At 48.1% G+C, this 125,735-nt stretch overlaps 2 protein-coding genes across 2 annotated transcripts in view; one reads left to right on the top strand and one right to left on the bottom strand.

Annotated features, from left to right (window-relative positions):
- Positions 1-4,246: 4,246 nt before the first annotated feature.
- On the bottom strand, positions 4,247-114,685 carry STX8 (syntaxin 8). Its single transcript, XM_086624065.1, has 8 exons — positions 114,655-114,685; positions 114,059-114,158; positions 110,475-110,569; positions 108,168-108,278; positions 98,231-98,355; positions 96,759-96,851; positions 46,714-46,815; positions 4,247-5,279 (listed from the first exon to the last, which is right to left on the bottom strand). Exons 1-8 carry the CDS (start codon positions 114,669-114,671, stop codon positions 5,212-5,214), a joined length of 711 nt encoding a protein of 236 aa, XP_086480191.1. The 5' UTR covers positions 114,672-114,685; the 3' UTR covers positions 4,247-5,211.
- Positions 114,686-119,208: 4,523 nt separating this feature from the next.
- The window catches only part of LOC104383762 (TBC1 domain family member 24), an 8,546-nt gene continuing 2,019 nt past the window's right edge, over positions 119,209-125,735 (top strand). Inside the window, exons 1-5 of the mRNA XM_009991997.2 lie at positions 119,209-119,311; positions 121,164-122,199; positions 122,482-122,640; positions 124,104-124,167; positions 125,643-125,735. The exon at positions 125,643-125,735 is cut by the window's right edge and continues 3 nt beyond it. Of these exons, the coding sequence (XP_009990299.1) occupies positions 119,209-119,311; positions 121,164-122,199; positions 122,482-122,640; positions 124,104-124,167; positions 125,643-125,735 (1,455 nt within the window). The remainder of the gene's footprint in view (positions 119,312-121,163; positions 122,200-122,481; positions 122,641-124,103; positions 124,168-125,642) is intronic.

The raw sequence follows: 125,735 nt of genomic DNA, 5'->3' as shown, positions 1-125,735 counted from the left end.
ATATATTTAATGACACGTGAAAAAGTTGTGGATTTTCTTATCGTTTTTCCAAGTTGTTTCTTTTGTTTGTTTGTTCTTGTTTTTTTCCCTTTATTTTTTTTTTTTTTTGCCTCTTGGTTTGTTTGTTTCGTTAGATTGGCTGTAATTGAACCCGAAGGAGCCTGTAACTGTTCAGCACCCACTTGGTAGAACTAAAGTCAGAAACCAGTTGAATAAACTCTTGTAAACTGTAAAAACCTCCAAGGATCTCTGCTTCCTCCCACCTCGGCAAGCCCGAGGGACTGGCACCTGGGTCCCCCCCGCCTCCCCAGGTCTCTGCCAATGTCCCCTTGGCAGGGTCCGAGGTGGTGCCCAGCTGGTTTTGATGGTCAGTCCCAGGCATGTGTCCCCCCGGCAGCGCTCCCCACCAGTGGCTGCACACTCCTGGGGACAGCGGGGTCCCAGCGGGTGGGACTGGGGGTCCCCATTGCATGTCTGGGCTCTCTGGGATTGCCGTGAGCTCTGGGGTGGGGTACGTCCCGCCGGGCTCCCCAGCCTTCCTCTGCTGCTGGAGGAGCTGGTACCCTGCAGCTGGGGCACACCGAAACCCGCGAGACCCCGCACTGAGACGGTGGGCAGGTGTAGGGATGGGGGACAGCCAGAGTCCGCGGTCCAGGGAGCTGCCAACTCCACTCTGGACCCGTTTCCTGCCCCATCTGCAGGTTATTTGCCAGCATTGTTCCTTTCTGCCCATCCTCTGCCAGGGCTCTGGGCTCCATCACCCACCTCCCACAAGGCACCAGCAGTGCCAGATGTCACCAAAGCAGCTGGCACGGAAGACCAGGCACAGGCTGGGGGTACAGGGGGTACAGAGAAGCTAAAAAGCTGGAGGTGGGAGGGAATCAAGGCAGTAAAATGCTGCCAGAGAGAAAAATACAGGGAAAAGGTCTTGCAAAGTGCCGTGGGGTCAGCCCGCCTGACCCGCGCCCTTGGCATCACCAGTAATTTATGAATTGGAAAACATCTCGGGGTCAGAAATCTCAGATCTTTATTGCGGAGACAAATGGGTCACAAGTGCCACCACCTCCACTCCGGGGCTGTCGCCTCCGGCTCTGCGGAGAAGCAAATGGGCTTCCCAGATCGCTCCGGCTCCACGTCCTCCTGGCAGGCGGCCGGTTGTCCAAAGAAGACACGGTGGCTCTGGAAAGAGAGGAAAGAACCTGTTCCCACGGAGGACCAGACCTGAAGCCTTTGCTCCCTGCCTTGTCCCACCAGGCAGTGCAGCACAGCAGCCGCCCACTGTGCCAAGCTCAGCACCGAGCTCAGCACCCAACCTCCAGAAACGCGGGCAGCAGGTGGAGGGAGGGGATTCTGCCCCTCTGCTCTGCTCTCAGGAGACCCCCCCTGCAGTGCTGCGTCCTGCTCTGGGGTCCCCAACATCAGAAGGACATGGAGCTGTTGGAGCGGGTCCAGAGGAGGCCACCAAGATGATGCAAGGGCTGGAGCCCCTATGCTACGGAGACAGGCTGAGAGAGTTGGGGCTGTTGAGCCTGGAGAAGAGAAGGGTCCGGGGAGACCTTCCAGCACCTTCCAGTACCTAAAGGGGCTACAAGAGAGATGGAGAGGGGCTTTGGACAAGGGTGTGTAGGGACAGGACAAGGGGCAATGGCTTTAAACTGAAAGAGGGGAGATTTCAGTGAGATCTAAGGAAGAAATTCTTTACAATGAGGGTGGTGAGGCACTGGAACAGGTTGCCCAGAGAAGTTGTGGCTGCCCCATCCCTGGAAGTGTTCAAGGCCAGGTTGGATGAGGCTTTGAGCAACCTGGTGTAGTGGAAGGTGTCCCTGCCCACGGCAGGGGGGTTGGAACTAGATGGTCTCGAAGGTCCGTTTCAACCCAAACCATTCTGTGATTCTATAAATAAGGACATGTGAAAACGCCCAGCAGCCTTTCGAGATCATCTTTATCCTCATGTAGGAGCCAGGGACTTCTTATCAAGGGCACTTGGACACTCAAGTGCCTCTAACATCTACCAGACCTTCCCTCAGCACTTACATTTTTGATGAAATAACAGCTGGAAGCATCTAAACTCCTGAGCAAGTCCTCCGAGAGAGAAAGGAAGGAGATGGAAGGGAAGGCGAAGTCTCGGACATCTCTCCAGGCACATTCCAGGGGAACGGGGAAGACCTTTGCTTGGAGAAGCCACCGCAGGTACGTGACTCCAGCAGTCCCACGGCTCAGAATCAAGGGTGACTTCAGCATCTTTGTCCCGTGCCTGGAAACCAGAGCAGAGCAGCAGCAGCACAGCGAAACCGCGCCGGCGCCCGGCGAGCCGAGCCGGGCTCTCCATCCCGCTCGCTCAGAGCCCAAACCAGCCGCTCTGGTGTTTTAACCTTCCTCTCACCTTGGAGGGGCAGGGAGACAGCAAAGCTTTCCACGGCATGACACAACACTGCCAAATCCACTGCTTTTTCATAAAACTCCTCACCCACACAACACATTAGATGGTACCTAAAGGCCACGTCCGAGAACCCCTTTGTCGGATGTTTCGGCATCACGAAGTCCCACGTTTGTGCCCTTCCTGGGCACTACCAGCAAAAATGTGTCTGAGGACCCAACGGGTCAGAAAGCAGCTTTTTAAAGCCTCTGTCGGAACAAAGTCACTGCGTCACGTTGCTCAGGATCCATCCCACATGTCCTGGGAATTCAAACAAACCCTTAATTCCCTCCGTAAATGACAGTTTAAACCAGGAACCCAAGCCCGTAGCCTCATCCCAACAAACCATGTGTTTTTCTCCTGCTGCCACCGAAGATCCCGGGGGCTGCGCTGGAGTCGTGCGCGAGACCCCACGGCAGGGCTGAGGCATAGGCTGCTGCTGAGGAACAACCCCAGGAGAGTTTCCAGCGTCGGTCCCTCCGCGCACGAACTGCAGGAATGCACCAGTTCTGAACACATCTCCAAAGCCGCCCCATTACTTGCTTCCAGCTGGAGCAGCCCTGCTTAAAGCTCCGTTTCTAACCTGAGATCAAGCAATAAATGAATCAAAAACCTGTCGTGTCCTCTTGAAAACCACAAGAACACAAAACCATCTTTTTTTTCTTCCCCTCCCCTCCTGCAAAGGCTGTAAGATGGAGCATCTCTCCAAGGAAAAGCAAGCACGCAGGTACCACTTGGATTAGGCTTGGAAAGGCTCCAAGGATTTTCTCCAGCAAAGCACATGGAGATGTGTGGAAGACTCCACTTCATCCCGGCCATGGGCACTGTTTTGTGTCCTTCTCCAGCAGAACATGGTATCTAGTTACCCACCACGAAGTCCAAGCCTGGACTTCCCACCTTGGGTAAACACCAGACGAGGATGGCGCAGCCAGCAGAGCACAGTCCGCCTCGCCCCGAGATTTCAACTGCCCCGAGGAGCCGGCCTCTCCTCCAGCTCTGATCTTCGGTGCTGAGCATCAGAAGATGGGTTGGGCACCGGCACAGAGCCCTCTTTGAAGCCCACAGCCCACACCACGAGGCACAGCTGTATCTACTGGGCTTTTTCTCCACCAAGCTCCTCTCTCCGCCTTCCCTGTGCCCTTCCCAGGAGCATGCAGACAGGGCAACGCCGCTCTTCAGCTCCAGTCTAGGGTTCCTACCCATTGACAGCTACGTACTCTGTGGGGTACATCAACAGCTCCTTGCCTCTGTTTCCTGCAAAACCCCATCTTCTCCCGTCACAGCCAGGTCTGTTGTTCCCACCTCAGATCTTGGAGTGACTGGGTCCAAACCTCAGCCCCGGCCAACAGTTGGGTGCTGCAAGAAGAGCAATTTTGCACTCTGGTCTGCAGATCACCGAGCACTTAACAAAGGGGCCGCTGCCCAAGTCCCAACTGACAGATGGGGAAACTGAGCCCAGAAGAGCAAAATGACTTGATGTCACTCAAGAGGGGATGGCAGCACCAGCACACCCTGGTTTCCCACCTCCCGGACCAGCGCTCGACGTGCCACCACCCCAGCTGTGCGGGTGGAAGGCAGGGAGAGGGAAACGAGGGCCAAGAGCCGGTTGAGAGCTGTGAAAGGAGATACTCCATCACCACAGGTGAGGACCAGCCCAGCGCTGGCAGCTCTTACGGATCCGCCAGGAAATGTAGGTCATGACACATAGGAAGTCTGACAGGAATCGCTTCTTTCCTTCTCCACATCAGCTCTTAGGAAATGGAAGTGTCAGAGAAACAGTTCACACACAACACGAGACAGCAGGAAACAATAAAAACCCAGGCGAATAAATTGTATATAAACGGACTGGCTTTTATTCAGCATTTATTGCTTGCTCTATCAATTCTGAAATCAAACTGGCATGTGTACCAAAATAATGATTTTCTTGGCCAGAAGCGAACATTCGATACTTTTTTTTCGTTAGTTTTTGAAGAGGTAATCCTTCCTCTGGGTTTTAACAGCGTGTGAAAAGTTAAAAAAGAAAGAGGCAGAAGTCGACCGCCGAGATGAGTGCATCAATGCCAGAGCATCTCCCGCGGGCAGCGCAGCAGAGCACGGAGAGCACCCCTTCCTCAGGAGCCTTCCTCGGGCTTTCCACTCTTACACACCCGCTTCAAGACCTGCTGCTGTTCACGCTTCCATCCATGGAGATCAACACCGATAACTCTCCCCCGAGGGCCCGGGACCGACTCACTCGCCAGCTTTTCCGCGCAGCTCATGGGGGTCCTGTGCCTCCGCGTGCTCCCGCTTCCCATCCTGCGAGCGCCCAGTTGCAGCCGTTCTCCAGAACATCTACTCCTTGAAAAACGTAAGCGTTTTCATTCCGAAGGAAGGTATCAGAAAGCAGGAGTGTCACTGCTGTACTCCCAAACCACACCTTTATTTTAGTATTTTCAAGCCCTCGGGACGGCGGAGCGCTGGGAGAAGCGGTGGCAGGTCGGGCAGGCAGCACCCGACACCAGCCGCGTGCTCAGCTGGAGATGCACCCAGAAGTGGCTCCACCGTAGGGCCAGCAGCAGCCTCCGACTGCCAGTGGAGGTGGGAAGAGAGTCCTTTCCAAGCCCAAACCCTTCAAATCATGCCACGCTCTTCAGCCGTGCACCGAAGGAAGCGCGGGCGTCTGTCGGACACGGCGTCATTCTAATACTGTGGAGTTTATTTAAAACGCAGAAGGTCTTTGCACAAAGTCGGTCCCTTCTCCGGAGTTGTCTGCGCTTGGCTGTCGAGCAGCAGCTCCGACGGGTCCCGCATCCGTGTTACTGTGTTGGCCAGACCGCAACCACGGCGATGGCGATCAGCAGCAAGACGATCACCACCAGCATGCCTGCAAAAGACGAAACGACGTTAAGGCTGTTGCCTTCATCTTTTACAAACGGTCTTTTGCGATCAGATTCTTCCTCCGAGTCCTGCTCCTCCTCCCAGCTGAGACCCATTTCCCCCCCTGCTCACCCCGTGCACGCCCCTCACCAGATCCCTGCACGCCAAGGACCTGAACAGAGACACGGACCCAAACTCTGCGTTGGTAGAGCAGTTCTTGCTCTTCCTGACCCTTCAAATTAATTTTTTTTAGCAGTGCCTGCAGGGTATCTTCCCACTTAAAGCATCTGCCTTGCAAAGATTAAGGGATATGTTTAACTCACGGCAAGGCCAGTTAAGCTTTCCTGGAATCCCCCTGTACCATCCCACCGGGACGAGGGATTATTCAGAAGGAAATCCAAATCGCATCAGGAAATTGTTTCCGATACAAACTACTCCTGCTTTCGGACGAAACTATTTGCAGAGCGAAAGCAGAGCTCTGGTGCAGGCGCCCGACTTGGGAAAACGAAGCTCAGCCAGCACCACGGAGTCCAGCAGGGCTCTGCCCAACCGGGCAGCACATGCTGCCCCAAAAACGTACCGGCTAATACGATCTTACAAAACTTCACCACTACTTTTTGGTTTGGGCACATCATGCTGCTCTGAAGAAAGATGGTGTTAAAAAAAACCCCACAACAAACAAGTTTTGGATCATTTTGAAGACCGATCCAGAAAACCAGCACAGCAGCTTTTCTCTCTTGACTGAACGACAGTGATGAGGCTGCTAGCAGAAACTAATTCGCCCTCATTTCCCCTTCTTTGGGAGAACTGTCCCCTTTTTCTCCCCACTTCCTAAAGGAGAGGAAGAAATGTTTTCCTGAAAAGGGACCGGATCCCCGTGGTCCGCCCCAGCACCTCCCAACGCAGCCCCAATGAGTGAACGCCTCGTGCAGCCGGAGCCCTGCACGCTTCGGGCACCGGCACCACGCACACAGGCATCCCCTGGGACTAAACGATCTTTTAATTAGGAGGTTTTTGTTCTGGGGTAGTATCTGCTCCGTGCTCTCCTCTCTCCGAGCCGCGGGAATACGTTAGGGCTCGAAGAGCGGAAAAAACGGCCCGTCGTTTGGTCGGCTCACAGATGCCTATTACTCAACCACTTACAATATTTACAAGTCCAGCTCATGGCAATTAAAAAAGGATGTATTAAACCAAACTCCTCTTTCCAAGCTGGAAAAGGATATTAGACATCGCTTTTTGTAAATAGTGTCATGTTTTCTGTGCAGAAACTGTTTCTCTGCCAGGGGTCCAGGATTTTTTTCCAGGGAAATAAAGAGTTGCCACCAACAGTATTTTTTTTTTTCTTTTATGCTCAGTTGAAACCATTTGTTATCTGAAGGGAGCTTGAGAAACGCTTCACTTCAGACGTTGAGCCTTTTCCTTGCACAAGCAGCTGATGGCAGAGAGGGCAGCGGCTCCGTACGCTCCGGCTGGGACGGCCGAGGACTGCGGAGCGGGGTGGAGGGACAAGTACTTTAGCTGAATGGTTTGTACTCACTGCCTCCCTTGGGGTGGGATGATTTGGGGTGATTATTAATTTTGACATTCAACTTCAGGCTACACCTGGTTGAAACTCCTTATTAATCACATTAAACACGGAGTAAACTCGTAAAAATGTATCTGTCTGTTCCTGCTGCGCTCTTTGCGTCTCCAGCGAGGGCCTGGGTTTGGCTCCGACGCCAGGAGCCGCCGGGACCGTGCTTGCGCCAGGGTCCGTGCCGGGGCAGCCGGGAAAGCGGGTTTGTCCCAGCAGCACTCACCGGTGCCAGGTCTCTCGCGGGTGAAGCCCTTGGGGAAGCATCCCAGAGGATGGCCGAGCTCCGGACCCTCATCCCAGATCAGTTTATCAAGTGTATTTGACCCAGCTGGATCTCAGACCATACATGGGCCACTCGTTCCGACCCTCCGGAACGGGTGAGAGAGGGATATCGTTCGGTTTTCAACCTCAGCCAACCACCCGACATCATCCAGCAACACAAACTGTTAGATTAATCCATTGGCAACACGATCTATACTCCTACTGCCTTTCTAGTCTCACGCTTTTTACACCTTAACATACATTTTTGTCGTCTTCAACAGAGCCAGAAGCAAATCATTTGCTTAAATTTGGAAGAAATAAGATCTGATAAAGCTGCTGCATTCAGATTCTCTGTTATGTTTCGCACTGGAGGGAAAATTTTTAGAGGGTGCAAATCCTTAGAGCAGTTTCAGCGTAACGGAGTTTATGGACTTCAGCAATTAAGAGACAACCGAGATCAGTTGCTTGGAAAATACTCCATAGGTGTGAATCAATAAGGATACAAAGTGGAGTTAATGAGGCGTAATTATTCTTTGACAGCTCCCAAGAAAAACTGCACGTCAAACCAGAACTGTTCCACGGCAGGAACGGGGGGGGCAACAGCAGGATGGACAGGAAACTTCAGAGGCCATTCAGGGCAACAAGAGCGGGACAGCAAAACAAAATAAACTTCGTTTTATTCCTGGAAAGAGCCTGGTATTAAAAACCTGGAGCCACTTTCCTGTTTCCAAAAGCAGTGGTCAAGTGCTTACTGCCCATGTGAGAGACAGAGCGGCAGCGATGGCACGTGGCGGTGTGGCGTAAATCAGCAAACTGCCAGAGGGAAAGGCTTCTCTGATCCGTGCGACACGTGCCAACGGAACAGGACGACATCAGCTGGCAAGAGCACACAAATTTCAAAGTACCTCTTGCATGACAGAGACCAGATGTTCTGCACATTACTTTTTTTCCCCCTTTACTACAGAACAGCAGATTAGAAGGATCTGAAGCTTCTCAACCTGGGTGTTGCACTGAGCACAACATGCTTTCCTAACAAAAACCCCGGACAGGATCCCACAGCAACTATGCATTCTGGATTCCCCGCCTGCTTTGCCTTTTTTTGCTGAAGTCCTGTGAAATGTAAATATTCCCCTCGACACCTCAAAGAGAAGTTCAGGAATCAAAGCCACAAACAAAGGAAACAAGAATCAGAGGAGAAAAAAATAAAAGATTCTGCTGCAAAAGAAAACAGTGATAGGAATCCAAATTTGCAATGCCTTTCTTGGGGAAAGGTGGGAAGCGCAAGCAGAACTCTCTGCAATTACAGAGCAATTAATTAAGGCATGTTGGAGAAAGGGTAATGCTGTTGAAGCTCCATCTGCCAAGGCGTTTGAGATGGTGCTTGGAGATGCAGAGGACACGTTCTCAGCTCCCACCGAGTTCCAGGGCACGGTGTGCCGGCAGGACGCGGGGTGTCCCCGCCGGCCCCGGGAGCACTGGCGCTCACGCTGCTCCGCCGGGTTTGAATCTCACTGCCGAGATGAGATGAGCTGTGCCTCTGCTTGTCACCCCCATCCCGACCCGCTGCTCCCTGGGCAGCTGGGCGGTTCAATGCTCCACACCTGGCAAAGCCTTTTCCAAAAATCAAGAGTTAAGAGCAAATTTTCCATCTTATATAGATGGAAAGAAAAGGTTACTCAGATGTAATTTATCTCTGGGTGAAGATGGCTCTTTGGTCTGTCTCACCTGCAACCTGTCCAGCCGTGAGACCAGAGGTTCCGGGGTTCACACCGTACCCCATCTCCCTGGGGTCACCTGGAGCAGCACTTCTCCAAGTCCCCAGTCTATTCCTTCTCCCCAGGATTTATCAGCTTTGAGGGTCACTGGTTTGGGGCTCATGGACACCCTTCCTGCTGGACCTGATTTACTCCTACCCGAACAACCTCTCAGCTGGGGTTCACATGGAAATGCAAACATGTCCTCCGGGTTTGCCTCTGCCCGAAGGGGTTTGGGCGTCTAGAAGGCGATTCTCCACCCCCAGGTTGCACCTCAGTTTCCAAGGGGTTAATGATCTGTGTAAATACAGGAGATGGCTGAGGACTGTATCCCCTTGTGTCTATCCAGCTGGATACTAAGTACCACTGCCTGGTATCTCCAGAGTGTAAGTTCTCGTTAGAAATAAGACCACACTTGAAGCCCGCGCTCTGTGGCGCACTGCGAGCTGACCTTGGCGACGACAAACACCAGTCACACACAAGTCCAATAAATGGTTTCATTTCCCTCTCTTCAGCCCAGGGAGGGCCATGAAGATGATCCGAGGACAGGAGCACCTCTGCTATGGAGACAGGCTGAGAGAGTTGGGGTTGCTCAGCCTGGAGAAGAGAAGGCTCCGGGGAGACCTTCCAGCAGCCTTCCACTACCTAAAGGGGCTACAAGAGAGATGGAGAGGGGCTTTGGACAAGGGCGTGAAGTGACAGGACAAGGGGCAATGGCTTTGAGCTGAAAGAGGGGAGATTTAGATGAGATCTAAGGAAGAAATTCTTCCCTCTGAGGGTGGTGAGGCACTGGCACAGGTTGCCCAGAGAAGCTGTGGCTGCCCCATTCCTGGCAGTGTTCAAGGCCAGGTTGGATGGGGCTTTAGGCAATCTGGTGTAGTGGAAGGTGTCCCTGCCCATGGCAGGGGGGTTGGAACGAGATGGCCTTGAAGGTCTCTTCCAACCCAAACCATTCTATGATTCTATAACCTTTGCTGGTTTCCCATCGCAGAGACCCCAGCCATGGCTGCCGAGCTGCACCGGGCAAAGCCGGGACACGGCACATCCCTGCCCTCGGGAGCGTCCCTCTCCCCACGGTACGGAGCCCACGCCACGGGCGCTGCACGCGCATTACAGCCGAAATCCTGGAGGTGCTGCAGAGCTGCGAGAGGACGGAGAATGATGAACATTTCTGGTTTGTAACTCCAGGCAAGCGCCGGGCGCTAAATAAGCCTATTTGCCTCAAATAACTGTTATGAATCACGAATAACGCTGCCGACTTGGTTTCCTCGGAGAAGAGCAGATACCTACCGCCAGCCAGCAGCCGGCTTTTGTGTCTGTGATTAATCATCAAGACTTTCCCATTCCTTCTGCTGACTGTTCACACGGAGGCAGCTGAGGCTCAACAATCCGCAGTTTTCTGTAGAGCATTTTTAATTCCTACTGCCAACGACGGCCGGAGCCCCGGCAGAAATTTCTGCTCACGAGCCCCAGCGCCGATGGAGAGACGAGCCCTGGCAGCACCCATACAGAGCGGCCAACTGTCACTTGTTGACTGGGTGCTCGTGCCAGCTTTGTGACAAGGCAATATTTACTGTGAAACATCCACTTCTTGTGCTGAATATAACTCCTGGGAATCTGAGTGCGTCCAGGATCTGGCAGGGGTTCAAGTGCCTTTGAACAGGCAGGCAGGAACTTGGTCATAAATACACTGTGTTTTGACAAGTCCCTCTTGAATAAGTGTCAAAAGGTTTCTGGTCTGCCTCTATCAGACTATTGATTTACCATTAAAATTGCTCCGTGGCCACGGAGCGCCGGCCGTTGAGATGCAACGTGTTATCAATTAGAGCACGCAGGTTTCTACAAGGTGTCTCCCATCATGACTTCACCCTGGGCAGAGGAGCCAGGCCCACCTTCCTCCTTGGCACCCCTTGAAACCAGGACCTTGTTACTGGAGCATTTTTATAAACACACACGGGCGAGGTGTATGCCAGGGACTGAGGACACCCTTGTTCAATGGCACCAGTAACGTCAGCAGCTCTTTTCCGGCAGTCCCCGGCAGCCAGGCACTCCTACGCACAAGGAGCAGGTGCTTGATGTTGGTTGACAGGGCTGTCCAGCAGCCCAGGCTCCTGCAGCAGGTAGGTCATCACCACCATGCTCCAGCCACCACCCCAAATTCATGAGCAACGCCTATGCTCCTACCAGCATGAAGGCAGGAATGTGAAAGTAGCAGGTAGCAGCTGACGCACCCAGGGCTTCACAGGTCACGCTGAAGGTCTCCAGCAGCAAAGCTGATCTGTCCTTCTGCCTTGGAGGCATCTTCCAGCTGAACACCATACTCTTTGTTCAACCCCAAGCCCGTCAGTAGTGGACACAAGACATCCACATCAAGACTCTCATCCACTGCTGTCTCTCTGAGAATCTGCCCAGCTTGGGCTGCCACTGGAAACATCCATTCACTAAGGAGAACATCTCCAATGCTTTCAAAGCCTACTAGGAGGGTTTATGACAGCAAGCGCAGAGGGAATTTGCCTGCGACAGCTGAGGTCGGGACTCAAGGAGCAAGGAAATCTCATCCAGTCCCGCTGCTATAATTAGAGCACAGAATACTGGATGGTCCTTATAAATAGGATAAATAAATACAAGCATATGCTAAGGGGTGATGTCGCTTTTTCACGGCCACAGCTTCTCTTTCAGGTTCGAACCAGACTGCTCTGGCAGCAGGGCAGCCCTTCCCAACCAGGGAGCAGCAACAGTCTTTTGGACATGGACTCGACCCATATGATCCCCATCTGTCACCCCCAAATCCACGTCAGCTGGAAACCTGGATATTCGGGAAGTGGCTGTCCTTGGGGTGGGCTGTATGGTTTTGTGGGCTCAGTGCTCTTCCCCAGTATTGAGTATATTCAGGATGCAAACACAAGCATGCATTGGCTGCGTGCTTGTTCCTGGATATTAAAGTAAATACTGATTTCAGCCCATTACAAAAAATTTCTAAGGCACGTGCACGTGTGTGTGTGTCCGAGTCATCTGCTCTGACTTCAAAAGCTGAAAGGTTCCATCCAAGTCTGTTTCAACAATGCCAACAATTTGCAGCTGGCAAATCTCACTCAAAGCACCAAGATGTGCCTATTTGCCATCAATCCCTGGCGCTCGCTGTCTGCGGAGCGGTGACCCGGGGAGAGCAGCCCTGCAAAAAGCCCCCAGCATCCCTCAACACCTCGTTGGCAACTATTTCTGGGAACAGGAGTTTTGTTTGGGGTTTTCCTTATCTTTTCTGCTGATTCCGGTATAGTGTCATTCTCAGTACTGATGAAGGTTCAGCGCTGCTGTCTTTTATAGATCATAAAACAATAATAAATAGCACGCTATGACTTTAAAGAGCCTGGTATAGCATTACACTATCTGGAAAAAGCGGCTTGTTTTATGCCAAGAAAGTTTTATTCCCACAGAACTGTCTTTCCAGAAGTTTATGAATAAGTCTTCTTTTATAAGTGACACGGAGCGCTAACTTATAAACACGTAATAGTTGTTTTACGGGGTAGGAGAGGAGCAGGGAAACGACGGGAGTTTCAACAAAAGGCTGTAGAGTCGTGGCTGCTTTCCTTAAGGACTTCTTTTTAATGTCACAGTTTAAAAAAAAAAACAGAAAACAAACTTTATCTGCTTTTTTCAGTAAGTTAATTTTAAGCCCGTGTTGCCAGATATACGGCAGAAGCTCTGCCCAAATCTGCTCAACCCCCTGATTTTCAAGGCAGCAGAGAACCAACTCGCAAGGCTGGCTCCCAACCCGACGCACATACCTCAAGCACTAGTTTAACATGGCAAGCACCCGAAGAAATCCATCTTGCTGTCCTTTACATTCCCTAAAAAAAGCCAAACACTTTCTCCCCCAAAAGCTATAAAAAATATATATACATAATCTTTCCTTCTCACATTTTCCTCGTTTCGAGCGAGACGGGGTATTCAATTTGTATTGCATTAAGAACCACTTTAGCATAAATCCCACGCTATTAAGCTGGCTTGTATGTAAATACGCCCCCCGATTCCTACACCTGCATCGTTGCAACCAGCTCTCCGGAGGTTTGGTCTTTATTAGTTTTGTGACAGCCAAACTTTTTCTTGGGCGATACGTCTGTGTCAATCGCACATGATCCTACGCCCCCGCCCGCCCAGAGGAACCTGGACCTTATTGCTTTTGACCTTCCTTTTCAACCGCTCTGACTTGAGAAATGTAACACTACCTCTCAACTCTGACATCAAAATCATTGGCAAATCTCAAAGAAATCAAGAACAGGCTCTGGGAACAGTTATTAAAGGCTCCAAACGCCCATGTGTTTCATTGGGTCTAGAGGAGGAGGGGAAACAAAAAAAAAAAAAGACACTTCTCAAAAAAAGCTGAGCTCTTTGGAAACAACAACTATTGCATTATTAATTCCTTATTTGGAAGAAAGAAAAACCTGGGTCATTCCTATGTAAGATGAAAAAACTCTTATTTTATCTGTTATCCCACATTTGGAGCTATTCACGCAACGCTAGATTAACCTGAAGCAATGAGTTACCTGAGTCAAAGGTATAAATTGTGTTTACACACATTAACTCCTCAGTTCAGCGTTATTTCACGTATTAAAAAAGGGCATTGTTGTGGTTTTTTGTCATGTTGGGTTGGAGCTACGCCTCCCTCTTGGGCACACAGACGAGTTCCTCGTTAATACAAGGCTTTTATCAGGGCATGAAGATACCTTAACGTTACTGACAGCAAGACCTGTTGGCAAACGCAGCGTGGCCAAATAACAGCAAGATAAAACCCACCGCTATCGGAAAATAAATGTCAGATTCAGTCCCAGAAGCAGCACGGAGTGAGTTTACATCCAAAACATTTATTGCTTCAGCGATCGACTAATCCCGAGCCTTCGGGTCCCAAACCACATGCGCGGCCCTCCGAAAGGAAGTGAGATAAGTGTTTCTCTTAAGCCATTATTGTTAGACCTCCATTGGCTTCCTTTTAAATCTATTTTTCAAATTATAAACGCACGCCAGATAGTACACTGCACTGCTTCCAAGCACAATGGCAAAGAAATCCTATGTTCTTTCAAAAAGTGGTGTAAGTTGGACAAACCCAACCTCGTGTGAACCGCAGGAGTCGGAGGAACAGCTCAAAGGAATTTGGTCGCAGCCTTCAACCGCTGCTCACGTTCCAACACCTCCGATGCTCAGGCTGGTGGGCGTGAAGGTGAGGTTGGAAGGGTTTGACCCAATACTTTAAGATGCTGCATAAACACACGTTTGACTGTACGTCTCTAACTTCGTTAACTTCTTGCGTTGACCTGAGAACCAGACTAGAAGAAGGGCAGTTGGAAGACAGGAAGGTTTCCTAAGGAAATTAAGAAATCCAAGTACATTTTACCTTTTGAGCCACCAGAAATGAAGCTCAGAGAGAGGCAAGACTTTTGTTTGGATCTGAAGGCAAGTCAAGAGCACGGCAAGAACTAAATTGTCACAAGCTTTAACTTTCAGAGGAGTCTGTGGGAAAGGGAACACTTGGAGCTAAATTTGTATCTACTTTAAATAGCAGAAGGTGGTTCACAGAGGACAGCCTAGGAGAAATGGTTTGCTGAACCTCTGAGACAGAATTACTGAACCAAAGAGCTTTAGCAATTTATACACATAGCTGAATAATACCTTTCTGCAAAAACGCTCAATAATAAAATCATTTACTGGACTCATCATTGCACAAAGAGCAGATGAAGAAGGCAACAGCCTACCCATGTTACTTCTCACCCAAAAAACTCCCAACATTAACTACACCCTTTCTACTCGTTGCTGTACCGAAGGAAAGATCAGATGTATTTAACAAGCAACATTAACTCTGCAGCAATTTCTCTCCAACTCAATTACCAACGCTAAAGGTGGGCTAAAAGAAAGCCCCTCCAGAGCACAAGCTGTCTTTTGGGGTAAATTCGTGCAGGACCTCACGCCCATGCCAGGTCAACGCTGACAATTTAAGACCGAGAGTCTCCCCGAGAGTCTCTTTCGGTGTCTTCCCACATGACTTGGAGTCAAACCTGGAGACCTCTACTCACCGCTGTCTGATGCCCTTCTCTGATGGGTGGGCTGGGGCAGGCCCAGGCACAGAGGTCCAGAGCCGTGCAGGAGATCACCCAGCTCCCAAAAAGCCAGAAACTGGAAACATTCTCATGTTTTTTTCCTTTTGTTCTCTCTAGAGTGACTTCACAGACTTTCCTTCTCATCCCCACACTGCTATTATCAAACTATTTCCAAACCCTAAAGTCATCGGAAGACATGGTTACTGGATTTTTGTTTTTACATGTGGATTATTTTTCTTCCTCTTTTTTTTAATTAAATAAGCATGCACACTTTCCAATTTTCCCTTCTCCAAACTCTCTAGCACCCTTTCCCTTACATAAGCGACGCCAAGAAACGACATCAGTCAAGCAACATGCTGCATTTCTGAACAACTGTGTTACAACTCGGAACGGGACTTGTGAAAGTTTCAAAAACCTTGATGTGCACTAAAGGTTTCCCAGAAGAAACGAAATAAAACCAAGCCTAAACAGGACCACAAAGGTTCTACAAATCCCTTTCAGATGAGGTACACCCAAGTGAGCCCAACCAAGCCACAGGTGTCAACTGAACCTTTTTGGTCTGGCACAAGCTCAGCAAAAATCAGCAGAAAAGGGTAAGGAAGCGCAGGTTTAACTGGGACATCCCCATCTCTAGGCCCACCAGAAGTTATCCTCCCCACGCCACGGAGGGCGATGAGCAATGAGGAACAGGAGAAGTGTTCAGCATGGACCACAGCTTCATGAACTGTGGTAGAGAGAACAGCTGGGAGCTGAAGTGTGAGAAGGAGAGTCAGGTAAAGCTTTCCTTGGAAGAAGGTAATGACCTAAGAAAATCCAAAGGTTACCTACCATCAGGTGGACCTTCCGCAGCACAGGTCACTAAAGAGACTTCTCAATGCATTAGAAACTTCAGAGTTATTCTCTCCCTCTACTCTCATGAGACCCCCCCCTGCAATACTGCATCCAGCTCTGGGGTCTCCAACATCAGAAGGACTCGAAGCTGATGGAGTGAAGATGATCTGAGGACTGGAGCACCTCTGCTATGGAGACAGGCTGAGAGAGTTGGGGCTGTTCAGCCTGGAGAAGAGAAGGCTCTGGGGAGACCTTCTAGCAGCCTTTCAGTACCTAAAGGGGCTACAAGACAGCTGGAGAGGGACAGGTGATAGGACAAGGGGCAATGGCTTTAAACTGAAAGAGAGGATATTTCGATGAGATCTGAGGAAGAAATTCTTCCCTCTGAGGAGGGTGGTGAGGCACTGGCACAGGTTGCCCAGAGAAGTTGTAGCTGCCCCATCCCTCGAAGTGTCCAAGGCCAGGTTGGATGAGGCTTTGAGCAACCTGGTCTATTGGAAGGCGTCCCTGCTCATGGCAGGGGGGTTGGAACTAGATGATCTTTAAGGTCCCTTCCAATCCAAACCATTCTGTGATTCTATGAGATTTACCAGCCAGACACAGCACAGGCTGCAAGAAGAGGCACCAACCTGGGGCCAAGGTGAGTTCAATCCCAGAGATGGGGCGTTTGCTGTCTTCTGCAGTGCCCTGATGGCTGGTGTTCCTCCTCACACCCATACATCCACGCACCTCCTCCAGCTCAGCTTCCCTCACCAGCCCCTACTCCAGCGAGGGATGCAGAAGCTGCAGCCCAGCTGGCAAACTCAAAATGGTTTTCCTGAAAGAAAGGCTCTGCCAGGCGGCAGCTCAGCCCGGAGTCGCTACCTGCAGCAAGCAGGGAAAAGGCAGAAGACACGACAGATGATCTCAGCGGGGGACTGTTGTTCCTCCACTACTTTCTCCAGTAAAAACAAATGGACGAAAAAGAAAAAAAATAAAATGAAAGGAGGGCTCTGCTGGCCTGGCGCAGGAGGGGACATCTGCCCGCGTCCATCTGCCATCAGCCCGACACCCCGGTCTTTGTTTTTGGTAGGGTCAGTTTTCTACCATTATAGCTCCCTGAACCGCCTCACCAGGACACCAGTGCCAGTATGAGGACAAAGATGGGAGCACGGGGAGAGGGAGCAGGTAACCACCAGCTCTGCTTAGATGCATCACTGAATCGTCCCATTAGGCTCTTAAATCACTTGAGAAAGTATTATCTTCTGCCTCTTCCTTTGTTTTTCACTCGAACAAACGCTGGGATTACTCACTCCCTGGTTAGCTGGATATATTACAGTGCCAGAACGCTTCCGAAATGTTTAAGGCATCAACAACTCGAGTTACGCATGTTAAAAAAAAGAAAAAAAAAGAAAGAAAAATAATCACAGCTCAGTCAAACAAGTGGAATAAGCTGCAGTAACAAAACAACAGTTTTACTGGTCTGTCTGAACCCAGCAGAGGAACTTCGCTAGCAAGACACTGATCAAGGAGAAGTGATAGCAGGAAAAAAAAAATCATATAATGTTCATACCAAGTCATTTAAGGTCAGATTAAGTGTTCTTGAAGTCTGGTCCATGTGTCTTCTATTTAAAAAAGTGCCCTGCTTGCACAGGAATTTTAAGAACTTTTGAAAATGGGATGCTGGCTCCTAAGTCACTTGGATACTTGACCGCGTGGTCAGGAGGGTTGAGATTTACATACAAATTGCAAAGCTGCTAAATGGCTTCCTCAGAGCAAGAACCGGGGGTGGAAACGAGAGAATATTTAATGATTAGTTCCTTATGGCTCCGACATTCTTGAAGCATATTTCTTGCAGTCCCTGGAACACTCCTGCATTCTTGATTGCAAAATGGCAATAAGTGATTTCCTTTAAAAGCCTTGTCTTTTATTGGAATACTAAAAATACCCCGTTAGCCCCACTCCACTCCACTCTCTCTCTTTCCTGGACAGGCACCATCAACCCTGATGTATTCTATTTTGAAGACAGCAATAAACATTTCAGCATGGGCTGTTCAATCCACTTCATAATAGATGTTGCATTTCCAGCAGAGCCCCTACTAGCGCCATAAATCATCTTTACACAGACTGAAGTATGAGAAACTCCAGCTCAAAAGCAGCACAGATTTTATTTTTTTCTTCTTCTTCTTTTTAAAAATTAAAATCGGGTACAAAACAGCCAGGAATTCAAAGACTGGCAACTTTAAACGTGAAACTACTGGGATGATCCTGTAAAACAGAGCTGTTGGGATGGTTAGAGCCGCACCGCGCAGCGCTGCCCCAGTCAATTCACTCGATACAAACCTACCTGGAAGACGATGCTCGGTGGGGTGAAGTCCAGAAAAAATTGTCTACACATCCATCATATCTGAACAAACACGAGTTTCAAATCCGGGACACTCTGGCTGTTGCTGATTTTAAAAGCCACAGATGAAGATTAATTACACACCACGTCTGGACTGGTTACACGCATCTAATATTCCTTTTGTTTTTCCATTCTATATTGACTTAAAAGTCTGAACCATTCTCCCAACTGCTTCGCTCATTTTGTCTCTCTCCATCTGCTACAGACCTTGGAGAATAGCTCAAAGAGATAATTTCAGGTACGGGATGAGGAGGCTACCGCATAAACCACAATTTTATCATTAATGGTCCTGGCCAAGTCGAGGAGCCTCTCCAGTAAAAGCAGTTGTGCAACCACGTTCAAGAACTAAGACCAGCTAAGTGCAGGATGCAACCAGCCCTCCTCAGCCTTAAACATCAAAGTCTTCACGTAGGCAAGAGCCAGAAGGGACATAATTCAGAATCCCAGCGCAGGCAGCAAACACAGTCCAGCGGTGGACAGTGAGAAAGGTTTCCCAAGCGGGAGGAAAGGGGGTCAGGAGGTTTGGCTGGACAAGGTGACCAAGTGGCTCCCGAGCCAACCCAGCAGCACCGGCCCCGGCACGGTTACTTCTTTCCACATTGAGGGAGTCTGCTAGGAAATCTGATCTTGCTGAACAAATCTGCTGGTCGCATCATAACTCTTACAGAAATTGCCCTCAAGTCACTCCACAAACTACACACAGCTCAGCAGCCACAGGCTGATGCCCCGTGTGTTGGATGAAATACAAACCGTAGCTTTCACTTGAACACAGGCCTAATAAATCATACAGTCACAGAATGGGTTGGGTTGGAAGGGACCTCAAAGATCATCTAGTTCCAACTCCCCTGCCATGGGCAGGGACACCTTCCACTACACCAGGTTGCCCAAAGCCTCATCCAACCTGGCCTTGAACACTTCCAGGGATGGGGCAGCCACAACTTCTCTGGGCAACCTGTTCCAGTGCCTCACCACCCTCAGAGGGAAGAATTTCTTCCTTAGATCTCATCGAAATCTCCCCTCTTTCAGTTTAAAGCCATTGCCCCTTGTCCTATCACCTGTCCCTCTCCAGCTTTCTTGCAGCCCCTTTATGTACTGGAAGGCTGCTTAAAGGTCTCCCCAGAGCCTTCTCTTCTCCAGGTTGAACAACCCCAACTCTCTCAGCCTGTCTCCATAGCAGAGGTGCTCCAGTCCTCGCATTATCTTCATGGCCTCCTCTGGACCCGCTCCAGCAGCTCCATGTCCTTCTTGTGTTGGGGCCCCAGAGCTGAACGCAGCACTGCAGGGGGGTCTCCTGAGAGTAGAGCAGAGGGGCAGAATCACCTCCCTCAACCTGCTGGTCAATAAACGTGGTAGATGTTTATTTTTTTCTACTTTTTCCAAGTCCCAGAAGGAAGTGAACCTCACTTTGTCTGTTGATCATGCTTGTGTCTGGGCAGTCTCATTACCCGCCTACTGCTGTCACACGGATGCTAAGCTCTGTGCTCCATGGGATACAGCTGGCAACAGGCTTTGCTTAGCATCAGCTTCTCTTTCTTGGATAAATCCATCAAACTTCACTGAGCCCTTCTCCACCTGCAGCGAGACTCAAACAGGAGGGTCTGCAAAAGGAAACCGCACTTATTTTTGGTTGATTCATTCCATGAATTTGATCTAGGCGAATCTAGTACTCCAAGAGCAAGACCTGGTGACTGCAGCAAGGATATGCTCTTCTGACTCTGAAGACAACTGGAGTCATAAATCATAAAACCATCAGGTGGAAAGGGACCACGGAAAGTTCTAGTGCAACCTACTGCTCCAAGGAGGGTCAAGTTAGGGAGCTGGACTCGATGATCCTTAGGGGTCCCTTCCAACCTGAGTTATTCTAGGATTCTAAGACCAGACTCAGACCATGTTGCTCTGGGCTTTTGTCAACCTCAGTCTTGAAAATCTTTAAGGATGCACTGCTGTTCAGGGAGCACACACACTGGTTTCTCCCCAGATGAAACCACACCAGAAGATCCGCTCATTTTCTCAAACAGGCTGTGTTACTCTGAGAAAGTTATTCACTGACCCACTAAAACTACTTCAGGAAGAAGAGCACAGCATGGACAACCCAAAGAGGTAATGCTGCAGTGGGCAAGTGCTTCTCATCTCAAATACAATGCTGAGAAAAAGGAAAAAAAAAACTTGACATCTTTCAGAGTGGCTCTTTTGATATTTAAGACTCTTAGGTGGGGTTTCATCGATTTTCAAGTCAATAGCAATTTCGACAAATAAAGTGTTTCACCCTCGTTTCTGGAGAAGTAACATTCTTGACACAGATATAGATGGGGTTTTTGTAGAGAATAGTGTTTTCACAATTCAAAGAACAATCCTTCTTTTAGAAACTTGCTCAACCTTCGGCAATCCAACCTAATCAGCATACAAAACTGCAGAAACCAGCAACCAAATACCTCTTATTAATACCATTTACAGCTGCTAACAACTGCAAGAACCTTCTAAAAATGCCAAGGCAAACAGGGTGGGTGAAACAATCCCTCGCAAACAACCGAGCCAATAAATACAGAACCGTGATAAGAAATTAGGTTTGACTTGCATAATCACTTTAAAAAGTTTTTGGTAAATGGAGTCTGAAGAGCAGGAGGCTGATAAAATAACATAGTTCAGTAGCAACGTGAAAGTTTCATGCCGATGAAGTAGGGAATTCAAGCCTTGCTGAATTCTTGAAATCATTTAGATGTTAACAGAAGTTTCTTCTCCAAAAAAAGGCGGCGAGGCAGCTCTTAGAGCCCACACACACAGATCTCTGACTCCTATATGCTGGTGTACTACACAAAACTATTCTGGTTTTGGAAGACTGCATTGTCTCATGTGTCAGGACGGCTATTTTATTTTATTTTATTTTTTAACTTCTAACTTGAGCAGAGCCAAAGCCGTACAATTTATGCAAGTGCAGTACAAGAGGTCCCCTCTCATTCTGCATTTAAAATAAAAAAAAAAGAAATGAGAGAGAAAGGAGGAGGAAAAACCACAACATCATTTCACCTCGGTACCTTCCTAAAACTTGAGAAGTTCCCAAGCTCTTAACTCCAGTTCTCTCCTTTCGCCTTCCCACATGACAGCTACAAGCTGCCACAGCAGCTGCACAGCTAATGCCTTCAAAGGAAATAAAGGAATGATCGCTGCCGGAACAAAGCACAGGGGTGACAGGGGTAACGGGGGGCTGAGGAGCTGCACCCAGGGGAGCCAACGCAGTGGGTGTCACAGCTGGGAGCAACCTCTCCACGCACCCACTTGCCAGTGGAGACTTTTGATCGTAAGGGAGAAAGGCAGCAAAACCAGAAGAGTACTGGGAGAACCTATGGAAGGCGGGATGTTTCCGAAAGCCATCTTCATATATTTTGCATCATATTCTCCTGTTGGAGAATGTTTCCCTTTTTCAGCTTCTTAAGGTTATTAGCAGATACGTGCAGGGGTTGAGACAAAGGAAAAAAAAAAATATCTAAAATTAAGGAAAAAAAAAAAAAATCAGTGTAAGGAATGTAGCCTGTTATCAAACAATCAACAAGGATAAAAATACTCGTCAGCAAAAAGAAGTTGCCTGATTTACTAAATAATTTCTCTTTCCTTACGTCTAATCCCATGGTTAAATACACAGAGCTTACTCCCCTCACACTTCCAGGGGGGAGAAAAAAAACCCCACGCTGCAAAGAGGCATATAAATCGCCCTGGATCATTTGTCTGAATCCTGCTCCTGCCCCGAAAGAGGGATGTTCCATATGCTTTTGCAATAGCTCTGTTTTGATAGTATTACCAGGAGTGTCCCTTATTAATCATGTTGCCACTAAAAGTCTCCCTGGAGTATTTGCTTATTCTAGACTTTTCGAAACTCGTTCAGTTTTCTCTTAATTTATTAAAAGCTCGCTGAAGATGACCACAGTTAAAGCTAACCTCTGCTACTACAAGGGAAAAAAAAGGGAGAGAGGGGGAAAATCACCTTTGACCATGAATTTCCCTCTATTCTCCAGCAGAAACTCCCGCCCCAACCACGCTGTTCCAGTCTTTGTTCTATTTCTCTGCCCAGTTCAAGTTGTGAAGCCCGAGATATTGCTATTTAAGGTAGCATTAGCATTCAACAAACACTTTCCTGGATATTCCTATTTGAGTCGAGATCATCGGAAGAAATCTGCTATTGGCTCAATCCTTCGGTGCCCTGAAATCAAGGAGCTTATTCCAGCCCGTAATGTGTTCTTAAAGACACGCTGAAGTGCTTTGCTGGATGAAGAACAAAGCCCTTGGCACCCCGCGGAACTGAACCCCGCTGAGGTGCGAGGCGTTTCCAAACATTTCTAATTAACTAAAAGAATCCACAATTAAGAAAGTCGGCAGTCACTCGGTTGACAGAATAAAGGCAACGTTTTGCAAAGCATCCCGTGTTCCCCGCTCCGGCAACACGCACCCCTTCACAATACCGCCGCGGGAAAGGGAAACGTGGCCAAGAGTAGGTGGGCAACAGAGAGGAAAAGAGTTTCTGGGTGTCCTTTGGCAATTCGGCGGCGGTGCTGAAATCCAGATCCACGTCTGGGCTTCAGGAGGGTCCTGCTTCAAGGCCAGGAATACTAAGGAGATGGAGTTTGCTTGAGCTGACCACCAGTCCCAGTATATCTCGGTTTCGTTGATGCCATGGATCAGCCAGTCCCACTCCAAGGGCGCGCAGTCCCCGTCGTCTTATCTTAGACCTGAAGATGGGACTAAAAGGAACGAGAAGTGGTCTCTGCAGTGCAGAAGAAAACGTTAGGCATGAAAGCTTCAGATCCTGCACACGTGGTCTCTGGCTTTGTATAGATGATCGGGAAGATCCTCATTTATCCCCCAGACTTTGCCTTGTTTTGAGGACTCTGCTGTCTGCAAAATATTAACTCAAACAGAGTGGTCCGATTCTGCTAGAATTGCACTTCTAAGCCAACTATGTCCTTCTGACTCAGAAAATAAACAGGCTTTTCAATGCATTTTTTATAATCACAACATGTATTTCATTCGTATTTTCAGCCAGCTTATACAAAGATTAGATAAACTATTTTTCACGTTTATCTTTCCTTTTATTTGTGAAAAACACAAATCACCTCGGTGCTACACTAACAAAAGCTTGGCTTATCTCAGCAGAGGACATCAGGGAGAGGCCCTTCGCTCTCCAGGACCTGATCCTGCCAACAGATAGGCAGCAGTTGACCCTGCAGTTTAGGCAGTGTCCCTCGGTGGTCAGATGGACTCTGCATGGATGCGGTCATTCCCACTGGGATTTGGAGACAAAGCCCCGAAGACCTGTGAAATCTGTGTAGAGGATCAGACCACCTTCAGCTGGAGAACTCAACAGGGATGTTCCACCTGTGGTCCATGGCTACTTCTAAGAAGCCCGAGGACAGCAGCCAGATATGAGGCTACTGCAACCACGGTTTGAGTTCAACTGAGGGGGTCTACAAATTGTCCAGCACAAGAACAGAGGCAACAAAAAAGGCTGGAAATTGGAATCAGAAAAACTAAGCTAGCTCAACGTTAAGAGAGGGCTGAACCTCAACATCTAACATTGTCTGGATGACGCTCTTAGTCATATGGTTTAGTTTTAGGTAGTCCTGCGAGTTGGACTCGATGATCCTTATGGGTCCCTTCCCACTTGAGATATTCTATGATTCTATGATCTACACCCAGCTGGAGACTAGAGCGTGGCTTAAGGAGCCAGATGCTGATGTAAAAGTTGCCATTCCACGCACACGTGAAGCTCTCCAAGATGACCTCACCTCTCAACCACCGAGGGAAAAAACCTACACCACGACTCCTGCGTAGTGTCACCAGGTAGAGCCATGCAGGAACACCTCTAAAATAATACTAAGAGAAATTTTGATTTTTTTTTTTTTTAAGGTTTCACCAAACCCTGCCTCAACCGCTCCACGAGTTTCGGACTGCGCACACAGCGTTAGAGCAGAAATAAGGTCATCTGCGAGCGGTTAATGCCATGCACACGAGGTGCAAACCACCGGGCCTGCAGGAAGATGCTTGGCAGCAGTTGATTTCAAGCAAGCCACAGAACATGATGGTAATTTAAATAAATAAAAGCCGTACAGTTTATCCAGAGCTTCCCAGCCCTTTGCTCCAACACAGTCTCTCCTTCTGTCTCCTCCGTTCCGGGTGTAAGGTGACCACGTATCATGGAGCCCATCTCAAAGCAGGAGTTTTACTCACGATATTTGGCAAACTGAAGATGGAGATGAAGGGATGCTTATCCTTTCATTTTTAGCACAACGAAGGTTTGGTGTGAGGGGATCCTACTAAAATTTAAAAGCCAACGCTTCTGACGGAGCATCCTTAGTTTCTTTTAAAACGAAGACCTGGATGCAGTGATTAGTTTTCGCTTGCTAGCAACTTTTTTTTTTTAGGTAAACATTGTCCACTGTGGTTTCAATGGCTTTGAGAGGAGATTTTTAGCATGATCAGCTGCCAAGAAACATCTCCCAGTTAGCTGCTTTGGTCATCAGTCAGTAGCTGCCATTAGGGCAGCAGTTTCTATCTGCAAATCCAATAATCCTGGAACTACCAAACAGAATTTTCCCCAGAGATTAGTTTTGCTGGAGAAAAACATCCTTTGGAAGGCAAAATACTTTATTTTATTATTTTTTTTTTAGCATTTTAGCTATCAAAACACACAGTGCAGCCTAGAATAGTACTGCCATAAAAACCCTTCTCCAGCTCCTGCTCCAGCTCCGCTTGCACCCAGCCAGCCCCAAACATGGGAAACCATTAACTTGAGCTGCTACAATTAACTCCCAGCATCTTCTTCCAAGGCTCAGACAATCCCGAGCTGCTTGTCATGCAAACAACCTGTGAGATTCATTCTCCTGGCGAGGCAAAAGGAGGGTAAATGACTGAGTTAAGTAGATTACTGGGGAAGGAGTCACACTCCGCAGCCTTATGAGATGATTAGACCCTGGGAAATTCATCCCAAATCCCCCGGCCCCGAGAGCGCACATTCATTATCAGCTTCAGGATCAACCGCAATCAAGAACCTTCTCCGGCAGCATCAAATAATTCTTTTCCCCATGAACTTTCATTTAGCTTTCCCTCCAAAAAAGGAAGATTATGTTTAAACTTTTACAATTTAGCAACTCAGCAGTTCACTGCTAAGATGACTCTTTCTTTTTTTCTTTTTTTAGAGAAGCATCAGCATTTTTGAAGCAACGACACTACCAGCACCGTCACCGCCACAAGCATCAAACCCCTTCGTGCCGTGGCTGTGGGTGCCAAAGCAGCACCCAGGGACTGCAAACAGGACAGAGCAGCAGTTATCTGTCACGGGTGTTTAATAAATCCAAGCTAACGGAGCAGCTTTTGCAATCGGAAAAGGGAGGAGGAGAGGTGGAAATAACAAATAAATCAAGATTTGTGGCAAGAGAGCCAGCTGCTGTAAGAGCGATGGGAAACGGCCCGTGCCTTGACCAAGTTAAGGTTGCAAGTTCCCCAAATTTGGGTCCGTTTACCCTCGTGGTACATGGGCGATGCCGTCTACATGCTTCACCACGATCTGCCAGAATTGGGAAATGAATTGCCCGGATTATCGGGGAAATGGGCAGGAATCATGATTTTTCATAGGATCATAGAATGGTTTGGGCTGCAAGGGGCTTTCAAGACCATCTACTTCCAACCCCCCTGCCATGGGCAGGGACACCTTCCACTACACCAGGTTGCTCAAAGCTTCGTCCAACCTGGCCTTGAACACTTCCAGGGATGGGGCAGCCACAACGTCTCTGGGCAACCTGTGCCAGTGTTGGATTTTTTTCCCCACTAACGACATTTTTCTAAGGAGTGCAGCTGGTAGCAGCAGGTTCTGGCAGAGTCTGTTCCATCAAGGCTTCAGACATGGCTTTATAACATTTTTCTTTTTAAAAGACTCCCAGTTTAACACGAGTCTACACAGCGTTATTCAGCAACCCTCCATTATCTAAAGAATTACAAATTCTCTATTTTCTTGATCTATATAAAGTAAAGGGCGTAACCCCATCACGCTCAAGAAGGTGAGAGTGTGCTGAGAGTTCTCCCTCCTACCTGATGTATTTTTATCAAAGAGATGTCTTTAAAAATATCTCTCTGAGAAAGTCTCTTATGCAAGAAGTTAGGCAGTTGAGGACTACTGAAGTGCAGTCTAGTTTGATCAAAGGAAACTCCACCACAAGAGACTATTTCAAGCCCTGGTATCTCGAAGGAGGCCATGATAAACTGCACGAAACCAGACAATCAACCTGATGTGAAGGGCTAATCTTCTCAGAAAGCTGAGAGAGGCATAATAGCTATGAAGAAGGAAAGTATAAGGATCTAACAGCGGTGATGGAGACACTTGGGAATCACCCTGAAAAACATTTGAGTTTACCAAGCCACCTGATGAAGTGACTAAGCTGTATTCCATCACTGCAAAGGGCAGTTCAAGTCATCTCGGCGAAGCGACAGGGAAAGGAGCCCACGAGCAGGCTCTACTGAGTAGGGAAGCTCCGATCTCCTGAGCATAGAATCACAGAATGGTTTGGGTTGGAAGGGACCTTCAAGACCATCTTGTTCCAACCCCCCTGCCATGGGCAGGGACACCTTCCACTACACCAGGTTGCTCAAAGCCTCATTTAACCTGGCCTTGAACACTTCCAGTGCAGCCACAACTTCTCTGGGCATCAGCCATGTCCACACATCCGTGGGTAAACTTCAACAGTTAATGCATCAGCTTACCAACCGCAAAGTGACGCCTGCCGATCTGCAGCAGCAGAGGGTTGATAAACACCAGGTCCCCAAGGAATGGCTTTCTCCAGTCATTCTCAGCCCACCTGCCCCCCCCCATGCTCCCAACTTGCAGGAACTCCACGTCCAGACATGCTGCCACTCCGCGCAGAGGACTACAAGCAACAGCCAAAGGGCTTTTTGATCTCAGACTCTGCATGTGATAAGCGCAGCAGAGACAAGGGGCTGTTCTTGCCTGTTGCATCCATGCCTTGACCTCAGGTGGCATCAAGAGAACGTGCCTTCGTCTGTGTTGGTGAGCCAAGAAGAAACACCCAAGCAACCACTTCTGCAGAGCAGCCCCGGAAGGACAGACAGGTTACCCCGCAGGGCGCTGTGAAGTAATTCACAGCTCATCCGAGCAAAGCATGACAAATTATGGACCACATCCTGAAAACCTGATGGCTTAATTCCCAACTCCTCTGGCACCTCAAGGTCAGAGCTGCACCGAGAGCAGGCTGATAGAAATGATGCTCAAGGCAGGCATGGAGGACCTGGACACAGCCAAGCCACAGGCACTTGGATGGGGACAACAGCACTGCCCTGTGCCACAAATGACAACACATACATTGAAGAGCTTCTAAGGCAGGTCAACCACCGCAGGATGGAGCCAGCGCTGGCCTGGCAGCAAAGGACACCCATTCCTCACGGCAATTGCTGCGTTACTCCCAGTTCTTCCCTTCATCCCTTATGGCCCTGAGATTGTTTTAGCACTCATCTTCCAAGAACCTTGGCAGAAGAACACAAACCCTACAGCGAAGGCAGAACCAGCCACACGAGCCCACAAAGATGGGAAGCCTGCCTAGAAATAACACGTTTCTTGCCTTCCTGACACCCCGTTTCTTTCTTGACTAATGCTGAATGAAGGCTTTAAAGGGAGATGGGGGTCCTCGCCACTATCTCGGAGGTACAGAGCTGACTTGGTGTCTCAGGTGAGGTAGACCACCACTAAAACCAGCCACTGAGCAGAACGGAGCCAAACTGAGCCCTTACCTCACACTTGGCTCTCCTGCGAACCTTGCCAAATTAAGCAAGGAAGCAGACGACTGGAGCTTGTACGCTGTAAAATTTGTTCAGTCATAACCCATAAAAATACCTGAGTGCCCACCTACGGACATGCCATGGTCACAAACACAGAACACCTCCCTTTTGGGCACTACCACACCAGTCAGGCTACAACCAGCTCGGTTTATTAAGTCATTTAACATCTAAATCCTTCCCAATTCCAAGCTCTTTGACGACTTAACCTTCTCCAGAATTCGCAGGACAAAAGATGACCACCAAAAAGCTGTCAGCATCCCTCGACCTTCTCATTTAGACAGAAGCAAACGAAAAATCAGTTCTACTCTTCCTTGCTTGGAAGATGATCTCTAGTGCTTGGTTCCTCTGGCAGCCAAAGTAAAGTACACATCTTTGCAACAGGAGAGAGCGACTTGGACATCTCAAGAGAAAATTCAGTATTTCATGCAATTACGACGTACCAAAATTCAACCTTCCTTATCTCACCAGGCTTACACAGCACGCAACAACAAGCCTCCAAATCCACCAACTCTTCATTTCAAGCTGTATTTGACTTCATTTATTTACTTGAAATTTAAATTCAAGCAGAATTTAAAGACCTAAGGCATGACTCTCCTCCCGCCCAGACTACACCATGGCCTTCAGAGCAGCTCCACGTTACAGCAGCCCAGTGGAACCAGTCCAAGCTGGAGCAAATCCAGTGGCAGAGAAGTCTCAGCCGCGGATCCCAGCACAGGAACAGCTTTTCATCAGTGGGCACGGCTGACTGATCTGAACTCGAGATATTCCTTTTCAAGAAAGTTTCTCCCATAGACCATTAACCTGTGTGCACAAATCTGATGGGAATGTTTAAATGCAGACACAAGAGCATCCATCTATGTAATTGCATTCAGCTACCAAAGCAAGGAGCATCTTTGGACTACAATAGGGGATGGTAAACAAGCATAAATCACTTAAGTTTGAAGGAAGTAGTATAGAGGACAGGGTAAAGTAGCCGTGCATCCAATGGAAATATTAATAATGTTGTTATTACCAAAGAAAACAGTAAAGCAGAAGCAGCAACACTGCGAAAGAGGTACAGAAATTAAGGAATTTTGATTTCAGCAAAGGGCTGAGGTGCAACGTGAAGTCTGAAAATCCGCTTCTCCACCTCCTCTCCCACCCGAACCTCATGCTCCGACAAAAACTGGAGATGGACTTTACACAAACACGTCCCCAGCTCCCAGGCTGTTCGAGTAGCTTGGCGAAACACAATCCCTAATAAAGTGTTGCTGAATCGGAAAGCCCAGGATGAAAAAAGTCACAAGAAGAAATCAAATCCTCTCAGCACAGGAAACTGGAAATGTTACTGTTTGTAACGCTGCGTTGCCCCTGAAAGCACGTTGTAAAATACTCAGTATGAATCATTTGGCACTGCCAGTGTTTTTGTAGAAGGCCTAAACATTGGGCTTTTTTTTCCCTTCGCTTTTGAGCCTTTCATTCAATAGCAAGGTGGGAAATTAATATTTTTGCATTTGATTTCAATGCCAGAAAAACATTTGCTGCTCCTCTAGCAGGAATGAGTCACTCTGGCTCTCCTAAGGTGCTTTTTGAAACTTTTTAGCAGTACTGCCGCCCTGCTAACGCTCTAGAGCTAAATACAAAAGAGTTTATACTTTCCAAATTCCTCGAACTTGGGAGATTTGGGAGAGTTACGCAGACATGCAGATTGTGTTAAAAACCCAACCCTCGTGTTATGCCTTCGTGTTGTGCAAAATACTCGTCTCTTCTCACGGGCAACCAGAAGCAAGTGACAAAGCAACGTGGCAAAGGCACAAACGACAGTGTAAGCTACAAACTACAACGGCGTCGACTACACCAGAGCACAGAGGAGGAGGGTGAGAGAAAGTAAATATTACCTACATGTAGGGAACCACTTCCCAGGACATATAGCACCTCTGATTTATAGCCATGATACTGGAATTGCTCAGCTAAGAAGTTAAAAAAACTTTAAAGACATTATTGATAGGTGAAAGCTATCCCCATCCTACTCCACCTCATACACCACCTCCAAATCATAGAATCATAGAATGGTTTGGGTTGGAAAGACCATCCACAGCTGGCAACTCATCATCTCCAACTACGTCTGCCAAGCCCTGACAGCCTATGTTGGGTGCTCCCCAACGTGTGCTGACAAAGCTCCTTGGTCTCAACATTCATCACAAACTACTGTCTGGGTTCTGCATCTCCAGGTAGCCCAATCGTCTTCTCCCTCTTCCATCCCAAATAGGTACCAAGGCTTTTCCTCGGGTTAATGTGCAGTCTCCCAAAAGAGTACTACAGCAACATCATGAAGACCAAGTGTTTCAGTTTGGATCCAAGAGCCACAAGGCTTCTCCAGACACACGCCAAAGGCCACCTTCAGCCGCTGCACCAAGAGTACTTGGCCACTGGGCTGAGACCAAAGGCCATGATGCGTTTTCGGGAGTTGATGGCTGTAGACCGTCCAGCCCCAATCAACCACAGGGCTTGGAGACACACCTCGAACAGGAGTGGAAGAAACCCCTCACTAGACACTTGTTAAACCCTGCAAAACTGCAAAGGCTATAAAAAACTTGCTCCTACCTGTGATTGCATTAAAGTCTTCTCTCTGGTTATCAGCTAAAAGGAGATCAAATCAGCACTGATCATCATGATCAAGAGATCTGAAGAGGAAGACTAACACAAAGGACCGTGGCGTTTATTTGCAACCGCTCCGGGCAAACAGGGTGCTGATGGTAATGGCAAGCACGTTGGCTGTGCCACAAGCTGGAAAACAAGCCCGTTACTTTGGGTAGTTTTGATTCTTTTAGGTGATTTTCAAGGCCATTAGCATCACCCACCGCTCAAGCCATCCCTCCACCAGCTAATCATCTGGCTGACCCATGAAACTGCAAAGCTCATCTTCCTCCCTGTGTAAATACACACACAGACATCACCTACTTAAGAAACAGGGTTTGCCCTTTTTCGGAGTAACCTCTGATCCTCCACCAGGACTGCCGAAGGATGCTGCAGGGCACCTACAAAACCCTTCCTACCCACCCAGGGATCTTTCCTGGTGCCCCATCCAGTTGGCGCAGGAAGGTTGGTTGGCTCTGGGTCTCTGAGAAAGGCTTTTCCGCGGCAGGAGGTGGGTTCAGCCGCACACAAGGGATGGCCTCTGGCAACGCCCATCCCACTCTCGCTGCTGTCTTCAGTTTGGCAACATGGCACAACAGCGGCGTGGATGGGGGTACCCGCTCCTGCCCGGCCCCTCTGCACGGCGGGCTGGAGCTTCACGCGTTAACGGGCTCTCTCCAGACAAAGCCCATGAGTTTCTTAATTAAGTCAAAGTGAAAGACGGCCTAAAAGCATCCCACTTACATCCTCGGAGTCTCCCCGGTCTGGACTTCAAAGCGGGCAGCGCGCTGCCCGTCAAACCGCTGCCTTCAGAGCCGGTCGGGCATTTTTCTCTTGTAAATGGGGAATGAGGCTCTTCAGCCTCCTCTCATCTTCCCTCCAATTTCAGACGCCTCTCGGGGTTACAGAGGAGGAAACAAAGGGACTGCTTGTGTGTCAGAAGCTCTCCAAAGGGTCTGCGTTTCAGTCCACCCTTCTCCGAAGCAGGGCAGTGTCTGGAGAGCTCTCTGGCAGTTTTCGTCTCATTAACGTTTCCAGGAGGTATCAAACAACATATTTAAAAAAATATCTAAGTGCAACACCTGTTATGGAATGAGAATATATAAAAAAAATCTGCCCAGACACCTTTCCCTGATCTGTTGCGTTATTATTAGGTAACTGTCTCTTCACAAACTCAGCTTTTATTCCCACTGAACCCCACAAAAGTCTCTGCAGACCCGTCCCACCAAGCCCCCACTCCCCAAGACTTTTTCCAGCATCAAAGCGAGTTGCTCTACGTTCCTCCCAAACAGAATCCAATTATTCCCCAGCAGTAAGACACTGGGAGCAGGAATTGCTTTAATTTTGTCCCTTTGAGCAGCTGCTCGGGGTGGGCTGGGAGATGGCTGCGGCCACGGAGCCGGGATGAATACTAAAGAAGCACCGCGTCCCGCGCGGGGGGTGACGGGGTAGGATTTCCCTCCTTGGAGGAAGCAAATCAGTGAGCTTTACGTGTCCAAAATGAGCCTTTTTCTTTTTTTTTTTTTTTTTTTTTTTTTCTCCTTCCTCTTCCTTGGCTATCTGCACACCCAAACCCCACCACCATGAGAGCCACAACACACCTGAGCACCGGTGGTGCTGGCAGCGGTGCTCAGCGCCCCGGCCCCCAGCTGCGATTCTTCTCCATCTCATTAGAAATGCCCAGCAACATCCCGCAGACAAAGCCACTGCAAACAAAGTGCGGGAGAAGGAGGGGGGCAGAAGGGGCGAGAAGAGGATTTTTTTTTTTTTCCCCCCTTTTTTTTTTTTTAAGAAAAAGAAAGGAGTGCCGAGGAATTCTTCATTCACTGATCTGTAGAATACATTAATATCCCAAAGTGTTGGCACAGCCTCCGACGCTCGGGGGCCCAACAATGCGAGCAATGACTCCGAGTCTGGGATCTTCAAATAAACCACCCCTGCTGTCATGGCCACCGGGCAAGAGAATAACAGCAATATTAGCTGACCTTCATCTTGTTGTTCCTCCAGACCTGACTGCTAGACCTCTGTTTGCCTGTTACTAGGATTTCTTGGCTGAAAAATGTGAGCATTTCCTAGACGATCCAAGAGGCAGTTTATTAGGTAAATAAACCAGGCGCTAAGCGGCCGCTTCTGCTCGATAATGAGGAGGGAAGGGAAGGGACAGCCCTCCCCGCACCACCTAAACCAACCCCAGCCGAGGCTCTGTAACTACCAGCGCCCGCGTATTTTTCGACGAGACAGTTAATGAAGAAGAGAAGGTCGTTTTAGCCCGGCCAACTTGGGAGCGAAACCATTTGCTCAGAAAACTACAGGCCGTAAAAATCCCAGCAGGCGCTGTCTGTATCGGAGAAACCCGTCCGCCGGCGGGAGCGGCAAGGAGTTTAAAACAAGCGTGTTCTTTCAGGCTTCCGACAAAAGAAAGCATCGAGGGGGACAAAAAGTTTCCAGAGGAGCCTTGGGAAGAGGGCTGGGAAGGAGAGCGCGCGGGACACCTCGCACCGCTCCCTTCTTAGCCCATCCCCAGGATCTACGGCGATAAGTATAATTAAATTATCAGGCAGACAAGGACCCAGGGACGCCGAGGAAGGGCGATTTGCAAGCCTAGAGCACCTCCTGGCAAAGGCTACTGCACCGAGTTTTCCAACATTTCCCAGCGCATCTCGCGGATAAACGGAAGAACCAGACGGTTTTAGAAAGCGCAGCTTGGAAAATGAAGTTTCCACTGAAAGAGAGGTAGTGGTACGGTTTTCCTTGCCAAAAAGGCAATGTTCTTGGGCTTTTTTTGTTTTATTTTTTATATATAAAAGATAAGTATTGCACAGTAGCTACTGTGTGTTACAACCCAAGCGGGGATGTGGCACAAGACAACCATAACGCATCAAAAAACCACACGAGGCACAACCTCACACCTGCAACTCATCTGCAAAGCTCAGTACTCACTAGAATTTCCCAGCAAAGTCACTTGCACACACTGATCATCCTGCAGCAGAGACAAACCCCGTCCCCCCTTCCACTCCTCCAAGCAAAAAATTATTTCCAAAGCAGACGGGCCGTATATCGAAATACTGAATGCCTCTGCTGCGGCAGATGTGGCCACCAACGTCTACTTGGCCTGCAGACAAATGTGACACTGTAATGACACATCTCTGCTTTCACTGCAAAGGTTTAGAAATCACGGCAAACCCTGGCTCCGACATCAGCACGACAGCATCGACGTGAGCCTTGTGCACGTCACCTCTGCACATCTCTGTGCACTGGCAGCCCAGAAACCCAACCGTGTCCTGGGCTGCATCCAAAGCAGTGTGGGCAGCAGGTCAAGGGAGGGGATTCTGCCCCTCTGCTCTGCTCTCAGGAGACCCTCCTGCAGTGCTGCGTTCAGCTCTGGGGTCCCCAACATCAGAAGGACATGGAGCTGCTGGAGCAGATCCAGAGGAGGCCACCAAGATGTTCCGAGGGCTGGAGCACCTCTGCTATGGAGACAGGCTGAGAGAGTTGGGGCTGTTCAGCCTGGAGAAGAGAAGGCTCCGGGGTGATCTTATTGCAGCCTTCCAGTACCTAAAGGGGCTACAAGAAAGCTGGAGAGGGGCTTTGGACAAGGGTATATAGTGATAAGACAAGAAGCAATGGCTTTAAACTGAAAGAGGGGAGATTTCGATTAGACCTGAGGAAAAAAATTCTTCCCTCTGAGGGTGGTGAGGCACGGGGACAGGTCGCCCAGAGAAGTTGTGGCTGCCCCATCCCTGGCAGTGTTCAAGGCCAGGCTGGATGAGGCTTTGAGCAACCTGGTGTAGCGGAAGGTGTCCCTGCCCATTGCAGGGGGGTTGGAACTAGATGATCTTTGAGGTCCCTTCCAACCCAAACCATTCTATGATTCTGTGACATCCAGCAGCGCGATGCTGAGCAAAGGATGCAAAACCTCCCCGCGGCCCAGGGCAATGTCGCCCTAAAGGCCACGTTCTCCAGGGCCACGCTCGCGCCTTCAAGTCACGTCAGAGTGATGCCGAAGCCACGGACTGGATTCTGCAAAAACTACGTTTAAATACAGTGTTAGAACTGGGACTCATGACTTAAAACCCCACAAACGCCCGTGAGTTTGGAGAAGCAAATTAGGCTGATTGCCCGTTCCACCAAAGGGAGGGTGGTGAAGCACCTTCCAGAAGCAGGATGCGCTCTTGGACCAGCCCGTGGCAGCAAGTCCAACCCAACTCATCGTTGCTAGATATGAAACTGCCCTTTCCATCTAACCCATCACCCTCCTCTGCGCTGGGTCTGGTGATCCCGCAGCAATAACATGAGTTGCTCCTGTGAACTGATCCGATGGAAACCTCTATCTGCTCTTCTGCTTGTTCCAAGGACACGAGTGTGAGGTCCCACCTGGGGCGGGCAGCAGGACAGCATCTGCCAGCAACCACAGCTGCACCCCACTGTGCAAAACAGCACCCTCTGGCACCCGCAACGCCAGCCCAGACCTGGCTTCTCGCTGGGGCTGCTGAAAATCTCCGTGGGGCTTTTCCCACCCGAAGCCAGGGCTGAGCCGCTCTCGGCAGCGCCAGACATGGTGCCAGAGCACAAACGCTTGCCGGTGACGGCCGCTCTTGCAGACGCAGCTCGTTGGCATGACCCAACAGACAGCTCCCATACGTTTTCCCAACACAAAACCACCAACCCCAGGTGTGCACCGTGGTTCAATTAACACTCCTGCTGGAAACATAGCTCCTGCCATTGGAATGCTTCTACACCAACACTGTCTGAACATTTTTGGTTTTCACCCCAACTAAATACTTTTTTTTTTTTTTTAAAGTAACACCAGAGACCTTGGCCGTCACCCATCAGACCTGACAAGCCACCCTCTTAAGGGCAAGGGTTTCTTACTGCTCTTCCTGTTTGCCCGAGGACAGTTTTCCTCCAGCCAGAGTCAGCACGATTGCAAGAATCCTACTGTATTTTTGCAAAACAAGAAAGATTTGAGAGCACAGCCCCTGTTGATTTATATCCCCAATTTTTGGTGGGACCAACATCCTCTATGCATCTCTAAAAGCCCTGAAGAGACAGCAGAACCACTTGGGCCCTGGCAAACTAAATTTCTCCATTGACCACATCCTCCATGTATTGTTGTGTCCCTCCAGCGCCCGGGGCTGGCAAGCAGGATTCCAGATGCTGGACCCTCTTTCTGCCCGGGCACTGTGTCTGCAGCAGCGCTGTGCTCAGGACAGTGTCTTGGGTTGGGGTGGATTTAGGGGAACAAGACCAAGAGAGTCTGGAAGGGGTTTGCTTGGGTATTTGGGAGCCAAAGATTAAGGTAGAATTTCAAAGTTGTAAAAATGAAGAGAAACAGTTAAGCCCGATAATTCCCCCTCGAATTTAGTTTTAACGTGGCACGAAATCCCCAAGCCAGAACACCGCTGTATTTCAACTCCACATCGGGTAGAGCAATTATTTTGTCATTGAGCATGTTAGGAAAGAAAAGGCAGAAGGAGGCGAGTTTGAGCCTATTTGGTAACGTACAAATTAACACATTTCAGCACCATTTTCAGAAATATAATTTAATGATTTAATTCTGCAACGTGTATCCGTGGAAATCAAGCTGTAAACAGTCGCCCTTGGACATTTCACACAATTCCAATTTTTTTTTCTTCCAATATTCACATACAACTAATTGCTTGCCCTTTCGGAGTGACAGACAGCTTGGGTGAGCTTATTTTACCCACCAGATTTCTACAATCCCACTGCACGGGTTGACAACAGCTGCTCTAAATCTCCCGATAGGTATGAACAAGCATTGATGAAGTTCAGTCTGTTTGAACAGCTGCATATGCAAATGTAATTAAGAAGATGTCTACTGCCTTTTGCTCTCCCAGCCGTGCCCCCCTCCTCTCCCTCTACCCCCACTGCCTCCCAACGAGGAGGGATGCCATTTCATAGCTTCAGACTCGAACACATGCCTGATTTACGTCTCACAACTGAGTCCCAGAAATGCCACTCTCCAGCCCATCATTTGGGGTTGTTCTTAAATTTAAGGCTCAGCTACTGAACAGCCATCGATTATTTTGCACCCTTGATGCCCACGCATCGACGCTGCCACTTGAAAAGTCATCGCAGCAAATTCATTTTTCCCCACCTCATTCTACACTGATCTGTTTGTGACTGCCCCTCATCCCTTATTTATGCTACATTTGCTCCGCAGCCTTAAGTGAACCATTTCACTCATGTCTCTATCTGCAAAAGTTCTCCAGGGAGATACCCTGGGGTCACCACAGCCAGAAGAAGGCACATGGGAAAAGGTGGCACAGGTGTAGAAGACCCAGACAAAGGATCACTGGGTGAATCCATCAACCCAGGGCTTGGTGGGAGGATGGAGAAGGCTGCAGTGGGATGGAGGGTCTCAGTGGCACAGGGTGAATGAAGCAAGGTGGTTAATGAAGCCAGGAGGACTGATGGAGGGAAGGGATGCCATCCAGAGGGACCTTGACAGGCTGGAGAGGTGGGCCTGAGAGAACCTCATGAAGTTCAACAAGGCCAAGGGCAAGGTCCTGCACGTGGGTCGGGGCAATCCCAAGCACAAGTACAGGCTGGGCAAAAAATGGATTGAGAGCAGCCCTGAGGAGAAGGACTGGCGAGTGCTGGTTGATGAGAAGCTCAACATGAGCCAGCACTGTGCGTTGGCAGCCCAGGAAGCCAACTGTGTCCTGGGCTGCATCCAAAGCAGCGTGAGCAGCAGGGCAAGGGAGGGGATTCTGCCCCTCTTCTCTCGTGACACCCCCCCTGCAGTGCTGTGTTCAGCTCTGGGGTCCCCAACACAAGAAGGACATGGAGCTGTTGGAGCGGGTCCAGAGGAGGCCACCAAGATGATCTGAGGGCTGGAGCACCTCTGCTACAGACACAGGGTGAGAGTTGGGGCTGTTCAGCCTGGAGAAGAGAAGGCTCCGGGGAGACCTTCCAGCAGCCTTCCAGTACCTAAAGGGGCTACAAGAAAGCTGGAGAGGGGCTTTGGACAAGGGCATGTAGTGACAGAACACGGGGCAATAGCTTTGAACGGAAAGAGGGGAGATTTCGACTAGATCTAAGGAAGAAGTTTTTTCCAACCCAAACCATTCTATAATTCTATGCACACAAGAGCTCCAGGTCTTTCCCTTCAAACCGAACGTTATCCAAGATACATATCCCAAAACCAGGTGGACTGAGCTGCGGCCGCCTGCCCAGCAGCAGGGGGGAACCGCAGCATCCGCACAACCGCATCGCAGAAAGGAAAAAGTGATGTGAGCAGCCACAAGCCTGTCCGATTAACCTCAGCAGGATAGAGGCTCCAGAGCAAACCGAAGAAGGACTAATTAGAACATGAAATTAAATGGTAAACAGGGTAGAAAACAATGGGACCGTACTGAAGGGAAATCAGATCAAACAGAGCTAATCAGGTTGGCCCGGTAAGATAATGAATTTTCTAGACAAAGGAAGCGTGATAGATCCCATCCACGCAGACTTCAGCAAAGCATTTGATACAGTGCCATGTGGGAAATTATTAAATGAAAAAAAATGGGGATTAGCAGAACTGTAAGGCCAAGAAAGTGGTGAAAGGCGAAGCAGTGTTGAAAGAAGGATCAGAATGGATGGAGGTCACCAGTGGAGCTCCTCAAGGAACGGTCAGGAGGCTGATCTTATTAAATATTTTTATTAATGACCTTGGCACAAAAAGTAAGTGTGCTAATGAAATTTGCCGATGACACAAAGTTGGAAGGCAGCATCAGCGCGGAGGAAAGCTGGGACAGCATGCGGGGAAAAAAAATAGGGAACTTTGGAGATGAATGGAGGAAGGTTGAAATTCAATGGGACGAAAGAGGAAGCCACGTCCTTTGGATTAAACAATAGTTTCTGCTACGAGTTGGAAAGCAAATGAAGTCAGGTGGAAAATGTTCAAGAATGAGAACGGCTCAAGCCATCAGCTCCACACAAAACCCACTGAGGCACCAACACGCTGCGAGTGAAATATTTCCAGCGGCCAGAGAAGCGCTAGAGCCGGCGGGGAAGGGATGGCGAGAACACGCCGGGCACGCGGCAGTCGCTTCTCATGGTTGAAAAATAAAGTTTAAGTAGGAAGAAGTGTAAAAAAGGGCTTATCAGAAATAGAAGAGATCAATTAAGGAGATTAAAACGTAAAGACACTTGTTTGGCCCCACAAAACAAAAGCTGGGAGGGAAAACTGGGTGACCTCTTAGACACACACGTTTGGGGGAATAAAATAAAAAGGGGGAAAGAACTATTCAAGAGACTGGAACAAGGGCTGCACGTGGGCAAAATGATGCATCCCTGACAAGTCTGGGCTGGAAATAAGTTTATGACCATTGCAGCCTCCCAATAGGAGTAATGGGGGGGAAAAAACAAGCTTGTTCTCCGAAATTTATCTTGAAGGGATCCCATGACCCAGAAGGCTCTTCCCATCCTTTCCCACTAAAAACACCACCAGCGAACACCGCGCTCCTCACCTGGAAAGAAATTCATAAAACAACTCCAAAACACTTTTTTTTTAAACAAAACAACAAACACCACCTGTTTATGACTGCTTAGGTCCAGCCTCTTTCATCAGTTGAACCCATTTCAACATCTCAGCATGAGCAATTTCAAGTCAAATAACTTCAGTTGCAAACACAGCACGTGAAAGGAGGAGGAGGAGGAGGCGGCGGCACAGAGAGGGCACGAGCTGGCTGGAGGGTACAAAGGCCCCGAGGAGCGAGGCGCAGGCTGCTGGGCACAGGCCACCAGCAAAGATGATATCTCATCACCTTTTCCTCCCCAGCGCACTTGCTGAAAAGCCGCCTTTGGGATACTTCATCCACACTGTCTGTCCTCCCATGAGCTCCTCACCTGCTCCTGGGGGGCTCAGGGCTAACGAAGCAGAGGAAAAGCGTTTCATATGACGGGGAAACAAGGTGGCAAGACAACAAACGAACCAGAAGTCTTAGATGAGCAAAGTACTGAAGTCACTGGACCTGACCGTTGAACAGTTGTTCTATTGACATCACTAACGAAGCCACATTTCCTGCTACGTCCCAGAGCTCACCTGCTTTGAGGCTTCTGTGCAGTCTGATGAGACTGGAGCTCACCCTGCCTTCCCCCTCCCAACGGGGCCCTTAATTGGGTCTCTCTAATGAGGAGAGATGCCCAAGAAAGCTTGTAGCAACTTCTTATCTTTGCGACCTCTATCTCCAGCTAATTTCAGCTTCAATCAGCCGGCAGGTTCAGAAGTCAGTGGGGCAAGGTGGGAGGAAGAGCACGGTCGCACACGTGCACGGGGCTGCAAACCCGTCGGGTCCTCCCGAAACCAGGCTCAGCTCCGGCAGACCTCAGCTTTCATGGGCTACAGCTAACCTGTGCTCTCCTGGGGAAGGAAAACGACCTGCATGAGAGGAGGAAAACACTCCAGGGAGCTCAGACGAGAACTACAGCACAAGGATGATGCACAAGGTAGCAAGACTAGTGGAAAGCTAAAGCCTGCAGCGAGATCTGTTGGAATCCTGGTGTTCCCCAGCAGGCTGGCTGACAGCAAGTGAGGGCTGCAGGAGAAGGGAACGAGGAGACAGAAAAGCCCAGATGAAACTCATAGAATCACAGAACGGTTTGGGTTGGAAGGGACCTTCGAGACCATCTAGTTCCAACCCCCCTGCCATGGGCAGAGACACCTTCCACTACACCAGGTTGCTCAAAGCCTCTTCCAACCTGGCCTTGAACATCTACAGGGATGGGGCAGCTACAACTTCTCTGGGCAACCTGATCCAATGCCTCACCACCCTCAGAGTGAAGAATTTCTTTCTTAGATCTCATCTAAATCTCCCCTCTCTCAGTTTAAAGCCATTGCCCCTTGTCCTGTCACTACACACCCTTGTCCAAAGCCGCTCTCCAGCTTTCTTGTAGCCCCTTGAGGTACTGGAAGGCTGCTTGAAGGTCTCCCTGGAGCCTTCTCTTCTCCAGGCTGAACAGCTCCAACTCTCTCAGTCTGTCTCCATAGCAGAGGTGCTCCAGCCCTCAGATCATCTTGGTGGCCTCCTCTGGACCCACTCCAGCAGCTCCATGTTCTTCTGATGTTGGGGGCTCCGGAGCTGAACAGAGTACTGCAGATGGGGTCTCACGACCATCTTCTTTCTGTTCAATCACTTACAGCTGCCCCTCGTCCACCTCCCTGGGCTGCTCTGGTTCTGGGAGGATGGAAGGGTCAGGGCATTTAAGAAGACAGCAGCAACGAGTCCAGTTTAACCTACAGATTCATCATCTGCTAAGGTTTCTTCTCAAAGCTTTCTCACAGGGGTAACAGCTCAGAACAAACTTTTCAACATGTAACTGCTTAAAACGGAAGAAACAGAAAGAGGGGAAAAAGAATAATTAAAAAAAAAAGTCAGCAAAATATATAACTTGCTAGGCCAAGAAAATTCATCCCGTAGAAGCAGGGACAGGTGACTCAGAGCCAGTGCAGTTGTCAGAGCTGTGCTGGGGAGGAATATCGGTGTAACTTCTCCGAGAGTCAGATTGCAGGAAAGGCTGATTTAATGGCACCCTACACCAGCTTCTCCACTCCACTGAGAAAAAAAAAATAAATGGAGGGGGACTTGCTCATCTAAACACACAGCGTACGTCAGAGGAACAAACCTGAGAAACTGCCATCCATAATTTATAAAACAAATTAATTCCATGGCAAAAATAACCATAGCTTAGAACAGAGCGATTGTAGAATCTGGCAGAAAAAGGTCCCAGCCTGCATGAATCATTATTTTCTAGAGGAAACCTTATATAATCCAAGCTACTCAGTTTTTACACAAATTAATTGGAGTTTCAGAAGGTTCAGCAAAGCTCTTGTCTTTAATTCAGGTACTTTGGTGATTTGCTAAGATTAAAAAAGCCCTACTTGGTACAGACTGACTTCGCCGTAGTCTACACTCTGCTTTCAGCATCTCCAAAACCTCCACCAGAAGGCAAAGGGGAGATGAGAGCATCTACCTGGGCCAGAGGAAGGCGATTAGATTGCAATGCCATCTTGTGGAACAGGAGAAAACGAAAAGACGGGAAAAAAATTGCTCAGCCACCACTTTGCAATCGTCTGTTATCGCACAAGACACGGATATCGGCCCAGCAGGGGATGGTCAGTGGTTGCTTCTCATTTTCCTTGTTTATCTGAAAGGTCAGGGGGATGCACGCAGTGATAACTGCAAAGACATGGTCCGCTTCCCTCCCGCTGCTTGGAAGGGGATGGATAAGTCTGCCCAAAATAAGAGTTTGCTCTTTTTTGCTTATTTACTATGACAATGTCATAATCTTCTGTGTTGCTTCCCCAGGAAACCGGCCTTTCTCCTAGGCTATGGAAGAGTCACTACAAAGAGTGACTTGGGTAGGATCAGGTGTGGGACCACATCGATCCCCAGATCCTCTCCCCAAATGATGGTCTAGTTTAGCAGGACCTGAAGAACGTTTCTAACTCCGTGCATGGCACAGCTTGGCTGCGACCGCCTCCGCATAGGTCACATCGGATAATTAGGCTTTGTCCTGTGCTACTAAGATCCCTGTATCTCAGTCAGATGTGAACACTTCAGGATGCTCTTACCACAGACAAAGCCTGGTTCAACCATCTTCTCTGTCTACTTAGGTCTTTAGGTAAAATATTACCATCTACAAAACTCAAGGATGGGAGGAAAGTTATCAAAAAGCATCACCCAGGTAAGCCAAGATGTAGCAGACAATGAGAACAGACCTTCTCCTGTGTGATGAGGCCAACTGCAACCCATGGGCAGCGAGAATGGACCACGGACTCTTTGCAGATTCCCAACTCACACAAAATACTTGAGCCTGATGATGAACAGAAATGAAGCCAACCCACACAGCCGCACGTTGCGCCCAGTGGCCGTGTTTTGGGACCTCCACAACACCTGCACCCACTCATCTGAAGTGTCCCAAAGCGAGGAACCGTACCCTGAGTCCTGGGGGACCTGAGGCGGTGGGACTTCCAGCTGCTGCAGCCTGGGCACCGCGAGCGAAGGGGAAGGCTGGGCGCTGGCAGGTTGGTCTCAGGACGGGTGCCCAGGACACCAGGGGATGAGCTGATGCTGGAGCCAACTCAGGGCAAGAGAGAACTAAAAACCAGACAGGAGCTGCGCAGTGAACCCAAACAACAGAGCTGCTGAGAGTCCGACAGCAGCACTCGTTTCAGGGCAGTCATTTTCCCTTCCTATAATTTTCTTTTTTCAAAATTTGAAATTTTTTGAAAATATGGAAATTTTTTCCGATTGGAATTAGAATGGATGTGATCACAGTTAGGCTACCCCCACCCAGGAAAACCCAAGATACTGAAGGAATCCCGAGTGTTGGGTCATTAAGGTGGCGTGGCACTTGCTGCATCATCAGGTTGTTCCAGCTCAAGGGTTTGGGGCAAATTTGTTTCCCCCTCCCGGCATCTCAACCTTAATTCTACTTTCATTCCTTTGCTTATTTTTAAATGCAGTTCTTCAGAGGACATTCTGAGGGTTAAAGTTTCTAATAAAAAAATAGGGAGACATGGTTAATGAGTGTTACTGTGCACAAAAAAACCCCCTAAAGGTATGCAAAGTGGGAGAGAATGGGAGACAAACAAATCAGAGAGGAGCAGAGGGAAAACAGAAAAGTCAGGATTGTGCACGCAGGCATTCCTGTAGCAAGCGTGGTAAAGGCAGCCTAACATTTGATTGATGATTTGCGTGTACGTTTTGGTGAAAGCTCAATGCTAATTTCTGAATCACACAATGGTTTGGGTTGGAAGGGACATCAAAGACCATCTAGTTCCAACTCCCCTGCCATGGGCAGGGACACCTTCCACTACACCAGGTTGCTCAAAGCCTCATCCAGCCTGGACTTGAACACTTCTGGAGATGGGGCAGCCACAGCTTCTCTGGCCAACCTGTGCCAGTGCCTCACCACCCTCAGAAGGAAGAATTTCTTCCTTAGATCTCATCGAAATCTCCCCTCTTTCAGTTTAAAGTCATTGCCCCTTGTCCTGTCACTACACACCCTTGTCCAAAGCCCCTCTCCAGCTTTCTTGGAGCCCCTTTAGGTACTGAAAGGCTGCTGGAAGGTCTCCCTGGAACCTTCTCTTCTCCAGGCTGCACAGCTCCAGCTCTCTCAGCCTGTCTGCATAGCACAGGTGCTCCAGCCCTCGCATCATCTTGGTGGCCCTCCTTTGGACTCGTTCCAGCAGCTCTATGTCCTTCTTGTGTTGGGAAAAAAATCTAAGAGATACATATATTAATAAAAATCTGAGAGAGAAAATCTAAAAGAGAGAGAGAGATATGTCCTGACATCCCTCCTAAATGCCCAGCATACACCAAAAAGAAATAAAACAATGCCACGCGGTGTGCAAACGCTTGCCTGCAGATGACTGATGATTTTCAGCAATAATTTTATAAATGCAGCAGGATTGAGTATATCCCATGATTATTCTTCCGCTGCAATCCCTGGGAGTTCCCACTGACACCAGTGTGGGGCTGCCCGGGGCCACCAAGGGAGCCGGGCTCCAACCCGGGCAGCCTCCGTCGGGTAGAAGCAAGGGGTGGGATTGTCAACAGCTCTTGAGTCAGCAAGAGAAACGGCATTACAAATCAGCTGCAAATCAAACCACCCACCCCGAAACAACCTCAATCCCCCTGAAACACCGGGATTGAGGTGCAGATGTTGCTCCCTGCAACGCTCCTGCACCGAGCAGGGAGCACCGAGGGCCGGTCGGCCGCGGCACAAATCACGCTGGTTGCTGGAAACAACCTCCAAAGCTTGAGATGAAGTTTGCATGAGAGCAAGACGTTGAAATATTGATTAAAGTTGGGATTTCATCAGCAATACTTGGATTTTATTATTCTACTGGCTGCTAACAAAGACACACCCATTAATGAGTTGCATTCTTGCTCATAAAAGGGTGATTATTCTACTATTCACGCCAGGCTCCTCCGCTTGTATCCACAGCCATCGGCTCCAGCACAGGCACCCAGCAGCAAAATAAAAAAGACATTCTGGTTTCAAAAATGGGGCAAAACCATGGAAAAAGGTATACGATGGAATGGTGCGGAGACTGGGTCCCAGCAAATGCCTGCAACCCGGGGATGGAAGGGGTGGGAAAGGGGGAACGCTGAGCACTTCACCCCTGTTTCAACCCAGAGTGTTCCTGAAGATTTTATCAATTTAAACGAAATGTTGCAAGTGAGGAAAAAAACAATTTGAAAAAATCACCAATTAGCAGGTGCCAGTTTCCCCACTGCTTGGCTTTGCTCAAAGAATAATTGTACGCACGCGGAGGGGTTTTTGGATCTTAATACATCGGTTAGTTTTCAGCGGCAGGGATAAGGGTGGAAAAGAGATGGGAAGAATGCTGTTACAGCCTGTGTCTTCCAACATTATTGTTCTAAAACTCATGCTCAGGCAGAGCAAACTGGCTATCTGAGGCAATCCCGTGTTTACATATGCCCAAATTGTTATGCAAACACAGGAAGACCTACGGGAGCAGAGGGAACAGGCTCCGAGAGGCAGTGCTTCTCACCACCCCTTGCAGAAAAATGTTTTTCAATGTGGAAAGGGTGAGAGAGGTCACCCCTCAAAGGAATCCGGCCCAGGATTCTCCCAGCCTTCGCCTCTCCCATCCTCCTCCTCCTCCTCCTCCCAAATCCCCCAGCGCAGCCACCACAGGCTTCGGAGTTAAAGAGTTGGGCTTGTCACCCAGCAACGTTGGCCAGGGGCTGCGTTTGCACAAGAAACCCAAAAAAGGGGGAGAAATACCTAAGGAAGGAGCAGTTGTCCTGTATGAAACGGGATCCACCGCCTGCCCTGCGCAGGCGTTTCGCGTCGCGCTTCCCCGGACTCGTGCAGAAAACGGAAACGCAGGAATTACGGAGGAAATCCAAAGGCACACGGGGTACTCGGCACCATTCAAATGCAATTATTTGTAGATTAACTCTGTCTTGTGTCAACATTAAAGATCTCAAATCAAAAAGTCAGTTGGGAACTCTGCGGTCACACCTTGAATTCTGTCCGTGGTCGGTGTGAGAGAAATCGTAGACACACACCTCTGAGAAGTCAACTTCAACATCCCGAAAAGGCCACAGATTTTAATCAACCTGTATCAACCAAGCTTTCAAAAAGTTAGCGCTGATAGAAAACTACAGAAATCCTTGAAATATATCCTCGGCACTCGAAAAATGTCTCACTGCCAGCTGAGCGCAGTCGCTTTTGCTGCCAGATCATCACTCCACAGGATAGAAGTTCCCCACCAGCCAGAAACAGTCACCTCCCAACTTTCTCTTACTAAACTACACGAGCCAAATTTCATTAACTTCTGACTATAAGTCAAATTTCCACAGAGCACAAACTAGTCTTGTTAGCATTTTGAGTCTTCCAGTACGGCATAAATGACCCACGGACACCAGAACCGGACAGGCTGCTTCCTGAAGCATCTCACTACCACCACCTCCCCATGGACTTCACTCCTCCATCACTCATCCTCTCAAGATAAAGACATTTTTGGCCGTCACCCACAGCATCCTCCCACAGCCATCGCTATCAAACCCTCAGCTCTTCATCCCACAGAGGAACCTGCATTGGCTTCCTTGACCTGTAGAACCTCCCTTTGGTGGTACGGAAAGGGAAACCAATTCAGCTTTGTGAGCTCGAGCTCAGCTTGAAGAGTCACCAGCAAGGAGAACACATTCCTGTAGGACACCACCATCATCCCCTGTTGTGACCGGTTTGTGAGAGCTGGTAGCTAGCAAGTTGGGTTTTTTAAAGCTAATTAACACGCACCACTAATTCCATACAGTGCTACGATTTCCCATCAGAACATCGTGCGACGCTGGAGTCAAATGGCTTAAGGAAGTTCAATGTACCAAGACACAGCAAGCGTTCAATGTACCAAGACACAGCAAGCGCAGTGAGTAAAACCTCCAACGTCAGCTGAAGTCCCAGTTGAGTTTGGGGAGGTTATTTGGGCTTTTTTTTTTAACTTTTAGAAGAAGTTGTCCCCAGGGGGAGCACACTGCACCAGCCTCTGAGCGCTAAGCTACTCTCTCATCACTTAACCACAGTGTAGGGTTTGTGCTCAAGTCATTTCCTACCACAGGACGCTGACTTCTTGTCCACCATCTTCACGTGCCGCGTCTGGTCGCGAAGTTTGTTGTCCGTGCTTTCAACCAGGTTAGTGAGGTCATCGATGATCTCTGAGGAAAGAGAAACATGAGCATTAATCTATGATATTAATCTATGATTAATCTCGAAGCCCTGCAGCATCGCTGCTCAACAAGCACGCGCCTGCTGGAGGCTCCAAAATGGAAAACAGCTGCACCCTTTCCTTTTCCAGTATGACAGACCAGTGCTCCACACGTGCTGAAAGGTCCAAATCCTGGGAAATACTACACAAGAGACTTTGACTTCGGATTCAGTGCACTCCTCCACTGCAAGAATAGAGGGAGAAAAAATACAGCCTGAAACAGCGGGATCAGCCTAAGTAGCCACGGAGCGTAAGATGATGGCAGCCACAAAACAGTAGCCAAAGTAAGAGAATTCGTGCATATGTTGCAGGAAATCTGAAATTTCGGTCCCTGGAATGGAGCATCTCAACACTTGGCTGTTACACAGTCATTGACACACGTTCAGAATCTTTGTAAAGGCTTTTCAGAGCATTCCCCAGAAGTACTGAGGTGTACGGACGGCAGCTCTGCTTGTAGCCCAAGTGATCCTGGGGAACAGGACAGTGAGCAAAGTTTCTCCTATGTCTGTTTTCAACAGAGGGGGAAGGAAAATGTCAAGCCAACCTCATGCAACCGATGACTTAAATTTTGTCACGGGAATCAGATCAGGTAAAAGGCTTCATTTAAACCAAGAGTGGTTGACGGGTTGAGGTTTTTTCACACTGAAAATTAAAAGCCACGTCCAGGCACGAAATTTCCTTCTTGCTGACCGTTACGCTCTGATTTTCCCGCAACGCGCAGCCGGTGCTTCTTGCTGGGTGTACGGATGCACCGTGTTCGAGTCGCTCTCCACTCTGCAGGTAGGAATGGCTTTTTTTGTGCATGATAAATCAGGAGGAGGACAGCAGCCAAAACCCGAATGCTACTGCAAAGCATCTCGCTCTGGTTACACTTCTAGCACTTTCCCCACGATCAATCACTGTCTTAATAAATCTAGTCTGCCTTTTGAGATGGGGTCGGGGACCGCAGCCGTGCCAGCTGGCGGGGGCTGCCTTCTCCAACCGTTTCCTCCCCGGCAGACCCTACCGCTGCGTCTCTGGACAAGGTTTAATGGAAGTAAAAGTCAAAGTTAGAGCACACAGTGTTCAGTTAGCAAGATATACTAATATTTGGTTTATTTTTATGCATCATAACCCTGTACACATGCTGGCTGAGGGTTAAGGAAAACAAGTCCCATCGACAGGACAGGGCCCTTATTATAGAATCACAGAATGGTTTGGGTTGGAAGAGACCTCAAAGACCATCTAGTTCCAACCCCCCTGCCACAGGCAGGGACACCCTCCACTACACCAGGTTGCCCAAAGCCTCATCCAACCTGGCCTTGAACACTTCCAGGGATGGGGCAGCCACAGCTTCTCTGGGCAACCTGTGCCAGTGCCTCACCACCCTCAATGTAAAAAATTTCTTCCTTAGATCCCATCGAAATCTCCCCTCTTTCAGTTTAAAGCCATTGCCCCGTGTCCTGTCACTACACACCCTTGTAAAAAGTCCCCCTCCAGCTTTCCTGTAGGCCCCCTTTAAGTACTGGAAGGCTGCTATAAGATCAATCTTTATTGTTTTGACTGTATTCCTTCAAATAAGAGATTTCCCAAATATTCCTACTAGGAACAAGGGGGATGACACTGAAGAGGGCATTCCTCCCACTTCCAAAACTTCCCTGTGACACTAGAAGGAAACCTCACGTTTGCAAGGGCAGTGCCAATATGTGACATCAGTTCTTGCAGCTTCTCAGGACACCTGCACACCTTTGCGGGCCATGGGGTTTGTACCCGCGCTTGGAAGAGAACAGTTTCCTCCACGGTTCACCTTCTTCCAGCAAAAGGTGTTATTATGCAGGGTCCTCAAATCTTACCAAGTACCAGGCGTCGCTCTAGATACAGAGATAAAACCAGTTTCATCGTACATATGAATGACAAAAAAAATCAAAGATAAATAAGATTTCTGCAGACACAAAGTAAATTTTCAAAGGCATATGTAGCACGAAGGTCCTACTCTCCTGGCGAGTTGGGAGATCTAAGCATCACCCTTTTCCTGCATGCTTTTTAAGTCTGCCCCACAAGCCCTCTGTCATCTCCAGTGAATCCCTGTGTAAAGTGACATCAGCATCTAAAACATCTCACTATGGAAACACACATTTTTCTTAAAACATGAGCTCCTGATTCACGTTCTTCAGCCTCAACCGTCTAAGAATTCACATGAAGAGAGAGCAGAGAGCAACCATCAACTGCTTCTCCATGTGAGCCGTCTCCGTTTTATCCCGTAGATCCAAACCATTCACCACTCCTGCAGTTAACTAACATCACCCCACCAACACTGCTCTATTCCAGACTCCAACTCTGCATGTTTGTGAAATTGTTTATAAAATTCCCCAGATTTTATTGTTTATCCTACACCAAAACACATTTTCCCAAGTGACAGCAGGTATTTTACTTGAACTGGAAGATTTATTCAGATATTAATCTCCTCCCCCTCTCACTCAACTTTCCCAGGTCCAACATCTGCAAAGCTAACAACATTTTTGGGGAAACTTTATCTGTCTTGCGTGATTCAGCACACAGGAAAACCAGTACAATGCTGCCTGCAGAGGCAGCTTTTCTCATGTTTGCCTCTAAATGAAAAAAAAAGTGCCGAAAGTTCCCATCGTTGTCAAGGACAAAATGATAAGCACGCTTGGGAAATAAAGAGACTTTCCTTTGCCAACACTGACCAGACCCTCCTTGAAAAACATCCTGGTGAACAAGCTGTAGCTAAATGAGAACAAATGCGAGCAGGAAAATGTTCTGTCATCATTTCAAAGCCTAAGGCGTTGCAATTGGGATTATATCTAGAGCCTCTCCTCTCCCATCCCCCTGCACGAGCCATTCCCTCATCAGACCAACTGGCAAGAGCCGTTTCTGAACCAAAGAACTGGACTGGACAGCTTGGGAGAAGTGTTTCTCAGTACCTAAATGACTCTAGATACGGTCAGGTTTCAGGGGACTAGGTCAAGCACGTAGCCCAAAGCTCAACAAGCAATCAGTCCTTTGATGCAAGGTGCCAGTAAAACCAGGAGAAGTGTTGGGGCGTGCATGGAACAACCAGGAGGTCTGAGCAGCATCTTCCCCTCCAACGCTGTGCTGGGGCTGGCATGGGGAGAAAGCACAGGGAGGTTCTTACCCCACCACCAGCTCAATCAAAATCCTGGACCAACAGGTTCCCCAGGGGAACAGGGACCCTTGCAAGTACCAACACCCTGCATGGAAACATCCATCCACCCCTCTACGCCCACCAACACCCCGCATGGAAACATCCACCCCTCTACCCCCATCAACACGCTGTCGTGGTGACACTCGAGTTCAGAGCAGCTCTCCACCTCCATGTAAATCCAAGTATTTATCCCCACTCTCAAGCAAAGGAAACGCAACAGAAACACGTGCTGTAGAAGGCAGAGCTGAACACTACAAATGAACTTCTAAGGCAGGCAGAGGTGCTGCCAGAGAAAACCAACTCCACGGCTAAGAAAGTCTTTAGAGCACTGACAACTCCACGTTAGCTCTCAGCAGGCTCCCGAGGTCCACCTCTTCTGATAGATGACCCACCCGCAACCCCCTTTGCCCTTCAAGCTGACTATTACATTCAGGATGAAAAATTTTTTTCCCCATTTATCTGACTATGCAAGGACTTTAAAAAAAAACACAACGGAGAGAGAAAGCTGGAAAAGGGGAAGGAGCGAGGCTCCCCCGCTGCGAGGGAGCAGACGGGCAGAGCAGGCTGACTGCTGAAGGGCTGCCAGTGACCTGACAAAGGACGGTTCTGTAACACTGCACTGCAAACCACAATTAAACCAGGGATGTAAATTTAGCCAAGGTGTTCCTCCGGTGAAGCAAGATCTTGGAGCAGAAGATGAAACCTCCTTCACAACCTTAGTACTAAAATCTGAGTAATTTAAGCCCAGCTGAGGCGAGAGAACTTTGAAGGCTGCTCATCTGTTGGAGATGAGCTCAGACAGGACCTCCTGTATCAGTGAGGACTTCTGCTTGAAAACTGGTGTCACAGCCTTGCTGGTCCTTGCACGCACGTCCCAGCCAGGCAGGTACGCTGGCTTCCAAGCTCTCCAGCAGATGAGGCAGCCAAACAGGTCAAGCATGAAAGCAGCAGGGTTCTACAAGAAGGCAGAGGTAGGTCCTCACCTCGTCCCCGAAAACCCATCTCTACAAATCCCTGTGCTTTTCCTGGTGATCAAGGTTATAAAATTTGGGCTGGAGCCCTCAAAAGGGCAGGATTTCATCAGAAGCCTGGTGTATATCACATGGCAAAAGGAGCAGTGGGGTTTAGAGATTTGAGATCAATACGTGCATACCTTAAGCCAGGACAAAAATCACGGAAGGTCTTCATTTTGTGGACATACGCCTGTCTGCAGTCCTGCCCTTGCTCCTCTGGCCACAGGACCCCAAGACGGAGAGGGCACGGGCAGCCCGTCAGGAAATCGGGATGAATTCCACGCAGGGGATTTACAAGCAAAGAAAGCACGCAACGAGGAAACAGCAAAGCAAGGGGATGACAGAAAAAACCTAGGTTGATATATTCTGAAATATTCGAGGGCTTTTTTTTTTTGGTTAAAAAACCCACAGCGGCGGTTTTGATCTTAGGGAACATGTGTTTTGGAGCAACGCAGAGCAGCCAGGCTGAGCGCGGGTCCAGGTCGGAAGAGGTGGAAGAAGCATCCCCATGGAAGGGGTGGGAGAGGCTGGAAACGGTCAGTCCAACATTAATTCTAACTTCTGGGGAGGAGAGAGGTGTGCACTGGAAAAAGCGTGAGCAAAGCAAGGAAAAGTTCCTTCTGTTTATTTTTTTTAAAAACCAAATCCAAATACATTTTGGATTTCGTTTAATATTTTGCATTAAACTTCAAACGCATTTTTACCCATAAAAACAAACACAAAAATCATTTCACCAGATCAGAACTTGTCGCTGCATCAGCTATCACAGCCTGAAAATTAAAGCTTCTCAGCTGCAGCTGGACACAAAGTGTTCCAGAAAAATCACTCGTTGAGTCGCTTCACTGGTCGCAGCCAGCTGAAGCACTACCAGTGCCCAGTCCACTTCTGAAGAACCAGGAATCTGTTGACTGACCCAGATCAGCACCAAACTACTCTGAGATGTGAGTATGTAAGCATTAAATATTTCTTTCCAAATTTTTGCTGACATGGATGAACCCTGGCTCGTAAGCACCTTCCACTCTACCATGTTTGGCTTCGCGGTCTCAAACGATACATTAAGAGATACATTAAGAGAAAGATGATCTTTGTAGTATCTCTGAATTAAATAGTTGTATTCTACGTCACACTACTGTCACATTTTGCTGCTACTGATTTCTGGGGTCCATCCATGTGCGTGTGTGTGTGTTCACAAGGACCATGCTAAAAGTCACTACCGGAACGTAAAAACCTTTCCTGAAATTGCACTGGAACAATAACCCAGTAGCAGCAGTAAGGATGTATTTACATACATCTTCAAAATCACATCTGCTAATAGCTAGAAAAACAAATATTTATGCAAAGGACACCAATAGAAGACAGACAATAAAACACTCAGCAGAATAAATGGTACATAATCCTAGGAAATTCTCAGGAAAAAAAGCTCATTCTTCATATCCATTTTCCTTCGAAGACTTTGCTGCTGCAATGAAAACCAGAAATGTTCTGTTTTAATTGCTAAAACCACCGATGCCTTCCCCAAAAAAGCTGGTTCTGCTTCTCTCCAGCCACGGCATGGATAATTTCAGAGCCTCCCGTGAGACGAGAATCCCACCCGTTCGAGCCGTAAGTCATCTCTCCGGGAAGCGGCCATACATCATCCTACAGCTGGGCTCTGGCGCGGGATGGGAACGCGAACCCTGAGCTGAACCCCAGCCAGGTGCAGGAGCAGCATGCTGTGTCCAAACGGAGCCTTCTGCTTTTCTCCTCCACCCCTCCCCAAAGAGGCTGTGAGCTCCAGGCACCGGGTTTGCCCGCGCTCCTGTCCAGCAGCACACCCAGAGACCACAGGTGCTCCATCACGACCACCATCTGCCTTTCCCGTATCCCCAACTTCTCTGTTGATGTTTCTAACACCGCTTCCGATGGGCTTGAAACCGGACTTCTCTGGCAGCCCCATCTTCTGTGTCAACTCAGCCATCAAGTCTTTCTACAGCTGGTCAGGAGTTGTCCAAGGGAACAGTTTCCAATGAAAAACTGTTTGACAGATGATAAAAACAGGACATCCCGGAGCACTCTGCACGCTTGGACCTTCAGTGGTTTCCCCCCTCGCTGCCGCCCGTTATGCTGAAACACATCCCTGATCAGCTTGAAGCGAATCACCAGCTTCCAGCTCGCAAATGACAACAAAAGGGGCTGCATCAAGAGGAGCGTGGCCAGCAGGTTGAGGGAGGTGATTCTCCCCCTCTACTCTGCCCTCGTGAGACCTCACTTGGAGTACTGTGTCCAGTTCTGGAGTCCCCAACATAAGAAGGACATGGACCAGTTGGAGAGGGTCCAGAGGAGGGCCACGAAGATGATAAGAGGGCTGGAGCACCTTTCCTATGAGGACAGGCTGAAAGAGTTGGGGCTGTTCAGCCTGGAGAAGAGGAGGCTCCGGGGTGACCTTATAGCAGTCTTCCAGTACCTCAAGGGGGCCTACAAGAAAGATGGGGAGAGGCTGTTCAGGAGGGCCAGTTGTGATAGGACAAGGGGTAATGGTTTTAAAATAGAGGGAGCTAGATTCAGGTTGGATATTAGGAAAAAATTTTTTACCATGAGAGTTGTAGAACACTGGAACAGGTTGCCCAGAGAGGTGGTGGATGCTCCATCCCTGGAGACGTTCAAGGCCCGGTTGGATGAGGCCCTGAGCAACCTGATCTAGTTGGAGATATCCCTGTTCCTTGCAGGGGGGTTGGACTAGATGACCTTTGAAGGTCCCTTCCAGCCCTAACGATTCTATGATTCTATGATTCTAAAACAAGAAGCCCAAACGTTTCCAGAGAACAAAAGCCCCTTTTCCAGCCCCTTCAGCCACTCCACCTTTCCTCCCTTTCCAATCCCGGTGCCAAGACCTCACCAGCCCTGCTCTGCTCAAGACAGAGGTGCAAGTCAACTGCCAGGTCATGAGATCACACCGAAGACACAAAATTCATATTGCATCTTCCCCTACATGGGTGGCACAGCAGCGAGCTACAGCACACGTGGCACTGCTGCCCGGTTTAACCAAAGGAGGCAGAATTTATGGGATTGCAAGTCACAGCATGAAGTGCAGCACACAGACGTGGAGATGATCCTCTCCAACAGCTATGGATGCTGTCGCTCTCCTCACCAGGACGCCACGAACCAAGGCACCGAACCCCAGAGCCCTCCTTGCTGTTTCTCCTGTTAAGGAGCTCATGAGAAAGGCAACTCGGTACGGAGAAACCTGAATCAGGTCACGAAGGGAGTGAAAGCCAGGTGGTGGCACAGCCAGAGAGCTGGGTCACTTGGAAGAACTCTGTATTTTATTTTGCAGGAAATCATGTGAGTTTTTTCCTGCTTTTTCTCCACTCAAGAGCAGGAAAATGATCTGGTTGCCTTTCCACCCTACATCTCCCTCTTCCTACCCATGCCCCACACAGCTGCGCCAACTTTCTGAAGGCATGGGATTTATTTTTCTTTTCAATCATTCTCCTTAACTCATGAAGTCCCCAGGAAGGATGAACGTCTCTCCCCATGCAGTAGAACAGGTTCTTGCGCAGCCAGAGTTCTGCTTTCATACATGACTCTACACTAATTGATTTTTTTTTTTTAATTTAAAACATGTAAAAAGCCTCATTTGGTTTTGGTGACTCCATCTTTGAGTCGCACTCATTCTGTCTGTGGAGTGAGAAACCCAAAAGCCAAGCAAAAACGGCCACGTGAAATACAGCACAAGCAGACAGAAACAAATCTGGGGTTCGGTGGCAGTTGAGCAGAACGGCGTTGCTGACCAAACATTTCCTTGGAATTGTTTGGATTTTCCGTGGATTTAAATTTCCAGATCACTCGATAGTATTTATCGATGAGTAATGCATCTCCACGGTACACCCCACTGTGAGTCACGGAAGACTGCAGCCAGCCTTAAGAAAAACACATAAAGAACTAAAATCCATAACATTTTATGCTATGCAAAAAAACTACAATAAGGCTGGAATTCAGTGGAGAAGCCAAGCAGGCCTTCCCTTCCTCCTTCAGGTCTCTGGTGCCTCAGGAGAAGAGGTAGATACCAAAGAAATGAATCATATATTGAATGCCAACTTCTATATGTCCAAAGCCCATAATTACATGTTAATAAGAAAGCGAGCATTGTTCAAAATGCCAGTGGTATGAAGTGAAGATTGCAACTAATGTGAGGACATCAGAAACCCAAAAAGCCTTAGCATGATGTGCCAGCTGTAATGTCAAGGCAGAGTGAAAAGAGAAAAAACACAGTAAAAAAAAAAAACCACAAAGCCAAGAATCTGCATTTCTCTCCATCGCTGCTGGCCGTGCCCCGTTTTTGCTGCCTCTCTGGCACCCGCAGCTCTCCGTGCCATGGGCGATGTGTTAGTGCAGTCATGGGCTTCTCCTCGCCGTTCAATTCCAAGGTAACACTCGAAATCCCACTGGTGCTCATGCTGATCCAAACTCTGTGCTGCTCAGGACACCGGGACACCGACACTTTCTGCTGTGATGGGTTCTGCATCTCAAGCAGAGACCAAGATTCCACCCTTCACCTTCCCAAATTTAACTGATGACATTTAATCTCTTCTTTGCTAGAACTTCATATAAAAAACAACCCCAAAAATACTACCTTCTCCAAGGGAGCAAACCAGCTCTTCCTCTGTTTCAGCTGCTTCACTCTATAGCTCTTCTAATTTACGGGGGCTTGATGGTCCTTGGAGACAGTCAGGTTCAGAAGACCTCTTTTGGCCTCCTGTTGGGAACGTGTTTTACGATGTGCCACGTGTACGTAGCAGTCCCAGCGCTGCAGGGAGGCAGGAGGGGATCTCACCTCCTGCTGCCTCCCCTGCAGCTCTGCTGGGGTCCGGGTGGCACAAGGCTGTCGCTCGCCCTTCCCTGCCCCTGCACTGCTGGGCGATGGCTCTGCTGACAACATGCAGGGCAGCTGGGCTGCAGGACCTGCAGGCAGAGTGGGGCAGGAGCTGGCAGACTTGGTTTGTGTCCAGGAGAGGAGGTAGGGAAGGATAGTTCTTCTCCCCCATGAAGTTGGCCAGCAGCCCCAGCCTGCCCTCCATGGTCATTAGTAGCTTGAGGCACTCAATGATGCACCGGCTACCGCAGCAGCAGGTCCCCCTTCTCCCAGCATGCAGACTCCCTGGGAACTCCAGGCCACACCAGCTCTTCACCCTGAGGCACCCTTGCAGGGGAACAACTGCAGGCCCAGGATTGCTCCTGGTTCCCTGAATTCCTGGTAACAGCGAAAAATGCTCAGAGTGGAAAGAACAAACTGCTCCAGAGTCGTACAACCTCCACCTGGCATTTGGGAAGTGAAGAGCAGCCCAAGGACCCAGCTCAGAAGGCCAAGGACCAGCACATGCTTCCAGTGTAACCCTCTCCCACTGGTTCATCAAACCTTCAGCATCTTTCAGGATAACGCTTGCTGCAACAAGAGGAAGCTATTTGTTCTGCTACAGAAAACCGTGCCATCTGCTCCAAGGACTAAGAGGACACATCCAGGACCACTGTTTCCACCACACACCACAGCCACGCAGCCTCACTCATCCATCCCAAAATATATCAGATGATATCTGGGCCAAACTTTTGATACCCCTGAGCAAACCAGAACACTTTGTCCTCTCAAAAGCAGGTCCAGAGACAGCAGATGGGGGTTTGAAAATACATGGTAGTGACAACGAACCGTCCCAGGCCATCAGCTGTGGTAGCCCTCATCGGATCACTCGCAGTCAAAGAGCAACACTGAGAAAACAAACAGTGGTATCGATTCCAGCACGCACAGTTATTAGTTAGGGTTGTTATTTTAAAAGCACACACTGAGAAGTTTTCCCTTTTCCAGCTGCTTATTTTGTTTTATTCGAACAAAACCCATGGACATTAATTTTAGCTGTACTTAATTGAATAATTTCTCTGGGGAATAGTTCAGGGAGAGTTTTAAAGCAGCCTGTTTCCAAGAGCCATTACTAATTGGCATATACCACAGCGTCAGTGTGCCAACCAAAATAGTACGCTTTAATGTTACTGGAACTGCTCTCAGCCCAGATGTGTTGAGAACTCGCAGTGATATAAGGCAGGCAATAACTACATTCACGTGATATCGCATTTGGAGTATCCTTCCCCAGTTATCTGGAAGGAGATAATGGAGATAAGTCTCCTTCACTACAAGTATTCGAGTGTAAAGCCAGGTCATTTGTTCCTCCCCTTTACTCCCAACAAGTGACCTTTCCTTTTATTTACCGTGTTTAAAGCCAACCAGCACAGTTACCTAGTTATCAAATAGACATTAATATAAAAACAAACCCAAACACACAAACCAACAAACCCTCTTGTAAGAATTATAAAAGGTTGCCTCCAATTTAGGGCATTCCCTGAAGCCACCACTGCCACATGCCCACCGCACCCCGCTCGCTACGCCGGCACACCGAGCCCACGGCAAGCACTGGCTCCTCGGACTTGTAACCATCTTATTTTTATTCAAATCCAAAATCCGAGTGTTCTAACAACACAAACGGAGAGATTTTTAGCCCAGACTCTCAAAACTTCCTGCAAAATCTTCAAGTTACAGGGACAATGTAATTAAACTATTTTTCTACAGACTTGACTTGGAGAAAAAGCAAGGAAATGCTGCTAAGAGAGAAAATAATCATAAATTCTGCATCTCTAGGAAAGTCCAGAGCACTAAAAGACTGGAAGCTTAGTTACATTTGTATAACAAGCCCCTGCCAATCAAAACACTTTCCCTGTTACGATGTATTTGTTTTCTGCAAACTTATAGCAGAAAATGAAAGGACAGAAGCTATTTCAGACTCCACATGTGTTTGTTTTCCCTTTATCCAAAATTTAAGCAGGGTTTTTAAAATACTGCCTTCAGAAACATTTCATAACATTCAGCCCTGCTTCCTTTCGGTAACTCGCACTTTGCCCAGGTTTGTACACCACTGCAATACTTTGCCATAGCTATCAAGAGCTTTAATTACAAATACACAGCAGTTGCCATAATTACACTACGGTAGAGGGTATAGCAATTCCCCATAAAACACCAGTTGGCTAATAAACACTGCAAGTTTAGGTTTCCAGTCCATTTCTCAAAAGAAAAAAAAAAAATCACTTTAGTTATACTCCATGCAGCTATTGTCACTTTAAGATCTACTAGACAGTTACTAGTTCTACACTTCTGAAATTGTGGGCCCATCACAGTAATGTAACATCATCCTTGTGGGTACCAAGGAACGAGGCCTTAGTCCTCCCCAAAAATTGAAAATAAATAAAAATAGTGAGACAGAGCATCTCACCCACTGGTGTCACAGATCGACACCTTTCTTCCAGGAGATAAAACCCAATTCTCATCCATTTTCACAACCTTGAAAGCAACTGGAGTTAAGGCATCTATGGGAGGGCTCCCTTAAAAGCCAGCACGTTGCTTGCTACGGGTTTACTCGCAAGAGGTGCTCCCCGTAAAGCCACCCTCGGCTTGCATGCCACCCGTCAGCCCGACCATACATCACGACTGCCCGACCCCGGGCTGGGCAGCGAGACGGGGCTGTGAACGTCTCTTTGATGAACTGGGGCCGTGAAGGACGCGGCGGCGCGCTGATGGATCACCCTCCGAGGTCGGCTCCTTCCTCCCGGACAAAGGCCCCGTCACTTGGGAGTCCCGGCAGAAGTTTTCCCAAGCACCTTTGAAAGAAAAAAACCTCATTTCTCAAAACCTGCCTCCGAGACAGCTCCAGCTCGAAGGCGATTTAAAGCGACGGTTATAAATGACTAATGTCATTTTGGCCCCAGGAGAAAAATCACCGGATTGTTCGGCTTTGCTGGGAGCGAGGCCATCCCGCTCCGCGGCGAGCGCCTTCAAAGAAAGAAATACTGAAATTCCTGAGACGTCTAGCAGGCTGCGCAGGATGGATAAACTCATTCCTCCTCAAATTAAAGAAAATTCAATCCAAAAAGCAGGACCGCACTATCCCCAACGTGTTAACGGTAACGCAATTTCCAACCCATGAGAACGTCCCACGTTTTTCATATTAAAAAGCTTAAAAGTTAGTGAAACACGTCATTGCTGCCACGGTCCCTGCGACCCAGAATTATCCCACAACTGGAGATTGCGCGCGCTCGGTTTCTGAGCGGATTAAGGAAGACTGGAAAAAATGACCAGCAGTGCTCTTGCATAGCTGGAGACCAAAAGTATTACAGGGACTGGAGTTTGAGGAGCAAAAAGGGAATATTGCCCAACGTGATGCTGACTGGAGTGACTCAAACTTGAGCAGGGCACTGCTTGCCTTCCAGTTTCATCCATTTTATGAAGGGGCATTGCCACTCTCAGGTGGCACAGACACACCGACCAGTGACCTGGCATCAACCCTCACCCTTCCAAGGAAAATGGGTTTTGTTGTTTCCTTTTTTTAAACAAAAATTCACTTTAGAAATTCGATGAGCACCCTTCCCCCAGACAGGCCAAGCTGATCCTATCTTCAGTCTCCAGATGAGCAGCTCAAACACCACGAACTCCTCCTCCTCAATAACCTCTCCAGAACCCCAGCGTCATGCAGCAACAGATGCAAAATTTAATTTAAAAAAATTCCACTGGTCAAGTCCTGGCCCCTAAACATGTGAAGACTCCGTTAGCCTCAGATGGGGCCAGGAGCTCACACAATCTCTTGAACAATCTTAATGGACAGCCCTAAGGATGGTACCCTTCAGCACACCCATACCCAAGTGATGAAGATGAGGGACATCATGATGGGAACACACCAGAAGAGGTCATGAGGCCAAGCAGAAAGATTTTCTTCACCACCCTGTCCCTTATGCATCTAGGAGCTGACAAGAACTCCAGGAAAGTTCACTGAAACCACACTCAAGCCAACCAACCACCTCTGCAACTCCTACAAGCTATTTCTACCAGGCAGCAGGTACTGCCCATCTCTCCGCTCCATAAATCCGCAGTTAAACCTCTTCTAAAATAACTCAGTCTCACCTGAGCATTAAAAGACTTGTTCAATTCTGCTCAAGGTTATTTGGAGAAGAGGAAAATGCAGAACCACGGATTAGTGAGTTGTCAAGCCTGCAAAACACAACCGCCATTTTAATAAACATTCAGGCTGGTAATAAGCCAACAGAGCATCACAGTATTCACCACAAGAGCACCATGCTGTGGACAGCTGCATGGCATTATCCTCTTGGATCACAAATGAGGAGGAAAGCCACTTTAGAATTGGTCTATCAATCACGGGAGGAACCAGAAAACTTGCAAGTGCTTCATGGTTACAGTATTGAAAGCAGCTGATAAAGCTAAGGTCAACCCAGGCACCTGGGACTAATCTCCAGCTGACATACTTCATCAAGCTCTACTGGAATCAATGGTAAATTGACTAAATTAGCAAGAGGAATACATCATCTAACAACATGTGCAGTGCTGAGCAAATACCAGGAATGAGAAGAACCGCAGTGAAGGCACTCCTCTGATATGGCCGGAATTACTTGCATCCTACCTGCCCAGAAGTCTGAAACAGACCAAAAGCAGAGGAAAAAAAGTCTCGAGCTGATGGCTCCGAAATACTCCATTCCAAGTCTGCAGTCATGGAAAAAGGTCAGATTACTCAGAGAAGCAGTTAAAACAACAGAAGGGGTGGAAGAAGAACTTCCACAGATAAGACGACCTCAAGTCTACGAATCCTAGTTAGCCTTAGCTAATGATTTTCTTTCTTCCCACTTCCTTCCACCAAAAGTTGTGCCAACTTTCCACATGCCCTCCCATGGATTTTCTGCAGATGTGGCTGAACGCTCACTGTTTAGCGTGGCTCCGTGCCCGCGGATTTTTGCAGAGCAAGGAAAGGCTGTTATACAGAGGGAGCCCTTGCACAGCTGCTCTGCTCCTCTATGATTTTCTCCTTCCTACAGTTGGTTTGCTGGAAGGAGCACAAGTGATTAATTGGCAGAAGCTGCACCAGGCTGAGGGGTTAGTGCCACTAAGCAACGTGTCTGTAAGACACTTCAGAAGACCATGGCTAAATACTGGTTTTGATCTCGCTGCACGAGTTCTGAATTCCAGCGTGACGAGCTCCAGCGCAGGAAGGAAACCTTAAGCCTCCACTTTATCAAGCTGCACAAATACAGGGTTTATCAAACTGGAGAGATTACCAGTGCTTGCTGTGCTTCTGCTGCGCCCGTCTGCAGAAGGACCGCTCTCAAATGTGTGGGAACAGGTCAGCGCGCTGCCTTACTGCAGCAGCAAGAGTTCACACATCAAACGACGTTTCCTCTAGCCAAATTACTCCGTTTTCAAAAAAAAGGGAGAGAATGTGAATACATACAGGGCAAAAAATTAACTCCTAGCTCTGCGTGCGTGTATTCTCAATGTCATTATTTCTAATCACTCAACTTACAGCATCCCACTTTTTAAAAAACGCGCTGATGCTACAAAAGGCACTTTCAGCCCAGGATTTTAATTTCTTTCCTAATATTTCACTAGGAAAAACATAAGCTATTTTTGTCATTTGTTAAACCCATATCTTAGCATACTTGTACTCATCTGGTTTTCCACAACACGGTAAAAAGGCAGAGGATTTTCTGACAAGAACAAATATCAACTGAACATACACACCGTGCCTCTTCCACTTGCAAAATCACTGGTCTTTTGGGACTTCCTAAATCTGATCAGAAGAGAACACCGATGGGGTTATTAGTTCCAAAGAAAAAGCCACAAGCTTTTTACTTTACAACCCCAGTTTTAATAAATCACAACACAAAGCTCTGCCATCTCTACCTCATTATATTTCTGAAGGCAACTTGAGAAAGACCTGCCCTCTAAGATTTGCCCTTCTTAACTTGTGAGGCTAGGAGTTCAACTTGAAGACATCTGGTAGTACAGGCTCCTAATGTCTGCTCTTTCCATATGGGCTGGGAGAAAGTTAGAGATGTTTTCATCTTTTCTTTGAAAGGACAAAGAACTCTTGCTGCATCATTTCCAACCCAAATAATTCTGCAACCCGAACGGATATTAATTGATAGATGCATTGTACGAATCTTCGCGAGCACAAAGGATCACATTCAATGGCTTGGCTGGGGCCATTATGTTTCTCTCTGAAAAAAAAATGTTTTGGACATTAAACACCACTATTATACCCTTTTCCAATTCAGTCATGCTTTAGAGAATCCCCATACTCGGGTCAGACCCTTCACCCTGCAATGGGGATGATGGTGAACAGCCGCTGCAGCAGACCTGCACCACCTGGGCCTTCCTCCATACACCCTGCAAACAAGAATAATCTTAGTTATAGGCTCCCTCAAGAAATTGAGGGGGTCACTTTGTCAAATCAGAAAGCACGAGCTACTCCCTTTACCAATGGATATCAGGGAAAGACGGACATCCTTCTTCCAGTACTTAAAGGGGGCCTACAAGAAAGCTGGAGAGGGGCTTTGGACAAGGGCATGTAGTGACAGGACACGGGGCAATGGCTTTAAACTGAGAGAGGGGAGATTTAGATGAGATCTAAGGAAGAAATTCTTCCCTCTGAGGGTGGTGAGGCACTGGCACAGGTTGCCCAGAGAAGCTGTGACTGCCCCGTCTCTGGAAGTGTTCAAGGCCAGGTTGGATGAGGCTTTGAGCAACCTGGTGTAGTGGAAGGTGTCCCTGCCCATAGCAGGGGGGTTGGAACAATATGATCTCTGAGGTCCCTTCCAACCCAAACCACTCTGTGATTCTATGATCTCCAAGCGAGCACCAACCATCATCCCTCCTTCACTACACGTTTTAGCAGAAGCAACACCCCAACCATTCTTTAACCCACTCCAACTGCATGGAGATGCACAATTTGATTGTTTGACATTTTGTGAAAGTCTTACAAAGCCTTTGACACAGGCAGTAACAGGTGCACCGAAAGCCCAACGGTACCTGCAGCCTGGCCAAAGCTGACACACTTTCAAGTCTCTGGATTTTGAAGTTTCACATCACCAGCTAACAGCAGTATTTCAAGACTTCAGATGTGAGGTTCTGGGCCCCAGTCTTAAATTATTTTTTCAAACCCTCTTAAAACACATTTAATCCTTTGTTTTCTTTCCGAGGAGAAAGGTTTCACATCTGGACTGTCAACCTGCATTCCAAAGCATTAGCCTGGCAAATTAAAGCAGCTGAGCTGTAAATCTCCAAGAAGAGGACTTGTCAGGGAAATCACAACTCAGCATTCACTACGAGCCCAGTTCAGCAAGAAAACCAACAGAAAAAGCCCAAACAATGCAGGCAGCCCCAAGACAACTTTGAAAGATAAAGCAAGCCATCCTAACCAATCCAGACTCGTAGCATCTCTGGACTGGGCTTTAATCTGAAAGAGTCGTGTAAGAGCCCACTGTGAGCAACCACCAGTTACGTAGCTGAATTTTGCAGATGGTTTTCCACAACCAGCACCCCAATTTGATGAGAAGACTGCAGTTTTCAAATAAGCCTTGTGAGAGCTGAATGCTCAGTGCCCATGAACTCCAAGTGAGCCGAGGTCCTCGTTCCCTTGGACTGCCATCTCCAACGGCTCTCTCCTGGCTATGAATTACCCAAGCAACAAGATAAGCTCCAAAGAATTACGCTCCTCCAGCCAGACTTCAATGGAAATTCAAACACCAGAAATGCAGACGCGAAGTGGAACAGTGGCAAAAGGGTGTAGAACGGTAAAACTGATAAAAATAGAATCATCATCTCCCCAGCGCCCCGGGATAACGGCACGTTATGGAAGTGTCTCAGCCAAAGAAATAAAAAAGGGTTAATGTAACTTTTTTTTTGATCATTGCACCATTTATTTATTCAGATTTTTAGATTTAAGTTAGCTGCTAAAAAGAACTCCATTTTTGCTACTTTTTTTTTTCCTTTAGAGGGAAAGCAGTTTTGGAAAAAAACAACTTCAGGTTTACCTCAGTTCTAGAGCAGCTTGGAAGAAAGGACTGGCTGATCCACAGAAGACTTGGGAGGAACAACGCTCTAGTTGGTTAACTCTTCTGTCAGCACTCACTTTACAAAACATGCTACAGTAACTCAATTACTTCTTCTACTTTCTATTGAAGCACTTTATTAAATCTCTCTTCCTACCAAACACACAATGCAGAGTTGGTGTGTCGGGCTCAATGTCATTCCTTCAGCTCTAGTGTCCTGACTGTGTCTCTACTGATCTAAGCCACACCAAGTACGAGTTCATCTCTTCACCTTCACTGCTGAACGCCACGGCCAAGTCCTCTTACTTTTCCCCAGAACTGGACAAACACTCTTCATGATCAACTCAAACCAGTTCTTCTGTTGAACTAACTTCTGTTGAACTCTGCGGTGCTGCATGAAATCTGCCAAAAAATACCCTTATCCTGTAACGACCGTAACTGTAACGTAGCCAGTTTGCTCATCTATACAGGTACTAAAACCACATTGAGTCTTTCCTCTCTGGCTCCTAAATGAACAAGAAAACACAAGTTTCGCTCCAACTAATTACTGTGATTCCTGTACCTCAATACTCGAACGAAAAACATTGTGTAGGAGCACGTTGTTATCTACCCACATTATTGCCACCAGCATCCCAGGCCACCAGAACACCTTCCTCTACTATTTTTGTGATATTACCTACCAACTTTTCCCACTCTGCTCCCCATCTCCTACTCTCCATCTCCTGTGCCTTGGCTCGGTAAGCTCCAGGCTAAACCTACGTGCCCTGGGGAGCAATCGGACATGGATACGCATCAGAAGCAAGAGGTCAGGGCGAAGAGACAACACAAGCTGCACCTGGCTCCTGCCTTCCCCGGAGGTGATCCTGCCGTGACAGCACTGGGTGCGACCCTTCTCTGGGAGGTGCTGGAGGATTACCCAGTGTCTTCTAGCTGCAGACCTTTCAACAAAAGACACTATTATAAGATTAAAACCTAGTTGAAGTAATTGTGTATGGAAATTCCTTTTATTAGGGCTGTGGATCGAGACTTATCAGGTTTCACGGCTCAGAGAGCAGACTCTGGCAGCCAAGCATGTTTGTTAATAGCTATTCCAGCTGTGGCCAACTATTTGTGCTCACCTGTTTTTTGTCACACTGAAACAAGACACAGCCACGGTGTGTGACACGCATTTTCACTAGAGTAGCACATTTCTCCTTCATCGCTTAATATGGAGAATAATAATGACACTGGTTAACACGACACCTCCGCCATGCAGCGCACACAGATACTCCATTCACTACTCACGACGCCGGAGAGCTGTGGCTTATTCCTGGCACAGGTTGAAAATGGAAAAAAGCTGGATAAACCACTAGAAGAGGGTCCACTCCAGTCTACAGTCCAGAAGCAGCTATCCAAAAGTTCAAACCGACACTTGAAACAGGGTAAAAAGCGTTAAAACAGGCAAAGGCCAACAAACAACAGACAAGAATTTGACCAAACAGTGCAAACGTCATCGTGGGGTTATGTTCCTACATCTACTGCAGAGCACTGAGCTACTGCAATCAAGGGTCAAAGCAGCTTCAGGGAAGCCCTCCAGGTCAGGAGGGCGAGCTTCAGGCAGGCCAGGGTGTTCACACCAGTGATGACCACCTTTGTGGTGGTATTCAGCGCCCAGCTTAAAAACCTGCCATCACTAAGGTCTAACACTTACTGTACTACACAGGTGAGCCACCAAGTACCACCTGGTAGGTACGTATACCATGCCAAAGAGAGAGAGCAAAGGGATAGGAAATGACACCAGAAACATGGAGGTAAACAGGGAAGAGGGGGTTAAGGAGAGCAAACACGCTGGCAGAAAGCAAAGGGATGGCCTAGCAAGCTGGCATGTCAGTCCTGTTCTCCGACCTCGAACTTGACCGCCCAGATTGGTTCAGGCATTTTGATTTTCTACCTCAAGCTGTGATCACTAGGCATCAGTTCCTTCTCAAGGAAGCTTAAACAGAGCACTGAAAACCCACCTGTCAAAGTTTGACATCCTTCTCCTACCAGTATCTGAACACACGGTTGGCCTGAAACACATTCCTCCTAGGTAACACCCAATGCATTTTGAAATCTTGGCTGAACAAAACCTTCAACTCACCAGCTTCCCCTTCCTCTCCTATCTCCTTCTATTTTCCAAACTTCAAATGTCCTGGAGATACTACTTACAAAAGAAGACGCACAGAAAACATGTCACCTGCTGAACCACTCTGCTATCAGTGTTCTAACATGTAAAATACAAAAGAGTAAGAGAGCACAGCCCAAGCCAGACAGAAGATGCTGCTTTTCTCAGAGCCTTTCAGCAGCCTCCAAGAGAAGACCTCTTTGAGAATAACTTCACAGAAGCATAAGAATTTCTCTTACTTCTTTCTTTGATGCCCAGCACACTTACAAAAAGTCCAGTCTAGCTTCTTAGATGCCATTGTCACCATCATGTGCTGGGTTCAGCTACTTCAAGTGCCTTTTCAAGTTGGTTGTTCTCCCTTCCAGCAAGTTCCTCACCCTCTACTGCAGCTCTGAAATCTTAAGAAGCTGGGAGGAAGAGCACATATAACCTCATATAACCCAGTGGGATTCAGTGCTTAACACCCTAGCAGAAGAGGACTGCAACACAAGGCCATGTAGCAATCCTAGAGCTCATCCAGCAGAAGCTCCTACAGCCAAATCAAACTTGCCTGACCCCAGGTTAGTTCTTTGACAGGATGAAATTCGCAGTACCAGCTCAAATCACAGTCAGCACCATATCAGAAGGGTCCCTACCCCTGACACGTGCTGTGCAACACCACTCAGACCACACATGCATCCACCCCAAGCAGTGCTGATGAAGCTGGATGCAGCAGGTTTCACAGAATCACAGAACGTCAGGGGTTGGAAGGGACCCCAAAGGATCATCTAGTCCAATCCCCCTGCCTGAGCAGGACCACCTAGACCAGATCACACAAGAATGCATCCAGGCAGGTTTGGAACATCTCCAGAGCAGGAGACTCCACAACCTCTCTGGGCAGCCTGTTCCAGTGTTCTGTTATCCTTACTGGGAAGAAGTCCTTCCTCATGTTTAAGCGGAACCTCCTACGTTCCAGCTTATATCCATTTCCCCTTGTCCTATCATTGGATGCCACTGAGAAGAGCCTGGCTCCATCCTCATAACAGTCACCCTTTACATTTGTATAAACATGAATGAGGTCCCCCCTCAGTCTCCTCTTCTCCAAGCTAAAGAGACCCAGCTCCCTCAGCCTTTCCTCATAAGGGAGATGCTCCACTCCCTTCATCATCTTTGTGGCCCTGCGCTGGACTCTCTCCAGCAGTTCCTTGTCCTTCTTGAACTGAGGGGCCCAGAGCTGGACACAATATTCCAGATGTGGCCTCACCAGGGCAGAGTAGAGGGGTAGGAGAAACTCTCTCGACCTACTCACCACACCCCTTCTATTAGACCCCAGGATGCCATTGGCCTTCTTGGCCACAAGGGCACATCACTGGCTCATGGTCATCCTGCTGTCCACCAGGACCCCCCAGGTCCCTTTCCCCTGTGCTGTTCCCCAACAAGTTTCAAGCTCACCAACAAAAGCTTGGGCATCTCTACTCCATCCAGCCCCGAACAACCAGACATATGCCCTCAGAGGTCTTTGCAATCTTATTCTTCCAGGTCTAGAGCTGCAGGTGTTTAAACAACCAGCAAAACATCATACATGCTCGAAGCATCCTCTTGCTTCCAGCTTTCTTCGTTCTCTCGGCCGAAGGAGAACAACGTGTGCACCTGCAGATGCACAGAGCAGATCAAAGCTCCGAACCAGCAACTGACTTAGCTCCTCACACAAGCCACCATCTCCCAGGCATCTCCTCCGGGACGGACCGATAGCACTCCTAGTACCAGCATGTCACAATTCTGGAGTAAATGAAAACCGAACGCCAAAACCAGTGCTCGTTTTCCGATGTTTACTGGCTGAGGTAATGGCTCCGAGCGAAAAAACGTCGCTTTCACAGGGCAGAGCACACTGTTCATAATGCAAGCTTTTGAAGTCCAGCAAGAAAAAGGAAAAAAAATAAAGAGGGTTTTGTTGTTTTGTGTGCGGGGTTTCTTCCCCCTCCTCCTTTTTCTGACCGATGTGATACAAACCAGCTCGATACACAAATTAGAGGTGATCTCATCAGTCCATTAGCCCAACCAAAGCGAGACCATCACTTGGGAGGGGATGTGCTGGCCAGATACGACTGACTGGCCTGTGAGTAGCATTACTATGGGGCTCCCACTGCAGCCTTCATTACACAGGCAAGGCATGGCTCCCAGCCTTCAATCCGCCGCAAACAGTTGCGCTGTATTGAAAAGTGGGATTTGCGAGGAGCGTCTCACACTCACCGCTCGAGCATTTCGGCAGAGACTGTGGCCAGCCCTGCCACCTCTCCTGCTAGAAGGAAATGACCCACAGACACCGTATGCATCGCTGATTCACACAAAGCGGGCGCCTTGTACAGCGTGTCAGCCCCTGAAAGGAGGGGAGGAAAGCACTTGAAAATTCTGTAAGAATAGTAAAACGTGGTGTAGAAGCTTTCGCCTTTCATTTCTCATAAACGAGGACTCCATCACATCTTTCCACCAAGTTTCTTTTGATTTCTTTGTTGCAGAACGAACAATGCTTGAAAGCTAACAAAGTCTCATTTCTAAGATGTTTCTGTTTTCAATCAAGCAGCAGAACTATTTATTTTCCTAGCTGGTGAAGGAATTAAACAATTTGTCTTTGAAAACTCTATAAGCCTTCACCCTGACAACCCCCCCATCTGCTTTTCAGATTAAGGTACTTTGATTTCTACCAGCTAAAGGTTTATGAACTGCTGTATAAACCCAATTACTCTCATAGTAAATTATTTAAAGCTCACATGTTATTTTTTAAATTTTTCCCTATGGAGTACTCTGGAGATTCGGAAAAGGAAAGACTCACCAGGGCATTTTGAATTAAAAATGCGTAACAGGGAAAAACCATGGAGCTTCCAGAAATTCTGCATAAATAAAAAAACCTCAACATAGTTAAGTGAGGATGAGACACACCCCAGGAGAGACTTTTCAGGGTAGGACTGTTAAAAAAAAAACACAAAAAAAAACACAAAAAGAAAGCTCCATTTCAGTGGGAGGGAGTTCTTTAAAAACAGATTAAGTTTCATCTGAGGTAGTATTTATTCCTTAGCCGGTCTCTGCCTCACTTCCTGATTGAAAACAGGGATAGGAGAGATCTTCGTGTCCTTGCTTTGGATGTCACCAGCAGAAACCCCACGATGGACAGTGCTCCGTTCCAAAGGAAAGCTGCCATCCCTGCTTTAGCAGTGTCCACAAAGGGACAGAGCATCCCAGGGGCAAACGGGGCGGGCAGGACACTGGGGTGGGATAATGCGGGAGCCCATGCAGAGCACGGGACAAGAGCTGAGTCATGACTGCTTCTCCAAGCCGGGACTGATCTGGAAGGAAAAAACCCCATGAGTCCCTGGCAATAATCACGACACAACAGCAGCAGGAATGAATTCATTTTCTGGTCACCAGTTGTGGGACAATTCGCGTTGCCCAGAGGAAGGGGCAGGGCAGGCGGCGGTGATGCCCCAACAGCAGCTCTCCTGAGAGATCAACTCCTGAGGCCAAATCCTCCACTCTCTGGAGAAACTCTTCTCCACCAGGACACCGAAATAAGAACAAAATCTCTTATTTGCAGCCATGGTGCTTTAGCAATACTGCAGGGATGGTATGTCACCCGAGATGTCTGGTCTGCATGTGCCTGTAGTGCAACAGACCGACTTACGTGACCAGGAGCACTGATTCCCACCCCAGTTGCTCTCCCTGCTGCGACCAGTACAGCACAGATAAGCAGCAGCCAGGTGAAATGACTTAGTTATTTAGATTAATTAATTAGGGAAGAGCAGGCAACAGCACTAACTCCTGCAAGCAGGATACAGCTAAATCAAACTGATGCTTTCCTTCAGAGCTGGTGACTTCTCTGAAGCTCAGCAGGGCCGACTCCAGAGGTTCAGTGCCGTGTCCCACGCGATGTCAGAGGAATGCCGGGGAAAGCACGCAGCTCCGACAGCCCAGGGACGAGACCTCCAGCCGCAGAATGATAAATAGTTTCTCAAGAGCTCCTTGCTGCGAGACTGGCCCCTGCTGTCAGACCAGCATTAACGGATTTCAACTGGGGGTGGTTACCCACCAACTGGCCCCAGACAGGAAAGACCAAGGTGCTGAGCTCAGCAGCTGCAGCATCGCCTGCCCAGGTCCTGCAGAGCTGACCCTGGGAGGACAAGGACTGCTCTCTCCAAAGATGCATCCACGGTGCCCATCTGCAAGGCAAAACAGGAAGGAATCTCCAAAGAGGAAGAGAGCAGAGCTCGCTTTGCGTCTTCTCTTGACAGTAACCACCTACCAAAGACAAGACACGCTGCACAGCACCTTGCTTGCCCAGGGTGGTGTCTAGAGAATGATAAAAGAACAGAAGAACAGCTTAAAAGATCTCAAGAGCACAAGAAACCCAAAACAGCACAACCAGAGCGCGCTGCACCCAGCCACGACTTCTCCCCAGTTTGGGTCTCTCCTCTGCTGCCTCCAGATGCACCAAACCTCAGCTCAGCTGGCTGCGAGGACACGGCCTCAGCCACTTCTACCACGTAAATTCTAGGGTTCATCCGAGTGCAACTGACTCATCATTCCAAACTGATAAATCCTTTTTTCTCTCTTCACAGGCCTTCTTTTAAAAATTTAATTTTATTTTTAATAGGAGCATTTTGGTATACTTGGTCCACCTTCTCCTTGAATTCCTTGGTATTTTGGTATCCTTGGTCCTCCTCCCTCGGGACATGGCCGAGTGCTGGGCTAGGAGCTGAGCAGGGCACGTTCCTCGGGGAATGACAGGCTGAGAGAGTTGGGGCTGTTCAGCCTGGAGAAGAGAAGGCTCCGGGGTGATCTTATTGCAGCCTTCCAGTACCTAAAGGGGGCCTGCAGGAAAGCTGGAGAGGGACTTTTGACAAGGGCATGTAGTGACAGGACAAGGGGCAATAGATTTAAACTGAAAGAGGGGAGATTTCAATTAGATCTAAGGAAGAAATTCTTCCCTCTGAGGGTGGCAAGACACTGGCACAGGTTGCCCAGAGAAGCTGTGGCTGCCCCATCCCTGGAAGTGTTCAAGGCCAGGTTGGATGAGGCTTTGAGCAACCTGGTGTAGTGGAGGATGTCCCTGCCCATGGCCCTTCCCCTTTAGGTACTGGAAGGCTGGAAGTTCTCCCCAGAGCCTTCTCTTCCCCAGGCTGAACAGCCCCAACTCTCTCAGCCTGTCTCCATAGCAGAGATGCTCCAGCCCTCGGATCATCTTTGTGGCCTCCTCTGGACCCACTCCAACAGCTCCATGTCCTTCTTGGACATGCTGAACACAGCACTGCAGATGCTCTACCTTCAACCATTTCCGAGGTTCCCTCACACTTCAGGATCCCCTGCTAAAGCTGCATCTTTTTTTAAGGCTCCTCTCTATGTAGCTCACAGCGCTGGTGTCCTCTCCTCTCTTCCGTTACGATTCCTCTGCTACAGGAAAGAAGTATACCAAGTATTCAAAAGTGTATTTTGCAATACAAAATTTATATTACAGAAGGATCTCTATTACGCAAGCATCATGTTCTTGATGCCAAATACGTCTCTCTAGTTCCCAGCATCTGCAATGACCACGTTTGGCCCCTCTTTATCAACTGAATCTCCTCTCAAATCCCCAATTAGTCATGGGAGGTCCTGCTCATGCCTCCCTTTTGTCTGCTCTGCTCACAGGAGTGGTTTAGGAAGTTTTAACAAATCACTGCCATGGCAGTGTCAAGCTGTCAACGTAACCACAAGCCTACTGTGTTTATGAAAGGGACACGCTGTAAAACAGGCTCTGCACCACGGCGGTACACTGCGGAGCACAGCACTTCTCAGGAGGACTGAAAATACCAATTCTTGACTATAAAGCCAAGCCCATCTATCAGCAGTAAGTATTCAAAAAACCCAACTGATACAAATTATGAGGAAGAATCCATACTCCAGAGTTCTCTGAAAAAGGAAATTAAAAGCTTTTGAGCTTGTAACTTAGGAGAGATTTGAGAACTGGAACATGTACAACAGTTTGGTTTGGCCACCTAATAGTCTTAACAAAACATTTTAAATACGGTCTATTTTAGCCAGGAAGGGTATGACCACCATAGCCAACATGCAGCTATTATGGGCTAAACACACCTTGCAAAAAAGCCAACTGCTCCGTGATGCTGCTCAGGAGCTGCCGGAGCGGTCCCTGCCCATGGGCCAGGCAGCGACACAGAGAAGGACCACACGCACACCAGCCGGGCAGACACTGCTCCAGGCACAAGACAAACCCACTAGAAGACAAAAGCTTGAAAAAATTAAAATATTAAGAATAAAGCAAGAGGAAACAGGTAATAAAAGTATCAGAGAGATGGCAAATTAAGAGAGGAGTCTCCCTCTTTTTTTTTTTTTTTAAATAAAGTTTTTTTCCCCTTTGGAAAAAAGGGCAGGAAAGTCATTCTCTTATGCAAGATGTTTTAATTCACCTTCTCATTCTGACATCTCATTCACAGGCCTACCAAAACAGCCCAGGGAAAAGGTCAGACACTGTGCAATAGCTGTACATTAAGCAGCAATGAAAAACAAGAGCCGTCCCACACTGAGGACACGCTAATGGCTCTTCGGAGTCAACACACACCTAATTCACTTTTTAAGACTTTAAGTTGCACATTTTTATTCAGCTTTCACAGCACAAATAGCCACAAGAAAGCCACCCAAAACCTCAGTTTGCCAAGTCAGGATTATTCTATATGAAGGTCACTTCCTCCAGCCCCAGGCAAACCGCTTAAAATCCTTTAACAGACAGAAGTCAAAAGTACAAGGAATACTTTTATTGATTTTAGGATACGAGACACAGGTCAAACACTGAGTGCACACAAGTAATTCACGCTTCCAGAGGAACATAAGAACATTAAATACTCAGAAATGCCCTGTGCTGGCATCAGTGGGGTGCAGCAGCTGATTTATTAAGACAGATTAACGCACCCCCAAAACCTACAGCGTTAAGGCAGTTTTGACCTCTCTAGATTGGCTGCCAATATGATATAGGTCCAAAAGAAATTACCCTTTTCTGCTGCGACAGAACAATAAATTGGCTTCCTCGAACACAGTGGTTAAAGAATCCAAGTTCCTGACCTTGAATGTTTTACTAGTAGTATGCTGTGCTGTAGAGAACAATCAGGACGACATTTGCTGAAATGTGGGGGATTTATGATATAATAGGTTGCACATATGTGCCAAAAGAGAAAAAAAAACCCTCTTAAATCCAACCAAATCAAGATTAATTAGCTATTAAAATAGCTAAGACAACAGTGCAGTACAGGTGGTACAAGTAACCATCTTACTTTCTGTACACAGTGAGCGAAGTTATTTTTGAGGTCGCACCGTGCGTGTATTTTCGATGGCACTCTCACTGGGAAAAGCAAAAATTGCTGCTCCTTTGTAAACTCCTGCTCTTTGTAATTCCGTAGGTTTGCACTTCCATAAACAAACGTTGCGCAGCCCATCTATAGGAACCCCCCCAAGCCCAGAGGGAGATCCCGTACTGTCTGGCTTTGATCATCACAACAGACTGAAAATTAACTCTGGCATTTTTACAACGATCCTCGTATTAAGGGAGAGGACGCGCCGCCCTATCAGTCAGATTCACTCTTAACTCCCCCCCCCTCTCTCATCCAGCCCGGTGACTTTTTGGGTTGTTGCTGCTCATTGCAACTACAGGTGCTCAGAAACCCGCAGTGACGGACACCTCCTGCCTTGAGCGCCATCCCCGCGGCCCTCCAGCAGCGCCCAGCAGGCTGCGGGATCACAAAGCAAACGTTCTTCTGAACTCACAGCAGCCTGACTTTCTTTTTTTCCCCTCTTCCTACTGCCCCAGGAATGCGAACAAGTTGTTAATACTCTGCAATCCGCTCGGTTTCCCTCTTAATCCTCATCTCAACCGAGCCTCTCCTCGCAGGAGATCGTATCAATATGTCCCTACCAGCCACACGACGCGGGAAAGAGTCGATGTTATTGTGAGCCTGAGGTGGAAGGACTCGATTCCCAGCAGGAGATCAATTTGTACGAGGAAGCAGCGAGTTCTTCCCTAGCAGGGGGAACCACTTCAAATGAGCCCGACTCCCCATGCCAACAAATCCCCTCACTGGGATACGGTCAGCATGGAAAAGCTCACACGCAAAGGTTGCCGTTCCCTTTCCGCAGGCAGGAAAACGAGGTACACACACCTCCTCTGCTCTTGCACACACCTTCAACCCAGACACCTTTACACAGCTTTCCACGTCCCACAGGCATCTCTCGACTCCGAGGAGGGACCACGTCGCGGGAAAAGATGTCTTGTAGCTGTGGTCTTCATCCCCGCTAACCCACAGGCTGGGAATCTGAACCGCATCCCTCCTTCCAGGCACCCCCGCTCTAAGGTCCTTATTCTGCAACATGGTAACCTACCCACCGAGTTTAATTTCACACAATTTCCAGCAGCTCACAGTTCCCCACTGACTACACAGTGAAATACAAAGACATTTCCAGCACCAACAGCAACACTTCCCCAGGGCTACACATCCTTTGGTTTGTCATACACAGCCCAACGGCAGCATCCAAGAAAACCAACAGAGACCAACTTACTGGGGCATCTATTCCGCAGCTGCGTTTGCCTCGGTACCCTTTCGTTATGTTACCTCACCCTGGGAAAACTGAAGTTACCAACAGATAAAATAATTAACATTAAAATAATTACAGAGCAGATAGACTTGTTGGAGAGGCAGGAGGACCAGCTGACACAGGGCCACTGGGTATCAAATCAGTAAAACTTGAGCAAGACAAAGTCCCTCCTCTCCAGGATTTTGGAAGTCTCCTTTAATATGAATTTAACTCTTTTTATTCAGCTGTTTTCAGGATATTTGAGCTATTTGTTAAAAGACTCAACATCACTTAACCATCCATTTCATCACTTAACCGGAGAGGGGAAAAACTGCTTCATCCACTCTTGTAGGTACCAAAGTACCACCCTGAGCAAAGTAGGACTTGATTTACATGGGAAAATAGCTGCTCAGCACAAGCCTCCCACGTGAACACCCTGCTCCCAGCTAAGAATATTGACAGAATTAGCATGGAAAAGCTTTGAATCCTCACCAAAACCGACTTCCGTAAAGACTTCCCTGTTTAGGGAAATATGAAAGGGATGCAGTCGAACCAACTACTGCTCCATCACCTGAGTATTTTCAAAACACACTCTCGTTGCTTTTCAGTTTCCAAAAATACAACATAAAAAAAGGGATGGAGAATTCCTCGTTACTCAGCACGACTGTTGGAGAGACTGACAGAGAACAGCGATACGGCGGTACCTGTACGCGGGGATTACGGCGTCGTTACTCTCAGAACTGACGGACGTATTAATTGGAGACAGCTGCAAGGAAAAATATCCCAACGACATGATTCATTAGTTTTCATAGATAATTACATCTGCTCATGGCCTCACAGTGAATCATTCATTTAGGGAATTTTTGGGGTATTAAATTTAAATGCAGTAATCAGATTTGTTAATCTGTGGGACAAAGAAAACCAAACAAAATTTTATTCAGGGAATTGTTTATACTTTCAACATCGACATTAATTCAGCAGCAGGAAAAAATTAGCGGCATAATAGTTGTTCGTGTAGGTTAAAAATTATTAATGGTAATCTCCTTCCCTCCCCCCAGTGCTCGTAATGAGACTGGACAGATTTCCTCACGGCTGCCTGGACTGCAGTTCTTTTCCCTGAATGCATCTTCATGCATTACACAATCCAGTTGCCTTTTAAAAAATATATATTTTTTGATAGAATAAAAGAATTAAAACAATTTATACTTGTTTTTTTTTCTACTTATGGACACAAAATACAGCTGGGTTTTTTCCATTATTATTGTATTATACACTTGAAAAATAAGTTAAAAACATAATTTAGCTTTTTTGGTTACTTTGAAGCAGCAGTACATATCCTCAGACAGCAACCTCAGAAAAACTTGCAGATCCAGGCCAGTTCGCTTCCTGTCAAGTCACAGGCTCTTTAGCAAACTGAACTCCACCTTAAAACCAGATAATTTGCTCATCTCCTCTCCTGGAAGCTACTCTGGAATTTCCTATCTCTCAGTTTAAAAACAAAACAAACCAAAAAACAGCCAAGTCATTTTCTTGTCTGTACTATTCATGGTCAATTTATTCCCACTTTTTCTTGAACCAATGTTCCTCTTCAGCTTCAATAGTTGTTTTCCCTCCCTGACATTTTACTGCCAAAACACGAACAGAAAGCAAACCATATCTCCTGTCCATCCACATCTGGCCAGACTACACAACCAAAACATGAGAGCCTCTCTGTGCTATTCCATCGCCCTCCACAGCCTTCACTTCTTCTCTGGGTCTACTTCTTCTCAAATGCATTCTTCTGGAATAAGAATCTGAAATGTAAAGGAACGTTTTCCACAAAGCTGTGTGCAGGTGCAGTGACTCCAACTGCCATGGTAGCCCCAAGCACAGTTGTCACCTGCTCTACTTTACACTGATTCTCTCCCCATCAACCAGCAAATACTTGAGTGGATTTGGGACAAGATATGGACGCAGTCAGTCAATTGCTGCAGCTCACCGGACCAATGATAAACTCTGGGCTTCATCCTCACAACCACAATTTTAGGAACTCCTCAATCATCAGACAATGATCTGAATCACGTTGAAGAAAATATGAAGGATCAGGCAAGAAGTATCTCATGACGTATCAAAGAATCCCATAGACTTTTAGCAAACTAAATCCATATACAGCTTTCAGAGAAGAGCTGCTAAAGTTCACAAGCACAGTAACAGAGGAAATACCTTTTTTTTTTGGGTCAAGAAACAAAAAGCAAAGTAGAGCGCACTGCCCAAAGACATCAAGTGAGTTCTTGGGCAAGCCAAGAATGAGTCTCCCACGTTCCAACCACCAGACCACCACTACTCAATAGCAGCCACAAGTGCAGTTGTCCCCATGTGTAAAGGAGAGCACCTTTGATATCACAGCTTGCATTTCTCTTAATCCACGTGCTACTGCTGAGAATCAGAAATTAACCTCAAACTTGATACCTCCTGCTTTGGTGAAGCTGCACCTACGCAGTCGTATTTTTCCTTGCTGAGCTTTAGGGGACAGGAGGTTGCTGCATGGAAGCTGGAACAAATTAATATTTCCCTGAGAATTATTATTTTAAGAGAAAGAACAGCAGAAGTTAAAAGGTAAGCCAACATCTTCTATTTTCTTTCAGTTAAGTGCCTGACAACACACAGTATATTTTATTCAGGATCCAGGCCCAAACACTGTACAACAATAAGCTCCTCGTTAGGCTGTTACTGGAAAACATCCCGGGCTCGGCAATAAGGTCCCAATTTTTGCAATACCTACGAGCTTAACGCCCATGTCACAGCCGTGACTTCGAGAAAGACCTTTCCCAAAGAACGGCACTTGAGGTCTCCGCTCACCTCTCCCGAAAACACGCCGTTCAGCTTTAGCTAGAGCAGCATCGCTTGTTTGTGTAACTGGAGAAGCGTCCAGCCCGCTCTTCCAGTGATTTAAACTCCTCCAGTGTTAGAAGGAAAACAAAGAACAAAGATGCTGAAATATCCATCATCTCGCACAGCGCCCACGGGGAGCAGCCGGAGGAATGCAGCACGCCGTGATCCGCTGGCCTCGCTTCCAGGTTACCGCCTGCTCGGCGCACGCAGACTCCCTTTCCTGGGCCTTCGGAGGTGACTCGGGAAAGAATTTACCTCGACGGCTCTTCCAGAGCGGCCGGGGTGCAGAGCTCCCTGGGAGAAGCTGCCAGAGCTGAAGGCATCACGGACCGCTTGATGCTGGTGCTGTAGGACCACGGCAGGTTCCTGGACCCTCCGCCTGCAGGCTGCACGGGCAACTCGTGCTGCTGCGGAGGAGGCGGAGGCACACCTGGATTATTCTCGTAACGAATTCAACGACTTGAAAACAGCAAAGTCCAGAGCCAGAGCTGTTTGCTAAGAAGGTTACTGGGGTTACCAAATGCAGAAATCCACACAAGATGTTTTTGTCTCATCCTCTGAACTTGGAGAACATATACGTGTATTTTATTAATAGCACCAACTACACAAACACCAAGAAGGGAACTCATTTCCAGTGAAAATGAAGATACCAACTTCCCTCTCGCTTACTGAGAAAAGGAAGTACAAGTGGGGAGATAACTAAAATAAATTAGATTCAAGAGAAACAGGGTGGAAGCACACTAAGAGCAAAACAGGGGTCAAACCCTGTCCTTGGTAACCTCAGCACAAAGGGGCCACGCTAAGCACAGAAACACTTTCAGGACAGTTACTCCCAGAAAACACGGGCACAACTACGCGGTGCTGAGTGTCCCTGTCTGCAAGGGGAGGGAAACCACTACACATCTCTTGCTAAACGACTCATTCCCCATCAGTAAAGCCACACTGAGCTGAGAGCAGTTTAAATGAGAAGACATGGGTGCAGAACACCAGCCCTTCCCTTATTCACTTTATTGCATTTTCTCATCGGAGAGGACTTCATTGGTGACAGTCAGAAGTCAACTGAAGGAAAAAAATAAACCACTGGGAGCTGTTTTCAGGAGCAAGAGAATCAAAGGAGCAGGGTCACGCTCCTGCAGGAGCTGAGCCACAGCACTAGAGAGAGACATGAGCGTCGCAGCGATGCCAGAACTTTGATTCAGCGCCGTGCAAAACACATCCATGGTGCATTAAATGCATCTCATCGCTGGGATGGAGAAAGAGACCCTGGAGGCAAGTACCTGCTCCCGAGATAAGACTGGAGGAAGACACTCTTCACTACCGAGTAGCTGGATGTGCTCGACCTGCTGAGGCTTCTCTGCGGTGCAGCGCTGTGGTTGGGAAGGAACACTTTCATCTCCTCCCCTCCAGACAGCACTTTTTTAAAAAAAAAACAAAACAGTTGGGCAATTGTTTCAAGGAGAAGTCTAGGAGGGGAAAAAAACACATTCCTCTGAAACAGCATCACTGCCAGGCACAGAACTGCAGGATCATCAAACCTGTAGCCACTTGCTGACCCCACGCTTAAAAAGCACCTCAAGTAACATACACACATTATTTCAGGCAATACTCAAAGCAAGAAAAGCAGTGCCTTCTTTTTACAAGGGATAAAATATACCTTTTGATTTCTCTCCTCTTTAAACGGTTTGTTCTGTGCTTCTCTCCCACGTGGAAAGGATGAAGAATTACTGGGGAGGGCAGTGGTTCAGGACGGTTTAAGTGTGCATGAAACGGCTGTTCGCTCTCCGCACACCACTCGTGCTCCAGCGAGATCGCCACAAACCCATGACACCGCTCATTTGTTCAACCAAGTTTCATGAATTCCAGCTGGAGACTCCTTTTTTCTTCCCCCAGGACCAAAAGGAAACTTACTGATATTTTTCATGTTTAGGATGTGGGGAAAGACACACAGGAACGTTGAAACGTATTAAATTGTTGGATTTCTTTTCCCCCACTCCTCCCCGTTTTTTCCAGAAGAAGGGAGTCTTCCAACCCCTAAAACAGATCCAAAAAGCAGATTGCATGTGAATAGCATCGGCGAGCACTGAATTCATTTATGCCTCTGAACCCCTGCTCACCGTGTAGAAGTTACCATACGTTCACAGCAGCGGCCACCAGCTCAACTCCCAACTCCTTTTGCTGGCATTAAAAAAGAGATCGAGTTTGGGGGTTGGAGAACAAGACCATCTTCTGAAGGAAGCAACACAAAGGCAGACTGATACATGAGGGGTCACTACAGCACTCGTGACAGCTCGAGGCTGTCTGTATTAGCAGCCAAGTGGTTTTCAGCTTCGGGCAGAAAGAAGAGAAGCAACGTCTGACAGCCACTGCCAGCAATGATACGTCTTCCTAATTTACCCAGGATCTTCTGAGCCAAGCTACATTTTGAAATTTCAGTGGTTACCACCACCCCTCTGATCCAGAAACACCAGAGGATCTGATGGAAACTTTGGCAGAGCAGCAATGAACAAGCCGAGTTATCGAGGATGGATGGGCAGGACGACGACCATGCAGTGCCTGCAGCTCATTTTCATACAGTAACTGTTAGTGAGAACTATTGGAAAGGCTCCCTCCTTCCAAAAAACAAATTCTCTCACTCAAGTCAATAGTGCCAGTCGGTTTATGACATGTTTTTATCCCACAACTGAAGAATGGCTTTTCTGCTGCGTCTGTGTTTTGGTGACATCAGTACATTCACACGACTTTAGGCAGACAATATCTGCTGCTTTTAATGTCCAGCTGCTCCATTCAATCCCTGTTAAGACTGGTTTTCCCCTTCAAATTTCTTTAAATATTGTTTTGGGAGACTTGCTTAAAACATATTCCTTATAAAGGCTCTTGGCAGCTCTGAAATGAGAGTGTTTTTCTTCATCTTCCTACTAATTTCAGAGTATAAACTGTTCAATTGTCATGATTTAACAGCATGGACGACATTAGTGAGTTGGACAAGAAGCCAGGCCACAAAACTCCCGAGGTCCCACACCACTTCCCTCCATCTTTATTCAAACAAGGTCTCCTGACACGCTCTGATAGACCAAGTGTCACCAAGTCCTGCAGAACAGCCAAGCATCTTCAGTCCAACAGACAGTAAATATTTACTAATTCATATCTACTAATTAAGGTCCTCTTAACTAATTAAGGTCCTCTTAAATAAGTAGATGATGTTAGCAAACATCCACCGGGACTTGTAGAGCAGAAGAGAAAACAGTTCCTGGGCATTTCATGCATGGCACTTCATTTACCTTCCTCTCGAGATGATTCCTGTAGCTGCCTGAAAGCAAGGATCAGGTTCACACCTGCATTGTGTCTTTGTAGATAAGAATGCTGATCATCCTTCGATTCAGTTTCACATCAAATACATAAAGATTTTTATGATAAAAATAAACACAACCACCTTTTAAACATATCAAACAGGCAAAACTCCACGCACATCCTAAATGATCTGATTCAGCTTGTTATCAAGCTGAAAACAGGGTGAAGTAGTGCCAAGTCTGGCAAAAACGCTGTCTTTAAAAGGTTTTTCCCCCTTGCATTAATTTTTTTTCTCCATTATTTACAAAATCCTGACAGCTTCTCTTCCAGCAACAACTCTCACCATCAGAATAAAACCGAAATAGAGACACAGATACTCAGCGTAGCTGATCTCACCCATCTGCAGCCTGAGCACCACACCAAGAGTACCGGAGACAGGAAAGCTGAGGGACTCAGCTGAGGCTGGGTGAGGATGTCTGTGTCCTACTGAAAACGGGGAATTGGCACAGCCCTTTGGAGAACAGATTATTTGAGTTTCTAAGGGGCTGGCACATCACTTGCCCTACAAGGACAGCCTTGCAAATTTTGTTTCCAATGCCATCACAGTTGCACTGTGACTACTCAGCAGAAAGCGGAGAGAGAAATTTGCCTTACGCTTATAATAAAGCTAAAACTTCTTTTAAAACAGCTTTAATTATTATGTTTCCGATTTATGTTTGCTTCCAAGGGGTGCAACCTTCCACCACCTAACAAACCCTCTCTCGCCATTCTCTTCCAACCGAATCCCAGTTTGACACAGAGCCCGTTAGGAGGCACACAGCAGATTTGGGCTTTACTCTCATTTCAAAGAGTTCCCTTTCGTTAGGAAGCGAAACAGAAACGTGCCTCTCCCACATCGAACTGCACCGTGGGGAGGCAGATCCCAAGGTGTTCCGTCCTGAACGCCGACATGGGTCAGCGCTAAAGTCGCCTAAATACACCGGTTTCCTTTCCCAGCTCCTTGCCCGGAAGATAAGATCTGTTTCAAGCGTTAAGGGACGGTGGAGTCAGTCCCCAACTCAGATGTTAGTGTCTCTCATTTACCTTCTGGTTTTCAAAACAGCCTTCCAGGTGAGAAGGTGATGCAGCATTATAAAAAGTGACCCCCAAATTCTCCAAGACTGCATTCAGAGGTCACTGGCTGCTCAGCGGCCAGAAGCAGCATCGCCACACTCGTGACTCTCCCGCTTTAACTGGTAGTACCACTGCTAAAAAGCCATCACAGAACCAGTAAGTAAAAACATTCACAGAACGCAATGAGAAAGGGAGAGAAGCCAAAACCCCCACCACTCCCCCACCCCCCAGCATTCCTAACAATACTTTTTGGAAAACACAAAGAAGGAAGATACAGCATCAAGTAGCTCCTTCCCCAGAGAAGGCTGGAGACCCCAGAAGAGGGGACCAAACAAGAACTTGCTGGCAACTGCAAACCAGAACATCCTTGCCCACCTTCAGCTCCGCTTCCCAGAGAGTGATTAAAGGTCCTTTGTGCCCCATCACACAAGTGGCTCCATGGTGAGGAAAACGAGCTTATTTTCTGCCAGTAGCACCCCAGAGGCACAAGAAGAACAAAAAGTTGTCAGGTGCTGGGCTGGAAGTCCCACCAAGCTTCTCCTTGCCTCCAGCCAACATTCAACAAGCAGCACCAGACCCCCTTTCCTAACAGACATTACTGTGCACCCTACAGCCACCCACCCCGCTTAGTCCTGCCATGTCTACACGTCAGCAGGCCCAGATTTCAACAAATGGATGCTGAGCAAAGGCCCTACGATCACCCAGTCTGCTCTGAAAGGAAGAATACAGAGCTCAGTACGGCAAACCACTGATCAGGTTAAATCTGTTGTCTCTAGCTTTGGTCAAGCACAAGAAAACTTTGAAAATAAGTTTCAGGAAGCGGAGAACAGAACTGGAGGGGAGGGATTAGACAAGTCTCTGGAATGACAATGAACTGGGGAAGAACAGGAGGTTACTAAGAGTCATTTACTAAAAGTAATTTTCAGTTAGCACAACGCCCAGATGTGAATAACCTCTCCTATCAGTGCTCTTCTACCTCCTTCATGCTCACTGAATGTCCAACCTCTCTGCTTCAAAAGGAAGCACCAACCCTTGTGGGTGAAGGTGTAGCCCTGTCACAAAAAGGAGGAATACACTGATTTTACATACAAACCTTCAGACTCTCCCTCACAAAAGTCCTGTGGTCTCCAGCTATGAAAGTAATTTTCCTTTCATTGAAAACACACCACCCACGCTACCCATAAGCAAAACTATTATAGCTCCTACTGTAACAAAGCATCAAACGCCAGTTTTTCTGCAAGAAGTGAAGTCACAACAGCTTCACTAGTGGAAAGCACTACACTTAAGCTAAAGAGGCTCTATTCAAGTTTAAGCACCACTACAATTACCTATGGTTAGTGAAGTACCATAAAACAGTGGGAAAAACCCAACTGGCCAACACTGACCCCAGCTGCCACATAGATGAACCAGTAAACACATAATCCAGCCCAAATTTTCACAAGCTCTTTGACCATCAGCACATGGATGTGTACCACACTACAGCCCTCCCTTTCTATTCACAGCTGGTGCTCACAGCTTGGTCCCGACAATAATTTCCAAGTGAAAATACTTATTTATAATGGGAACTATTACATAACAAGTAGTCTATGTCCTAAGCTCAACCAGGAGGAAGCTTTCCTCCCAGCTTATCTGATTTTCTATTCATTTAAAATATCGTGTTTCGGAAGGCCACTTCAGAGTTCAATTCTCACTGCTAATTTTCTTTGGCAAAACCCCACGTTATCTACAACCACTGGTTGAAAACCCAATTACAGTAATGTGATACCCACACCCTGTTGCATAGCAACTGGATAACACAAGGATACGGAAAATGTTGATATTCCAAAATAACAGCAGGTAACAGAGCTACTTCCTAACTGCAAGCACAGCTATATCCAGCGAGACGCCCAGGTGGGATGCTGGAGTTCAAGAGGCAAAGAACACCAAATTTAAGAGGTACCAGCCCAGTCCCCCAGCTTGCTTGGGCCACTGTCCCGAAGTGCTCCAGCCTGGAATGATCCCTCCCTGGAATTTATTCCTCTCAGACACTGCCCTGGCTCACAGCTCATTCCTGCTGAACACCGTAGTGCCAACGGGCATCTCCTGCTTTCTCTCCACGTTATCCCGGCCTCTGAACCCTGGAAAAGGGTGAAGTTCTACTCACCCCTACAAGCCCAAGGCAAAGCTTGCTCAGGGACACGTTAGCTGAAGCAAACAAAGCAGACAAATGAACATGGCTTTATCAGAGCATCTTCAGGGAGATTTCAGACCTCAGCCAAGTTGTGATGGGTTTTTCCTCAAACTAAGGACCATCTCAGAGACCAGCATCAGTCCCCTCCCACATTATGCATCTATGCTACAGCAGCAATACTAGACCTCTGCAGGATAAAAACAATCAGAAGAGTTTCAACACAGTAAAATAAATAATTCCTGAGTTTATTCTCAAAATCACCACTTTTCTCACTATAATTCTCTCACCCAAAAAATAAATAAATAAGCCCACGACGAGCAACCAGCAAGAAACAAAAACCTCCTCTCCACTCCCAAAAGTAAGACTTTCCTCTGCAGTCTTTACGAAGGGAGGAACTGGACAGGGATCACCTCTCCCCACCACTGCTGCAGGGCATCACCACCTCGAGCGTTTGCAACCACGTCCTACCAGAGAGATTCAGACGCCTTTGTCAGCAGTAGCTGCTCCATTTGGGTCGCTGTTCTCTCGAGGTTCAACATGGCACTGAAAACACAAAGCTCAGTAACAGAGTTGGGGAGTTAATACCAAATGTTATCTTACTCTTACACAAGGTCTGCCCAAAACAGACCAAAATCAACCTTCTGAAATCCCTGGTGGTACCTGAAACTAATATTCCTTTCCACATTTCTGCTAACACCAAAGGGAGTTTGATGCAGCAGGTTCAGCCGAGTGGTCAAGGGGAACCTGGAGTCTCTGGTTCCCCAGGTCAACCCGTCAGGCATTCCACTTTAGAACTGGGAACCCCATGGTCTCGCTATCCCAAAGCCAAATTAATCACTTTGTCACAGGTAAAGGTATCCCTTGAATTTCTACCGTGAGGTTGGAAAAAGGCCATGAGGCCCAGATGTTTCAGACTAAAGATTCTGGACTCAAACCAGCACTTTTCAGCAAAACTTGGTTCTGATAAAATTTCCAACAAAATTTTGAGATCAAACACCACCGCAGTTATTTTGGAACAATGCAGTCTACATAGCCAAGAGACACATTTGGTAGTGCCTCTGCACTTTGATGCCAGCCGGTTCGCATCACGGTATCTTTTTTCAAGTATGTGATTTACTCCCTTCATGCTAAAGCGTTTCTTACGGAACTCTTGGGAGACAGTGAAGAGGAATCTTGTCTGCTTCCATGTCCAAGAGCTGTACCACTGTCATATTGGAGGATTATTCTTCTTCTTGATGTCTAGCACCAAAAGTAGTTCACTGGGGGCAACAAGCACATCACATCCTCACCCAGAGGTCATCAGGACAACAGGAAAGGACTCAAGTCAGGCAGCGAGGCAGAATATTTTTCACAATACACGGCACAAATAAGGTAATACCAATATCATCTGATTTATTTTGGGATGCATATGGACAAAACACATTTTAATACATCACAATAAAAAATAAATTAAAAAATGCTCATAAAATTTATTCCACCCAAGCTTGCAAGAAAGTTAATTTATTATTTTATTTTATAATAATATATTTAATAATAATTATAGTACCATTATTTTATCTGTTTCTAAGTGACCTCAGGATGCTTTAAGATATTAACTTCAGCATTTTAAAAGCCTCCCATGTTAATGTCACATTAATTATGTCTATGACTGAAACACAGCTTTGAGCAAGCAACTGTTCCCAGCACTCTCATTTCTGCTTCCATCTACTTGCCATGAACTGTGTACACAAATCCTACAAATGGGCTGCCGTGGGGCCGGTTTCAATGCCTGCATACAGACAAGCATGACCTGCCACTTCCAGGCTGGATCTAACAGCAGATTTTACAAACATCTAAGCAGTACTTCAACAAGCAAGAAAGTCGTTTCCCAGTCAAACACCGCACAACGGAGCACGTAGAGCAACCAGTTTTATCCATCCTGCTTCCTGTCCTTCTTATGGTCAGAGCATTGCAAGACGTCGCATTTCATTTTCTGGTTCTGAGAGGTGCTGATTACCAAAGTGATTCCATATGTTACGTTTATTTATGGCAGAACAGATCAGCAAGGAACTAAACCTGCCTGGCGACTGATAAACGTGATAGAGTCTATCAATTTTCAACACAGATGCCACAAGTAGATCCGTGTTTCAGGACCGCTCGGTAAAAGAGTGGGGCTGGAGCGGTCTCAGCACCAGTCTGGAAGGGATTTTCCCCAGTATTGCTGGGAGTAGATGGCATCATCCACACTCACCTGCTGCAGCACATGTCTGGAGCATTTCACTAGGCCTCCAGGCTACGGGAAGGGTTGCGCTCATCTCAACCCACCTCCAACTCAAAACCTGAGCTCTGATAAGTAACAGTACATCCCGCTCTACCACCTCAGCTCAACTCCACACCGCTGTATCCAAACTCCTTTTCACACTACATCTACCTGGCATCAAAGAAACAGGTCTAACACAGAAGAGGCTAAAACCCCTCCATAAAAAAAAAGCTTCCACAAACCCTACAGGCAAAACTCTGGCACTTGATCTTTCTTAAAAACTCAACATCCAACACTTAAAAACTGCAAGACAAATCTGCCCATGGTGTCGCACCTATGACCTGCACCCAGCTTCTTTGGGAGCAACAAACCCTGCTTGGTATTTTGAGTGCTGTTGGACACCAGTCTGACACTAAACAAGCCAGCACCAGTGATTTCAGGCACGATAAGCCATAATCATCAGAGGGCTGCATGACATAAACGTTGGACAAGCAACACATTCTACTCGGTGTCTAGGAGAACAGGAGAGAGAGACGATAGTTTCTCCATGCAAAGAGAGAAGCTGAGATGAGCTGGAAGTACACTCGGAGGTAATGGGAAAAGCAGGAGAATTGCTAGAGAACACTCACCAACCCGCTCAGTGGTGAGTAAACCCAGTTCAAAGCACTCTTCGGATTCCAGCAATACCTCACGATAACAACGTGCCCGGAAACATGGGTTTCTTATTCTCTCTTGTGTTGTAACTGTTCAGGTTTCAACCCTACAACTTTTCTGGGAAATCTATTAAAAGCCTATTAAGCATCCAACAGCCCACTCACCGAAATCACCATGACGCAAGAGCATATGGTTCCTACCAAGCATGACTTCCTTTCAAGCCCGAGTATCACCACCTTTCCGATGACACCTAGGCAAGCAAGTTATCCAGCGATGTGGGACAGAACAGGCACCTAATTTTCCCCCCACAAATCCTCAAAAAGTCCTCTGAAAAGGGAAGGGGACAGAGGAAGCACTGAAGTTCAAGTCTTTTAAAGTATAAACTGAAGTATAAACTCTCAAGCTGCATTTCGTTGCCACAAATAGCAAATACTTAAAATAAACCATTATTTTTAGCTGAAGTGGTGCTTCACAAATCGAGAATAAAATATTGCCCAGAGACAGCGATATGGCATCATTGGAAAACGCTGAAGCAGACGGGTCCCGTTCACACCAAGCAGCAGCTCACGGGGACCAAGCGAGAAAGCGGTTGGGACGCTGCCTCTAACATGCAACCAAAACCTTCCCTGATTCAGCCAAAAACCAGTGGTTCAGCACTCAAGGAGAACGAGCCAGATGTAACACCTTGGTACTATCTATGAGGGTAAATTAAATTATACAGAAACTTCTGTAACAGTATCCTGGACCTTCTGGCAAAGGGTGTTCTGCACGGGGCGATTTATGTCCGACCTTTCTTTCCTGCAAGCAGCGACTGTAAGGTCAGGAGATACAATTTCAGCTGCTCACAGACAGGTATGCAATTTACCCAAAAAAAGGGGTATAAAGGAGAACAGACCAGGTTTGTGCCTTTCTGCTTCTTTACGACGCATGACAGCCACCCCAAGAAAGTAGGAAAGCAGGCAAGGAAAATAAATCTCCTCTCTACGGTCTCAATTTGAGATTTTTTGAACGGGGAGGGGAAAAGCTAAATTAACACGGAAAAAAATCATCACAGTGTTGAAATATCTGCAAGTACAGCTCAGTTTTGTTTTCTTTTTAAACAGTTTAAATCAAATGGCTGAAGAAGCAGATGAGAAAAAGAACTCTCTTCTGCTAAAACGTGAGGCTTATACCCCTAGCAGAGCTCTCCATAAGCCCTGCTAGAAAACTAAAGACAAGACTTAACAAACAAGATGTTTAAGATCATAACTTTTATCGAGAAATCCTGAAAGGCTCAAAAAAAAAAATAGTTAGAAATTCATTTTTCCTCAGCGGCAATTTCTCCAGCACTTCTGATCCCCGTGAAGGCAGATGAAGGAAGACAGCGTGCCCCCTCCCCACCGCCGTGTGGGTGAGGTAGGGATTGACTAACTGTGGAAAAATCCACATAATTGAGAAGACAAATGTTGAACAGTTATTTTACGGCTTGAACTATTCAAGGAAAAACGCGGAGCGTGCCAAGAGGCCAGACAGACTCATTGTGGATGTGTGTGAGTGTGCAGGAGCCCACTCACATTTCAGAAGCTTTTATCCTCAGCCAGCTTGTGCCTTGCTGGTTTATCTGTTTCTGGAAGCGCTGTGTCAAGCTGTAAAAAAACACTGAAAGAAAAAGGATCATCTCCCAGTATGATGTGTACGTACAGCGTAATAAAAATCCACACACGGGCTCGGTAGCACCACTCGCTATTAGGGCCGTTGGTTGTTTCCCATGAAAAGGCCCTATTTTCAGTTGCTTAAAACAATGAAAAACTTTTAACAACTCAGGCTCAAGGTTCCCAACTTGGATGTCAGTTTCCAGATGAACTTAAAAAAAATAAACTAAAGTTTCAGCCAAAATATCTCAGCCATTTCTGAACAATGCTGGGTTTTCCGTGTTAAGACCCTCCAGTGGCCTCAGGAGCTACAATACCCCAACACTGTCACGTCAAGACACACGGCAGCTAGAGGGAGGTGGAAAAGGACCCAGAAGGGGAACTAGTTGAGCAAGAACGCTGGAATACTGACAGGTGGTTTCAAAATGAGGATGAGACATTCAGAAGGGGAGATTAAAGATCAACTCAATAACAGCAGCAGAATGAGGAGTCTGAAGGAAGCCAAGCTGTAGAAGAGATAGGAAAGACCAAGCTAGAGAAAGTCACAACAGAGGAGCTGGCAGTCCATCTCCCACTCTAACTCAGCTCAAGTTGTCAGGAATAACACAGGTTCTTAAAGATGTCCTACGACCAGAACTTCCCAGCCTCCTGACATGTGCCACTTCACTGCTGTTGTAAGGACAGTTGCTCCTTTTGACCTCGATTCAATTCCATTACCAAAAGCCTTCTCCCTCTGCTCTCCAACCAGCTTGTTTCATCAAGAACCTTGTGTTGCCATCTCGGCCTTCTCTTTAAACTCAGCTACCCCAGCAGTTCATCCTTCCTGGTGGGTCACACCTCAGTGCTTTAAATCACGCTTTTACCCACCCCTCTGGGCCATCTCCCTACGTCCGCATTACCTTGAAGGGTTCTGGCCCAAGCTGCATGCTGTCCCTTCCTCGGTGCCAAGGGGCACTCCAGTTTCTCAAGATCATTTGGAGGAGTTCTAGCATTGCTCCCAACGTAGCTGCCACCTTTGCCACCTTTGTATTACACAGGAGTTGAGCAAACACACTGTGTACTTCGTCATTCATGTCCTTAACACAGAACAGAACCAGACAGACCTACACAGTCCAACTCAAGACATAGTTCTATTCCAACTGTGAACAGCCCGTTCCTAATTTCTGAGTGTAATTATCCAATCGACGTCACACCTATTGAAGATTATTCATTTCAACCCATGCTTCCATAGATCGCTGACAAGAAAGTCTCATGAGACAGCATCAAAGCCATGCTTAAGTCAAAACGACACCTAATTCTTTTCCCCTACTCATAAGGCTCTTCTCCCAGAGTAACTCCAAACTCCTTTGACGCAATTGACTCCTAACAAGGACTTACGTGACAGCCACTGCAGACTCGCCCTCTTATCAATCATAGAAACACTGAATGGTTTGGGTTGGAAGGGACCTCAAAGATCATCTAGTTCCAACCCCAATATCTACATATAGTTTGGTTTGCTGTACCAGAGTTCTCCCAGAAGTGTGACTGCTAGAAACTCATCCCACCAGAGCCTGAAAGGGAGCACAAAGATGCTTACTTCTTTTTCTACTTCTGCTGTCAGCAACCATCCACGAAGCCCACAGGCAAGACATCCCACACCTCTTGTGCTGTTCCACATCATCCAACACTGGTAAAATTACCCTGTCAGCCTATGTTGCAGGGGTCCCTGTGTAGGTGTTCCCATCTGGCTGCTGACCCAGGCTTGGAGACAGATCCATACTGCAGTGGCTTCCTTGTTTTGGGGTTTTTTTCAGTTTTCTTTTTAAGAATACCAGGAAACTTTAAAGATAAACACTGAAAACACTGAAGCAGTAAAATCATGTACTTAAAAGGTTAGGAAATTCTATAACACTCTTTTGCATAGATACATTTTTTTCAATCCGGGGGAAACTCAGTGTAACCCTAGTTTTCATGACACACCTCCTTCAGCAGGCAGCACAGGCAGGGCTTACTTCCTTGACAGATACCAAATACTTTATTTTATCCTCACCATCCAGCAAAGGCTGTACTCCTTACGGACTGTGTACAACTCCAACTCTGCTCTGAAGAGTTAAAAGCTTTCTCCCAGACCTTCCAACAATGGCCCTCCTGATATTAAGTACGAGTGCATTTTGATTTTGAAAGCTTCCTTGGGAGATGAAACACTATCATCCCCAAGTCCGAAGGAAAAATAAGAAAATTAAGTTAAGGTTTATTTCGGATGTTCAGTAAAAGAGGGTTTGAACTTCTTTTTAGAAACCCACTAGGCCTTATCTATTCTTTCAAACAGTATTTCATACTCCTCATGTTCATGGAGAATAGACTAGATGATCTTTATTTAAAGGTCCCTTCCAACTCAAACCATCCCATGAGTCATTACACCCAGAGCACAGCCCACGCCAATTTGTGTGAAGTGCCAATGCTCAAAATCTCCAAAAACCAGACCCTACAATGCCAAGTCAGACACACAGAAGGGAATCACCTCTGAAAATGCTTGGTTAAGATGGGTCAATCACCATCACACAGAGCTCCTGGGCACAAGCAGAGATAGTTTTACGCTCTAAGGCAAAATTTATATGCTGCTGCCACCGCAAAAACCTCTTACAATCCTTGCCTTACTCACTAAATGTTCTCCCACACCTGGAAGGAACGAGGCAGAGACCTTACAGCTACCTTTTGTCATTACATATACTCGATTCCACCCCAGAAGAGATCGAGTCCTATGCACAAAACGAGGCAGGACCTGCAGAAGAACAGTGTGCGATTGGTTTAAGCCTAGAAATACACGGGAGACATGTCATTTAACCTCAGTTTTGGCATCCCCCAACTTCTGAGCGTTCATATTGAGACTAAGCATTCCACTACTCAGATCACTCGTGACAAAATCACTGCTTTAACACGGGTGTTAATTTTTCCCCTAAGAAGGGTTAACTCCAACTAAACAGCGTGCAATAAAGACAGAACATTTCCCCAGTAAAACTGAAGTCATTTCTATTTCGTACAATAAGCTCGGGAAGCAAAATAAAAATCTATCTGCATAGTATGAGGTCAGTCAAGCTACGGATGGTTATTTTACATCTGAATATTAAAAACATATGCTTCTCTGTAGAGGTTTTTAGAAAACCTGAATCAAAGAACACTGAACACCTTCAAATCCCAGCGACCAGAGGACTATCTCAGAAGGGGGGGTCAAAGCGTGCAGGACTAACTTTACATGATGAAAACACCCGTTGTTTAGCCAAGCCGATGAACGTTTTTTAAAAATTAAAATCCAATCTTTAATCATTTCGTATTTACAAACTACTCCTAACAATGAGGTAATATATCCACAGCCCCCACTGGTTTTAGTCTCATAACTCATTCATGTTCCATACACAATGCTAATTAGTTTGTACTACAGCAAAAATGTTCTTAATAAACAGAAACGTGAAACGACTTCAGGGCTCCTTTTGATTAGGCAATGGCTATGTAAAATAATCTATAGGAGAAGCATTTTACTGCACGTATACCGACTGGGTTATCCGCACCAGACGCCACGGGCTCGCGGTTGAACGCTGATGAACGGAGAAGGAGAGATGAATCGCATCCCTGCTGCACTTCAACAAGTCTCAGCATCACTGAGAACACTAGAATTCCTTTTCTTTGATTTTTTACAAGAATATTTCTCTATACATACACAGAGCAACAGCTAGAGCAGGGCTCCAGCCTCAGGTGAAGTCTCTAAATCGCATTTTGATGGGCACGTGTTGGGTTAACAACAACCACTCACCAGGCAAGTCACAGGCTTCGACCACCGAACTGGCACTGAATAAAAGGTTGAGCTGAGTTTGTCTTGGAGGCTCCTTTGCCACCCGCCATGGCCAGAGGTGACACTGCAACTTTTTTTTTTTTAATAGCTTTGTAAAATAAAAGATAAAAATAGATAATGCTTCGATTTTGCGTTGGCTTTAGAAATCTGCCTTTGACAAGAAATTAAAAATGTTACATAACCATGTAATTAAAGCATCATTATGACAGATCATTCACTTCAAATGAGTCACTTTGGTTAAGAACATCCTGGATATTCACTCTGAGTGTGTGCAGCATTTTCTTGACCAGTGAAGGACGTGAACAGTGGTCTGGTTTTGCAGCTTATCCATTTATGAACATATTTATGCTCTGACAGATTTTAAAGAAGCCGGAAGCAAAAGAACCCATCCTCAACGGTGCATACCAAACGGAGAGTGACGTGGCAAAAATGCCAAACACGCCAAGCTTTGCAAGCCACCAATGTTCACCACCCGTCACAGAGTACTGGGTTCTCATGCAAGCATGTCACAACGAGAAAACATCATCTCTATAGGGGTAAAACAAACAGCATTCAGGATTTCTGAAAGCATTCTTCCAACATTATTGCACTAGATTAGATTGCCTCATCAACAGGGCCAGAGGCCATTTACACTATTTTTTTTTTCTCCCTTTTTTTATTTTTTTTATGTAACAGATGAAAGGATTACAGAAAGTTTTTCTGGGGCCAAATTTGGAATTAATGATGGGAAAATTCTTTTGCTAATCCCCCATCTCTCCCACTGCTAGCAGACTCCTGAGGCTGGAAAAACCCAATGTCTCCTGGTACCCTGCTTCTATTTTGCTCATCACTGCAAAATACTATGCTCAGGAAGTTTGAAAAGGACCCTCAGCTTTGAGCAGAGCTATAGCGAAAAATCTGAGTAAAGAATGACATGAGACTCCAATTAAAACTTGGATGCATCCCAAAGAAATCAAAGGATGGGACTCATCTGCTCGGGGCAGACGTCTGCCAACAGCCACCTCCATCCGACCCCAGGCTCGCTCTACGGTCAGTGGGGAGAAATGGGCTTTTCTGGGACACGCTGTGCCCTGCTCCAGGGTGGACGTAGACTCACAGAATGGTTTGGGTTGGAAGGGATCTTCAAGATCATCTAGTTCCAACCCCCCTGCCATGGGCAGGGACACCTTCCACTACACCAGGTTGCTCAAAGCCCCATCCAATCTGGCCTTGAACACCTCCAGGGATGGTGCAGTCACAACTCCTCTGGGCAATGTCAGGCAGGCTGGGGGGGAAAATCACACCTCAGCTTTCCCCGCTGGTGTCTGCGACCACCAAGGAAGCTCGGAGAGATCGGCTAAAAAATGGGCATTGCGGGGACGTGGAGCTAAGCGAGGCTGGCATCACCCGAGGAGCCTGCCCAAGGAGAAGGACTAACTCTTCTGGAGAGCACAGCCACCACCGCAGCTTGGCCCGTTTGCAGGATGTCCTCTTACAAACCTCAAGCGTTACCTCCTCAGCACTGCCTGTCAGCCCACCAGTGCAGTAAAAATAGATACCGCCAAGTAACTACCCTTCTAAAAGCAAAGTTTAATCATTTTTCAGTCATTTAACAAACACAAAAGAATTTACACATACCAACTCTACTGGAGAAGTAAACTTTGCATAATTAATCGGGATGCCTCCAATACTCCTGCATCTGCAAATGCACAGCTACACCAACTGGCACTGGAGGGAAAATGCCTCAGGCCACCTCGAAGAGCTGGGAAGTGCAAAGATCTCAGCTGGAGAAAGAGCTTGAGCTGCCAGGGAAGCAGAAAGGCAGGTCTGAATAACAGGTTGTCTGGAAAAATAAGTACAGTTACCCAGCTCCCTAAAGTCTGTTTCATTAACTATGAGACATTATCAGCTACTTCTGAATTAAGTCATGTTTTATCATAATGCCAGAACAAGCTAAAGACACCTAATTAGTTGCAGAAGGTGGGAACGTCCAAAGCAGGGAAGTGGAAGTCAAGCTTCCCATAGCAACAGGCAATCTGATGGAAAATTTGACTCAAACGAAAGAAATATTGATGCAGCATCTTAATGAAGATGAACTTCCCCTGCCTCCCCACAATACAGATGATGCCATTATCACTCAGCACTAGGAAGGAAAAAGATTCCAAGTAAGGGGAAATTACAGGGCAGTTATCCTCATCAACCTGAGCATGTAACAGTGACAGGAGACTGGCAAAGTGCCCGAGAAGTCTGTAGATAGTTAAGCACAGGGTGTAAAATAAGATGCGCAAAGGGAAAGTAGCCCCTGGAAAATATTGCTAGGGATTTCAGCTTTTCCAGTGTGCCAGTGGCAACAAAATGCCTGACCGTATCCCCCTGTATCCACAAAAAAAAAAAAAAAGGGGACTGCATAAAGTCAGGGAAAACACGAGTTTCACTTGCTCGGTAGTGATGAGGCCAAATGCCGAGTGATCTGGTCCCCTGTCTGTAAGAGTCGGACTATTTCCCACCTTTTTCACACTCCTTAAAGATCTACAAACAACACGCCCTACATGGCTGGCAGGATTTACTCTCGTGATTCTGGGACAGTGAGAAGAAGCAAGGGCAATCCAGCGTTTTCTCTTCCCCCAGGATCTGGCCCGCAGTCAGCAACAGGCAATCCTCGCCACTTTTTATTCTGAGCGCTCAGAGAAGTTTCCACCTTTGGAGAAAGAGTTGCCTGCAGCTCAAAAAAAGAGCTCCCAGGAAAACATTAAGGATTTTGCTCTAGGCTTTCTGACTATCTGTAAGACAAGCAAGTCAAACAAAACTGGCATTATTTGTGAAGAGGAGGGTTAAAGCATTCCCAATTTCACAGATGTTTCAAGGCTTCATTGCTAGAAAAAGTCTGGCATGGTCACGCAGAAATGCAATGGTACAATGCACATTACCTCCAGAGTCCCAAAAACATAAGGATTTGGGGAACCTTCCCCTACCCCCAACAGAGGTAAATGGGACACAGATCATATATTTTCCTGATGAGAAAGCAAAGTTTCACAGAGAATTAGTAAACATGCTCATGCTTCCCACCTGTTTTCTATTTAGAGGAAAAAAAGCAATTAATAGGACTTTTTAAACAACAGTTAATAGAAGAAACATAGAAAACTGATATTTCTAATTGAAAACGTCTTTACTCACATGAGGCAGAGGATCAAAATATGACAAGACCACTAAGCATAGTTTCTCTCAGCTGCACAAATCACTTCTTAACAACCTTAAGATCAATAAACAAAGACATATCCTAGACATTTCATGTCCCTCCTGGATTTAGCCATGTCTGCAAGGCAAACATGAGAAAGCCGTTCGTTCTTCTCTCAGCTGGAGCAGAGCTCCCAAGTAGCACTTGGTGTTACACGACTTAACACAGGAACCTGCTCACTCTGAGCAGAGAAATACAAGGGGAAAAAACTGCAGATTCAGGAAGGAGCCGATTTCAGCGTATCATTTCTCAGCAAGTAAAAGGACATTTACCTTCTCGCTGGTTAAGTACAACACAACCCAAGGACGAACCATACAGCTCAAGGCTTTGTGCAAGGGAGACAGCTGGCAGGGTTCCACGGCTCGAACTGAGCTCTTACCGTAGTGTAAGGAATGAAAAAGTCAGAAAGAGCAGAGGATCTGCTCTCCTAGGGACAGCTTATGTCAGGCGAACAATTAAGTGAGTAACAAAGCATGTTTAACAGGAGAGCAATTCCACCGTTTGGATACTGGCTCGTTTTGAAGAAAATAGGTACTCTTCTAGTTCGATATTGCACTTAATTCGATCCTACACTCAATGCCATGAAACCTTCCAAATCCAAGTCATCTGTAGCAAACAATACAACACGTCTCCTTCAATCACTGGCTCAAGACTCTTCCATTTCCTCAATAAGGAAAGACACAGAGTAAGAACACTCAAGTGAAACCCAGGAACACATAAAAGCTTTCCATAAAAACTGTCATAAAACTGAAAAACGCGAAATATCAACAACAAAATTTTGTCCTATGTACAAATAGTCACTGATCTTTTCTTTCAAGAGGCAGGCTTGACAAAAACATACCGTGTTATACATTTTACACACACAGCAGGGTACACAGTGAAACACAACAAAACAATCAGGTCATGAATGGACAGAACCTGTAGTTCTTGTTCATGCATAAACCTTTACAGCATCATCTTGCTACTCTGTGGGCAAAAAGCAGTGCGGTTTTATGAGGAGTGACAAGAAAAAAAAACACAAGCTTACATAACAATGAAGGAAAATGAGTCTCTATGAATCTTGTTCTTACCATTCTGTTCATCCAGCTCATTCCCAATTTCCTGCCCCATTTGCTTTTGCCGGGATATGATTGAAGAAAGAGCATCAAGTCCAGCATCTTGCTCTGCACCAGAAAATATAAAATTACATGAAAAAAACCTGCTGATATGCCAGGCTATGTACCATAAAATATGCACAAGTGAAGAAAAAGATCTATTCTGTGTTTAAAGAGTTAAAACTTATTAAGAAAAATATATCAACAGAACATGAAAATGAATCCTTAGGGCAACAGCACTCTTAAAATAATGTGAATGATGGGTAATTATTTTGTCTGCTCTGGCTGGGACATTTAGCTGAGGGTCCCTCAAAAAAAATAAAAATCCAAGAATTCAACATTTCAGCTTGTTACTCAATCATAAATGCAGGAGATTTTCTGGCACACACACAGATCCCTGATTAGCCTTTTCAAATTTTCCAAGAAACTTTTAACATGAATAAAAGACAAACAGGTGATGCAAACACCAAAGAATTCAAATAGATTTTTAAAGCTGCAAAGTTAATAAGTTCCCACCAGCTCTGCAGACACTCCTTTATTAAGATCCAGATCACCTCTGCTACGCCAGTTTGCAGGTACCAGGCAACCCTTGGTAAGCACCTCAGCCAAAACATGCAGCTCTCCTTGCCCAAAGCCAACAAGAAGTAGAACAAGATGGAGGCTGGAGTGTCGGTGCTCTGACAAACTGCACAGCAGCGATGCTGCACAGAGCTAGGCTGCCCAAAAATTGTCCAGCACACAGAACCTCCTTCCCATCAACACAATGAAGGTCTGGCCCTGATACCTCTCTCAGTCTCCCCAAGGGATACCCATGGTGCAATCAAAACCTGGAGCTTGAGGTTTCTCCTGGACCATCTGAACAGAGCTCATGCCATCGTCCTGAAATGTAGCTATAAATGTTTTCAAATCCAGGGTCTTATCTGGAGACTGATTTCATTTGATCACTTCCATACTTTAATTGCATAGAAATTACCTTATTAACCACCTGATGTCCTCAGGCTGAGGTTCTCCAACACTTCCGAAGTTAGAGATTCCTTACGGATGCTGAGGGACGAAATCTAAAGACTCTTTAGATTAGCTAATTCTTACCTCGTTCCAATTCAGCAATACATCTAACACACCCCAGCTTGAAGCACAGCAGCAATACCACTAGTGCAAATAATGAGATCCCACCAAAAATCCAAACCATGAGTATGGTCAAAATCAGGGATGCCCTGTAAGGTCTCTGAAAATTTGATTTACAAAGATGCTTCCAGTTAAGAATATTGCAAGCACAATACTGCTCCTGCAAATACCTAAACCAACCACCTGGAAATTTAAGTTTGGCATTTCTAGAAAATAAAAAAGCTTCTAGAAAATAAACAGCACAGGTTATTTTATTGGCTTTCTAATAAGGGCTCCTCTCAGAGTCCCAGAGATGCTTAGAAAAAACAGAAAGACTCTTGTACCTTCTATGATCCTTCGCTGCTGCTGCCTGAGATCGTCAAAGCCAAGCCCTCTGGTTTCCTCAGACTCTTCCAAGAGCCACGGGTTGGTTACACCTCGTTTGACCCCTCCCGTCATTAGGCTGGATCTGAAAATAACTTCAGTAAATAATTTTCAACCCAAAAGCCGCTCATCATACAATGTGTGCTCGCACGACTGGCTGACAGATGGACGTGTACATATTTGTGGCGCTCCGTGTGATTCTCTGCAATCACAGAAGAAATTAGCCAAGAGGAATCCGACGATCTCCAAAAACAAAGGCATTTAGCAGGCTCCCCAACACTGCCTAGAAGTGCTAAAGGCACTTTAGGAATTAACTAAAGGCACTAAAGGAATTAACTTTTCTACGTGGTGAAATGTACGCCATACGTTGTAAAATATATTAAATATTGTTTGCGTGTGGAAGACACAGCCTTCAAAACAACGACAAAAAGAACGGGGTTACTGGGAATACACTTATTCCTGAATTTGCTGGGATCAAAACACAAATTTTAAAAACAGCAAGGTACTGCCTGAAAGCTTGCAACAGTGAAAGGATGAGCACATTAACACAGATGCAAATCAGAGGCGATGACTGATTTTCTGCAATCCTGACCGGAACATTTCTGCATTTCAAAGACTGCAGCTGGAAGTTACACGGTTATTCTCCTGCGTCTCCCAGTCTGGCACCAACACGAGCAAGAAGCCAGGCACACACACTCTTAAATGAAAGAGTAATCAAGTCACGAGTTTTCTTTTAAAAGAATTATGACTTGAGGTTGTTCGCGTTAGAGACACTTCCCTGGTTACAACGGAAAACAAGTTTTTCATGTCCAGGGCACATAAATTCAAGTAGTAAAATGAAATGCCACTTAAATATTTTTCTCAATACCAGATTTCTGGTTTCTGTGTTTCAGCTTTTCACTGGTTTCTCCTACAAGAAAAACATTGTAGACTGTGAGCCACTTGAACCCAAAACTACAACTCAGATTTGGGGAAAAAGTCATCATAAGATCAGTTCCTCAACAGCAGTACAGAAGTGAGAGGTTTTGCTTTCTGGTTTGCTTGTTTTAAACTCCCTATTTGTATTTTCGTTTTACCTTTGCCCTGTTCTTTCCCAAAGCACTTCCACAAACAAAACAAGAACAGAGAGCATTTTTAGAATCTCTCAAATTCTGAAAATTTTTTAATTACACTCAGATCTATATTTAATTTTAATTTTTTTTTTTTAATTGAATCCAGGTCCCTTCTCTGTGAGATATACTGAAACGTTGTATGGGACACACGTATGTTCAAAATCATTTTGTGGTCAAAACTCTGTATTAAAAGAAGTTAAATCTGCACGAGTATCAGTGGAACGAGGAGGAGCTCACGCATCCTGCTGATACGGGGCTCAGCTCCACGGAGCGGGGACTGAAGTATCTTACAGCCCTTGGGTATTCAAGTGAAATCCAGAACTTGTGTCTCGGAGTTCCTTGAGGAATTCTGGTGAACTAGAGACATCTCCTGGCCGTGGGATGGATCGACACTGCTGAAAAATAATTCATCTCCACCACGTGAGCTTTGGGTCATCCATAAATCACAGGCACGTATGTCCTCATCTGCGTGCAGCTCCCTACACACTTCGTATCCCATTCACAGCCAGGTGAATTCAAGAACACTTAGCTTCTCACTTAACATTTTAGCATATTCATTCAACTTCATCTCAAGGTAATGTATTTGTCAGAATGAAAAAGAAATATTTTTTTGCAACAGGACTTTTAGTAGCTTATTGTAAACCCCATCATCTCACTTAACCATCCTGATGATGCTGCAACACTGCTCCAGAGCAGAACCCAGACTGCCCCACTGTGCCAACAACCAGCGGGCCACCATGGGCAACATCTGAAACAGAGGAGCTGGGATTCTTTTATATTCCAGTCCTTTGCACTTCCATTAAAACTCACATGTACTTATGGAGGTAGGGAATTGGACTTCATTAGACAGACACACACACCTGAAATAGTTTTACACATAACCTAGCTTTCTTCATTGCTTTAGGGGATTAAATACACTCTTGTATTTTCTAGTCTCACAACTGCTATCAGGTCCACAAGCCTAAACACGATGGGAGCATTACACTTCTGAAGATGCAAAGATCACTACAGTCCACCCAGTTCAGCAGCTCAATTAGCAAGCACACAACATCTGGGGTTAACAACATCTGACCAAATTACTTCAATAAAGCAAACGGAACATAAAGCTCTTCGCTTGCTAAAAAGAGCACAACTATTTCTGCCTGTTAAAAAAAAAGCCAAGGCAAGCAAATTCGAAATAATTTGCACCGCTCGCTCTCTCCCTCCCCCCTAATAACCTGCCCTGTTCTTGTGGTTGGGTCATGACAACTGGTCTGCTCGTTACAATAATCTTTTTGACATGTTTGGTAACTACCTTCCCACACAACACAGCATAACTTCCTACTTCCTCTGATCTTACCATGTTTCGCTTTGGTGGTGTGAAGATTAAAGCTTATCCAATTAGCCACCCACTGCCTCCGCCAAGTTAATCACATAAATCTTTGAAAGCGTCACAGAGCAGTGGAGTGTGCGGATAGCTTTTGATTACAGGAGCAGATTTAACTAATTACGAGGCTTAGCAATGCGCCCAAGTATAAAAGATGATGGGGTTTAAAATCAGGGAGCTATGTCACTGCTTAACAAGGGAGGGCTTATCTTCCAGAAGGCATTGTTTCACTGGTAATTCTTATAAAACTTCCCAAGTAACTTAGATTAGTCAACCAGCACTTACTTCAGACCAAGGCCACACATCAAGGCTTACGGCTTTGGAAGACTGATCAGCAAGACTGAATTTTAAACAAAACCTGGGTCATATGACAATTGGTTGGATGATCACTTAACATTCCCTTAAGGACACAGTTGAACAGTGGGGCTCTTTGAAGCACCCGGAGCACCTCAGCTTGGCATCACAGGTCAGTCTCCAAGGCACTGGCGAAGAAGCAGAGGTATTCTCTCACTTACAATTTAATCACTCGCACTGGGAGGTTGTGTGTTTTAGGAAGCTCCAAGCTGATAAATAAAACAAGTATAATTTTAACATACAAAACAAAAGCTCTCTCCTTCTTCAAAAAAAACCAGGAGAAGCCATATGAGCCCAAGCACTTCCAAATCCCTTCCAGGTACCTTCCAAGCAGAGATTTATCCTCAAGAACCGCTCCCCACAGGAAGCCTACAGAAGGGGTAGCATTCCCTGCAGCTGGCAGAGGACTTCCCTGGCTCCACCAGTACAAGAACCAAGAGCAGCATATCTCATGTTCAAGGAAATGCCATGTTTCCATCTACCTGCAGTTCGGTTAACTGGTCCCACCGGCTTCAAGGACTGGAAGCTGCACAAGCCAGCTGCCACACAGGATCCCGGACAGCCGACTTGCAGAACACAGCAACTTTGCAGCACCTCCAGGATCACTAATTCCTGCCCACAACATCGGCACGGCAGAAGTGGCGGTTCCCAGCCACCTCGTGCTCGTACAGGACAGCAGGTGCCAGTGGAGGAGCAGCACAAAGCAAGGAACAAGCTGGAAGTGTGTGTGCACAGCTGCACAGGCACACTTATCTCGGAGGAACACGCACACTCAAAATGCTGAGTGTCTGGGTGGTGGGGTTGTGGCAAGAAACTACAGAGGAGACACCCCTACACCAGGGTAAGCATCCCCCGGGATGCTCATGTTAAATAAAACTCATGTTTTATTTCACAGCAGCCTCACTTTCCTATGCAAACCCCCAAAATACACCCTGTACTAAACATTTCCATCAGAGATTAATCTTGCTGTCAAATATTACCATCTGCTTTCTACACCATCCCTTTCTACGTAAGATTTGACATAGTACAACACTAAATATCTTATAAACCAGTTTATATAGTGCATCTCAAAACAGTATCACCTCTACAGCCCAGCTGCACTCCTCAGGAACGAGAAAATTGTACGAACAGAGAATTCTTTCCAGGAAGAAGTTGCACCTTGTAAAATGACACACAGAGAAAAGGCAAAGGGACAAACTACTCCCACGAGACCGGTCCCACCTTGGCATTTGCTCTCACTGCAGACCCAGCACGCCCACACGGAATAACACAGTGTCACTGTTGGTACAGGAACTTTCAGGCAGGAAACTTCAGGTAGTTTTGAGCAAACTTAGAAGGCAGAAAATACAGCACACTCAGCCTTGAAAGCCACTGTCCTACTGATGTTTTTCCCCGAGGCTAATGAGCAATAACCTACAACAACATGCATGCAGGCACAGCCTGAAGCACAATGCCTAAAATTAAACGGTTTGACTTACTTTTCCTCTGTTGTGTCTAAATATCTCTTCTTTTGATATCCTTATAAATGTAAGTATCTACAGTTCTCCCACAACCACAGTCCTGACTTCAGTGAGGTCCTTAACGAACCTGTGGTATGCTCCGTAAGGAGAGAGAGAGAGAAACTGTCCCTTGAACACAGACCGAACCAAGGAGACTTCTCTCTCTTAACAGAATCTTCCAGGCAATGGAATCTGGGCTGGACACAACAATCCTCAGGTTTTGCAGGAAGCTGAGCAGGCACCATACCTGCTGCTTGCGTGAGAACACCCATGTGTGCAGAGGCTGTAACCTACGGAGTGCTTCCAGGTGGCCAGCAGTACGACAGGTGATGACCCAAGTACAGAGACACAGTTCAGGGGATGAGGAGGGTGACGAGACAATGACAACCGTGTTGGCTCGTGACTACATGGCCAAAGACACATTAATCCTGGGAAATCCTGCCCCAGCCCCCAGATGTGATCTTGTGACTCGAGCCTCGGATGTTCTCAAGTATGGGTTTCTGGATGGACAATTCACCTCTTCTTCCTCACTTTCCACCAATCTCCTGGCCACAAGGCTAATCACACCTCATGTCGGAACGCTGCCGCCAGGAGGGCTTCCAACAGTAACTGGCAGGGAGAAAGGAAAGCAGGACCAAGTTTTAAAGGCACTTAACTATTTTTAATCTTACTTTCCAAAGAACGTCTGCTTCTCCATAAACAAGAGGCAGGTTCACAACAGCATTTAAGCACCTAATGGCTGATGGATTAAAGTGAAGCACCCATGGCCTATTTGGCATTAGGTAAAACACTTGTTTGGATTAAGACCTAAATAACTTACATCTGACAGAAAACTATTTAAACAGAAAAAAATGGTAACCCATATTAAAGAAAAAAAGACTATGGACTCTCATAAAATTTATCTAGGGTAGCTATTACTTAAGGTGTTTTGTGTCCCACAGCTAGCAAAAGTTTTCTGTATTTTGGAGAAATTCAAAGAGAAACCAAGAAAGGCACATTGAAGTACACACAATTTATCTTTCACTGGTGATCAACATATCCTTCTGACTACCTGGTCAGGCAGGAGGAGGAATATTCTTGATTCCTTCACCTCCACAAATACTTAAAGACTCACAAAATTGTGATACTGTGATTTCCAGAAAGCCAATGTTTCTAGTTGCTTTTTTGACTTCTCACTTTCAAATAGTATGAAGCCACGGGGATTTCTACTCCGTAAAGTCTGCACAGATCTCTTTCCAAGGAGAAAAGAAGGGAGAAGATCCTGAAATTGCTTATTGAAAACCAATTAAAGAAAATTTAACTGAGCCTACTCAAGCAGAGCCATGTAAACAGCACAATCCTTCCCCTGGAAAATTCCAGTTGCATCTTAATTAAGGCCGACAACGCCGGAAGGTAAACTCATGCTATCCCAAAGAAATGTAGTGTCCTGCCCTGTGCTCTGGCCCAGGTTGTCAGTTAGGATAAATACTAAGAGCATTAAGGCCACTGTACTTCACAATCAGAAATCGCTTTACAGCGGTTTTCAAAGGATGTAAAACTCACTGAATGGTGACCAAATATAAACGAAGATTAATTCTAGGAAAACCTTCACAGTTATAGGCCACGGCGACAATAAATATGTGATCAGTGGTGCAAGAAGGTTAATGAAAGGAATGACTGCTGGAAAGAAAAAGACTTCTGAAAATGTGTGCTGTCACATCAGAGGTGGATTAGATACGGAAAACCAATACAAAACCAGAGAAAAGTGTCACTGCTAGAACTTAATCAAGCAACATGTGCTGATTTTTCTAATGCAGTGGGAAAAGCTGACTTTCAGACTTCAGACACACCGAAGAGTGGCCTTTGCCACCTACTGAAATCCAAAGCAGACTGCTCCACAAGTCTGCAACAATTTTAGAGAAACCCAGTGCTACAAACAGCAGCTTAACCCTACCAGAAGCTGTTGTCCTCAGTCCCTACAAGCAGTACGGCAGGCAGGGAAGACAAGCTCCTTCCCTGCAGCCCTACACAGGAATTCAAGGCAAGAGAGAAAGGTTTGACTCGCTGGCACAAGGTTCAGGCCCTGCCTGTACCACTGAAAACAAGACCTACAAGGGAGAAGATGGAAGGAAGGGCTTCGAATTCACCAGGCTGAGAAGAGTTGGCACAGTTTGATCCATTTTTAATTAAAGAACTTAAAAGAGAACTACAAAACTCCAAGCCTTGCAACACTACCAAATAAACACTGTCTCTGATGTTATCTTGTGCTGGAAAATACTGGTTTCTCTGATTGTTTCTAACAGAGCCTGAAATTCTCGTGGGATTTTGATATTTTCCTCCCATCTGCCTTGACACCTTCACACCAGGGCAGCTCTAGGTTGAAGCTCACCCTCTGTTTGCTCCGCAGCAGTAGCACACCAACACTGTCCTGCCACAGCAGGGATGGCCACCCTTCAGAAGGTCAGACCAGTTGATGGGCTGCTTAGAGCAGGCAACACAAGAGCTTTCTCACATCGTCAGTCCCCGTAGATATTTTGCTTACTTGCTGCTTTACAAGTTTCAGTTGACTCAGCCACAGATGTGAACGCCAGCACCGCTGCATCGACTGGATTAGCACTGAATCACAGAAAGGTTTGGGTTGGAATGGACCTTGAAGATCATCTATGATGACTGAATGCTAAACCAAGAACAATTAATGGATCAGATCAAAGTCTACAGCTTTACCATCTGCAGCAGGTGTTGCACTGACAACATCTAGTCACACCCAGACGACAAGCCACGTGCTTTGGCTGTACCAAACACCGCATCGGAGAACAAACCACATGGAAACCAACCTCTGTACGACATCATTGAACGGACCCTCACAAAACATGAATATAAATACAAACACAGAAAACTGTCAGCTGGACTTTGAGTAACTCTTATACTTGCTCCAAGATACACAAAGTGAACAAGCTAGAAAAAAAACGCAAAAATCTTATTTTCAGCATTTATGGTAGGACACAACACTCACATTGGTAGCCAATTTTTTTTACCCTACAGCAGCATCAAAACTATCTTTGCCTTTTTCAAGCACATAAGGAAAAGAGCCCGGTTCTCAACGACCATCAGCAAAAAAGGCTCACGTATTTCAAGTGTGAGGACTTAAAAGCACACAAAGTTTCTTTCTGGTCTAAGACTGAGGGCAGACATATTGCAAAAAGGTGAGAAACTTTCTCAGGAGGGCTCTAACACTCTCCCTCCCATGAGTAACCTTACATGAGCTTGTATAAAACATAATGCTGTGTATTTGCTACAGAAAAGGCCCAGCGAATACAGCGCATTAGAAAACGCCTGCCACTTAACAGAACAAGCGAAAAATTCAAAAATAAATATCAATTTCTATCGCAGGTCCATATTGCAGAAGTACAGCAGCACTCTTCAGAGGCAGATCTCACTACACCATGGGTCAGCAGAGGGGAGGAAGCTCTGCTCAGCCACATCGTGTGACCCAGACCACATGTGCAGCATTGTGCAGGGCTTACAGGGCAGAGCACAGCCCCCCTGCACCACCCACAGCCCCCCCTTCTTGCACCACCCACAGCCAGCCTAAGAAGTCTGGGCCTGCTGCATTACAGCTTCCCACACATCAACAAAACCAGTGCCTGAGCTCAACAGTTGTGATTCACGTAAAACTTCCAACAAAGTACATTCACTTTTTTAAAAATATGAGGCTTTAAAACAAAGTTTTACCAGATACAGTCTACACTCGAGAGGAGTTTCATTGACCATGGAAACATAGCAAGCTCTGCAAACTCAAAGCCTGCAGCTCTGCTTCTCTTCTGCATCATTTTGAAGGACAGGAGATTACCTCAATCTGCAAAGGAAAAATTAGGAAGAGCAAAACCAGTTACCTGCCCTGGAAATTAGTCAAAATGGTAATTCTCACCCAGAGCAGTATTTAGTGACTGCACGGAGTCAGGAGACAGGTAAGTCAGACTCTCTGATAGCGAAGCTTTTTTTTTTTTTTTTTGCACAAAAAAAGCTAAGCCCTAAGCTCAGGGCTGATCGAGATCACAGCCTATCGCCCAGTGAACCATGAGGATGCTTCCAAAGTTGTCCCTCAACACACGTCACTTCCAATCTGACGTACCGCTGCCCTTATCCCGTGCTAAGGTGGCAAATTCAGTACCCATTTACTTGCCAAGGAGGAAACAGCAGCTTCATTTTGATGTCCGTAGCCTGGCTACCCGCTTAGGAACACGGCCTATTTATTGCTACCCCTCTTCCCCTCTCTGTCCTCCAGCAATTAACTCACGGGGCAGTTTAAACACATTGAAAGAAAAAGGAGTCTCAACAAAAATCAACTTCTACAACACAGATGAAGAGGCAGAAGAGGCAGAGCCTTTAGAGCATCTGCAGCACATGCAGCGCTCCAGGCGGAACCCAGGGCAGCCTCCCTCGAGCAGGGGGAGGTCACTGAAAACACGGGGGGAAAGAGGAACAACAAGAAGAAAAGGGAGGCAGGGCCATGCTCTTTGAATTGGGAAAGAGGAGTGTAACGAATTTGCAGGAATCTCTCAATTCTGCTGCTCAGCAAGCGTTTTTAACTCGGTATTTTAGTGAGACACAAAAGCTCCCAGATGTGCAGCAGCTGCAGGGAGCTCCTCAGCAAGACACACGCATGCTCCTGCAGAAGCTGCCGACAACTCTGAAGTACAGACAAGGGGAGCAAATACTCACAAGCAGAATTCCATAGGCAAGAGCTGGTGCTGACCTAACTGGAAATGGATAACATTCCCAAGGCCATTAACAACCCAGCCTTCCTTATTTCGCTGCACGTTGAGTTTGCGGGACTGCAACATCTGCAACAAAAGATGTCTTTTTGCACAGCTGGATATCAACTCCACCCCTAAGGTGGTTTGTACATGGACACAGCACCGGTGTGACTGCCACCAAACCCAGCTCCTGCACTGCTAATCATTTATTAACGCAGACAAGAGGCCTGAATTTCACACTTCAAGAAAAGGCTCTGCCTTTCCTCCTGCTCAGAGCCCACCAGGGATGGATTCTTCCTAAAAACCTGTCAGAGATGACAAACGGAACTCCTTCCACTAGGAAGGGGCTGTAAAAGACCCGCATAAGGGGCGCACAACTCACAGGCTATTAACCAGAAATACTGTTCCCAGCAGTGAAGGACACACCAAAATGGAAATTCAAATGTATTCCATTTGAAGGCTCCTGCTGACTGCTACACAATATGGTCACTGGGGACTGTCTGAAGCTTAAGCCACATCCTGACAGTTTTCTTTCCAACAATTCACGTAGACCTTGTGTGGCAGCACCCATCAGTCCCACTCAGTGACTGATTCTACCAGATCACTTTGTATCACCTCCTCCAGACAACTCCCCCTTCCCCTTCCCCATCCTCCCCAGCTTTACAGACACATAGGATGCTGTCACTAAAATAAGCACAGGATTTCTAAGCAAATGAAACCAGAGTTTGTTACATGCAAAGGCAAACGTGTTCAGTGGATGCTTCTGACATTATCTTCAGCCGTACTCAAAGCACAAATCACACTGCTCACTCGAGGTGACAATGCCATACCTTATCACATCTGGTTCCGTGCCTTCGTTCTTGTAAGATGCCTGAAGTTGTTTCTGCCGTGTGAGAAGGTCATCCACCAAATTCTGCCTCCTGTCTCCTTCCAGCTGTGTGCTGACGGTACTTGGTTAAGGACCAAACTTAAAAACACTGAAAAATTTGGATTTCATTGTATAAAATAATCCTGGTTATACATTCTTAAAATAAATCAGATCTCCTGATCATCAAAACTAACTAGAGTAACTATTTTCACTTCAGAAAGGGCTGCGACATCTAAGAGGCCAGCTCACATGTTTCTGAATGAAATCTGCTGTTACTCTAAACATGTTTCTGTAGTTTACATATCTGAAACAAAAGGTTTCATACAGCGAACCAGAGTGATCTTCAGGTCATCATCTCACAGTAACAGAGAACTGGAAGGCTATTTACTGCCAAATTAGCATAAGTATTAAGAATAGCATTTCCCCCTCCAAAATCCAACACAATTCTTCTTTCATTTATTACTAAGAAGTCCTGTGCAGTTGATCTCTTCTGTAACACTGACAAAGTACAACAGAATTCCTGCATGGAGTACTGCACGGGTTAAGCTCAGGAAACGATGAGTCTTCTTAAAAAAACTCTAACTTATAGAATCAGGCAAGGCTCAAACAGAACTGAGCTTTTGAAACCAGCAGGGTACTTCACATCTTTCACTGGAAGCTCATAACACAGACCAGGTGAGAGGCTCCCAGCCAAGTGGTCAGCAAACAACCAAAGATCTGCTTTGAGCGTGTTTCCACCTGCAATTCCCCAGCCGAACGCCTCGACAGCCATGGATACTGCATGAACCCTTTTTCTGCTGCATCTCTGAAAGACACAGTGCCCTGAAGTGCTGCAGCTTCGACAGGAGCCGTGTGTTTGCTTTTTTAAATTAATCCTAGTGACATTTTGAAGGACTACTAACTCTCTTCCAAGTCCTGTTCAGCAGATTATGCAATAGCTCCACTGATTTGTGCCTGTTTTCTGCCACAGCAGTAGCATTCGTCTGCTCTCAAGCACTCACTGGACAGGAAAGTTCTACCCCTGGCCATCAGCACAGTGCCCAGGGGGCCAAGCTTAGGAGGGATTTCTGCTATAGCAAGCCTGAAATTAAACATCCATTCATTAAATCAGGTTGCTGCTGGGTATCTTCAGCACACTTCTTTGACTCCTTAAGCCTGACTATCCCAGCATATGGAAAGAGCAGCAAATTCAAGCCAGGCCACAGGGTAACTCTCCTAGAAGAAAACCTGTGATTTCTTTCTAAGGCAGGTTTTAAAGCATTTTGACATCACTCTGAAGGTGCAGTTCCAATGCTCCTTAGGTCAGCCAAAGCCAGGGCTGCCACATCCCTGCCCACACCCTGAACAAGGCTTCCTCCTTTCTTGTTGCAAGCGCTGGCACTCCTGCAGCCAGCGACTGAGCCGAGAGAAAACAACAGATCAGCGAGTTTTCTGCAAGACCAGTGAACTCAGCTCACAAGCCAGCCGCTCGATCAGCAGTGCCAGCGCAGTGCACGGTGACCACAGCAGCTCTGAGATTATTCAGACCATAGAATCACAGAATGGTTTCGGTTGGAAGGGACATCAAAGACCATTTAGTGCCAACACCCTGCCATGGCAGGGACACCCTCCACTACACCAGGTTGCCGAAAGCCTCATCCAACCTGGCCTTGAACACTGCCAGGGATGGGGCAGCCACAACCTCTCTGGGCAACCTGTGCCAGTGCCTCACCACCCCCTGAGGGAAGAATTTCTTCCTTAGATCTCATGGAAATCTCCCCTCTTTCAGTTTAAAGCCATTGTCCCTCATCCTGTCACTATACGCCCTTGTAAAAAGTCCCTCTCCAGCTTTCCTGTACGCCCCCTTTAGGTACTGGAAAGCTGCTATAAGATCATCCCAGAGCCTTCTCTTCTCCAGGCTGAACAGACCCAACTCTCTCAGCCTGTCTCCATAGCAGAGGTGCTCCAGCCCTCGCATCATCTTGGTGGCCTCCTCTGCACCCGCTCCAGCAGCTCCATGTCCTTCTTGTGTTCAGGACTCCAGAGCTGAACCATCTTGCAACCAAAGTCAGCCCCATGCCCACCATGCCAGAGACGCCCAGGGTCCCAACTCTTCTCTACACTACAGCTGCAAAGAAAATATTAAACATCAGCACAAAGTTCTAGCGACAAATCTTCTAAAAACAGACTGAGGAAAACCCCCTAAGTGCATGGCAAAGTGATTACAGCATATTTTTCCACTCCCTTCCACAATACAGAAAGGTCAGTGACTTGATGTTGACACAGATACATCTGATGTGTTGATACAGCCCGGAGCAGCAAGTCCTTCAGCTGATCGATCTTCTCTCTGAGATTCTGCAACGACGATCTGATAACCACATTGAGCTGAAGAGGAAGAAAGAGATTTATTTTTTTCAGTCTGAGTTATATTTGCATAAAATTTACTACTTGCAGGTGACAAAACATTTAAATTCAGCTACGCTGGTGTGAAGGACTCCATCCTAAATGAAGAAAGCCTGCCTCAGAGCCACAAGGGAACGATGCAGTTAACTGGTTTGGACTGCTGACAAAACAAGGAGATAAATAGCTCCAGTTTTGCAAACACAATTCTCATGCATTAATGCTGCTCAATACGGACAGCTTGCTTTCAAGTCTTTCTAAACACATTCCTTAATATGGGCAAAACATTGCAGCACATTTTAATATTTTCCAGTTAGTTTTCCAGTTCTTTCCTCTGATCTTTAATACAAATACAGGCGCCAGCTTCTTCTGCCACCAGGTTTCTTTCCCAGCTTCCAGGATCAGAGTGAAGCTTGCTACAGGTTCAGACATTCCCTCCACTAAACTCCTCCAGACTTACAACCCAAAGAAATTCACATTTCCTCCATTTCCCTTCTCAGCAGCACCTCAGAACCCCCAGCCTTTTCTCACAGCTGACCTGCCCAAGACTCAGATGTGTCTATTCTTACTAAAAACGTCTGTTCTTACTAAAAATGTAGTTAAGCTGTCTACATTCTTCCCTGCTCCAAGCAAGCTCGAGGATTGCAGGAATCCTCCTCCTCTCTCCCCACCCCTTCCCAAGTCAGACTGACATTATCCTCTGGGTTTTTCCTCCTTAAGTGTTATGTCTTTTCATTGCAGTTATGCACAACACACTAGGAAAAACCGCTGTAACTGCAATTAACTGTGCAAGTCATCCTAATTAAAACCTCATGTGCCTCTTGTTTACAAGATGCCAGCCCCACTGAGGGTTAGAATAGTTAGCAACCTCAGATGCTCTGCGTGATGAACTAGTAACGAAGAAGGAATGTTTGCTTTGACCCTTATTCCTGCGTTCTTGAAGACACAGAGGTGGCAGCCAGACACCAAAGTCTCACTGAACAGTTGCCGTGCTGCAAGGATCCTGCCTGGAGCTAAACTGCACCCAGCACCTGCACAGGGATGGAGCAGGAGTTCCCAAAAACTCATCTGGTAGCATCAGAAGTTTAAATCTCTCTGCCTTAGTGAGACTTGTTCTCAAATGCCACCAAACACGATGACAGAAAGCAGATGCAACCATGCTGAGGCAGTCTTGAGAGCACGCAGCCAACGCGGAGCGCTGCGAAACCCACTTTCAGACCCAAACGGCAGCGTTCCAAAGCCAGGCTGGAGCACATATGCTTTTTTGGGAAAGTTCCTCTAGCTCTGCAATCAAGTAATAAAAGTTTTCTAATTTCATTTCATGCATACATTTCCTGCACACATGTCCAGGTGGAGAATGCTGCCTTTAATCGACCCTGAACAGCAAAATAATATAAAGGTGCACACGGCCAGGAAAGTCATCTAACACACAGACATCCTCTGCTACCCTGGCCAGAAATTGCAGTGCTGTAACAAAGGATTTCACTTCCATTAAAGAACAAAAGAAGCCAAAGGTGGTTTTAAGATGAGCTCAATAGAGCAGAGTTCACAGCTGGTAAGTGCTGGCTTGGTTGGGGTTTTTTTTCCATTTTAAATTTTATGCTCTATTTTTCGCTCAGCGATAAGCAGTGAGCTTTTTTAGCCATGCTAAAAATAAAAACTAAAAACGTGTTTACATTCTCCCTAGCAGGCAAACTCTGCACAAAGATCTTTTTCTCCGTTCAAACATTCAGGATCACAGAATATATGGCTGCCCAGCCGTGGATTCCTCAACGTGGGTTTCTGTTATGGAAACAACTCTCTGGTTGGAAACTTGTTTATGGTAGAACCAAACACTGCCAAATATTCATCTTTAACTGTTAATGGATTAAAGGGAAGCTGTGCTGGGAAAACACAGAGCACGGAACAACTGATTTTATGAAGAAATAAGCCAACCGTGTGATGTTTCCAGAAAACACGACCCAGGCGAGTCCCAGCACAAGAAGGGCTCAAACAACACTGATACCACGTTTTGTTGGGGTTTTGGAACACATCACAGACCACAGTGATGCACACAGAGAACTTTGTCCTCTATAAATGCGGATGGATCAAGCAGCAATCTTTTTATTGGCCTTCTATTGCTTGAGCATACAGCTGGGCAATTTCTAAGACTTCATCATCTTGAAAGCAGGGAGTTTAATCACCACCTTGGCATACATACTCCTCTCAATTCTACAGCTAGAGAAAATATTTCTCTCCAATCCCACTTATTTGGGCCTTCTGAAACCTCTTTTCAATTCATGCCAAGTTTGAGTCAGTCACTAAAAAGCACTGATTATTGTACAAAGCCTACACAGTTTTCTCCAAGGTTTCCTTAAAGGAAACATTTCGAAAATGGCATTTTATTTTAAAAGCCATCAGCAAGGAGACTGGCGAAGACGAACACCATCGTCGCACATCATATTCCAACCCTGCCATAGATAAAGAGGGGCAGAGCCTACAAAACAAATTAGTGGGGGTTTTAATTATGCAAATTATTACAAATGACTAAGTCGAGGGCTTGCCTGTACTTTCATCTTAACACAGTCAAGGGAGAAGCTAATGGCACGACCCCTCGGGTGTGCCATCGAGCAGGCCCCTACGCTTCTTTAGGGAAAGGACTAAGCTTTTAGTCCAAAAGAAAGCAGACTCCTGGGAACCTTCTTATTTTTTAAACAGGAGGCGTGAAAAGGTGGAGAACTTAATACTCCTGGGTAAGCTCTAAGAACATAATATTCCTGGGTAAGCTCTAACTTCTGCTTCTCATTCATATTTAGCTCTGGCCTTGTATTTTATTAGACACGCAGCCTAAAAAAGGTTACAAAATTCACATTTCATCTGATCTACAGCCACCACAGAAAGGAAGCGAGGCAGCTTTGGGGGGAAGAACAAACCTATTCAATATTTATGCAGAAAGGAGCACACAGAAGCTGATGCACATTAGATTCAGCATCTCTGAACACAGGCAGCAACAGCCCCGAGCAGCCAACGTGTGCCCCACACTCCCATGGCTTCTCCTTCTCTCTTTTTGCAAGCCCAGCATCACCGCATGCATAAAACATTCCTTACTGTTAAATCCAACATTATTTTTGCAACACTGAAAACAAATTGTATTCTTCTTTAAGGAAACCTTACGGGACAGACCACTAATATTCTGTTCCTGCCAGTACAGGTAACTCCAAATCCCCAAATCTCCAGCCAGCAGCGATGACCTGATGCAGCCACCCCCCCCCCGCCTGGTCACTCGGCTACCGCACCCTCCCAGGCAGCGCCCGCTTCCCTCCGCAGCCGGAGGGGCAGGAAATTCGGGACTTACAGCTTCCTAGACACTCCTGACTCCTGCAAATTTGATGCTGAACCGGCATTTCGAGCAGTCAAAAAGCAAAATGTAGCTCAGAAAAAAAAAAAAAAAATAATCCCCGTGCACAAATCCCAGAGCCGCTGGCAGAGCAGTACCTTGGCCGAGCTCTCCCCGTTCCTTTGGGACCGGTTACGCTCCTGGATTTTCTCAGCGATCTCCTGGGCGATCTGGCAAGTGGCATCGTACAGCGAGAGCCTGCGGGGAGAGGCGGCAGCTGAGCCCCCCGCCCCCGCCCCGCTTCGGGCCGCGGTTGGGCCTCGCTCTGCAGGGAAACCTCGTGTGCGCTTCACCACCGCGTGCGGGACAGCCCGCCGCACGGAAATAACCGCTTTTTAGGTTTACCCAAACGGAGCTTTTTGGGGAAAAAAGCTCTCTGCAGGGAAAGGGCCCCCCCGCCCCGCCGGAGGGCGCGGAGCGAGGCCGGCCGGCGCCGAGCCCCAGGCTCCGCCGCGCGCAGGCAGCCCCCGCCCCGCCGCGCTGTCGGTTCTCCGGAGGCCGCCGAGCAGCGGCCGCGGCCCCGTGTGCGCGGCGGGCCCGCACCTTACCGGGCACGGGGGGCGGATCGGCCCGGCTGCCGGGGCCCGGCTCGCAGCGCCCGCGGGTGGCCGAGCACCGCCGGGGCGGGGATGGGAAGGCGGCGGCAGCGCGCCCGGCCCGCGGGAGCGGCGGCCGGAGCCGACCCGGTGCTCACCAGGGGTCCGGAGCCATCGCCGCCGCCGCCCGGAAGAACCCCGCGCTTCCGGCCCGGGTCAGCTGACGACGGCGTCCGCCGAGGCCCAAACGCCGCCGTGCGCAGGCGCCGCCCGCTGGCTCGCGCCCCCCGGCGGCGCGGGGCGGGTGCACAGCGCGGAGCGGCGTGCGGGGTGCTGGGGTGCATGGGTGCCAGGGTGCAGAGGTGCAGGGTGCACAGTGCAAAGCTGCAGGGTGCGGAAGTGCATGGGTACAGAGGTCCGTGGTGCAGAGGTGCTGGTTGTGCAGTACAAGATGCAGAAGTATAGCATGCAGACGTGCACAGTGCACGGAGGGTGAGGTGCGTGGGTGCAGGGTGAATGGTGCAGGGTGCAGAGGTGCAGAGGTGCTGGTTGTGCAGTACAAGATGCAGAAGTATAGCATGCAGACGTGCACAGTGCATGGATGCTGAGGTGCATGGGTGCAGGGTGAATGGTGCAGAGGTACAAGGTGCACGGTGCAGAGGTGCAGGGTGCACAAGGCAGAGCCATGGCTGTCCCCAGCTCTGCCCTGGCCCTCCCGCTGTGTCTGCACAATGGGGGCTTTGCCCTTGCCGGGCCCTGGGCACTGGCGTGGCCCTGCTGGACTTTTCTCAGTGCTCCCAGACATGCACCAGAGCTGGGGCTGCTGCCAGCCCCGAGCTGCCTGCTCAGCTGAGGGTTCAGCTGCCCACACTGTGGGCCGAGGCCAGCGCAGGCCAGGAAGGAGGGATAGAGCCCTCACCAACATGGGCCACTGAAACCCAGCATTGCCTCCATCGCCAGTATCTCCATGGCATCGCGTTTAACCTGCAGCCAGGGCCCCCTTGGAAACCTTTGCAATCTCCTGGGGCACTGCTGGGACCCCCAGAGCATTCGGTGCTTTTCCTAAAGCCTGAGAGAGATTTGGGATTTTCGCAGCACACACTTGGCGATGCTGCTGTGTGAGGAGGGACGAAGGCTCAGGCTGGGCCCGGGGTGTCACATGCCGGGACTCCAACCTTTGCTGCTGAGGAAGATGGAAATCCTTTATATTTTCAGTTTTGCATGCCGACAGGAGGCTTTGGACTCAGTGGCAGCTGCCTGGGGCACTGATGGGCTCTCACAGGCGGCGTGCACCCAAGTCAGGAGCCTGGATGCCATTGAGACACCTGTATATTGCTATTGCAGTAATAACATTATGGTCTGGATTAAAACATACAGCTATAAACACGGCAGGGGGGGAACCTTCAACCCAAACGGGTTGGAGAATAACTGGGACAGAGAAAACCAGGAGGCAGAGAAAGAACAGGGACACAGCCAGCATCCCCCAGGCTTGAGCATCCCCACACCCTCGGGGACCTGGGCACGGCAGAGAGATGTTTGGGTCAGGAGCAAAACTGCAGCCAAGCCCATGGCTTCTTCCTTGTTTTCCAGGAGCTCCTACTCATCTTCCAGAGAAGCACAAAATACACTGGAAGCTGCAAAGGTGCAGCTCAACAGAAGGACCAGCTGCTCAGTGCTCAGGCAATTTTCCCAGCCTCTGTGATTCTGTGGAATAACAGCCCTGAGTGTCAGAGCAGTTTAATTCTGAGCGGCGAAGTCTGGAGGGACCAGACAAGTCTGGGAAGTGGGAATCAATACTCCGTGTCCCAACAGTGTTATCCCCGTGTTATTGCTCACCAGGATCTGCTACAGTGACTCACAAGTGAAGAAAGGAGTGGAGTCTTTACGGAAAAAGCTGCTTTTTTTGGTTTTTCAGGGTTTTTGCACCAGCATAACAGAAGAAGACAAGGAGCCTCAGTGCCTCCCACCCCGGTGGGGTCACTCCAGGACCAGCCTTGAGATGCACCATCCGGCACCGCGTGGGACGTGTCCTGGTGCTGCGTCTTCCCAGAGGGCTGTCTGCCCTGGGTAGGGCCTCTGCAGCGCACCCACCCGCCTTCTTCCTCCCTTCCTCCCTTCCTCCCTTCCTCCCTTCCTCCCTTCCTCCCTTCCTCCCTTCCTCCTTCTCATCTTCGCTCCCTCCTCCTTTCTTCCTCCTTTCCTCCTCCCTTTCTCCTTCCTTCCTACTGTGTCCCTCCTTTCTCTCTCCTTCCTTCCTCCCTTCCTTCCTCCCTCCTTCCTCTGTTGTTCCTCTCTCCAACCTTCCTGCTGCCTCTTCTCTGCCACCACATGAACCCAAGGCCGAGCAGTGGGTCACCCTGTCCCCTTCCCACCCCGGGCTGCAGCTCCTGAAGTTCAAGGGTCGCTTGAAACGCCCCCCTGCGGTGCCGCCCCCCTGCGGTGCCACCCCCAGCACCCCAACACCTCCCCGCGCCAGGCCAGGCTGCCCCCTCGGGCAGGGCAGCTCCATTCCCCACGCTCCTGCACCCTGTTCTCCCTGACTCCTGCCTTGCCCTTCCCTAAGGCAGCTGCCGTTTCCCTTCTCCTAATCCTCAGCCCCATCCCCTGGCCGTGCCCATCTCCAGGTGACAGTCGCTGCATCCCCCTGCCCGCACCCTCGTCCCTGTCCCCCTCGTCCCTGTCCCCCAGCAGGCAGGGCCGGGCTGCTGAGAAGCCGCCGTGACACTGGGCTGTGTTGACACTGTCAATATTTTGGCTGCCAAGGGCTTTGCCATAACTGCTTTTACAGCAGCCTCCATCCAAGCCCGAAGAGCCTTTCCCACACCTGATCCCGCGGTGGGAGCCCGGACCCGCCGGCGAAGCCACTTGGCTGGGGCTGGGAGCAAGAAGGCTGTGGCAGAGGGGCTGAGCCCGATGCCCTGGAGACGGGCACTTGGGACCGTGAAGCCGTGGCCAAGGGAGGGCCACGTGCCAGGAGCATCCTGGGCACAGAGCAATGCAGTGTGCGGCGGCTCGGGGAGCCCTGCTGGCCCTGGCAGTGCCCCCCCTGCGGGCTCCATCCCCGGGGTGGCAATTCGTCTGGCACCCCTCTTTGCAGATCCGAATGGGGCTGGCTGCTCTCCCAGGCAGTTACCATGAAACATTGATGGCCTCCAGCTGCGCTGCTCATCCGGAGCCCACACACTCTCTGCATATTTAATTTTTTTCACTATTACAAATGCATGAAGTGAAGATCCATTTTGCACCATCCCTAATTTCTTCCCATCTCCTATCTTGGAGCTGAGGGTCTGCCGGGGAGCGGGCAGGCGGATGGGGGGCTGCGGGAGTTTCTTCAGTCTGGCAGGGAGAGGCATCCGCTGTCCTAGAAAAAGCAAAGGAGGAGAGGGCAACCAGCAAGGTGCTGGGGAAAGGCAGCAGGACCCGCCGCTGTAAGGGCCTGGGTGGAAAGGTTTGAGTTGGAGAGAGAATAAATGAACCCTCAGCACTGGGAACTGGAGTGGGGTGCAGTGTGGGGAGCCACAGGAGTCCCGGGAGCAGAGCTGGGGACCATCACCCACCCCTTGGGATGCAGCACGTGGAGCCCATGGAGCGCACAGACGGGCAGGGGTGCAAGGCAGGGACAACCCACAGTTACTGTTATCACAGAGAGATAATCAGATTTTTAAGGACAAAAAAATCTTACTAAGTTTTAAGATGCCTATAAAAATGCCCACTTTTAGGCGCAGCCTGAGCTGTGAGTTCTCCAGGTCCCAATGTCAGATCAGTGTGACATTGCTGGGAGCACCTCTCGGCCGTCAGAGGGTACTTTTCCTTCAACTTGGCTCTTCTGCCTCTAAATAGAACGTAGGGTTCGTAATTCTGCAAAGCATTTTGAGGCAAAAGTCAATCGGTAACAGCCATTTCCAAGGGGGACAGATTGGAAACGCTGAAGCACCAGAACTGTGCCCGCAGCCATCACGTTTCGTGCTCCCGCTGAGCAAATGTGTACGTAGACGGCACGGGGTGCTGCGGGGTGCTGCGGGGCGCTGCAGGGTGCTGCGAGTGCACATCTGCATCGCCCCAAGTTTCCCCTGGTGTTTTTGCTGGCCAGTGCTAAAGGGGTGCCACAAACACGGCCGGCACAGCCCTGGCACACCCATCCCCGAAAGCGTCCCTAAGGGCGCAGGGGATGGGTGCAGAAGGGTGTCACTTAGTCCTCGTGGCTCCAATCTCTCCCTCGTCACCCAGTTCCTGGCACTTGCTTCTCACGTGCTTCTCTTTCCGTCTCCACCGGGACCATCCAGTGGGAAGCGGTTTCAAACCCACTGGCTGTGTTGATGTTTCCTTCGTTCAAGGACGGGCGATTGTCGCCGCAGCCCCGGCCCTCCCTCACCCCCGCAGCACCCTCCCTGCCCCGTGACGCGGGCGAAGGGAGTGAACGCCAGAGCGACAAGATGAAGGTTATCCTTGGGAAAAATAAATCGTTAAGTTTAATGGTCGTGTTGCTGGTTCGATGGCTATCTCGTCCCACGGCGTGTTTACGTCCCCCTCCCCGGCCTCGGCGCAGAACTTGGGCAGGAAGGGGCGACGCAGACGTGGGAGCTGCTCCACCCCTCGCCCTATTTACACCAAATAAACCTCCTGTGCTGGAGGTTTATTTATGCCCTTAAAAGTCAGGGCAGGTGACAGGGGCAGAGGGGACCCAGCAGCGGGGAGCTCCAGAGCCCGGGCACATGCTGCAGGTGGGGCTCAGCCTGCCCCGCTCCCCCGGGAGGGCGGCCGGTGGCTTCCCCATGGCCGAGCCGGCCGAGGGCGAGAACGCGGGCAGTGGGCAAGGTGAGTGAGCTGCAGGCGGGCAGATGCGTATCTTGCACCAGGGAAGATGGCAGCAGGCTCTTGGTTGTGCCAGGGCCACGTAGGGCACAGGAGAGGGGCTGCAGCAGACCCCCATTTCCTTCCCCAACATCCTCGGTGTGTCCTGGGGTGGGCAGAGCTGGAGCCACCAGCCAGCACCCTAGGCCAGGGCACTGGCAGCCAGATCGGTTCGGGTTGATGCTGCTCAGCACCTCGGGCAGGACAGTACCCTCGTGGTGCAGCCAGCTGCGGGGACAAGATGAATTTGGGGATCATGGGGGTGCCAACAGACCCACTTCAACCCTGTGTTTCATTTTAGCCTGGTTTCTATGGCCAGAAGCCTGCACGACTGCACTGAGGGTCCGTCTGTGACCCTCACCCTCCGAAATTTTGGAACCCACTGGCCTGCATTAATTCCAGCACTTACTGTCCCACTTTTTCAAAGCAGGGAGTCGGGCTGAGCAGCAACCAGTTAAAACTGCTGCCCTTTCCCTGAACCAGAACTGAACATGATCTGCTGGTTTTGTCGAACTTGAGCAGGAGCCAGAGCCAGACCCAGCCTGGGAGCAGCCTGGGTGCCCAGACTCCCTCGCCGTGCCACCACATGCTGCCACACATGTGGCACTCAGGGCCGGGACTGTGCTGTCCCCTCATGTCCCCTTGGGGCCAGAGCTGAGGTTTGGCTTGGTACAAATCCAGCCTAGACTCCTCAACCCCTGAGCACATCCAAGATAAATCCATCATAGAATTAACGTGTGTGCTTATTGACTTTACCCTTCCCAATTAATCACCGCTCTGCAGAAGTCACCCATGTGGAGACAACTCCGGGCTCCTTGTTTGGAGTCTGAGCCGAGCTCTCTTGCAGCCCCAGGGAAAATGCCGCTCGCTTTTCTCTAGGAGGAGCTCAAACTCTGCTCTTCCCAGCACAGAGCTGGTGGCTGCCACAGCCCTGCCACGGTCCTGTGTGCAGGAGCCTCCTCCGAGGGTCCCCAGGGACCTTCTGTCTCCAAGAGGCTTCCCAGATGCTCACCAGCCCCTGCCTGTGGTCCCCTGGACAGGGTGTCTCCAGGTGCACAGGGGCATGCAGGAAACGAGGACACTTTTGCACCCTGCAGATGGTCCCTGCACCCTTGGTGAGCCCCTCTCTCTGCAGCACCTTCTCCTTGCACCTTCTCCCTGGATCCTGAGCAGCCAGATGGGGCTGGGTTTTGCAGGAGACTTTGACAGGAGGCAGAAAGAGGGAAGGCAAATGCCCGAGGCCAGCTTTGCCCGCTCCGTCTGGGCTCAGAGCAGCCTGGTCCTGGGCTGCCAGAACCAGACAGGACACTGCCTCCCGCCCCGCTCTGTCCTTGGGAGGGGACACGATGCAAATGGTCCCTTTTGGCCCCTGCTGTCCATGAGGTCTCTTCTCACCCACCGAGGGCAAGGATGTCCGTCCCATGGTCATCCCAGGGGACAGGGACTGCGTCCCTGCCATCTGCACCTCCCTCTCGGCAGGGCACAGGCTGGGAAGTCAGGAGCTTTTCGAGGGGTGCAAAGTCCCTCGTGGTGTGGAGAAGCAGCCCTGACACCCAGCTGGTGCTTGGCCCCGTGCTTGCCTGGGTCCCTAGACAGTGGTTTCACCAGGAACCTGAGCCGATGCGAGCAGGCATGGGCACAGCGAGCAGCTCCAGCCAGGCAAAGCCTCCTGCAAACCTTCTCTTTGCGGCGGGACAATAACTATAGAAACAGAAGTTGCTGTTGAAACAGAAGAATTCGCAGCATCATTGGCCAGGGTGAAATGTTGTCAGCTGGGGCGGTGAAGTGTGTTGAATAAAAGGTCTTTGTCCTACAGAAATGTTTGGCTCATCTCCAGTCACCGTCGTGATCACATCGGAGGCTGACACCCGGGACATCGACGCCTCCTCTTGTGTGGGCTGTGGGCAGTTCGTGGATTGGGACAGAGTGCCAGACCCAGAGCAAGAGATGCAGATCCCTGGAGACATCCTCAGCAAGCCTCCGAAGGAGCTGAAGAAGCTGGGGAGAGAAGGCTACTGGGCAGCGAGCCGCACTCTGAGAGCTCAGGTCTACCACCAGCTCATCCAGAAGGTCGCCTGTCGGCTCGTCACCCCAGATGCTCTCGTCTACAGGGATGTGGTGAGTCGGCTCTTCGGGACGCTAGGTGTGAGCTCCCATCCTTTGCCTGAGTTCCTGGAAGGGTGCTCCATGCCCACGTACTGCCTCAACCTGGAAGGGGTCACCGCCTTGAAGAAGATCCTCATCTGCATTGGCAACCTTTTCCCCGACATAACCTACAGCCCTGTCCTCCCCTCTCTGGTGGCTCTGCTGCTGCACTACAGTAAAGATGAAGCTCAGTGTTTCGAGAACATCTCTCGTCTCATCGCCAGCAACGCCCCTCACACCAGCTACATTGACCAGTCCTTCCTGGCACACCAGGCCTCCTGCATGACTTTTGGGGATCTGGCCAACAAGCACTGCCCGGCAGCTCACAAACTCATAGCCAGCACCTCTGAGAACGTCTTTGATGTCTACTCCGAGTGGTTATCGTGGCTCTTTCATGACCTCCCCTTCAATTACGCCATCCGTGTGTTTGATGTCTACCTGCTGGAGGGGCAGAAGGTCCTCTACCGCATTGCTCTGGCCTTGCTGAAGCAGTACAGGCTCTCGGTGACCTCTGCCGAGCTGGAGGGGACCGATATCAAGGCAGACCTGCACGCTTTCGTGCAGAACATTGCTGAGCACGTGACTGTCGACAAGCTCCTAGAGAGAGCCTTTGGCATCCGGCTGTTCTCCCGCAAGGAAATCTGGCTTCTCCAGATGGCCAACAGGAAGGCGTTAATGGAGAGGGGCATAACCATGGTACAGGGCAGGTAAGGAGACCTCTCTGTTTGCCAGCTCTTGGGGCTAAGCAGACAAAATATGAGTTACAGTGGAGATACAACACGGTGGGAGCTTCAGGTATCTCCCTTGGCTTTCGCTATGCTGGGGGCCTCACAGCCCCTCGTGGGGGACCCCGTTGGGGTTTGAGCGAGCGATGTTAACAGAAAGCTCACGATGCAAAAAGCGTAACGAAACCTGATGCATGGGAGCTGCACACCTAAAAGTAGACGGGCACCCCAGCTGGGCAGTGATGAGTGTCCTCCCTTACGCAGGCAGTCCTTCCACCTGGCTGTGGACATGCAGACCTTCAGCTCCAGCATTGTAACGGCTCAGGAGATGCGCGTCATCTGGTCCTGGATCCCTGAGCGCTTCTCCCTCTTCCCCCCGCTGCTGCTCTTCTCCACCTCAGAAGATGGGTGCAGTCTGCAGAGGTAAAGCATCATTTGCCCGTTGGGCCAGGTTGGGTTGGATGGGCCAAGCATAAAACTGGTTGGTGGTGGAGAGAAGAGAAACGTGTTGTGTTTGTGGGGTGCATCTGAGGTCTCCCAGGGACTCTCAGGCTCAGTTCACAATCTTGAGTGTGGCCTGAGCCAGCGCTGGCTGTAGATGAGAGGGCTGAGGCTCAGTCAGATGGCCATCAGCACCTCGGCACTGCACGGGGAACATCAAGCCCTGCGGATGTGCCGCGCAGGTGGACATCCCCGTGTGCCATGCCATGCTGGCACGCTGTGATCGACCAGGTCCAGCTAGTACACCACCCTCAGGGCTCCAGCTCCCTCCCAGCTGCACAGGGCACAGGGGGGCTGTTGGACACAGCAGTCAGTGTTGCGGCTCAAAATTGAGCTGGAAAATGAGTTTGCCATTGATATCCCAAGCTGTGAAGCAGCAAAAGCCTTCCAGTGGGCTGAGGCTGCCTTTGCATGAAGGTTTTCAGGCAGGAAATCCAAACCTGCTCCTCTGCAGGAGCACATTAAGCTGAGAGGTTGGACTCGCAGAGCCGGCAGAGCTCAGGGCAGGGGCAGACAACATGTGGGTACATCCTGCGATGGGGAAGACATCAAACCCTCTAAACTCAAGCTAAGAGAGCCCAAGTGTCATGGCCAATGCCCAAAACTGCACAAGAAAGACCAGAGTCAGTGCTGGAGACAACCCAGAGCCCGGTGACACCCACTGCCATGGCCATGGAGCGAAGGGTGTGGTGGGAAGCAGGGACATCTCTGCAACAGGGTGCCAGGGCATCTCTCTACTGAGATGCAGCTCACTGCTGACCAGGGATGCCAGGGCTGCCCGGGGACTGGACACTGCCCACACCGTCCGTGGCCCCCAGTGCTCAGAGTGGTGTTTAATGGTGGCGCTGTGATGGTTGTGCCTCCGTTAGCACCGCGAGCGTCGTCCCTCAGCCCATGAGAGGTGAGCGGGTGTCCATGGCACAGTGGTGCAGCCCCATCCTGGGAAGCACAGCTCTGGTCCCTCCTCACACCTTTCCAAGACAGCAACGGGGTGCAGAGCCTGGGTTATGAAACACGTACTGACTAAAAGCCAGCTCGTTTGGTAAACTCCCCCCATGAAGCATCCCCCCAGCCTGGTGCCTGAGGGCAGGGTGGGAGGATTTAGTGTTTGGATTTATCTGAGCTATTACCTGCTTCACCAAGCAAAAATGACGACTTGAGAAGTCCCATAAGCCAACTCCCCCCTCCCTCCCTGCTTGAGCTACGTGATTATGAGTTTCTGCGCTGTCCTTCCACAAGCTCCCTTGGGCCAGTTGCCAGCAAGGCAAGAGGCTCAGAAGAGCCACCACCGCTCTCCGCTGTCCTTTGCAGCCTCGTGCTCCCTGCGTGGCACGTTGCCCCTGGGTCTCAGACCCCCACTGACCCATCCTTGTTCACCTCTGCAGGTTTTACACGCGCTGTGAAGGCTACGAACCAACAGTGCTGCTCATAAAAACAACCGAAGGAGAGGTAAGTACTTCCCAAGCAGAGAAGTGGGGAGCGCTGGTGCCGGCATGGGGAAGGGGACAGGCTGGTTGACCCCACTGGCACCTCTTGGAGCAGCCGTGGGGCTGCGTGGTCCCTCTCCTGCCCCGCCCCGGGGTCTGTCCCAGCTCCCAGGAGAGAACAAACTGCACCCCCAGCACCAAGAGCCACCTTAGACACAGGCTGGTCTAAAAGGTGCTGCTGGGGGGAAACGGAGGAGTCAGTGAGTTGGAGAGAAGCTGTTAAGTGATGCTTTTTTATTGCAAATACACCCTAAATCACAAAGTCCTGGCTAAGCAGACTTTCCTGAAGTCAGCAGATGCTTTGCCTGAGCCAGGACTCGCTTTCAATGCATTCAAAGCAAGCATCTCTCCCTGATCGCGAAAGCAGCCACACGAGGGAAATGGAGGAGAAATAAGGACAGCTTCTGCAATATTTGAAAGTCGTGAAATAACTGCAAAAACCCCTGAGCCAGGCCTCTTCCCAGGGACTCTGAGAGCGGCTCGTAAACGTGTATTTTATCTCTCCGCTCTTCGTCAAACTGCGGAGGCAAGTTCTGTAAATTGTTCAGGCATCCCAAAGATTTATCAACCTACCAGCCCTGATTTCCCAAGCCTGACATTTCAGTGTGGTGCGGAGATAAACACCCTGCCACCCCCTAGGGCCTTGAGCAGACAAGAGAAGGTGACTTCTAAAACCTTGTTGCCCACACGTTTTAGCTCATTTTATTCCTTATCTAATACCAAGGACAGACACGATTTCCCACCTCTCAGTAGGTCCCCTCCAGCCATGGAGATATGGACATTCATACCAGGATCAGCCTGATCACAAGTGGAAGACCTGGCCAAAATATCTGGAGAGCATTGCCTGATTCTCCCCGAGACTGTTTAAAAGCCTCATATGTGACAAAAATGTGTTAGCTGAGTCTTTGCCACCATTTTAAAGTACATTTTCTCCAAAGACTCATAAAACAGGTGACCACCTCACCGTCAGCCAGGAGCCAGCTGAGGACAAAGGACTCCCAGACCCCCATCCACAGCGTGTTGCAATACTGCTCGTACAACGCTCTGAGCCACACGGTTATTCCTTTCCATTGCTGGGAGCTGGACTGGGCTCAGGGCTGGGAGGCACAGCTCCTACTCCCAAGCCCAGGCCAGGGAACGCACCGGCACAGCCGAACCGGCCCCGCTCAATCAGCCAGCACGCAGCTCACTGCAATCACCTCTGCTGCAAAAGAGCAACCCCCCAAATCTCCCAGAGACCCCCAGTAGGTGCCGAAGCTGAGTGGTGTCGCATCCAGAGCACCGGGGACCCGTCAGTGCAGGGTTTAGCTGGCACGGCAGAACTGGGCTCCCCGATTCCCGCAGGGACCTCGCTGGGCTCCTGCCCTCCTCGCCGCACACGCCACGCTGGGGTTTCTGGGCATCTGCCCCGCTGACACTCCCTGCTCTCTCCCGAAGGTGTGCGGGGCGTTCCTCTCCTCCGACTGGAGTGAACGGAAAAAGACTGGCGCGATATCGGGCTTCTTCGGGACAGGGGAGTGCTTTGTGTTC

The sequence above is a fragment of the Tauraco erythrolophus genome, chromosome 20 (genome assembly GCF_009769465.1).
Source record: "Tauraco erythrolophus isolate bTauEry1 chromosome 20, bTauEry1.pri, whole genome shotgun sequence".
In the NCBI taxonomy this organism is placed as follows: Eukaryota; Metazoa; Chordata; class Aves; order Musophagiformes; family Musophagidae; genus Tauraco; species Tauraco erythrolophus.
This window is presented reverse-complemented; position numbering and strand designations above follow the sequence as displayed.

What these genes read in the sequence shown, in the direction of transcription:
- STX8 (XM_086624065.1), bottom strand. An exon ending in GCTGTATCAACACATCAGAT is followed by an intron (nt 108,279 to 110,474) that starts GTATCTGTGTCA and finishes AAGTACCGTCAG; the next exon opens with CACACAGCTGGAAGGAGACA. An exon ending in TGAGCTGGATGAACAGAATG is followed by an intron (nt 46,816 to 96,758) that starts GTAAGAACAAGA and finishes CTCTTTCCTCAG; the next exon opens with AGATCATCGATGACCTCACT.